Consider the following 116503-nt stretch of genomic DNA (forward strand, 5'->3'; position numbering starts at 1 on the left):
AATCATTATCCTCAAAACATTTTTGATCTCAAGGTAACGACATACTTAGCCCTCTGTGTAACGTCTAATGCCAAATGCTCAATTGTAGCTTCTAGTTAAAAGCGATGGACCTTCCACATGTTTGGAAGTGGACAGGAAGAAGGCGGCCACAAGGTGGTCTCAGAGGACACAACTGGCACCTTGCTGAGCCTGGTGTTAGAGAGAGAGGTATTAGAGCCCTCTGTGAGGTCACAAATGGCTGATTTCAAGTGTTGTTGTTTGCCTACATTTCTGAAGGGGGAACCAGAAAAAAAAAGAGAGCAGAAGTTGACTCTCCTCATTTCTGGGGAGTTCACTGAAAGGCTAGAGACAGTAATTGTCAGCAGATATCGGTAAAGTGAGTCCAATAATGGCATGGTTCCTTTAAAGATTTGACTATTTCAAAAGAAACAAACAAAAAAAATCAATAAACTCATCCACTGCCTCCATTAAGTGCAAGCAGTGCCTTCATAAAAAAAAAAAAAAAAACATCCTGAATTCATCATTTTTTCAGACACTGGTTTTCTGTGAACTATTTCATTAAAAATAGTTCATATATGGTGCAGCCCACACTCATGCTACCACGTTAAGTTGCACTTTCAGTCTCTTCAACTTACAGCTTATGTCACAGTGCGTGACAAAGCACTGAGTCCGCCTGGTCCTGCCCATGAATGGTGGAGGGGTCTTGCATGACTGACTATGCTGTGTGGACACTACACTGAAGCTTTTCATCCTGAAAATAGCTCATGACCGTGGGTTTTATTACAGGCCTTTGGCAGACACTGACTGCATCAATGATTCAGCCACTCACTTTGTGTGAACATGCAACAGTTTCCTTGCATTTGCGAGTGCAGGTGAACCTCTGAACTCATGAGCTGCCTGGTATGGGAAGGGGGGCGGGGGGGGTGCAAACTCGCAGCGACAGACTACTGCTGTTACGCTGAGTGTTTCCCGTGCAGCGCATATGGCTGTGTGTCTTGTACAAGGTCACTGAAAGTAGCTGCAGATATTCTGTGAGCCCGGAACCAGACAAGGGAAAAGCCATTTCAACTGACAAGAAAATGTCCCAGGATGAGGCTTCCCGGTGTTCCTTTTAAATTATGAACTCATAAAAGTCTGTGTTTTACATGAGGGCATCTAGACAGTCGCAGGCGATGGACTGTAGCGCTACGGCCTCATTATGACCCAAATCAATTCCAAAACAATGCATGTTATATTACAGTAATGACTCTGGACTGTGTAATAATCCCCTGTAGGTACGTGAAGGCTGCAGAGATCTACAGGATTCATAAAAGTGTATCCAGCGGAAAATGACTTTTCTTTATCATTTCTGGCACAGATCTGTGGACTCGGGTGTAACTCCACACTCTGAGCGGGGCCGTCGTGAATAAGGCTGGCAGGTGCAGTGATGTGTGTTTGTCACAGCCTGGTCCAGATGCCCCCGTCTTCAAGCTGCGGTGGATTCAGAGGAACACTGGCCACCTGCCACTAAAAACATCCAATATATCACCTGAAGGCACTCATCTGCCTCCGAGCAGCAGCAATTTGAGGCAATAAGCAAACCTTTTTACCTGGCGGTATATTTTCTCGGAGCACATTTAACACCCTAAATAATTCCAACGCACAGCTTCAACCTCTCACACGCTCGGAGAGCTGCCTCTAAAAGCAAAATAATGACTCCACATTATCATCCATTACAGCACAAATGGCTTCACAGTCTCGGCAAGTTGCGCGGTCCGGCCGTCGTGCGAAGCTCTGGGAAAGAAAAGAGCACATCGCAAAATGCTGACACTATGCCAATTAGACCACATCCTAGACCAGGCTCAAGTGCCAGCATGTCCCAGGACGCCTCCGTAGTAGGGCGGCACCAGCAGGGGTGCAGCGGGCTGGCACACTTAGTGCATGTACACACCTAACAAGCTTTAATGGGCGGCATGAGCAGCACTTAAGCATCAATGGTTTCATCCACTAGAATAACACCAGGAGAGACGGGGAGGGAAAAAAAGACGATTTAATCCTGGCCCTAAGCCCTGGTAAAAATAGGACTGGGAGTAGAACGTGGGAGATTAGGCCGAGGGATTACCTCTCCATTTGTTTTCTGAGAGCATCCAACTGCTGGAGGTGGGGGAGATGAGGGAAGGTAAAGAAGGAAGCGGGAGAGGAGAGGAAGCAGGAAGGGCTCAGAGTAGTTAGGAACAGAAGCAATGGAACTGGACGGTAGAATCAATGAGGGATGAAAAGGAGGGCAAAGTGTGTAACAGTGTGTAAACTCTTGCTTCACTAATGGTGCCATAGTGCGCAAAATACACTTTACAAATGTTTTCAAGCAATGACATGAGCCCCCAGCCTGCTGGCACACTGACACTTGTCTGTTCTTCTTCTCAGAGTGTGTGCTAAAATGAAAGAGAAGAAGAAATGGCACTGGTACCACACTGGTACCTCTCCCAGATTAGTGACAGCGCAACCAGGTGTTTGTCGCGCCCACTGAGCATCAGGGGTTTTGGTTGGAGGATACAAACAGAGGGCTAAAAATGCTGTTTTCTGCAGATCTGTAGACAGTTTTTGGACAGTCAGCCATGCTAGGTCGCTCCAATGGACGTCATCATGATAAATAAAGATGTGGAAATTGGAATGGCACCCATTATTATTTTCACACAATAAGACCAAATCCAAATCTAACCGTTGGGCAAACAGTTGTTGCCCAAGTGTTCAACATGCCAGCCAATAAAGATATTTCACTGAAAACGTTAGGACTCAAAGTAGACTCAATGTCAGAGGGATGTTCCATTTATGAGACAGAATAAATATTTTCATACAACAAAAGTGACTCGGGAGGCTCATGAGAACTACATTCATAGGCACTTCGGGAAGTAAAAGGCCCAGACCAGCCCTTCTGTAAAAAGACACAGTTCTTTATTTCTTCAATATCCCAGACCACATAAAGGTTATTTCATTTATGTCAAGCAATGCCAAGAGCTTTTATGATGAGCACATAACCCATACCCTCAATCCATGAGCTTCTGCTGTGGCTTTTAACCTTTAACTCCTCTTGACGGCTGCCTTTTAAAAGCCTGCAGATACAGAAGTGCATACATGCTTTTCAGAGCGTGCAAACAAGCAAGGAATTATCTCCTTGTGACAGTGAGGGTGGGAGCTTTTTATGCAACGGCAGCCCACGAGCTAAGTATGGTGGTCAGCTTAGATGAAAAGGAAGTGCTAAGTTTAGTTTTGTTTATTCCATGGAACGATCTGCTTTGAATGAGCGAGAACATTTTGCTTTCAAGGAAGCATTGTTCTGTGTAAATTGCAAGAAATGTTGCAACTTTCCATTGACATGTTAAAACACTGCTTGTTCTCATGCTGAATAAGTTCACACATTTTAAAAACATTTTAAATACATATTTTATTACATTTATTACAAGTGTTAAGTGCACGATATGAGTCACTGTTCAAGGTGCAGCCTGTGTATATTTACATTCCTCTGCCACGTCAGTCTTTTCACATGTCACAGCAGCAGCCAGAGTCCCCTGGGACTACTGCTCTGTGCACCTGGTATGAATAACAACACAGGGAGACTATCCCACAGGACTGGAGACCTGAAAGCTGTGATTCCGAGGCCTTGGATGACCCAGCAATTTGTCCAGGGTGTACGTCACCCCTTGCCCAGTGTCTGCAGTGATTGGCAAGGCTCCAGTCTCCTGCAATCCTGCCAAAGTGGTGAATGACAGGTGGTTTACTGGCTGACTGTCGTCCTCCTCTGTGTTAATCATCTGATGAGTAAGGTATTCTCAAATGTTTCATTTGATTGTGATATGTAATTCTTCAAATAGTAAATGACAATAAGTTATGAATGTGTGTGTGTGTGTGTGTGTGTGTGTGTGTGTGTGTGTGTGTGTGTGTGTGTGTGTGTGTGTGTGTGTGTGAACTCTCCAAATACACGCAAATCATGCCGGCCAAATCAATATTAAGAGACCAAGGCCTACCAGTTGCCTAGTTTTGGCCCTGTGGACTCGCCGTCAGGCTATGCTCCGCCCTCCTGTATAAATTGCGGCTGCGCACGCTCAGACGGTCTTCTCCCACGTCTACCAGAGCGACTGCCGCGCCAAGAGCTGTCAGAGGTTCATTGTGAAGGTAATTTGATTGTTTGGGGGTTTTTTTTGCATTTATAGTTTATCTTCGGGTTTCTGCGCTACAACAGCAGATGTGTATCACGCAGCTAGCCCATTTATGACAAGCATTTCCTGGATGCTAGGGTGGTGTCGGTACATTTTGGGGATATGTAATGTATTTAACTTATCGTCGTTGTGGCTCCTACAATGTAGCTATCTTATTGTGGAAGGGGCGGCTTTCTGTTGCTCGATGTGGCTGCGGAAGAACATGTGCCGCGCCGTCGCTGGAAGCGAATCCTTCCGCCTCGGTTACCGCCGCATGAACAAAAGACCATGTGGCGGCAACCGGAGGGCCGCGGCCCGACAGCTAGCTCGAGAAATGCGCGTGCGTCAGCGCTGCCGACTGCGCAAATGTCTCTTGTGTTTGGCGCGGTCGTGTGGACTCGCGAATGAAACACCAGCGATGTGCCGGGCAGTGTGTGCGGAGACTTAAGGCCGCCTGTCGGCCGCAGACGGCGGACGAAACGTCACCGGGACTTTGAGTCGTCTGTTCCGCTGTGTCTGCATAATCGGATGCGTGCGTGCGTGCGTGCTTGCGTGGCAGAGGAGGGGCACGCACGCACGCGTTGTTAGTAGAACTTTTTTTCTTTTTTTTTTTTTCCTTTTTGTCTTTTTTGCCGCATCGCCCTGTGTGCTTGCAGGACTCGACCACGTAGTTCAGTGAGCCTTGAATTGCGTCATGTGTCTGCATTTGTACTAATAAGCGCTCACTAGCTACGCCATTGTTGAATGCAGTCATTCGTTTGGAGTCTTGAGTTTCACGCCTTGCGCCTTGGGAGTGTTCGCCTTAAAACGAGAAAGCTCCTTAAAGTGCACAACTGCATCATTGGCTCGAGCACCTGCAGCCTGCAGCTGACACAAGTCTAAGTTATTTAAGATCCTGCCCTGTTTGCACTTGCAGTGGAGGGTGGATGCGAAGTAGCGTCGCTGTTTAATTTAAGAGTTGTGCAGCGCCCGCCCAGCCCTCATTAACCCTGGGCTTCTGCAGCGGGGGGGTGTCAGTCTCACTGCAGGTTCGAAACCAGTTCAGCACCGTGTTTTGAATGTTGGCCTTTTGTCAGCACTTTATGCTATGTTGATGTGGCTGAGGAAAGCAAATCCAGTCATGTTTGAAGATGGTACAGATCTGGCACTTTATATTTCTATATTCAAGTTTAGCAGTTCAGTTTATTTATTTTAGCAAAAAAAATACCAGTTTTTGAACTTGGTCCCATTGTGAGTCATACTGGGGAGATGGCCTCAAGTCTGCCCCCTTAACACACATGGCCTTGGACTTTGGCAATGTGTTGTAGTCCATTGTGGTTGTGCGGATGCAGGACTCGTAAACACCAGCACAGGGTTTTCATATTAGAATTCCAAACAAAGCCTCAGCTTGTACAAATGACTAAAATGCCAACTTTCTTCCTTAACTGTGTTTTTGCCTCAAGAGACTTGTATTGATGAAGGCCATTACATCAACCAGTGGTGTACTGTGTCTTGTTCTGCAGCAGAGGATTGCTGTGTTCAGATCTTAGTTTTGCTTTGTTTTCACTACATGATTTTACCAGTTGGATGATTTTGCTGGGGGCAAAGAAAGAAAGTAGAAGAAGGGGGAGAAGAAAAAAAAGTAGCACAGTCCTTGCTTATGGGAAGGGTAGTGGACCCTGAGGGTAGGGCTGGGCGATTTGGACAAAAGTAAAATCTTGATTATTTTTCTCTGAAAACTCGATTTATTTGTTGGTAAAACTCCAAAAGGCAATGGAATAAATGAATTTTAAATATTTTGTCTTTATTTTCAAAGAAAAATGCCAAACAAATTTCCGTATTGGGAATGAAGTGCAACTGAAAGATACTGCGAATCCTCCTTGGGTTTGACAAAGTGACATTTAGTTCAGTCTTCTTGACCAAACAAAGATGACTGAGAACCTCACTTTCACCAAACTGAGTGAGCAGGTTCTTCATAAACAAAGATGAAGTTCACAATTTAGGAACAAAGTGGAAACTTAAGACACAAATGAATCCCCCTGTGGCTAAAGTGACAACCTTAATGGTCTTTCGCCAAACATCGCTTTCAAAATAAAAGATTTTTCCATCATCTTAAAAAAACAGTGAATGAATAAAGTGCAGTTTTTCGAGGCACACAGCCCAGAAGCATGCGAGAGGAAAGTCGACTTCAAGGTTTTCCTTTTTTAACGTTGTCTTTACGAATAGAGCCGATTTTGATTTGGAATCAATTAATGGCACGGCCCCACCTGAGCGGTGTGGGGTGGGGGTGTGGCTTGAGTTTCTCATCGGCGACGCTCAGCCAATGGTCTCTGTGGCACCAGTCACTCACCAGAGCGCGAGTCTTCCCTGTGGGCGGGGCTCTGTGAGCGCCACAGTGATCAGTGATCGCGCTGATCCCGTCAGTGTGACACTCACCTGGTTTGTGTGCGATGGGGTCGGCGCCCTCGCTGGCCGGCCCCACAGCCGACTGTGCCAAATGCCACCGTCCAGCGTGAGTGGCGGTCGTCCTTTTTGACACATGCTGCTGGATTATGGCCATTATTATTATTATTATTAGGACCTAAACTATTTCCTTGTTTCCTCAGAGCTATGGATGCCAAGGTAGAGCGCACTTTCATCGCCATCAAGCCCGATGGCGTGCAGAGGGGCATCGTCGGAGACATCATCAAGAGGTTCGAGGCGAAGGGCTTCAAGCTCGTCGGCATGAAGATGATGTCGGTGAGTCGGGGCCGACTCGCCGCGAGTCACTTTCGTAACGGCGGTGGTCAGTTCACGGTCGACCACTAAGAGCCACCGGTGAGCCGATAAGCTTCGGCCGTCTATTCCTGACTGCGGCACGGTGGATTAGTGCCGAGCTTCTCCCCTGAGCCGGACACATCCACGGACAAACTGTTGCTGCTTAACTTTTACCTCCGTCTCATTTTCACAATTGTTGCACAAGAATGGATGCGCAAAAAAAAAGTATTGTTTTTAGGGATTGGCGATATGGACTGAAAATTTTAATCACAGTTTCTGGCATTTATTGCGATAACGATAAAAGTGCCGGGGGAAAAAATTTAAAACAATTCAACTCCTCCTCTGATTTTTTTTTTTTTTTTTTTTTGAAAAAGACACAAAGTCGGATTTTTTTTTTTTTTTAAATACTGGTTACACGGATACGCTGAAAACGATGTAATACCTATGCCAGGCCTGGTGGTGCCACAGGTTTACTCCCTAAAGGCGGATGAAGGACACCTGAAGCACGCCGTGTTTAAAGAAGCAGTAGCTTGCTAACATTAGCGCCACTGAAAATGGAAAGAGATTGCTGGTGAAAAGACGGTCTGGATAAATGACGGAGATAAACTTGTGCTTCGAGTTGCTTTAGCAACGAGCTCTGCGCTATCAGCCTCGCCCTCCGCCATGCTCGTTGTTGTGCTACGCGTGTGAGCTACCAGCAACAAGTGCATTGTGCACATGAATGCATCGTCAACAGGAGTTTATCATTATTATTGTGAGATGGTATATTCTTACCGTGGGGAATTTTTTGCCGATGTATCGCAAATGATAACCTATCGTCCATCCCCAATTGTCTTATCGTAAGACATGTGGCCCGGGAAGGCGTAGCGATTCCCATATTGTGCAAAGTAGAAAAGTCAATACTCCAGCCCACCTCGAATCCTCGCCTTCACTTCAGCCAGGTGAAGGACAGTAAGTGGCTGCTCACCTCCAGCTGTGTGTCCCAGTGGTTGAAGACGAGGATGTTGGCATGATTGTCTATTTTTTTTAACTATTGTTTTTTTTTCCCTCCAGGCTTCAGAAGAGCACCTGACAAAGCACTACATTGACCTGAAGGAAAAACCATTCTTCAAAGACCTCATCAAGTACATGAGCTCTGGGCCAGTGGTTGCTATGGTGAGTCTTCACCAGGCTGTTTCAAAGGAGGCTCTTAAGATCTTGATTGTTTAGTAAAGTACGGATAAAGATCCATAGAATTAGAATCCTCATCGCAGTAAAACACGTGGCATCATCACGCGTATTTCAGCGAGCAGTGTGATTATTGGGTTATGATTCTACAATATATTTTTTCTCATCAAGCAGCAGCAGCAGTTGTTGTTGGGAGACATTAAAGTGTTTTTGCCACCGCAACAAACCCAGTCATGGGCCTGAAGTTTCCAAGATGAGAAACTGGTACAAAAGGCCACTTGATGAAAGAGTTTTGAACAAAGTTCATTTAAAGAGTTGTGTTGCTGTTTGTCATGGTTGTTAATTTGACACCTTATGATTTTTAATTGCCGATGTGATAATCGTCTAATAGATTGTGCACATGTACATCATCACATCTGCGCAAATGCTTCTCGCGATGTAATGTGTGTGTGTGTGTGTGTGTGGTCATTTGGCTGGAGAACCATTACACACGGTTGTTTTTTACTAAACGTTGGCGGGTGGTTTACACTGATGCAGTCTGGCCATTTGTGGCCCTCAGTGAGAAGGACTTGGAGTTCCTCAGGGCAGCGTGTCTCACCCCTCCTCCCTCTGTCGTCCAGGTGTGGGAAGGCAAGGGCGCGGTGAAGACGGGCCGAGTGATGCTGGGCGAGACCAACCCCGCCAACTCCCTGCCCGGAACCATCAGGGGAGATTTCTGCATCGACGTGGGCAAGTGAGTGTCGGCCCAGTGTCGATGAGAGACGACCCACTCGGGCTCACCCTCCTCACCCTCTTCCTCCTCTTCCTCGGCAGGAACATCATCCACGGCAGCGACTCTGTGGAGAGTGCCACGAAGGAGATCTCCCTGTGGTTCAAGGACGACGAGCTGGTCACCTACACCAGCTGTGCCTTCAGCTGGCTCTACTGAGTGGCTCCGGCTCCCGCAGCAGTCGACTCTTGCCTCGCACTTCCCCTCTCTTGCCCGTAGCCTAGAGGGTTCGACTGGACTGGTGCTGTCATCCCACAGTCCCCCCCCCAACCCCACCCCAACATACTGTACTTGAACTCGATTCATTCCTCAGTTCCATTCCTTTAGAAACATTCCTCTCTGCCCCGAGTGTACAGTTAGGAGCTGAAACATTCTGGTTTGTTGAACTGTGATCTGCTTTCCAATAAAAGTTGACAAGATACCAACTGGTTTGACTCTCTGGTTTTGTGAGTGGCACTAATGTACGCATGATCCTGGATTAATGCAATGTGTTTAATGGCTCCATCCAGGGAGGATGTAATCGGAGGTCAGTTTGCAGTCACATGTGTTGCTGTCTTTAACATGCTGATGTTTCACCATCAGCCAGTGTAGATTAGAGTGGCATCAGCTGCCACTGCACCATGCAGACGCTATCGGGTCTGAATTCATAAAAAGGTAACAAGCATTTTATTTTGTAGATTTTCACCCAATGTTGCATCACTTTCACATAAAAGCCAATTGTGTAAGATTTGTTAGTATTCAGACTTCTGAAAGCAAACGCAGACCTGAGCTTGACAGGTATTTTACTTTGCACCTTAACTAGCTACTAAATGATTGAGTTGCATTGAATGAATCAGCACATGGCATCATTTCAGTGGTAATTTATCATGCAACATTTGGGGACGGTCAGCCATTTCTCACTGCACCTCACTTTGTTTTGGTGTCCTTGTGACACACAATGTGAAAGTACCGTTTTGAAAGTTATTTGTGTGTGAGAGCAAATGAATGAAATAACTTGATAAAAACCGTGTAAACCCTGACCTTGTCAAATAAGTGTTTCAAGCAGCAAAGAAACTTTGACTGAGGAAACCGTCCTCACATGTCGAATTGTCTGGTTTAGATTGTTGTCAAGTCTGTCACATCTCAAGGTTCATAAAGTTCCCAGGAGACAATGACGGTTTAAGACAAAGGCCACATACAGGGATCTGAAGTCGTAAGCCTTTTTTTTTTTATTATTCAGTGTAAAAGTCAGATCTTACAAAAATCACCAGATAAACTTTCACAGCCATGCGGAAAACAGTTTGCAATGCTTGTAAACAAAGAAGCCGTTCATTACAACCAATATTATGATCCAAATATTTTGGCTTTATTTACAAAGTCTATCAAAGCTTGATCACAGCACAAATTTACCATATGAAAGGAAAAACTGGTATACACTATCAAAAAGATATACAAATTTTTAAACTGCAATCTAATAATGTACCTCAAGGGGTCAGTGTTAATATCAACAGAGTTAGAACTATTAACATAGATTCTTTTTTTGTTTTTCATTTGTATCCAAAATAAACTTTTTGCACCATAATCCTCTCAACACATTTTTTTTCAGACAATAGCAATCCCAATACATTTAGTAGTTGTGTTTTTTGTTTTTTTTTTTATCAAATATATATATATATGTATATATATATATATTTATGTATATGTATATATATAGCACCACAATATAATTGTTTAATATAATCGGGGGTGGGAAAGGGCGCTATTACATACAAAAGACCCGTGTTAGTGTCCAAGGGGAAGAGGAGAAAAGGAAACAAATAGCCAACAAGGCCTTTCTCTTCATCATCAGCGGGGCTGCAGGGAGAACCCTGCAGCTGCAAGCCAGCCACCCCCACAGAAGCCCATCAGCACCAAGAAGAATAAAAATAATACCAAGTCAAATGAAAGTCGAAAACTTTAGTTAGCAAAGTCAGGAGTTACTGCATCACACTGGATTTAAAGAGCCACACAACGTGGTGTGTTAAAAAAAAAAAAAAAAAACAGGAACTTTTCAGTCACAAATGTAATTCAAAGACAAATAAATCATAAACAGGATTTTAACATTTGAAATTGACATTTACTTGTCAAAATTAGTCAAATTTGATTAGTCTGACTGAAAAAAATTACGATGAGAAAAGGTCCCATATAAACAATTAACGGCCAAAAAAACACTATATCTCCAATTAGACAGCCTATTTAGCCCTTTGTTGACTGCCTCCTAAGAAAAAAACAAAACAAAAAACAATACCATGCCGGGAGTGTTGATTAACCATGGAGGGGCATGAGTGTCTTTCGTGACATCACAAAGGGCAGACACTCTTCGAACAAATACTTTCTGAAGAGTGAAGCGCACAAAAGTGAAAAGGTACAATTTTCTCATTTCAACGACCTTCGTAACATGGGACCTTTTAACATTCACTGTATTGACTTTTCTTAACTCGGCACAAAACGAGCTTCCGTCCGTACGTCTTCCCACGCCAAGCAGAGGAACAAACACACACTGACCGAAGAGCAAAAGGACCGTTACAACAGAAGAAGACAAACTCAGCACGACACCGGCACAACGTGTTCATTTCTACATGCATTCCGCGGGATCGCTTCACCCGAACTGCCGAGCGCCCCCGTCTCAACTGCCCCACCTCGGCGGCCCCTCGCCCGGCAGGCGGTGCTTCGACTCACTCCGGTACTAAAAATTCTTGGGGGTTCGAGGTGAAACGAGAGAACATTTTAATATCTACAAGGGAGTGTGGACAAACCGAAGAGAAAAAATGAAATTAAAATTGTTGATTGTGCATTTGATTAATTTTTTTTTTTTTTTCAAGGTTTTAAATCTCGAGGAGGGTAGCAGCAGTTTAGCCATAGAACAGTCTTCATTTTGTCTTTTGTACTAAGATATTAATGCAGTTTGGTCGTGAAGAATCACGTTCTTCATGAAAGATCAACTCGGTGATCTGAGCGAGTGGTTCGGATGATTGTGAGACACCATCGGTTATTGCTCAATGTAGGTGTCCTCTGTCCGAAAGAGAGAGAGAGGGAGAGGGAGAGACAGAGACAGACACAGACGCCCAAGCCTTTCGGCCGAGCGTCGTATCCAACCAAATCACAACCACGTGAAATTAAACGGGAACTAGCGCGCCACCAAAATCTCGCGCCCCTCCCGGAACTGAAAGCGTTAGCGGAAGCGGGAAAAAAAAAAACCGAGTCGGTCCCAAAACAGCGTCGCTCTGATGATGTAGAAGTGAACGTGAGAAACAGGCGAAGAACTCTCGACACATGAGAGATAAAAACCTCTGTTTGTTTAAAGAAAAAGAAAAAAAGGTACAGAACGCAAATTACCCTCAGCTCAAAGTGAAAACCTACGTGTGGAATTCACCACAGTTCCATGAATAACTGTGTGTTGCTGTAGTTATGCTCATATTCACTCTAAAACCAAGGACTTGACATGAAATAGCATTTCCGGCCACAACAACTGGAACAAGTTAGAATATTAGAAAATAATTTCATCTGTCTTTTTTTTTGTGTGTAAAGTAACATTTAAATCTCCAACCCATTGTTTACATTGTCAAATTCTTTGTGCATTGGATTTAAATGAGCCATCAGAGAGAGAAACAAAAACACTTGTGTGTGTGCGCAAGTTCTGGTCCATTCAAAACACCTTTCTGAGACAGAAACAAGGTTGATTGCACACACAGATACACGTTTAGACCAACTTGTCCATAGGTTGAGCAAAATAAGAAACAACAGACTTGTGATTTCTGCTTGTACAAAAGTGAAACAGGTTGTTTTTTTTTTTGCATATTTGAAGAGTTTCTTAAAATGTCTTAAAATTCATATCAGTATTTTGTTAATCATAGACTCTCGCTCTCCAGAAAAAGAGCCCTGTGTTTACAGCCTACCTAAGGAAAAAAAAGGCTTGATTTTTAGCTTCCTGCTGAAAGTGATGCTGGCTGGGGCTGGTAGAGGTATCAGAGCTCTTTGCGACATCACAAAGAGCTGATTTCTGGGGAGGAAATGAAGGATAGACGGTTCTGATTAAACCAAGCCAGGGGCAGATTCTTGTTACTTAGCACGCACAAGACGGGACCTTCCGCGCTACAAATTCAGAGCCACCTTGATATTAAGGCTCCGCGTCTGCCCTCCAATCGTCCTTCCAACCATGATCACAGCCGCTTCTTATTACAACAGCATTTATTTGCTTCCAGAGAGAGAGAGAGAGATGCACAGAATGAAGAGATCCTTAAGCTTTTCAAATGCCAGCTGATTCTGAAGAAGAAGACAAAAAAAGAAGAATGAAAAGAAACACAAACTTCCTGAGAATTGAATCAAGAACCTTACTGGTAGAGAGAGAAGTCATGGATTCTTAACTGTCACTGAGAGGTTGAAATCTGCTCTGCATTTCATATTTTTTTCTGGAGTATTCTGTAATATGAAGCCCCCCCCCCCTTTCCCATTCACATAAAATCACAGTTATACAAGTTTGTTAAAAATCATCTCAATAAGCTAATTTGTTGCTTTGTGTAGTGATCACCAGGGTGCCATAAGTTTTCTCACTTATTATAGCAAAATAATACGGAATCTACTGTTATTGCATCGTTCAAATTCTGAGACTACCTCATGTGCTGCGATATATAGATTCTTCCATGTTTGGTATTTGTCTTCAAGTGGATCATTTTAGGTCATTGTGTGTTTGTTTGTATTTTTTCTTTTGTATTTTTTTTTTTTTTTGCTAAATTCTCTTTGCATAATGCTAAACACACTGCTGTAAGTCTAGTTTTGCGACATGGTATTAGCTAAACTTGGCTAGCATCAGGAGGTAGTAGATAAAACAGCTGCAAAAACATCTAGCTCTACTGAGGTGGTGGAGGACGAGGAGGAGGAGGAGGAGGAGGAGGCGTTGTGCTCCGAGACCACGCACGGGTTTCTGACGGGTCAGAATTTGTGGCTCCATCCCATAATAGTCACAAAGAATATGTATATATCTATTTCATATATTTATGTATATGTATATAATCGTAGAATCTATGTATTTTCCGCCAGCTTTAGATTCTGTTGTCTTGTGTGGATGCTGCTCTCGGAGACTATTGGGAAAGCAGTGCATTGTTCGTTTTCCATCATTCTTTTTTTTTTTTTTTTTACAACAGACCTGTTATTCTGTGGCTCAGGTGAATCATAAACTAGCTTGCATAAATATGGCTCTGACATGAGAACAACCTAAGCAAATAGAATCACACAGATTTTTTTTGTTGTTGTTTTTTTTTTTTTTTTGCATATTAACCTAATAAAATATCACACAATCTTCTTTCTTTTTGCTTTTGGCCGACAAAATAGTTCCTGAAACCAGTTTAATGCTCTTGAAAAAAAAAAAAAAAAAGTGAGAGTATGGTTTGTCAATTGTTCTCAGTTTGCCACGTTTTCAGTGTTTCGATCATACTCAAATGCTTTCACATTTTGTGAAAAAAAAACTATTGTATATCAATTTTCTCGCGTTAAATAGAAGGAAAAAAAAAGATTTAAGCTGGAATTTAAAGGCTCAGTGCGTGACAACCAAAGGGAGCTACTGGCATGAAGCACAACATCCGTCTGTCTGTATTTAGTTTTGAAAGTCGCTCAGAATAAATAAACGCTGTGATCTGGTTCACCAATAATTATTAGAATTTATATTTACATAAAAAGCAGGTCCACTTGTGAGGTGGCTTCCATATTGGGCCACCTCGTACTGTTTCTGTCGCGCTCCAGAACGTTGATCTGCTCAGGGCTTCATGACTCGATGCCTGAAATCACAGCTGGTCAGATGGGACAAGAGAGGACAGTGACTTTACGTCGGCAGTGTTTGCAGTCTATTTTCTCACCATAGGGTGGTGCTAAATCTCCCACGCTGGGCCTTAAAAAAAAAAAAAAAAAAAAAACGCAAAATTAAACTTAAGAGTTGGGCCTGAGCTCCTGATAGGTGGAATTCTATTTTTTAAATAGAAGTCCTTTTCAAACCAGAAATAGGAATGCACGTTTTTGTCAGGAGACAATTTATGATTTTGCGAGAGAAAAAAAAATGCATTGAGTATGACAGAACACTGGGGTGAGCTAAGACTTGAGGGCTCTGCACCCCCGACTTCCTGATGGAGGGCAGGCAGAAAACAAAGGGGACCCTGAAGCGAGGCCGACGTCGACGCGTTGCTCTCCCGCAGCGCAGGGCCGCTGACGGAGAGAGACGAGCCGGCCAGCACCCTGTCATACCAGTAAGGTTTCTCTCCAGCACCGCATACCCTGCCGAGCGCCTCCAGTCCATTTCCTGTCACTCATTGAGTAGTTGGGACTTCTAAAACGTTGGTTTTGAATGAAAAAAAGAAAAAAGAAAAAATGGGGCCCCTTTTTCTCGTCTCCACGGCTTCATTGTTTCAGTTCGACGGAACGGAACAAAGTCCCCGCCTCACCCCGACAGGATGATTCTCGGAGCCGTGATCTTCCCCGGCTCGTCCGAGCTGCCAAGCCCGCCTTCCGGCAGTTACTAATCCGGTTAGCGGCATCCTGGGAGTTCCCATTAGTGGGGAAACCCTCCCGGAGCTGGACCGTCTCCTCATTAGACGTGCGCTCCCTTGATTCGGGCTCATCCTGGCTTATGCCGTTTACAAGCACAATTTAACTGCGGGCACTTCGCAGTGTTAGGGAAAGGTGCAGAGAGGTGTCGGCGAGGTGCTTCCACCAGAGGTGTGTCTGGTTGAAACTGCACTTCTTGACTAAAGTTGTCTCGTGACACTTACTGACCCCACCTAGTGGCCATTTACAGGGAGTTTGTGAACAGCAAACTGCAGGGGAGCAACCTCCAACGATGAAGCATCCAAACCCTATAGATCAGTTAGAAAACAACAGTAGGAATGCACCGATATCAGTATCGAGTGTCTGTACCCATACTGGGGTTGAGCACACACACCGCTACCTTGACACCTATACCATTTTGTTGAATTTGTGTTTGTAAGACAGTGAAACTTGTGTTCTAGGAAAACAGGCTGAGGAATGTTGCCCAAATAACTGAGGAAAAATAAGTACTTAGTATCTGTGAGTACTAAGGGACGCGCCCTAACATGGTAAAAAAAAAAGTGATATCGGTGCATCTAAAAAAAAAAAAAAAAAAAAAAAAAAAAAAAAAAAAACCTTACTTAGCCCTCTGTTTGGAGGCATCAGCCAAAAAAACAACAAAAAAACCACGCTCAGTTCTACATTCCTGCTTTTTGGGAATTTCCATGTTTGGATAAGGCAGTTTCAGCTTTGGCTGATTTCCAGAGCCTGTTGTCTGAGCGCACACGTTGTAAAAAGCAAGAGAGTTCACTGGGGAGCTCACTTCATGCTGCATCACACGAGGCCTTCCAAGCTCAGAGTGTTTCTGCACCAACGTGCAGCGATCTTCTGTGGGCCCTGACACTCGGAGACTTTGCCGCCGTGTCTTCTGAATCAACGCAGCCGTGGAGACTCGACGAGCCGACCGACCACTGACCGACCACTGACCGACCGACCGGCCGCAGCAAAGAGACGAGGAGAAAACGAGATGGTCGTCGGTGACGCCTGTGCGGCACCGCGGTAGAAACTTCTCAACGTTCTATTTCAATAGGTCTCCACAGAATAACGACTATAGCCATTTTTATGAAAAGGGGGAGAGGAAAAAAATATGCACAATGACGCCGTCTTCACAGCCACCAAAATGTAAAAGCCAAATAGATAATACGAAGACGAAAAGAACAAACAAAACACCAAATTATTAGAAAATCAAAGCAAAAAAAATTTAAACTTCAAGTACTATTAACAACAACAAAAAAGTCCACCTGGCAATATCATTTAGAAAAAAAAATGATATATATATTTATATATATATGTATAAACGACTGTGTCTCTCTGGCTGCCAGCGTCTCTACTCTTCTCAGGCCCTTCAGTGGACGACGCTCTGACCTGAAAAACTAAAATAAACAACAAACAAACAAAAAAGAAAACCTAACAAACAAAACTTAAGACCCGGCTCAATGGATGATGTTCACAGTTTCCGCAGGTCTCTGTGCGTGGTCCAGAGTTGTGGCAGGGGCGGGCGAGGGTGGGGTTGACGTCCCGCCTCCAGGACCCTCGTTAATGTAGAGAGAGAAGAGAAGAGAAGAGAAGAGAAGAGAAGAGAAGAGAAGAGAAAAGGAGAGAGAGAACAGGTTTGTTTGTGTCGGACTCTCCAGGTCAGTCTGGGGGTTCAGACAGGAGGAGAGAGGGGACGGGCGCCGGCGGGAAGGAATGCCCAAAAAACGTGTGCGTGTGTGTGTGTGTGTGTGTGTGTGTGTGAGACCCTGGCTAGACCCAGGGCGCTCGCCAGCCCCGTCCGTCCGTCGTTAGAAAGGTTCCTGTGAGTGATTGTGTGCACACACGGCTACAAGGATACTTGTTCCCTTCAGGGGTTTCCCAGAAGAACCCAAGTGAACCTTCCTCCTCCTCCTCCTCCTCCTCTTCCTCCCCCTCCTCCTCAGCGGTATCTCCACGCGAAGGCCCCAACGTTGGTCAAATGTCTTCCAAGCCAGCGAGTTCCAACTCTCACATCCTGATCCTTGCCGCAAACTCCCCTCCACACTCCAATGAGGGTCCGCCGCTCGCCCCACACCTCAGGGCTCCTGTTTGATGTAGTAGCTGCCTGAGCCGTTGCTCTCCTGGTCGGAGGTGCCCTGCGAGAAGGTGAACTCGTCCACCTCGGCCGTCTCCTCTTTCATCCGCATGAGAGACTCTGGACATTGGAGATGGGAGGGGGGGGACAGAGACACGCCAGACATGAGCCACTTGGTTTTGAGGATGCTGCAATCTTCACAAAAAAAAAAAACAACTAAATAGCGGATCTGGAACATCAATGTGTAAGCAGTTTAGAGCATAAGAAACCAGGTTTAAGATTGTCAGGGCCAGATGAAAGACGGAAACGTTGAAAAACACATTGCTGAAAATCCAATTCTGGGTGAAATATCCTTTGAAATGTGACCAGTGTCACTCTTGTCTATTCTTCTCAAGGCCTTTTCAGCATCTCATGAGGATCACAGCGATGCCGTGTCAGTGTCACATGACCTGGCTTCATTTTAACTTCTCACCAGTCGGCTCCATATGAACCACACTTGATTTGGTCGGTCCATCAGTCCACTCAACTCTCAACCTAAACTGGAGTAAACTGGAGAAATGCCACAATATTCTCTCACCCATTTTCCCCTCATAGCTTTGATTGTCATTTTGGCTGCGTTCAGACTGCAGGCGAATCTGATTCCAATCAGATTCCTTCTGAAATCCGATTTTTAGGGCCGACTGTCCACACTGCTTTCAGCAAGTGTCCAAATGGGATCTGGCTCTGTTCAGACTGGGCCACATTATTGACCCATCCGACGGGTCGCTGCAGCAACGACGTCGGAGCGGACGTCATATCACTGCGACAGAAACACTTTGCGATGCATGGCCCTGGAGCTTGGCTTGAGTGGAGCTACAGTATCTCCACACAGAACTGATGAGCCAATGAGTTTCCTCCTCTTGTCCAGGCACTGCCGTTTTCTACTTCTTCTGTCTGCTCCATTACGTTACAACTCCCGCACCTGGAATGGCGCCCTCTGGTGGTGCATTGGCTCTTAGCGACGGTCAGAACCCATCGGTGTGTTTGGAGCTGTTCACACTGAGACGCATCTGACCAAATGAGACTTTTCAATACGTTTAGCATAAATCAGATTTCATGTGATTTGTGACTGTTCAGACTACATAAGAGCCATCTGGTTTCAATCTGGATGGGATCAAATTTGGATTTTGGCCGGCAGTCTAAACGTGGCCTTGGTTCTCTACTCGATGTTCATATTTCCTTTTCCGATTCAGACGCGCAGGTTTTTTTTGCAGTTGCTATGAATGCAGATGGAAAACATGGGCGTAAGCAAGCAGTCCAAAAACAACCGCTATATTTGGCAGCATACCGGAATCACACATGGAGCACTGCAGTGTAAAAATGCAGCCGTCGACGTTCACACCTACTTTGAAACAAACATGCATATATGTGCGTCTTTAATTGGGCGAAACTCATCCTCTCCAGCTGCATGGGGTTGAGGAAACGACCACAATGAACACACGCAGACGTCAGGGTTGATTTGCAGTGGGACATGCAGCGTCAGCCCCTCCCCCGAGCACCAGCTCCTGCTCAAACAGCCTCACACGGCTCGCTGCCATGCTGGATTTTTTTTTTTTTTTTTTTTCTTTTGCTCGTTTTTTCTGTCATTAGTGTGACGTTACCTGATTGGTGCGATTGGTGGAGGTGGGTTCGAGGTCGGGGCCGATTGGGCCCCTGGGGAGGGTAGGGGGGCGGGCTCTGCTCGTGGTACCCCGAGAAGCCGCTCCTCTTCCTGCCTGCCTGACTGAAGGGCCGTCGACCAACCGGAATCTTCCTCTCTAAACACCAAGCCAGACTCGGGTGAGCGACCAGGGGCTCGTTGCACACGGGCACTTCAGCTGACGGGAATTTGCTTTGCGGACGCTTACGATTAGACATCAGGGAGGAAAATTTTAAGGGAAAATATATATATATATATATATATATATATATATATATATATATATATTTTTTTTTTTTCAAAAAAGGTGAGAGATTCAGGTGAATTTCTTCTATGTGATTTGCCCATTTGAATAAGCCCCTGGTAAGCTGCAATCAGACTGCCAGCCCATAGAGAGCAGATGGACTATTAGAGACAGAAATCAAGGCTGCAGGGATCTCGTGTGGAAGTCTGTGGGCGTCAGCGTGCACACACCGACCACATTGACACTCAATATTTCAAATCATTACTGTGAGATGTGGCAAATTGTCGTGCTGAAGGCGAACAAAAAAAAAATATGTTGGCTTTTAATAAGTTGTATAAGTCGTGTCAACTACTGAAGACAAACGACCTGAACTTTTTCTGCATGCAAGATCAACAATTGTTTAGTCCTCCAGCTCCAATTAAGTGTTCAAAGAAGAAAACTAGTGAAAATTCTGCCCAAGTTGTGATTCAATGTTTGGATGAGTACTGACTCTACAGAGAGAGAGTCAGTGGATTACAGTAGTGGAAGAAGGTTTTTGGACACCTGATGATACATCTGTGCTTCATAAGTCCAGTCGCCCACAACCGCATCCTCCCTTCTGAGCCAAAACGTGATGTTTCACCAAGATAATAATGTTCCACATTTTTGCTGATTTTTGTCTTGTCAACAATAAACAATAAAAAAAAAAATTGTGTTTGTGTCCATCTGGCGCAAAAACACATTTTGAACCACAAGCATTTCATGATAAATTTTAAGGTGTCCAAAAACTCAACTTTCCTCAACTGTAAGTAGCCCGATTACAACTTTCAACAGCAGCTGTGCTCCGCTGGCAGTCACAGACGTCCACACAGAAAACATGTGTCAATGCAGTGTTTGGATCTGCTCGTTCTGAGCCTGTAGCCCCACGTTGGGACACGACACCAGGCTTCCCCCTCAAACACCTGCACTACTGTCCAAAGACCACCGCCAGATCTCAAACGTGCCACCGCGACCACCAGAGGGAGCCGACAGTGTTGATCAGAGGCTGTCTTACTCAAAGAAGGGCCGGGAATGACTTCCTGTGAGTGACGCCAGGGGGGGAAGGTGTCAAATATCCCGGACGCACCAGACAGGTGAGCAAGCGTTTCCACCGTGATTGATCCAGCGACAGTCAAGAGGAGGAAGGCAAGCGGGGGAGAGAGAAGCGAAGAAATGAAAAACGACAGACAGTCTGGTGAGACTGATCACTCACTTTTCTTCTGTCCTTTGTACTGCTGGGCTTTTTTCTTCTGCTTGGGTACAGACTGAGGCATTTCCCTGTTGCCTGAAAGAAGGCAAAGCGATGAGATGAGGTGAGCGCTAAGAAACAAAAAGCAAATGTTGGTTGAGTGTCTTACAGGTTGCGCAACATCGGTGATGTCAAAAACAAACTGTCAATTTAATTTGATGTAAGTAACATGTAATCTGCTGGTTCTGCTTGCTGGGGAAAAAAAACTGTCTTTAACTGGGCTAAATGTACTTGACCAATTCGATACGAGCATCACACCTGTTCCTGACCTACACAGAAGTGAGGCAGGAAAGTAAAGGCTTCTTTAGTTTTGCTCTGTCTTTTGAAGAAAGGCCTGCCCATACACTCCTTTCTGGAAAGTATCCCCTTTGTGATGTCACAAAGGGCAGTGATCCCTCTCCCGTGTTGCTGACAACAACTCCAACCAATTTTTCCTTTCATCCCCCTCCAAAAAAAAGGAGGCCTGTGCAACAAAGGCTGCGTTCAGACTGCAGGCAAATCTGATTCAAACCCGATTTCAATTTTTAGGGCTGACTGTCCACACTGTTTTAAGCTAGTGTCCAAAAGGGGATCTGGCTCTGTTCAGTCTGGGCCACATTATTGACCCCTCTGACAGGTTGCTGTGGCAACGACGTCGGAGCGGAGGCACCGTCTAGCGCGTGTAGCGTGTGACGTCATAATTGCGAGCGCCTCACTTGTAGCAGTACATGCGCTGGAGCTTGAGACTGAGACGCGTCTGTCCAAATGCGATTTTTACCAACTACCGCTTGAAGGTGGTTTCAAACCGTTCTGCAAAAATCAGACTTCATGTGGTTTGTGACTGTTCAGACTACAAAACAGCCATCCGGTTTCAATCTGGATGGGCAAAAATGTGGATTTTGCTTGGTGGCAGTCTGAACGTGGGTTAGCGTCAGCATCAGTTTGGACAGGAAGCTAGCGCTCATTTATTTATTACATTTTTTTTTTTGCAGCAGGCTGTATACAGAGGGCTAAATATTCCAGAATTTAAATTAGAATTAAATTAAAGACACCAACGCGGCGCCCTCTTACTCTGCGCGGCCGGCGGCTGCAGCTGGTAGCCCGTCAGCTGGCACCAGCCGACGGGGTAGAGGTCCGGCGACTCGCAGTCCACCCACTGGTCGTACTCGTCCTCCCAGCCGTCGAAGTGGATCCTCAGCAGCCGGTGCACGATCCTCGTCACCGTGGCAACGCACACCAGCCGCGGCTCCATCAGGTCCACCGCCTCCAGCTTCATGCCTTGCCGGAAACCGTGATTGGGAACCTCCTGCACCGTGGGGGGGGGGGGTGGAACAGATTCAAAACGGCGTCACTGAGGTGAGAACGCTTCGACGATGCGTTCAAGAGAGCTCTCCACGGGGGGGGGGGGACGACTGGAGGAAGCGAAGGAACAAAACGGTTCATCTCTGCCTCGGACAAAAATGAGACTACAGAGTCTTCCTCGGACGCCTATTTCCCCGCCGCATGATCGAACCTCGTCTGTGGTGGCGAGTCTAAAGAAACTCACACAATCACTCAACTTAACAGAGTTGTCTGTTTTCAAGCAGCAGAGCTGAGATGGAGGGTTTGACCTCCTACTGGCTGCTCTGACATCATAGAATGGTGGTTCATGTTATCTTTGGTCCAATGCTGTTTCTGATTTAACCCCTGGCCCTCCCTTAGAACTGTGAGTCATGTTAGGCTCATTGGGTATCATTCAAATTTTTTTTGACAGTGCAAATTTTGATACCTTCGTTTTGATGCCGGTTCCACAACCTTTTTTTTTTTTTATATCATATGTTTTAAAACCCAATTTAAACAACACTAAAACACATTACAAGCACAAAGGCTTCATTTTCCATTTGACTGCTGATTTCCTCCAGTTAGAGGTTGGAGGTTGGTTAGAGTCCTTGGCACAAATGTTTTTGCCTTTGTTTTGTTTTGATCCACCTCAATGAAGTGGAGCCACACACACCTCTTTGGCACGATGCTAAGATTTTTATCCATTTCTCCACATTCAATAGTATGGGAGCATTTTGGTCGGTGCTACAAATGCATTGGCTCGGTAGGCAGTGGTAGACATCCACTGCGACCAGTCAGTGACTTTCTGTCTCATCTCAGTCTGGGATGGTTTTATATGAGCAGTTTTCACCAGCGATCCAACATGCTGACTATGATGCAACTTGTGTGGAAAGGCAATAAACCGAGACAATGCAATGGATGTCAGATAAAAAAAAAAAAAAAGAAGTTACCCATTTACATCTGGGCAGCACAGTCATAAATTCTGAATGCATTGTGGGAAATCTCTATATTCTCTCAGCTCATGTTACTGTAACACGTCACTGTATCTTTGCACAAGAGTCAGAACGAAACAGAGAACGAGCGCCAAGTGGTTGGAGGCAGGGGGTAAATAAAAGCTGGACACAGACTGTCACACAGGCTAGAGACTCATTTACAATCAGCTTTTTCAGCAACTCATCTTGCGGTTTCACACGTTAGCGTCAACACTCACACCGCTGGTGTTACTTTTAGATGTGGCAAAGTTAAATTGGGTGTGCTACAGATCGTCCCTGCTGGTAAACACTGACATAACAGGGATTTAGAACTGAATAAACAGAAGACAGTATTGAGCAGAGTGACGGACACCAACCTTGTTGAAGAGCTTGACAGGAGCAGCTATTGAACCCGATTCTCTGAGGTAGTCGAACCATTTAAATGGCAGTTTAGTGTACCCTGGAAGCAGAGCCCGTGTTTAGTGAGGAGCAGAGCAAACACATTGTTCCTTCTGGCCAGAGTGTGACAAATGTATTGGCCAGAACAACTGGCTTTTGATAGAAGATTTTAAAATTGCACATTACTATTTTAAAAAACAAAAAACCCCACCAGGTTTACATTAAAAAGAAATCTTTTAATGAGTTGAGATTTTCACATTCCACTCAAATGTGAAATTGTATCAAAGACACTAGGGTGGGATGAGTAGTTTCTTCTAAGTGCAGCACAGTGCTTTTATCAAAAAGCAGGATAAAAAAGTTTTCCCAGCTTAGTCAAAGAGCTGCTTTGCAAATTCCCAAATCAGTAAATGACTGTTTACTGTCTCGGATACTGCAGGACAAAATCAGGTTTTAGACAACAACCGAGGGAAAACACGACGCGGGGGGGGGGCTGCATTCAAAACCCAAGAGAGTGCAGAGGCAGGCATGTTACCTCTAGGGGGCGTGAGTTCAATGTTGTTGATTTCACAGAAGCCAACAGGGAAGATGGAAGGGGAGGTGCTGTGGTAGCAGAACCAGTCTGAGCCGTCGACCGCCTCCGAGCCGTCGATCCCGATCATGAGGTACCCGTCTGCCAACACCTGCAGCCGAGGGGGGCGGGGCGGGGACGGCAGAGGGGGGCGGAGTTAGCCGGGAGAAGCTCGACGGGGGGGTCCGCTTAGTGACGGGAGTTGGTCGCCGCTCACCTTTCTTACAGTGGCTACACATATAGCTGAGAGGTTGAGTGGGTCGATGGCTTCTAACTTCATGCCGTCTTTAAACCAATCCCCATTCTGGTCCACGTCCCTCACCTGGTGGTTCACACACAGAGGAAGACAAAAGCATGAAGGGGAGAATTAGTTGCGGCAAAGTTGCTTTCTTTTTACAATAACAGCATAAAGAGCACGTTAACAGCAAGTCCAAGTCTTACACAGACAGAAATGACATGTGCACGAGCTCTGTGAGCTCCGTTCTGAGGGAAAGTTTCTCTTCTGATTTACCTTCTGGAATAATTGCGGAGGGGCATCGACCAGACCGTCCATCTTCTTTGAAACATCTGAAATGTGAACAGATTCAAAACGGCGTCACTGAGGTGAGAACGCTTCGACGATGTGTTCAAGAGAGCTCTCCACGGGGGGGGGACCGGAGGAAGCGAAGGAACAAAACGGTTCATCTCTGCCCTCTGGCTCTGCGGCAGACACGCACACCTGTGTCTGCCTGACAGCTGCTGCACGGTGGGAGGAAGTACCGACGCGCCGAGCTGCGTTTCCACGAAAACTGAGAAGACGGGTAAAATCCACAGACGTGGGTAAACTCTCGGGAACCTGAGAGTTCCCGAGAGTTGCTCAGCCTATGTTGATGAGCAGCTGCTGTAAAGGGCTGGTAGATCAATTTGAGAACAGCTCTGCTAAAATGCTTTATTTATATGTGTACATGAACAGAGGTTCCACAGGAGGCAAATCTGCAGAAGCCAATTTACCCCGTGACGTCACTGCCGGCGCGAGGAAGACGCGAGTCTTGGGAAAACAGGGATGGACATCGAGTCATTTGGTCTCCCAGTCAGATTGCAATTAACTGATTGGCAACTTGTTGCAGAGCCAAGAGAGACTAGAAGTGCTCATTTTCAATTTTATTTATTTATTTATTTATTTTTAAATGTTTGACTTTTAAAAACCAACGTTGACCTCAAAGCGCTTTCCTTGTAATGAAATCCAAGCAGTGCACACACAGGGGGAGAATGAGAAGCTTGTTACATGAATATGAAAAGAGGAGAAAACACAGCTGTGATCATTCGTCCTCACGCACAAGAGCGAAGGGTTCGCAATACTCAACTGAAAGCAGCCCTTGCCAGAGGAAAGACTCCCTTCCCCCACGTGTGTGTGTGTGTGTATGTGTGTGTGTTTGTGCGTGGCTGTTATCTCATACTGTTAACGGCGCTCACCAACAGTGTGATCCCGTGTGATTACAGCCCTGCATGCTGCTACTGCTGCTGCTACTGCTGCTGCTGCTGCTTGCGACAGACAAAACCGACACCAGCACGTCGTTGTGCAGCTTCCACACCCGCTCTCATTCTGAGGGATGCTTTTATTATTTACAGTGCAAGCTGAAACTGATGTTTGCGTGTGTGTAATTCAATAAAACTTTTACAACTCAAGATCATTGACCTTGCACCACTGGCTTTGCAGTACAGGAACCTAAGCATTGCTTCTTTTTTTTTTTGCTTACCAGTGCGCACTGTAACACAGTTCAAATTGTGCAAATCTCACTTTGCCGCCATGTGACCTGCTAGACGACAGACCGAACCAACGGCAAGCAAGTCAACAAGCTGCATCCTGCAGCATGAATAGCATTTCCTCTCTCGATGTCCCCTCCCTGGTCTGTTCTGAGAACAAGCCCGCATGTATTTCAAGCATCTGGAGCAAGTTACAAGCCCTCGCGTGGCCTGTGCATTAGTCCCGATTCCCACCGTGAAGTTAAGCTCAGTCACTCTTGCAGAGAGACAGCAACCCTTAAAGAAATTGTCATTTTCCACGGATTCCAAAAGCAAATCAGCTGCAATGAGGCGCGAGCAGACGATAAGACACGAGAGCGAGACGCGGCCGCCCCGAGCCGCTCACAGAAACCACAGAAGAAGACCGGCAGAGGCTGCCAGCGGCAAAACAATGGCCTTCTGCAAAGGAACTGAGCCTGGATGCTGCCGCCGCTGCTGCTACAGCGGACATTTCTTCAGAAGTGGAGCTGCTTCTATAGTTAGAGTGAACGTAAAATACTTCCCGCAGTGGGAGACGTGCTTTCGCTTTGATCCAACTGGCTTTGGCCAGAGTTCAGTGAAAACGCCACAGCGCTCGCCGCTTGCCGCCAACATGTGGCTGCCGTGCATTGTTGCGCTGCAATCTGATTGGTCCGTCTGAAATATGCGACCGAGGGTTCGCACAGTCGCCGACCAGATTCTTCCTCCCGTCTTTCAAACACTTCCTATCGGTTCTTTTACCAGATGTGATGAATGCAAAAATATGAGGAAGTCTTTTTTTTTCTATCTGATGTTCCAGGTTGTACTGAACCAATGAATAACGTTGTCTGTATTTGTCTTGTGTTTAATGTCTGCAAACCCACCTGGATGTTTTTGACGGAAGCTATAAGAGCAGCAATTAAAGGGGTCAAACACTGATTGAACGCAAATCATCCAACTGAATAAAATGCTTATCTTCTACAAAAAAAAACAACATTCGTTCTAAGATGCTGAAGACAAAAAACGTTCATGGATTATTATTATTATTTTTTTTTTTTTGTGGACTCACCCGATCGTTTGAAGCGGTGTCCGATGCTGCGCGACCAGCCTATGTTGTGGATGAGGGGGCTGAACATGTGGCACCAGAAGTCATCCGTCCTGTCCTCGCTCTCCTCATAGACCAGCCTGAGGCGACCGCCAATTACCTCCTCCACTAGCGCCACCCGTGTCCGGCACAGGTAGTTCTTATCCACCACCTCAACCCGCATCAGCTTCTTGAAGGGAAACTGCATGTTCTCGTGCACCTGCGGTTGAAAAATAAAAAAAAAAAAATGAAAAGAAGGCAAAGATTTAGGAGGATGGGTCAATCCAAGTGACACACGTTAACAGAGGAGTGCAAATGTTTGAACCATTTTCAAGCATAATATGGAGCCTTGAAGAATTCTTGTTAAAACTAAAGAGTTACACATGGCCTTCATTACACAAGCGCTTTGCACATCACTACATTATTGGAAAAAGTATTAACACCATTAAAATTTTACTCACTCACAATTAATGTCGTTAAGTGTTTGCTAGAGATTTTATGTGTGTGTTTCAGGGAGGTTGGCTGCATCGGAGGCACACAAACAAGTGGAAATGATGTTGTTTGTTGTTCATAACGAGATAATAAAACTAAATTCTCAAAGTTTTTGGACTCTGGGTGAGTTGCAAGTGACGTCATATTGCTGAAACAGCCAGTTCTGAGCAGGACGGACCAGTGCACGTGCAGAAGCATGTGGGTAAATGTTGGCGACTGCACCAAAATAAACTGCACTTGGAGACTAAAGACTGATTCTTGGCGCAGTGCAGTAAATCACAAATGCGTGAGGTGTCCAAAAACTTTGGTTATGATGTTGGCTACATACACACAGAGTTCACCAGACTTTGGCAGCATCTTCCATCGCTCTGCTGGGCAGATGATGGCTTTGCAAGAGTGCTCAGTGTGAGGTGATGCACAGGTGGTCCCGTCCCACCCAGGAATCTTATCCCCCCTTTCTCCCATTTAACAGGAATTTTAATCAATAACAGTCAGTGGCATGGCAAGCCAAAAGCCAAACTCTCTCATCTGGTGCAGAGTGCAAAGGTCATGGGAAGGACATGCGACCCATCCCTACAGGCCCTTTATGAGCAGGCTGTTCTTGGGCACATGTATTGGACTCCTGTGTTGGGCGACGGTGTGGCGCTGCTCTTCAGGGATGTGCAGTGTGACCTTTCATTGTGTTGCATGATAAGTTACATGTGTCCTAATGCTATGTAGATCTTTGTGAAAGACAGCAATTTGTGCAGCATTGAAGTCAAAAGACTAGACTACTTATCCTAGGCATTTCCTGTGTACTAATTCTGTTTCAGTTGATCAGTATTCTGCAAAATGTGTCGTTTACGTGAAAAACCACACGTAAACATCAGAGTTTCACCTTCTGCTTAAGTTTGCCAGTGTTTATTTTCCAGTCCTACCTTGGTACTAAAGTCAGGCGGCAGTGTTTTAGCTCCAGTGAGACGCTTGACAAGAAAAGCTTTCCAGTTAGAGTACTTATGCTGTATGCCTGCAAGGACAAAGCACGGAGACGGTCAGCATCACGGCCCGGGCACTCGGACACAACACTGCCATTCAGCCGCACTTACTTTTTGGAGGTACGAGGGGTTTGCCGCTTGAAGCACACCAGCCGACGGGGTGCACCTCTGGGATACATAGATTGCACCAGAAGTCTTTGCTGGTGTCATTGTCAAAGCCTTCATACCTCAGGAGAGCCTTGAACCCTGCCAGGCAGAAAGAAACAGATCAGTGTCCCCAAGGTCACAAACCAAATGACTTTGTTTTTCACTCCGTGTGGCTCAAGCAGGCCGTGTTCCTCAGGAGCTGAAGATAGAAGTAGCTCGAGATAAATCTAGAAGATGATTGACAACTAAGAATTCAAAATCAAGAATGTTCGATTAATCTTTTTGTTCACGGATAGATGAGTAATTTATTTTTTAGTCTTTAGTTTCCGCTCGATCCATCAGGAAGCGAGGCGTGTTCATCTGTCAAAGGTGTGTTTAGCTCATGGGCCTGCGATTATTATCATTATTATTACTATTATTTTTAAAGGGTTTGAAATCAAAGTAGAGAAGGATTTTTGCAGGAGAAAAAAATCTTCACAAATAAAAGTAAATAAAGAATTTACCAGAAAAAAATTCAGTAAAGTCCACTGTAAGCAGCAACTGAACTCTGACCATTAAAATGTGCGATGACACTTGAAAATAAAAATGATTCCCAACAGAATCAAAGCTTTTCTACATCGACATGAAATGACATTTCTTGCAGCCCCCTTACCTGCTAGCTTAATGATTTCTGCTATCCAGTACACTTTGGTGGAGAGGTTGGTGTCCGAGTTGACCACTTCCACCCTCACTCCCTCGTCGATGTCTCCCCAGCACTTCCCCATAGGGGCCTTAAAACGCGCAGAGGAGGCGGCAAAGTGACTTCGCTGAACAGTGACCAATCAGGCGCTGCAACAAGGTCAACAACACTTCCACTCACATGCTTGAAACAGCTCACTGGCGCTCCAGTTGTGTTATTGCTACAGATGTACCGACCCCAGTCAAAGCTCTCTGCAGGGACCACTGCAAGGCAAGCGTCACAGGTTTGAGCCAGTGTATTATAATGAACGCAGGTCAGCAACATTACTGCAGTGTGAACGCATACCAGCTTTTGATTTGGACTGGTTCTGTTGACTTGCTTGGTACTGGGCGTAAGCAGCCAGCTTTGCCATTAGAGGCTGTTTCTGCAGAACTTTTGCTTTTTTCGTTGGTGGTTTGCCCTGAAAACGCACCAGAAAATCTCGTCAATATTAACCAACTGGTCATAGTGAGCGAAATACATCACAGTGGCAGCAAAGGAAGCCCTCACCTGTAGTCTCGCCAGGATGCTGGCCTTTTTGGAATTGGAGGAATAGCTCCTCGAACACGACACGCTGCAGAAGCGCTTCGTTTTGGAGTAAAAAGCATCCCGCACGCCCACCATTCCACACATCTCGCACGTCGCTGTGGGGGAAAAGAGAGGCAACATCTTGACACGGTCAGGCGTACACTTGGCGAACTCCTTTCACCGACAGGATTGCAAAAAAAAAAAAGAGAAGGGCAACGAAAGAGGAAGTTGCAAGTTCCCATTCAGACGCTCACCCATTCCGGCCTTGCCGTCGGGGTAGGTGTAGACCTGGCCGTTGTTCTTGATGATGGGCAGGCTAGCGGGGATGGAGGGCACCACCTCATCATCGCTGTCCTCTGAGCTGGAGCTGCTGGTCGACTCCTCACTGCAGCTTTCATAGCCATCGTACATCCCGAACGAGTCTCTCCGCTTTCGCTCTGAACGTGGGGTGCGTTCAGCCTTTACGGTCAAGGGAGGGAAAGCGGTGGGGTGGGTAGATAAGAGTGAATGTGTGGAGCATCGCAATGCAGTGAAGGACAACTTTCTTGCAAAATGATGGCCGTGACAGCCTGCTCAAATGGAAGCAATCACCGCTTACTATGGTGCAGGCGTATACATTTCACTCCCAGGAGACAATAAACAATAATAAATATATTAACTTAGTTGACGGGTAAAAATAGCAAATGAGCATAAATTACTACGAAATATGAGTCAAAAATCTTTCTAAAGCGAATGGACGTTATTTAAAACATTAGCGAGGTGTGAAATATTATTTGTAATCAAAGGCGGTATTTTGAATTCACCAAGTACACCGCATTTAGGTTTTGTCAATGAAGCTGACTCGAAATACTTAATTGCAACAATTAATTACAACTACTACCGTAAATCCTCGCGACTTATCAATAAGCCATTTTCTAAGAGTAGTTTTCTGAGAGTTCACAAGAAGTCAAACGTAAGCGAAAATGTTTATTTTTATCCTAGCCTGCCTACTTCCTGCTCCGAGCATCACAGGTGGCATCCCTGCACGCAATGTAAATTGCATTCGTTTAGCAAACACAGAGATGAAAATCCATAAATCAGCCACTATTAATGCTCGGCCCAGTGCAATGTAAATAAAATTGAAAGGCAGAGCGATTTTGCACAACAGAAAAGGGGCGGCCTGACAGAAATAGCTACAGATGCTAACTAGCCATAGCAACCTCTAGCTAGCGGAAACCCGTTTTTCCAGTTTTTTTTTTATTCACCGAAACGTAACTTTTTGTTTTTCGTTGCAAATGTGTATGCGCGTACACACAATACGAGTAATATCGTGCTTGTTTTAATTCCAGCCCTGGGTTTGGAGTGTTTTCTATTAATAAACGCTGGGCTGAGCCACTGGCTAGCTACCATAAACAGATAACAACAAAGGAGGAGCGCTAGCCCGAGCAAATCCTGTGCAAACGGAGGCTCACGGCCCTAAAACCTTCCAACTTTACTCACCAAATCTCTTGCGTCTTCCATCAGCCCTTCATATAGGAAACGTTCGAGCGGACGGCGCTGACAAATGCAAAAGACAGCCCCAGCGCTAGGTTGGGGGGGAACAGTTTTGGCTTTGATATATCAAAGTCCAAATGAATACTACCAAGCAGGATATCAACAAATTACTCGGCCTCTTGTGCGCATATGCGAGCGTAACCTACTTTCGCGTGATTGGCCAGTGGCGAATGGAGGTCATCGACCCACTCAGAAACAAAACAGTGGACTGTAAGGAAATGAATGAATGGCCATTTGGATTACAGACCTTCCGTGACATTCCCGTGAAAACAGCAGCGGCAGCAGTAGTTGAGAAGAGCGCAACGGTGTGAGACCGTCTGACATCAGATCTGATTTCATTTGTGGCTCCGAGTATAAACGCGACGGGCATGAACCTTCCTTTAAACCTTTTGTATGCGGCAACATTAAAGTTAAAATTCTAGTCAAAAATAAAAAATTGTTGATCTCGATGTTCCAAAAATAAAATATATGCATGCTAACGCTGCAGTAAAAATAATAATAATGTCGGTGGTATTGTTTAAAAATAAACAAAGTAAACATTAAGATAAAAATGCTTGTACCATTTTCACATATAGGAATCTCTGCATGCTGACATTAAAGTAAAATTATCTACAATTTTTTTTTTTTTTTTTTTAAAGGGCATTTTTGGTATTTATTATATTGTTTCAAAATAGCTCTGTACATGCCGACATTAAAGGAAAAAAAACCTTAAATGATGATTAAAAAAAATGTGATTCTGTTCATTAAATAAAGAACAAAATAAAGGTGTAAAATAAATTCTTTATTGTATATAATGCACTCTGTTACACTTCTCTAGACAGTATTATGTCCTTCATTGACAAATATAATATCAGCCACATTTTTATATATATATATATATATATACTGAACGCACTCTTGAGGACCACATTCAATAATACAGCATGGTTTCAGTTCAAAAATAACTTGTGAGGCCCAGTAGATGGGCTAACTGACCTTAATATGCACAGCAACCAACCAAAAATTAATCATAATAACAATAACACTGGCCACTTCAATAATAGGTTTTATTTGTGATCCAGCTGCCTTCTGGGTCTCGTAACCTGTATCACAGTGCTCTTCCAAAATAACACTAGCATTCTACTTTTCTTCCTCTCTTCATTTTGTCATTAAAAAACAACTTAACAGTAGATTTAAGCATAGCAGCAACAGAACAGCAAAACGTCAGAACATAAATATATATATATATATTTTTCTTTTTTTTTTTAATTCAACAGTAACATGGCTGGAAGTACTGCTTGTTCAAGCAGGTAAGGCTTCGCCAAGAGGACTGCTCTGGGTGAACAGAGGGATTGGCTGGAGGGACTGTCCTCTCTGTCTCGTTTTAGCGATGCGGAGAAGGAGATGGTCAGTGCTAACGGGAGAACATGCATTGACGTTAAGACCAAATTAAGACGAGAGCAAAGACCTGGCCAGACTAGAGGAAATACCTTTGTGTCTTTGTACGTCTTTGGTCTCAGAGGGGCTCATCCTCGAGGACGTCGTCAACGCTTCCTGAGATCGAAGCAGCTTCTGAAGGACAAAGTAGGAGAAGAATCTCTTTAATGTTCTGCGACTGAACCAAAGAAAGTGAATAGGGCACTTTCATGATAGTAGCAGCCAAAATGACATATTGGCACCAAGCCCACAAAAATAAAGAATGGAATTGGATTCTTGTAACACTTCTTTGTCTTGATTTTCTTTTGTTCAATGAGATAAAGACGGACACAGAATAATGGAATGAGGTCAGCATTCTCAAATCCTGGGCTTATTTCATTGACCTTGCAACATAATACTCATGCAAGTCTTTTGACTCCTCCTGAAAGAATCTGAGAACAGCTGTAAAACATTGCTGGGATTCCTAGTGGTAACTGACGTTCTCCTCCAACACATCTAAAAAATGTTTTCCCCTCATACAGTCTCCACTAAAACCAACAGAACATAAAAACAAACCAGAAAAGAATATATTCGAAGATGATGATGGTGACGCCAGAGTACTCTGTGTTTACAGACACTTGCTGTCTATCACTTCTTGACCCAGTTCCTTCTATCTGGACCAAGTGGCCATATTTGGCTGGGATATCAAACCAAACCCCTGTTTTAGACGTTTGGAACTTGTCTTCAAGTTTGTTTGTTTTTTCATTGTTTCCTTTTGATCCCTCAGGTCAATGCTGGCCTCACCTATTGTAGCTAGCACATGCTATTCTCGTGCTCCACTTCTTGTTTCCAGCCGTCCCTGCTCTCAGCTGAGGCTCGGAGATGTTTTCCATTGCCTCAGCAAGTCCCATATAAACACCACCTCCTCTGCAGTCGCTATTGGCGGCTGGGAAGAGGCTCACACTGCAAACAACTATATTTTTCCTCTCCCTCTGTTGTCATCTCCTCGTAAATCCTACTCATCTTCATGCCAAATATTCTCCCACCTGACTGGAGGCTGCGCTGATGCAGGTCCCGGCTATCCTACCCTCACTGTTTTATTGTGGAAGGTGCAAAGGTGACGTGGTTTTCATTTCAACACGTCATCCCACTGGCCGGCGGGGGAACTTGCAGTATTTCCACCCTTATCTATTTTATCATCCGGTTAACCATGAAGAGCTCAACAGCGAGGATGCAGGAGGCGGCGAAACGGAGTTCAGTCGTGTCACGTCGATGGATGTGGGAAAGAACGTGATGTCTTGTGTGGGTTAAGACTGAGCAACGTGAGTAATTTGCTCCAGTGGGCAACTCTGCGAGTGATATTACCCAGATCTACCGATCCTGGGACGCGATGACGCTGGTCAATCTTCACTTTGTCCTCCTACACCCTCAATCCACCCTCTCGCATGGCAAAGAGGGAGAGTAAAGAATGAAGTGTGCGCTGATTCAGCCACTTCCCCTGACCAACGTCTCCTTGCTGTGCTCACCTGACAGACTGATACAGGACATGCTGAGCTCCGACGAGGCTCCAATGACATCATCCTACAGACGACATGAAACACCGTTAAATGAGGATAACTTAATGTCATAAAAACATTGCAAGGAGTGTTTTTTGATGCATTTTGATGGCTTTGCTTTGGTCTTTTAGCCGTATGGTTGCTTGCTTTACTGATAGTAACATCTCTTTGGACTTCATTTAGAGAGTTGAGCTGAAAAGAAAAGTCTAGATCTGCTCCTTGTAAATGAAGCAATGAGGAAATAACACATTCACAGCCGTGGAACTGCTGAGCGGCCAACTATCCAATCACTTTTACTGCCTTTAACAGATGGAGGTCACATGACAACGTTCACCTGATTTTTGATGTAAATATGCTCAGATTAAAGGTGAAAGTCTGCACATCTCGACTGTTGGTATCGTTTCAGATAATTGTCGCGGTGCAGGGTGCAGCTGGAATGCTGAGAATTTATTTGGACATTTTGCACAGTTAGGACACTGACTGCCCTGTTTTGGCCCCTTCCAAAGATGTGGAAGGTACAACTGAGAATTGGCAGAAAGGTGTTGGCACAGTGTGAGTGAGAGCATTTTTTGCAAGAGGCTCTAAACAGAAGGCAGGCAATATTGGGAGAGTGATGAGTGTACTGGGTCGTTAATATTGCACGGCAGCTAAACTGGAATCCAGGCTGAAAAATGAAAAATATGGAACTCTTGCGGTATGAAGTGTAAAATGTAAAAAGATTGAAATTTCTCTCTCTGTGCTATTAACAAGGATTCACTAATGAGCAACATTCACACGGCAGATGTGATCCGTGACTCACCAGCATCCTCTGCAGAGAGCCCAGATTGTCCCCGTCGGCCTTCCCGTTCACTGCTTCCTGGAAGCAAACTGCGTGTCCCAGCCGTATGAGCTCCTCACCGATGTCTAAACTCTGTGACAGACGCCCGCGATGAGAAACAAATCCATCGAAAGCAAAAGACAATCAGTTTTCACTCACCTTGCCCTGAGTGGTGTCATAGAGCTTGACACTGGGCCACGAGGAGGAGTCGGAGTGAGAGTAGCTGCAGAGTTTGGCCTGTAGGGGTCTCCAGCGGGCACAATGTGTCAGCCGATCAAAGTCATCCAAGGCCAACTCGCTCCACTCCTCGCCTGCAGAATCGACAGGACAGCACAGAATGCACTTGGAATGTTTGAGGGTTTACAAAAATTATATATATAAAAAAATATATATATTCATCCAGGATACAGTTGCTAAATTTGCAAATTTTCTCAAGTCGTTTGCCAGTTTTACCTTGTGGCCTCACGCCTGCTAAGTTGCACTCAATAGCTTGGAACGGCAAGCTGAGAAAGTCGCTCCTGAAATGTTAATGCAGCAAAAGCAAAGCTGTTAATATAAAGGAATTCCCCTGTCGCCAATGCCATATTCAGTAAAGCACTCATGAGCCCAGTTAAAGTGCAGAAGAATTCCCAACTCTTTGCCCTCAGGAGAAAACAAGCAGATTTTCAGCTCGGAGAGAACAAACAGCTACCAGTAAATGTTTATCATCACTTCAAGGACAGAGTTAACCCAATGGCAACAAAGTTTTTGACAGGACCTTTATGTAGTTTTATAACTGTCTCAACTGAGCTTCATGTTCACTGAAAACAAGATGAAAACTCTGTGGGGTGAAGGTGTGCAGCAAAAAGACACCACCAATATTGCAAGAGCCAAAGGGGAAAAGTACAGATTGAACTTGCAAATTCAAAAAATTAAAATTAAAAAATTAAAATAATGTCTTTTTCATCTGCTCTTGTAAAGCCATGCTCTCTCTTAATATGCTCTCCGTTTCCAGGCTCAAAATTGCAGCAAGCGCCGAGCATCAGACGACCTGACCGTGGAACCATCCTGAGTTTAGAAAACCGGATTGTTGGTTTTATGTGTTGCAGACCCAGCAGAGGCAAACGAGGCATAACGCTCATGAACAGGTCGTAACTTATTAGCAACTCTTCACAACAGTTGTTGTTCCTGCCGCTTTCAGCCATTTCACACAGCTGCCTGACCTGATCCTGCAGAGACTCTCTTTGGCCAGTCCCCCGTTGTCACCGAAGTCGACGTAGTACAGGTCCACCAGTCCGGAGGGGAGGACCCCCAGCACTCTGGCCCGGTTCCACTTGTCGTGGTCTCGGTAAGGAGCTGCAACAATGTCGCCCACCACCAGGGTCTCCACTCTCTGCTCCTGAGCACACACGGGGACGCACGCCACACAACTCTAAACTGAATGTAACATTCAAGTTTTTCTTACACTATAGGTGATAATATGGGATGGCAAATACTTTGAACCCTTGGCATTTCTCAAGCTCAAGATTTAGATCTCAACAAGCTCGCCAAGTACTTTTGTTTTCTGTTCTACTTAAAATGAACTTTCTTTTACTCCTTTTTTTGTTTTTTTATACGTGCCTGTTACTCAACATGTGTGAAGTGAAATTTTCAAAAACATGTATTTTCTTTTCTTTTTTCAAGATAACAGATTTCTGATGGCATCTACACTCAATAGCCCATCCTGGTGGATGCTTTGCAATGTTTTTGGTACAATTATGACGCTCATTTTCAATGTATCATCGTTGTTTTTGTATCGTGTGTGAGATCAGATAATAATAAGATTTGAAACAAAAACTAAATGCAACTTTTTTTGAGGATTAGCACTTTCAAGGGATTGTTGCATCTCCCACGCTCTCCAACACACACACACACACACACACACACACACACACATACACACACACACACACACACACACACACACACACGTACATGCAACAGTGCCATGACAGCGGTTGTCCTTACAAGGTTGCTGCTGCTGTAGAAGCGGGTCATCTCCTCGGTCAGTTTGTCCAGCTGCAGCGAGCGGACCCCCAGGATCTGGATCCAGAAGTGGTTGGGGTTCTCGTAGGCGGAAACATACACCTCCAGATGTTCATCAGGCTGGAAGCTCAAGTCTGGACTGGGAACTGAACACACAGTGACCATGGAAATACAGTCGGATGTGAGCATGATACGGTAAGGTGGGGGGTGGGGGTTAAGAGTCACAGACAGAAAGCAGGCTTACTTTCAAACTTGGAGATTTCAGACAGGGAGTCTGTGGTGATGCTCTCTTCCTCCTTCACGCTGCCGTTGCTGCTGCTCGTCACTTCTTCTAGCGCAATCTTTGCCTCTGCGGACGTGCCGTTGGAATGAACAATCCCATTCTTTTCAGTCTTGGTGTCGGCAACATTGTTGTTCAGGCCCGCAGGCGCTCCAGACTCTTTACGGTCCGGTCCCTCATTCGCAGCGGTGTGTCCGCGCTTCGGCCGCAGGGCTGACGACTGGGAGATCTTCACCCTCACCAGCTCGTCCTCTTTGACTTTACCAAGAATTAGTTCCTGTCAACAGATCACACATGTGGAGACACACACATTGACAGTCAGCGTTATGCTGATTTTCTGATCTGTACTTCATACGTTGCTTTCGTACTAGACTTACAAGCAAAAGTTGAGGAACGTCCCAGAATGAATTGATGAGAGCAGGGGAGTCAAACTCAAATACACAGTGGGGCAAAATTTAAAAATGGACAAAGTCGCGGTTCAACATTGACATTTATTGAAAAAAATCTTCCTGCAGATATGAGAGTGAACCTTTTTATATGGACCCAAACAAGTTTTGCTTCAATATTTAGTATGGAACAAGCAGAGCTCAATACTGTAAATGAAATAAGTTAATATTGCACACAGGCAAAATGGAATTTCAAATTAAAAAACTCAAAATGTAAATAAAAATCATATGGCTTTTATTTGCAGCCTTCTGATTTAAATTTCAATAGTAACCTTTTTCCATGGGATCATAATACATTAAAAAAAAAACATCAAACCAATTTAGTAAAAATAATAACATACTAAAATGCACGTCCTGTCCTGGTTGACGCGCCAAAATACCAGCAGAGCATTCTGGGATTTGTAGTTTTAAATCTACTTGTGCTCTAGCAGTGATTCTGTATTGCCTCACGGGCCAAATATAATTCCACTGTGGGCCAGAGTTTGACACCTATGCAATAGAGGTTATAAAAACCGGTAGTCATCCAAATGCATGAATCCTACACACCTTGGCCTGCTCCACCTCCTGCTTGGTCCCTGTGATTGTCACACTGCCCTTTGCGCCGGGCACTTGGCTCTTTTCTTTGGAATAAGACACTCTGGCCCCAGTGGTCCTGATGATGAATTTCAGGCTCTCTCCACCACGGCCTGCACACAGTTACACAAAACCTCAGGCCTTGACTCAACAAGATTCCATGTGCAGATCTGATCCAGCAGTCAACCTGAGTGGTAACGTCAAACCCACCGTCATACCACAGTTTTTCCACTAGAGGGCACTTTTGACCAAGCTGCGGCTCTTAAGAGACGCTCAACTGAGAGAATGTAGCAGAATCAACCAATCTGGACGTCAGGTTTATCGATCAAACAAAAAGTGAAGCACGTCGAATTACTTTCCAAGTTATAAAAAAAAAATCACAAAAGCCCAGTGGAGATTTGAATAAGCAGAGAAACATTTCAAAGAGCTCATTTGAACCATATTAATTAAATAGTATATTTATTGCTTTAAAAGAAGAAAGAAAATCCCAATTATAGTCCTTAAACATTAGGCATGTATATATATATATATATATATATATATATATATATACATATATACATATATATATATATATATATCTTCGGAGGGAGGCAGGGGGAGGGGAGTAGTTCTAAAATGTTGGCTGCATCAGAGGCACACAAACAAAAATGATTCTGTTGCGTACTGTTAATAAGACCAAACACCAAAATTAAATTCTTGTAGTTCTCGGACTCTTGTTCTCCACATGTGTTAAGAGGGACTTCGTCATCAGTTCTGAACTGGACGGCACAGTGAATGTACAGCGTGTCGGTAAATGTTGAGGGAAAATGGAAAATTGAGACTGATTATTTGATTATTAGCCCAATACAGTGAATCACAAACGCACAAGTATCCAAAAACTGAATTCCACCACTTTGCATGGAAATCACTGATACTATATCGTCAAACGTACCTATTATACGTCCAAATGCTGTTTGAGGAACCTCCAAAGTTTCCGTTACAGGCGAACATTCAATAACTAGGTTCTCCAGAACGCAATGGGCCAACAGCACCTCCTCCTTGGAGCCTTGCAGCAGCAGGCAGACGGACGTCCTGCACCCAGGCTCCCCCAACTCGGAAAAAACCCTCACCTGGGCGCCAGACTTCTGGGTGACCTAACGATGAGGACAGAGTGAGTCGCTGCCAGGCCATTCATTGAGAAAGCACAAGCAGCTTCTGTTTAAATGTCCCATGCTAAGATGCACACTAATGAAATCACCTGGTGCCACACTGAAAAATAGAAATTAGGTGAAACAAATGTAGCTGTTTTTGCAGAAGTTTGAAAAATAGGGGCAAACAGGCTGTTTTCTGGATGTTTAGAGATCTGAAAGTGGGAACAATATGGCAGATATGCAAGAAATTATCACTAAAAATAATTTTTGCATCTGTATGGGCAGAAAGAAAGAGGGGGGAAAAAACTTGCACAAAAACAAGTTGCATGTGAAAGTGTGATGGCTGGATGTTGATGAGGACGCTAACCACTGGGGGAACCTATCTATAATTACTCTGAGGCTTCCACCACATTACTGACTCAAGAAAAAGTCCAAGTTAAAGTCCCAGTGATTGTCACATCCCAGAGGATGTGAAATTTGTCCCCCGCATTTGACCCATCCATCCCCGGAGGGGTTATATTGACCAGTAACCGGTGGGAAGCGGCGCAGCCAGGGAACCAGGGAACCATTGGGTGATTCACTGGTTGTTCTGCAGTGAGAGCTGCTCACCATGCTCATAAAATTAGCTTGACATCTTGATATGTTCCTGTAGGCCTCGACTGGAAGCGTCATCTTGGACACCTCTGGGCCCTCAGATTCTTGACCTTGAGTGAAGCACAGACACACATAGTCAAAGATCACGGAACAATACAAGAGAAAGTGACTCAATTGGCTGTGTACAGCAGTGTCCTTCAACCACACTAGTGTACCATGAGATGAACAATTACCCAATGTCACTTCTTTGGTCTAAAAAAACAACAAAAAACATTCCATTGTGGAGTGACTGTGCTTTGTACTACGTACAATCGTTGCATTGCACTTTAAAACTGCATCTGCACTTTACTTCTATTTTTACACTCGCATGTATCCCGGTTCACAGGTCACCAGAATACGTATTAGTGTTTTTCTATTATTGATTATCAGTTCTGTCATTGTCTGTTTGTGCGGTCGCTGCATCGAAATCGATTTTAATGTGCACTGGAGAGTGAATGTTTTCAATGACAAAATAAAAGTCTGAAGTCTGTAAAAGCAATGTGAGCCTATTTTCCTCCCTCAGTCCCTCCCAGGAAAACAGCTGTGTGCATCTAAACAGGCCAAGGTTTCATACTGAGTATAAATAAAGAGACTACACTCTCATTATTAGGCTGAAAAGTAGATTTTTTTTTTAAAAAAGTAGAAAAAAGGTTGAAGAACACTTGTGTACAGTGTACGCAAACACTTCTTTGCAGAACTTGTGTAGCACCTCAACACTTACTGTTGTTGGGGCTGCTTATATGCCTGTAGACGATGTAGCCCACGGTGGCCCCGACAGACAGGCCGGCAGCCAGGGCCACCATCTTGCCAGAGCTCAGGGTGCTCTTGTGACCTTCCATCACTGCATCCATGACACGCCGCGCACCCAAAGGGATGCTCCACCTGAACACAAGCAGGAGAATTGTCTGTCGACTGGCCATTGCCCGAGATGGCTGCTGCTGCTGCTGCTGCTGCTGCTACACTGACACATTCTCAATGCCTTCGACACTGTCAACACGATCATACTGGAGTCAGTATGTTAGAAGCTCACGTCACGTGTGATCGCCGGCAGTTCTGGCGGACTGGACGGAGGGCCATGCAGCGCAAAAAACAAAAAAAAAGCCAAAAGCCAGCCCCAATTGAGAATACACACATTAGCTGTTCTCAAGACATTTTCTCTTTAGACATCAAGACACCAGCCGACTGGATCTCAGCCTGGTTAAGGCCAGGTGCACTGCAAACTGGGGGATTTTAACAGCCTGTAAAGTTTCCAGCGAGATGCACTGCTGGGAATGAGGCCAATTAACTGGAGGTGTGCTGTGTGCAGATTGCACAAGGAAAACAGCAACTGAATCAGAGCCTCTGTCCAGGATACATGGAACAGGTGCAAAGTAATTTATACTGGGTTAGTAGTTGATTTAAAATGAAGATTAAGCTAGCGGGAGGTTTTGAACAGGGTTTTGGGGACATTTGTCTGCGTCAGTAGAGTCTGGAGTGAACAAGAACAAACCTGAAAATAAGCATAACTTGGCTCCTCAAAGAAAAACTACTTTCTTTCTGATTTTATTTGCCGCTGCATACTCTTAATAGCGTCTGGAAAATTCCGAGTGCTCGTTTTTGGCCCCGACTCTAAGTTCTTCCCATTTTTCCTCTGCAAGGGGTGTTTAACAGCCTTTCTTGAGAATCAGTACTCCAATTGCTCAAAATAGCCTTTGCCCCCATCTCATTATTTGCCCGACGTCAATAGGCTGCAAATAATGTGCATAAGCAGTTTCATGCACACAGCAGCAGTTCCTAAATGATAAACATTTAGTATTGTAATGCAAACACACACACACACACACACACACGCACACAGCACTGCTCTATGAATGCACCAAGCCAGACCGCTGCGGTCCCAACCAGCAAATGTAAAGCACCAAAAATAATTTGCTGCGCACGCTGCTTCACACTCAGGATTGGGTGACCTCCAGCCACTCTATCAGCCACTGAACACTTGCAGCCAATGGTACACGACAACAAAGAATGAGCTGGAGGTGAGCCCACAGTTACCACTGTGCATGAGCGAGCAGCTGACGGCAGCGGCACCATGCAGATGCGTGTCTCACTGGGAGAAGAGCGCCCTGGGACTGCAGTTGAGAAACACATGGGACCTGGACACCCCAACGTCCATCTCAGAGAGACAGTACCGCAAATCTTCTTTGATCCCAGCGACTTTTTTTTTTTTTTTTGTGCGTTAAACTGCTTGTTTGTTTTCAATCCACGACGTTCAAGAATGCTGACAGACAAGCAGAAGGGGGAAGTCAAGTGTGAGCATTTCAAAATCACTGCACGACAGCAACAAGTCAGTCAGATTGGACAAAGTTGGTTTCGTCACAGATCATTCTGGGGGGCGGGGGGGACCACTCATCCTGCTGTTGTCAGTCCTGCACACGACAACACGATGACATATGACATGTGACACTGTAGGGGAAATTCTCATGGGATTCTTAGTTGCGCCAGCTTAACAAATGGAAATTCAATGCAGGGTCTCGCTGTCACATGCAAAAGTGCGTGCTAGAAACTTAATGAAGACATTGTCGATAATAAGGGTGTCTACTTCATTTCGGCCTCGTATTCATCCGCCAAAAAAAACGACTTAACAACACAGATTAAATCGTGACAATGTCGTGCAGACACGTCGATTCGGCACCCTCGGTGAATAGTCAGTATATGACATGGCAACCTTCACGGCACGCGACTGGCTATTAAAAGATTACGTCACGACCATTACACATCAAGAATTGGTATTTAAGCATACGCCCGACGTTGTTTGAAGATTCAACGTTTTTGAACGGAATACGACATTTAGCTGTCTCAAAACTATCACACCCCAAGACTACCTCGGATAACCTTGTCGGCGCAAACCACTCGCGCTGTCAAAATTAACGCTATCGAGTGCAACCTTTAAATGACCGAATATGATGCTTCACCTCCGGCGTGGCGTCAAACCGACAGGAAGCGCACTTTCTCCTCCGCCGCCGCCGCGCTAACCGAGCTAACGGTTTGCTAGCCGCTGGCATGCGGGTGCAAAAGACGTACAACACCGGCAAAAGGCGACAACGCGTATTAGGAAAGCGCGGAAACCTCAACACATACAAGGTTGTTTTTTTTTTTACTCCGACAGTCCGCCACCGTCTAGGAATTGCGGTAAATACATGTTAGGACGTGTTAACACTTACAGACCTTCAGCCTCTCTTATGAATCGACCCCGTTAGTAACAAATGTGAAGCTCACAGAGAGAAATGTCAGTCGTACCGGAAACTACATGTATTAATTTATGAGTTCAGCATAAGCGTCATAGAGCCATTATTATGGGAAGCAGATATGTTATTTTCTTTTTTCTTTTTCTTTTTTTTACGAAGGTACATTATTTCAACGAGTCGTGTTCATAAATGCTACTTACAAACGTGACCACAGCGGAAATTAACTTGAAGGTCAACCCGGAAATGCACTCTCCATCCTGGTTAAATTAGACGTGCTTTGAAAAACTTCAAAGTGAAATAAGAGTGACATCATCACGAATGAGGATTTCGGGCCACGATCTTAAATTGTTCATTAAATGGTGGATTTGGGTTTTGGTACAAGAAATGTGAAAATTTAACAAAATTCAGATCCGAAATTGGCGTTTTTCTGAGAATGATGGGAAGAGGGAAAAAAAAACATTAATACCAAACTTTGTAACCAGCCAATACATTTTCTCCCTCATTTTTGAACAATAAAATGCATCACAAATTATTTTCATAAATAAAAGAGCAGATTTATTACATGACATAATCAATACACAAACAAATCTGTCAAAAGTCTCCAACATAGACGCTTTAAAAAATACAAAATATACATTTATGCATCTTGTGAACAACTATACCACAGTCCATCACCCCCAACCCCCACCCTACAAATCCACAACCAGGGATTTGGCTCCTTGGTTTTCCATAGCAATGTTAGCAAAATGCTAAGCATCGACTCCGCAGGTAAATCCAGAGACCTGGCAACATACAGTATGCTCTGCAAGTCCATGCTTGAGTTTTGTATCGTGAACTAAGCAGCAGAACACTTATCACATGTACGTCGTTCAAGACGGGGCATTCATGGGATGTTCATGCAGCATAGCCCAGCACATGGGAAGGTAATATAAGTCCCAGAAGTTTTCCCACTAGCCTGGCTTACAATGCCTGGCTTACAATGATCATAACGTGATGACGACTCTTTTGAAGAGGACGGGGGGGTGAAACATTATCTGCGTTTTGGTGCTGTAAGATCAGAGGACAGTATTGTGCTTTAGTACCTCTTTGCTTTCACAGCTTAAAAATCTGACTATACATAAAACCTAAGAGTTTTGTTTGTTAAAAAAAAAAAAAATTGCTAATGGACCACAAACATATCATTAAAAGCAAACAAGCTTTCAGCAGGGTTTTGGCCTGCTTATGACTGGTGCTAAAAATGGATTTGAGTCTATCCAGGCTGGCCACTGTGTCCGCAAACTTCTCATCAAAGTCTGCTCTGGATGCGTTTTTATCAATTTAAATTGATAGAGTGGTTCCTGTATCATGACAATCTCTCATAAGAAGCTCTTGACAGTGTCACTGGTGCACACCGCCAGCTACTTTTGTGTTGATCAGTGTTGAACATCCATCAAAAGCCTGTTTTTCCATCCTGATATTGAGGGGCGGGGGGAAGAGCTGTGTCAAAAGGAACTGCTAATAGCTGCTGCTGCTGTGAGTGATGCTGCAGAGGACTTAAGTGACTTACAATCAAAACAGCCAGACATACAATTTACAACCACCGGCCTGGAAGCAGACAAATTAAAAAGATAATAATGATGCAACAATTAAACGCTGAAATAATCCCCACAGAGCCCAGAGTGAACCACCATTGACTGTTCATGAACTAACAATAGAAGAGGACAAACATTAAAGCTGTGTTCCCTCCAGATCCATGTGTTTGAAACAGGAAGGGTTGTGACATATTACACTTAAACGTAATGAGAATGTTTTTTCCCGAAAAATATTATGAGAAAAGGTAAAACCTGATTATCATATAATTTGTATCACCCAGCATAATAGCACACATTGATTCAAGCCTACCTGGGAAGTTGCATCCTGTTCCTTAACTGATTTCTAGACTGTCTCGGTTCCAGCAAAATGAAAATAAAAGCAATAGAAAATAAAGACTAAATGACATCGGGCATAAAGCTGTTCTGAATAAATAAGATTGTTTTTTTTGTTTCTCTAGGAACCATTGCTTAAAAGGCCGGGACCAAGATTGTTGGGTACACTTCAGATCGTGTTGCTGGAACGATTTGATGTGGAGCTGGATTCTTCTTGGCTTTTGTTTGTTTCTTTTTTTTTTCTTTTTTTTAATAAAAACTAAAGGGTATCCTGAGTTCCTGCCTACTGATGTGTTCTCAAACAGACAGACAGGCTGAGGTGGAAGGCAACTGAATGATATGAAGCACCTTTCTGAGGAAAAGAAATCAGTAGTTCAAGGGAGGGACAACGTGGGCTCGAAGTAGCATGCTGGCACATTCTTCACTTAGACGTGTGTACAGTATTTCTACAGAACGACGGTTGGTGTGTATCAAACAATCATCATTGAACGCTCTCCTCCATCCTGCCCCAAGAACTGAGGAGCGGTGAAGACTCGTTAGAAGTTGCACTAGAAGTGAACCTTTACTTGCAGATTCGTTGCCACGGTGAGTTTGTAAACTCAACAATAGAGGGGTTCAGATAAAAAGCTCCTTTTACACCCACAGTTATTGTTCTTGCTGATTATGTTCTGCCAATATCCTGTGGTGAAAACTTAGTTGAATATAAAGTCCAAAGTTTGATTATTAAAAGACAGAAAACTTGAAAAATTGTTATCAATACACTGTGTAAAATACATAAATGATTCAACAATTTGTGAAATGACTGACAATGAGAGGACGGGCAGACGACACTGGGTTAATATAAAATGTTTCACGTTTTTAAAGATTAGCACTCGTTCAATTTCAATTGATTAACTGTATTTTTCCAAATTGGTTTCATTTGTGTGAATGTTAATGGTGGTATTGTCTTAAAACACCAGGAATAATAACATCTATCACTTTGAGCATGTTGGCTCCTGTTACTAGAACATCTATGTCATTAAAATGAAGCTACAGTTAAAAATCAGATGACAACAAATCTATGAAGAGTTTAACCGTCACAAAGCTGTTAAATCTTCCCGCTAGGCTAGTCAACTATGTGAATTGTTGGGTCAAATAAAGATTGTGTAACCATTGCGTGCACATGGCAAGTCTCTGTGATAAACTGTCTTCTTCTGAGGAAAACATTTGGATCTAAAACTGAGCTGAAGAGAGGCTGACATAGTCAGCAAACACCAGCTGCAAGTTTTTACACATTGTCAATTGACTATGGTGCCAAGTTACCCAACCAAGCTAGTTGACTTTTAGCAGGGAAGTAGCTTCAGCGTTTGTGTCTGTTACTTACTGTAGCAACTAAAAACTTGGGTAAATCTTTTTTCTTTTTTTTTAGGGCGATTGCGGCAGCGAATAAAATTTGGCCCTTAGGGAAAGAAATATCTTATGAAAGATGACTGTACAATTCAGATTTCACAAATTCTTGTTCCATTTAAATATTTCTTGTGTTTGACTATTTTGTAACACAACCAGGCACTGATTTTCAGGCGTTTCTCGTGGATACAGACATACTGATTTCAGAAAATAAAGTTAAATTCATAAAGGCTGGAGCTATATGAGGGCGAAACACGATTCAGTGAGTCTCGTTAAAAAAATTAGACGCGGGGGGATGGGGGAGGGGGGATTGCTGGGACTGAGAGCAAGCATGCACAAGTCTCCCAGAGATTAAAACAGTGTTGATGGTGAGGAAGAAGAAAAAAAAAACTTCATTTAAAAAAAACATTCTCATGCCTTAAAAAATAAAACAATTTAAACTGGATAATAAATATCTGCCTATTTTTGGCTCTTCTCTATTATTTTTTTCTTATGAAATAATCACTTTGGAATTTTGTCTTTCATATACGGACAGAATACACCTTTGTTTAAGACAGCAACCCCGGAGTGTTGACCAGAGACACTGGCATCATAAAGTTCCATAAAATTCTGTTCCTGACTGCATTTCTTCTGAGTATTTCTTTTCTTTTCTTTTTTTCAAACAGGGCACTAGCTCAGCCCTTCCTTGGTTACCACATATGTCGACCAACTGGTTCCCTGAACAGACTCTTCACCGTCTTCAGGTGGAACCCATCAGAATGGAGAGTTCATCCCCAGCTTTGTTTCAAACTGCAGTTTCTGTCTCTTCTGGTAGCGAACTCGCACCCTGCAATGAACGAATAAGCAGAGATCAAACGTGAAGCCGAGACCAACACAAGGTTACAAACAACACGACTTCCCAGCTTGGAGACAAATCACAGATTGATCTGATTGCTAAATAATCCTGAATAAATCCTCACTAGTTCCAAATGCAAGATCAGTCTTTCAGTCCTGCTGAATTCATACGTTTGCATGCAAAATGTGCATTACCCGTTTTCAAACGTAAATTTGGTTCTTTATGGTTTCAGTGCCCCTTGAGTCTTGTTTTCATACCGTATCTCATGCAGCTTCACAATTTCGTTGACCACCATCACCACTAGCGGAGACAGAGACACCAGCAGCCAGGCAAGCAGCGGTATGTCACTGAGGTCAAAGAGCAGGGGGCTGTGCCGGTGATGCCATAACTGGTAATCCACCGTGGCCTGGACCACCTGGCTGAGCAATCTGCAAGAGAACAGGAAGGAGCAAACCTTAGGACTGGCTGCAGACTGTAAATTAGTTTTAATTTAATTTAATTTAATTTAATTTAATTTAATTTAATTTAATTTAATTTACATTGACATTTATATAATGTGTATATTATAGATTATTAATGTTAGAAAAAAATGTTCCAGCAAAAAGAGCCATTATTTCAAAATTGTCAGAGGTTGCTTCACTCAACAGTGTTGCAAGTTCAGCTGAGGTTCTGCACATTTTTAAAGGCCTTTGTTGGCAAGCATGATCTGGCCGTCACAAGTAAAAAGCTCCCATTGTTCATTTTGGAGTGTGCTGGCCCCAAAGCACCTTGGAATATCTGCACGAAATGCCAATCACATGGCAGCAACTTGCTGAAGTGCAAAATGAGCATCAAAGTTTGGGAGAATAAGTGACTATGAACGTGATGAACACGGTTGCTGGTGCCAGAGAGGCTGCAGGTCAGAAACTGGGAATGGACTGGGATTTTTTTCATCTCTTGGGTTTACATAGAACGATCTAAAAAAAAGACAATAACCACTGAGCAGCAGTTGTGGAGGAAAAAGCAGTATGCAGAACAGCAGCTCTAAACACTATCAGCTGGGCCTTCAGCTAAAATGTATTAAGCTTGAGCAAATAAAAGCAGTCATTGTCAGTCATTTGTGACTGAGTGGGCAAAGTTGTATCACTTACACCACGGGTACAGTGAGACACCACCAGGTGTTGCTGAAAGGACTCTTTCTCCACAGGGGCTGGGAGCGGTGCACGTAGCTGAGGGAGATCACCACTGACAAAATGACACCATCAAGGGTTTAATAATAATAAATACAAGACAAATACAATGAGAGCAGTGCGTTTTTGAGCCTCCTCCTACCTGTGTGTAAGGCGAGGAACCCTGCCATGACCTTCTGAGTCAGCAGAAGACCATTCGACAGCTCACCGAACCAGTGGGGAGCGTTCTCTGAAGAGCTGCACACGTCACACGTTCACACAGAAACATGAGCAATCACCTCCAACACGTCTTCTCTAGCAACACTAACTTTCACCGATACAAGCAGCACCAGCATATAGCAGGGCTGGGCTGCTGGATACTGGTGGCAGAAAAAAACAAAACACTGAAATGTATTGAATTCAACCATTAAAACACAACAATATCAATTTAATATAACAGAAGGGAAGAACTGTCTCAAAATAAAAGCCAAAATGAAAATTAATTGATTAAACATGTCCCAAAATTCGTCCAACAAACTGAATGTTGGGTGGTTGAAAAAAAAAATAATAAAAAATCAACTTGTTTTCTTTCGTCGTGGCTCTGCTCATTTCAATTATATCTCTGTATCCCACAAAATCATGCATTCATTCATCAACTGTTGCAGGACCACACTGGTGTCACACATCCACTCATATTAATCACAACTGTTCAAGGTCGCTTCCTGTCAAACACAAACAAGTGCAGCGCAGTCACTTCCGGTACCTGGCCGTGAGTATATGAAGGCAGGGGACGGTGGTGTTGTCAGCGAAGGTGACGTTGCTGCTTTTGAGGCACACCTCCTGGAGGGTGAAGCCAAAGGCCACCAGGTAGGCACACACAGTCAGGAAGAACTTCAGCAGGAAGCAGCCAAGGAAGTAGTTCTGAGTCTGCGCCAAGAGGACAAAGGAAGGGTGAAAGGCTGCTGCATCAATAATGGCCTCAATGCTCCATTAACAATGGCCTCCTTTGTCACAATCTTGTTTGTGCACTTGTAAGATTTGGCTATGGGCTGTGAAAAGGCAAAAGGAGCAGCAGCGTTTTTAGCCGCAGCACTGTCCAAACCTGTGTGTGAAAAGGCTGCACACAATAGTGGCAGTTACTTATTGAGCAGACAGAACACTGGTGGTCCCTCTGGAAATGGGTGAAAGTTATACTAGGTAACAGGGTGCTGCAGAAAGTAGTTAGCAGGAAGAAATAAATAAAATACCATTAAGATCTAGGAGCCGTGTCTTTTTCCTTCAATTAAAGCGGTTTCTTTCATATACATTGCTTGTCTTGTGACGCACCAAGTTTCCAGCCACAAAAAGTCTTCTCGGAATCCTGATTTACGTTATATATAAAATTGCAACAACATACACAGAGTGACCATTCTTTCATTTAATAAGGACTTATGAGAAAGACGTCATTTTTGAGGCCTCAAAGGAGTTTACAATATCACCACATGCCTGAGGGGCGGAACAATGTGTTTTTGAGCGGATCAGAATCTGAAGCTTGCAGATCAGCAGCAGACCCCAGAGATGAACGGGATGTGTGATCCTACCTTCCTCGGTATCGCATCAAAGTTTTTCCCTGTGGCAACACTCATGACTGAACTGTCTGCTGGCTTCCCCAGGAGAGAGACGCTGTTTAAACAAGGGGATTGTCAGGTTGACAGCCAGAGAGAGATTTTGTCTTGCACTGATTCATAGTAACGCTCTAGTTTGATGGTGACAGTGTGGCTGTACCTCAGGAGCGGGCAGCTGAAGCAGGACAGCCACAGGATGTCAGTGGTGTTCATGGGAGGAGGGAGCTGAGCGAGGCAGGCTAAGAACTGAAGGCCGAGAGCAGAGACATCTTGTTATTGCACTGGACACTGTTTATCTTCAGTTTTAATAGAGATTGTAGCTCACTGCTCTGCTGTGCAGCGGCAGGGCATCACCTCACCTGGATGATGACCAGGCTGAGCTGACACTGCAGCAAAAACAGGAAGCACTTGCGGATGCCATAGGTCGTGTGTCGAGCCTGCAGTTAAGCAAACAGAAATTAAACCTGAAACTTGGGACCATCTCCTCACTGACTAGTGTGTGTGTGTGTGTGTGTGTGTGTGTGTGTGTCCAACCTGCTCTATCAGCTTGACCATGCTGACGCTGTCTCCTTGGTGGAAGGTGACGGCGCAGCCCAGACTATTGAGCTGGCCGGAGAGCCTGAGGGGTGACAGACCCTCCGTGTCTCCATTGATGCCTCCTCCGGTGGCGTAGCCAAACGTCTCCCACGAGCACTGGGACGGGTACAGGGGGTCCAGGGCGATGCTGCGTGAAGGAAGGTCAAGCTTTTCACCTCACAGTTTATTACAACAAGAGAAAAAAAAAAGCTTCTTTCTAGCGCACAGCTCTTTAACAGCAGGTCACAAGAGGTCAACTGCTGCGGTTGTGGACCTGACCAACTTTTTGGTACAGAATGCATCTATGCTAAAGAGGAGTCCCAGTGGAGTGCAATACTGAGGAAGAACTCACAAACACTTTGGTGAAATCAACTAAAAGTTTGAGTAAATGAGCTGCACAGTGTTTGTATTGTGTCACATGCGATTAATCTGTGATAGCTGCCTGTATTTGGAAGTAATGCAACGAATATTGGACAGTCTAACTTAATGGTGAATCATAAAACAAGTAGCACTGTCATGAGCAATTACAGTGAATTATAGTGATATACTGACCCATCTTCTAATTGTTTCTGCAAATTAACAGACCGGACGTGCCAATAGTGGAGCGGTGTCCAGTGTCAGATTTCATCTTTATTTAGTGTAATATGGCAAATTGTAGATTAGTGAGGGCTGAAAAATCAATCCACTGAAGACCACCATTGAACTCTAAATTTAGGTGTATGTCCATTAACCTTCAAACAGTGCAATCTAAAACTGATTAGACAAATGAATTAGCGTCAGCATACCTAACATCACTCTGCAGGAAGAGGCGGCTGTTGCGGAAATTGGCAGAGCTTCCCAGACAGCACGTCACCTCTCTGTTCTCCTGCATGATCTTCATCATTTCACACATGGCTGAGGGGAAATAACAGCAGAGGGTCAAAATGATTTGAACGCATATTGAGGATTGAGGACTGTCAGGGCATCGATGACGAACACAGAATTGTATTATTATTGTATTTAATTGAATGATATTATGACCATCACAGTATCTACAGGTGAATTGCTCTTTCCTGCCAGTACACTGTTATAATGATATTAACTACCCATAAAAAATGTTCAATTAATTGCAACAAATTTAATTTAATCGATTAAATTCTTAATCGAAAATTAATCGAAAATCGATTAATTGTTAACATACCTAGTTAGAAGAATACAAAAATTAGCGTGAGACCATCTCCACAAGAGTCAAGGTGACATCACAAAGACCTACTTTCGGGGGTGCAGTCCGTGAAGAGTGGCACCAAAAGAGGCACATTATCGATGTTCTTCAAATGAGGCCGAACCTGGTGGATACCACGAGGTAGTTTGGCCTGGCGGGAGGAGGAGAAAATATTGTGGTGAGTGAAAGGCGCCTTGTAAAACCGCAGACAGGCATAATTGAAGAGATTAAATGAGAGGAGCTCTTTACTCTCTTGCTCTGCTGCTTTAAAGAAAAGAAAAGGTTTCGCTACCCTATTACAGTCCTCCAGGAAGCTGGGCAGATCGCTGTCTGGAGGCTGGAAACTGGCCATGTCAGAGGGGGCGTCTTCCTCTGGCAGCAGCGGACCTTCAGCTTCATCCCGGGAATCTGCAGCATTTATCATAGCTTTCACAGAAATGTCCCAAATAGCTTTGCAGGGTTTTTTTGTGCAAGCTTTGCCAAATTGTATTTTCCTTGTGACTCTGCACTACCACCTCCATCCACAACTCAATTCAGGTTAGTTTGCAGATCTAGAACTTACAGTCTACAGATACAGCATGAAATGGAGGAAGGTCGTTTAGAATGTTCATGAACAGATTTTTTTTAAAACCATTTTTTAAATAAATTTCACATCCAGTTCGACCCTGACGCATTATTTTTGTTCATCTAGAGGACAGTTGAGACTCTGCCCCCATTCAAAGACACTGAAGCAGCTACACAGAACACAATCCCAGACACTGGTTTCCTACCTTGGTTGAGGTCTTCATGCAGCGAAGCATGACTGGGGCTGGATGGAGCTCCATCGCAGGGACTGTCGCCATTCGGAGTCAAAGAGATGTGACAGTTCCAGCCTGTCTCCAAACCCATCTTCTCAGCAAACACCTGCAGCACACCAAACACCAAAGGTCTTAGTAAGAATAATGACTAAAAATGATGGTTTGACACTATTTTTATTTGTATTTATTTAGATATTTTTGCAGATTGATAACAAAAGAAAAAAAATGGCTTTTTCAGCGATGAAATGACAACATGCGTATCTCTAGGAGGCCAGGTCTTTTTTCCCTTTGCTGCACTGAAATGAGCCATTCGGATTTTGCTCGACTTTCTATGTTTCAAGTCGAGATGATTATCACAGTAACGCCTCTGCAGAATGTTTAAATTTTCAAATGTGGGCGAAGCGTCACAGCATTAGAGCTAGCAGCCATCTTCCCTGCTGCATCAGGTCGGGGAGGAGGAGAAAGAAAAGCTTGTTTTCTGAGTAAAAACGACCAGCAAAATCAATCTATTAGTGGAAATGGACATAACAGGGCCTGTTAATACCAGTGGTATTAGTGTTCACCTTGCTGCGAAGCTCGTCCTCCATGGAAAAGTAAACAAAGCGGATGCAAGCGGTGACCAGGGCGTCGATGAGCCGCACCGTGTCCAGCCTGGCCTGGAACTGGGACGACACCATGCCCATGAAGATCTGCCCGCTGAGCGCCTGGACACAGTCCTCACGCTCCACGCCCTCGCCAATGCCCTCTGCAGAGGCAACAAAGTGAAAAAGAAAGTCGGGATGATTCGTTTTATACGTTTAACGACAGAGCCGTCGGTGCCCAGCGAAGCTCCGAGCTCGTTACCGTCGGAGCTCCAGCTGTTCCTGCAGGTGCTGTGCTTGATGGGAGTGGTGGAGGGCAGCTCCACGCCGGAGAACAGGCAGGGGCTGGGAGCCAGCTCTACGCACTTCCCATCCAACTGGCTGGACATGGACACTTGCATGGGTTTGTAGGCGAACGCTGAGCAGTAGCCCGACAGACAGGCACGCTGATAGAAATCCAGAACCTTCTTCCTGGAAGAGGAGACGGGAGAGGGTGAGACAAAACCTTCTAGAAATGAAGCAGCCTACTGCGGTACAACTAAGTCTATTTAAATTTACAATAATTCCATGTATAACAACTAGTGTTGCCAAAAATATCAAAATATTGATATTGAAAACAAAAAACAGTTCAATATGACTTTTCCATAGTATCGATATATTGGTACTGGACGTGCGCTGCCGCCAACACACACACAAACACTCAGAGCGCTCCCTCTACTCCCAGGAGAGGAGGGACATTGCATCACGATGAGACTTCTGCGTGATCCCATACACCCGTCTCCCCGTCAACGAAACTTCTGAGGTTGCTAGTAGCGAAAATCGTAGCGAAAATGAATACTTGAAGTCTGAAATACAGTGTCATGACAACACTAATAAGACAATGACTTCTACCTATATACATGTGTATGTTTACATTTATATATGTGATACACTTGTGCATGTCCTTCTGTTTCTATATTTGAATTATTTATTTATTTATTTATTTATATCTACATCTATATTATCAGAGCTTTGCTGTGCACCCTGCAGCTCACTCTGGCTACTTCTATCTCCATCTCTATCTCTCACTCAATGTCTCTCACTCTACATTTTTTTGTATTTCCTTTTCAGCCCCACTGGTCAAAGCAGATGACCTCTGACCCTCTGGAGTCTGGACCTGCTCTAGGTTTTTTCCCTGGCCACTGTCTCACCTTGCTGCTCTGGGGGCCCAGTTGGTTTCCCTCTAAATGCACAAAGGGGCTTTGAGACGCCTTTGGATGTGATTTAGAGCTGTAGAGATAACAGCTCAGCGGTCTAGTGGTAGAGTGGCCACCTGTCTCACCTGTCTGAGCCTGAGAGCGGATAGATGTCCGTTCCATCCCAGAAGTCCGTGCAGGCCTCCAGGATGAGGTCGGCCGAGCCGTGCGACAGCATCTGGACATTATCTGTGGCAAAAACACCTCGAGTTGATGACAGGTTTGACAGTGAAACGAAACCGTAGCGCTCGTCTCGACTTTCGGCTTCACGCCGCGCCACTCACTGGACGAGGAGTCCCGTACGAAGAGGGAGATGAGGTGGGAGATGGGAGGCTGGCGCTTGGTGACGCAGTGGAGGCGGCGGGAGGTGAACTCCTTGGTCTTCTCTCCAGAGGGCAGCTGGTACAGAGCCAAGTGGTTCTCCTGCTTGAAGAGCTCCCTCGCGCCAGGGGTGAACCCTGACACACAATCACACACAAACAAACACACAGACGCAAAGTTAATGTCACAGCACATTTGGCCAGAAGAGATTGTATAAATCTGCAGTCTACTATACTGCATGTTTATGTGTTTACACTACGAGTCAAAAGTTTGGAAAAACCTTCTCATGCAATTTCTTTTAATCTTTACAACTTTCTAGACTGCAGATGGATACTGAAGAAATCAAATATAAGAGCAAGATATAAGACCTATGTAATAATGCAGCAAAGAAAAACGCATTTAAATAACTCCTTTTTATGAAAGGTGGCTATTTTTTAAGAATTTTAATATTCAAGGTGTTATTTTACACTTTTGTTGTTACCTACATAATTCCATGTGTTTTCAAACGTAGTTTTGATGCCTTCAGTGAGAAACTGCATTGTCAATAGTCATGAGAATGAAAGAAAAGACATTAAAATCATAGGGTGCGTCCAAACTTTTAAGTGGTAGTGTGTGTGTGTTTTTGTGTGTGTTGAGAGTGAGTGTCACAGGCAACCTGAATATCAAAACATGCAGGAGAAACAACTGAACCTACTAAAGCCCCATTGTAAAGTGCAATGTGCAAAAAGGACATCAATGGAGCAACACTAGCTCTGTAAATGTCAAGTCATTATCTCCTACAGTCATAGAATCTAGTGTCAGCCAGCTTTTTGTTCCAAAAATGAGCCATAATCTGCCTTCATTTTCACTCCAGCTCAGAGCAAACTGAACTGGAGGCCTGTCTGACTCATCTCTGCTCTGCTACACTGCCCAAAAACCCAGCAGCTTATCTTATGAAAGAATTCTGGCTCTCTACAAAAGAGGACAGAGTGATCGAACATCTGCCCGGCAGTCACAAACCGCCTCTGAGCAAGAGCTCACCAATCAGCCTGGAGAGCTCGCAGAGCCCCCAAGGGACGTAGACGGGCAGCACGGTGCCGTTGCTCTCCTGGAGGGCCAGATTGGACAGGTGGTCCGAGAAGCGGCACAGCTGCTGCGTGACACTGGCGTTGCAGAGGTTCAGCATGATGTTGAGGCCCAGCGGCTTGAGCGAGGGGAGGTGGCACTGCCAGGAGAGGTCGTCGAACTGGATGCTGGCTGGATTCTGCTGGTCCTGCGACAGGCTGAGCATCTCCAGGTGGTAGTCGCACACAAAGTCCTCGGCCTCGCCCTCCAGGCAGCCCAGGGCAAAGTCCTGGAGAGAAACAAGGCAGGGTTGGGAGAGGGATTGTTGGCGTGACGGCAGTTCTGCAGAGATCATCCACACCAGGGGTGGGCAAACTTTTAGATTTGTTGGCGGCAATGGGTTGTAAAATTTGACAGAGGGGCTGGAGCAGCAGCAGATGGATGTTTTGGTGACCCACCTCATAGGAGGAAAAATATACCATGGGATATATATGAAAACGTGCTAACTGGAAATGAACAAAAGCGTTACAACATAATAGTTGCCTTTCAAGGCCCATGGCATTTAGCTCTTTATTGAAATGACTTTTAAAACACTGAAAAATTGATCAAATACAGCTATTTTATGAATCATGCCGGCAAAATTTCGTTAGGGGCGTGGGGCGTGGGGGCTGCTGGTTGGAAATTGCGTTAACGTCCCGAAATGATTTTGTTGACCGGGGGAGCGTGGGGGGGCAGAGCAGGCTATCTGCAGGCAAAGTCACGTGCCGGCAAAGTTTCGTTTGGGGGGGGGGGGGGGATTTAGGCCTGGCTTCACGTGGGCCGGACAGGGACACGCAGCGGGCCGGATGTTGCCCGCGGGCCGTACTTTGCCCAGGTCTGATCTAGAATCTCCACCTGGTTCTGGTCGTCTTCGCCACCCTCGGTGTCGTGGCTGAAGCTCACGTTGGATCCAGAGTGGTGCTTGATGCGAGCGTGCGCGGGCTGAGAGGGACGCACAAGGCGAGGGTCGGACGAGCGAGCGTTGTCGCGCGCCGTCTCGCTGGGCTCCGGCTCCTCCACCAGGTGGGTGGAGGAGCCCAAGGTGAGGCGAAGCAGCGCCTCCCCTTCCTGGGCCTTCACAACAGAAAACAACCAGTTAAAGACACACACGACTATTAGGATGAAGTCCAAATGGCTCTGTTGAGGGTTTTTTTTCACTCCAAAAATCAACTGGCAATACTCATTGTGGCGCTCACCTCGTCCCTGTCGTCGTCCATCTCCATCCTGCAGTAGGAGTTCACCGACAGGTCGTCTCCCAGGTCCTCCTGGCTGTTGTGAGGAGGCTCCACTCGGCCGCTGAAGAAGAGGACCGTCTCTGGACTGGGGTTGGGCCACGACAGGATGCCCTGCTTGTCCACACAGCACAGCACCTACACACACAAAACGTGTAGAATTCCATTAATCACAACAGCACCTGAACAGTGAGCAGTGAGTTAAGTGGCAAACAAGCTTATATTTAAATAGGAAATGTTGTCTTTTTGCTCCATTAGTGGTTTAATGCAGCTTCCAAACACAGAGATGGTACCAAAATGATTTCTGCCTTCTTTTTTTTTTTTTTTTAGGTAATAGTTGTTTTGGAGTCCTCTCATAGAAAAAACAACAACTTTAAAAGAACTTTCTTGATAGATCATTGAAGAAAAAAACTTGAACAATGCATTTTTCAAATCAGTGTGCAATCACTGTCTCGTCTTTGGCCTTGTATGACGCTGGCAGAAATCTCTGAAATATTATAACTCAACAATCAAACACCGAAACACATAGGACAAAACAGAAGACATGTGGAAGGTAACACTCCATTGCTTATAACTCCAACAGGTGTTCATGAAGAGAACAAGGCTTCCAAGTGACCTTAAAGTTGGCTGAGATGATTTCTAGTCTTGGAGCTAACAAATATAAATCTCAAGGAAAGACCATGAATCAGTGTTTACATGAAATGTGTCTGGTTGTTATAGATGAATGGAAAACATAGCTACTTACCAAATTCTAAACATAGCTGGTGCACACTTACAAGGACCATCAGTGATGGCATGTTCAGTGTTACAATAAGGCAAAAAAAAAAAAACACACACCATCCTAAATATTATTCACCCTGCCATACTCACAGTGACTGATCCCAAGGTGTGCAAGAGGCTGGAGGTATAACAGAGAGTGGGAGACTCTCCCTTCAGGACGCCCACCAGGTGTCTCCACACACAACGCAGCAGCTCCTGCACATAAGACGCACAGCACACAGCATTTAGTCCACAGAAGTGTTTTATACCTCCGAGCAGAGAAGGTAAATTAGTGTTGATTTCACAGTTCACCTTCATCTCCACAATCAATGTGCGTCTTTCATTGGATGAATTCTGAAAGACTCAGGAAAAGCTTCTATTCTATGAAGCGAGCGACAAGGCGAGGAAGTGAAGCCGAGTGCAAGCTGCCAAGTGATTGGTATGGGGTTTTTCTTTCCTTCAGGGCTCCAGAGCCCATCCATGCAGAATATGATTCTCTCGCTGATTATCCTGTTTAATGGTGATTTACGTCTAAGTTGACAGATCAACCCTACTGCTATTTCTAAAGACATTCATCTACTATCGCATTGCATGTCTTTATTTCACACCTCTCTTGTCCTACAATGAGAACTGAACTGTGAAAACCATTACTGTCACTTCCAGTTCAACAGGACATCCATCAACAATTAAAGTGTTTATAGTCAAAGAGAAAGATATTGCACAGTGGGTTTCACCATAAGGGGAAAGGACGGATGCATTTTGCTCAGCGTTGACCCGATTCTTTGAAAGTCAACGCTGGTTCGGCTGTCATGCATAAAAAAAGACGAGGAAGGACGCGATGAAGGCGTCCCTTGGGAATTCACGGCAAACTGGGGGTGATTTCCAGTCACGCAGTTGCAGGCAGACAGGCAGAGATGGATGGTGAGTCGCTAAGTCAGATCTCAAATTTACCGGTGGCAAAGCCAGAGATAATGATGGTGTGAATGGTTTGGGGAAAACAGATTGCTGAAATTTACTGACTAATGGATCATTTATTTTTTCCTGACGACTACGGTCCAATTATGGAGAACAGTGATTGAGTTGAATCAGGGGTTGAATCACTGAGGAAATGATCCGGACAGAATGATCTTGGGAGACGTTTGGCTGAATTGACTGCATCAGAGTGCAAACTTACATCCTGAGGTGTTCGGTCAAGACGCGATGACTGAAAAAATCCCCAGATGGAACGTGACCAAAACCAAAAAGTCACAAAAGAAAAGTGAATTTGTCGTGCAAGAGGGATGACAAAAACAACAGACAAAATGCAAAGCGAAGGGCTCGGCTTCAAGCGTGAAACAATCAATCAAACAAAAAAAAAAAAAAGAGGAAGAATCAGAGACGATCTGAATCAAAGACGGCCGTGAGATTTCCATTGTGTGGATAAATGAACAAATATATCACAGATGTAGTGGCGATTGAGCCGCTTGGGGAAGTGGAAGGCTTGCAAAGGTTGTGCGTGGATCCAGAGAGGGCGGTGGCAGGAGGTTGAGGTGGAGGAGGGGGAAGGGGGGGGGGGTGCGGACAGTGAGCAGGTGGAGACAAGCGGGTTCTTTTCTTTGTGATGGGAAACAGGAAGAGGGGAAGAGAGCGAGACAGCGAGAGGTTATACCTGGGAGGAAACCACTTCGGTGTAGCTGCTTAGAGTGTCCTCAGAGAACTTAGCAAGCTGGGGCGAGAGAAGAGTCTCGTTAAACAGAGGGAGACCCATGGCGTTTTCTCCTCCCGCGTGGCTGCTGCACCGTTTGGACGGAACGGTCTGAAAGTTACCGCTGTGGGTTTTCTATTGGGAATCATCTAAAAACAAACGGACTCTTTTTCAACCAAGCGGCCAAATATTTCACGGGACGATGAGCAACGAGCAGCGCGATGAGGAACAAAGCTGAAACTGAGCACAATTCACAGCATCTGGCCGTCCTGGAGCTCCTTCCTTCTACCTGGTGAAGCTGAGAGGCAGAGCTACAAGAGCAGCGTCACAGGTTCACTGACAGCAAAGTGGACGAGTCTACTGCTGTCACTGACACTGTTAGCCAGGTAGTTGCATGTAGAAGTTAAAAAAAAAATTAAAAAAACATACATACATACAACTTTTAGTTACAGTTTGTAGGCAGGATGACAATAATACATTTCTGACTTCACATTTGCGCTTCTTTGATTTCACTGTTTTGTTTGGGATGGGTTTTTTTTAATGTCCAGTTTCAATTTTACTCGCAAATACACTCCTTTGTACGAGCCCCTCTTCCCTGTGCATCAAGACTAGAGACCGTAAAGTCAACCTGTTAATTAAACTTCCAAATTACAGTCTAATCACAATCACTGCGGCACAACAGCTCATTTTTGTGCCTGCCTCAACTTAAAAAAAGTAAATAATCTTGACAATTTGTACTTTCTGCAGCGAAACGAGCCCAACACTGCACACCTGTTGTCATTCTGGGAAATTTCTCATTCTAAACAATTTTTTTTTACAGCAATTTGTCAACCAATTATGTTCATAAAGAGGATCGGATATTTATTGTAGGCCAACAAATTGAGTTAGAATACAAGAATGCTTCAAATATGGATTCGCTTGTTACAAGTCACCAAGGCAACAGTCTGCACCTCCACTGTGCAGGCTGTTGCACCGTCCATATCCATGTTTTCAGCCAGTGTTATCAAACCACTGTTGAAGGACGCATGCATACATGTGTGTGGCCGTGCGCACGTGTGCATCTTACCAGACCAGCTGGCGATGCACGGCTGAACTCGGCAAGGACTCTGGCCTCTCCGAAGGCATTGAGCAGCACCCACAGGACAGGGAAGAGGAGGGGCAGGATGGGCAGGACACCCATCAGCTGCAAAAATTCGTTTGATATGTTGCATCACCAACAACACAGGAAATGTTTGGTCTGGCAAAGGAAAGGAAAAAAAAAAAAAAGACTGTTTTTACCTGAAGCTGGAAGAAATTGTAGCAGGGAGGAGTGAGGCTGGGTGCGTCACAGAAAAAGCGAATGGTGTTGACGAGGAGAAACGCAGCCTGCAAGAAAAGAGCAGAGAGGCAACAGAGGCTGATTTACCTTTACCTTTAGTTTTAGTGAGTGTTGAGCAAGTTCATATAATTTTGTGAATAACTTACCAATACTACAGGGCACACAAACTTGGTGATAACCGACTGCACCGTAAACCTCTCATTGTCGAGCACTGTGATTGGACGAGTCAGTGCCAACTCCAAACTGTTTCTGTTAAAGGGGGAAACAGAAGACATAGAATAAATAAATACCTTAACTGGCTGTAGCAGATTGGTCTAGATGTGCTCAACATGATTCATCACATGCTCTGGGATGAGATCACAAGTGATTTTATTTGAATAGGGCTGTTGGACGCATGAAATCTGAAACATCAGTAGACACAATCGTAAACACCAGAGGAGTGTTGTTACCTACATGCTCCACAAAAAGTTTTGAGATGTCTGAGATGCGAGAGATGAGTTGACTTTCAGGAGAAATTAATGGAAAATCTGTCAACCAACACTGAGCAGTTGATTTATGATTATTTGTGCTACTTGTGATTTTGTGGCATAGATACAAACACTGAACAGTTGGATAGTCCATTCAAAATGTTAGAAAAATACAAAATAAGCTCTTAAAAATCAAGGTTCTAGTGCATTTTAGTTGAATTCTGATATTTCAACCTGAAGCTGAACACTCATAACATTTTGGAAGTGTTTTGTAAGTGGCGTATGGTCCAGAAACTCTTATGAGATTCTTATGAAAATATTCCAATCCCAAGTCACTGGTTCAACACAGGGTCAGCACTTATATGATCCTGACCTGACTGCTTCCAGAACGGGGGTCCGGACCACCCTGAAAAGACGGTGCTGCTGAGGGCTCTGGGGTCCCCTTTTCTCATTGGCCCGTGGGGAAGGAGGAGGGGAAAATGGGGGAAATAAGTCCCCTGGCTCCAACACAATGTGCTCATCATCCTAAAGAAAAAAAAAAGAAGAAGAGAAAAGAAATCGAAATTCACTCAGCTGCATGATCTGGTTTATTATGGGGCATTTTTCAAGAAGAAAAACACCAGACACTGTTATTTATTTTTTGTTTTTTTTTACATGATTGTGAAAAAAACAGTGGTGAGACCTGTGGCGCTGCTTTGATCTAATCTAATTATATCAAGTGTAATTAGAGCAGCGTGCCGCTGTGGAACTTTAATGACGCGCCGTTGTTACCTCGTCGTTACTGAAACGTGGCAAAACCTGGAATTAGGACAACAGCCAACAACCAACACGAGTAGCAGAAAGACAACAACAGTTCCCCCACATTGACTCTGCCTCAGATCAACAGTAGAACAACATTTTGTGCAACTGTTGCACTGACATCCCTTCAAACTTAAAATGTCCTGGTGGTTCCAGTGTCATGTGACCCATGACAGACGAACCTTGATTCCCCTGAGGGGAGCGAACGCCTCTTGGCCAGGCCTCAGTGCGATGACGTCTCCTTCCACCAGCAGGCTGACCGGCAGGTTGACCAACTGGTAGTCTCGGTAGGTCCAGTGAAGGGACCATGACGGGGACGTGGGTGTGTACAGGTCAGGGTAGAGAGATGGAGACCAGCGGGCGTCACCCACACACCCCGACAGGTAGTCTGCAGCAGGAGGAGGAGGAGGAGGAGGAGGATGATGGTTAGACCATCATCGCCATCACATGACTGATGTACGAGTTTGAGTGTCATGAACAGTTTAATCTTTGTCTTCATCTCTTTCAAATACAACGAGTGATACTCAAGTGTTTGTTTCCTCTGTCCTGTATTTAACGCTGAGCATTTTCTACAGTTGAAACTAGGGCTGGGCGATTTTGGTCAAAAATGAAATCCCAATTTTTTTTTTCTCTCTCTGAAAACTCGATTTTCGATTTCGATTTTTTTTATTTTTTGGGGGGGCGGGGGGTCTCATAAAATATGCTACAAAGACGGGATAAGTGTGTGTTGCATGCGACTTCGGAAAAATAATTTACCAGGTAGTGGTGAGGGCAGCAAACAGAATCACTTCCTGGTTTTAACACCTACTGTGGCTAGTGCAGATGCGAGTAAACATAGGTAGCCAGTTAACAGCTTCTCGAGGCGGGAGGAGGATTACGGTACCCAAGAGGCGCCAACCCTGAAGCATGAAAGAGGAAAACCGATTTTCCGATTTTCCTCTATTTAACATCGTTACGACTAAAAAAAAAATCTGATTTCGATTTAAAAACGATTAATCGCACAGCCCTAGTTCAAACTTGTCTTATACCAGTTCCTGAGGGCTTGATCACTTCTGAGGTCACAGCAATAAAGTTGATGCAAGATCGTACTTAAGTTGCTGCATGAAACGACAAGCATGCTTTCTAAAGGACAAGCAAGGCCTCAGCCTGTCGCTCTGCTGCCTCGTAGTGTTTTCACTGCATTCCGCTGCTCAGCAAGGTCACACTGAGAAATGAGTTGTTTTGTGACATATTGACACTTGGCTTAGAGATCTTTTCAGCACACGGTGCGTTCAAAGTGCAAGGCTTTGCAGACACAAAACTTTAGACTCGGGTATTAGTGTCATTCATTTGTGGTGTCGCCCTCAGAAGGACAGCTTTTACTATCTGGCTGAGAATTGGCACCAGGTGGGTGTTGGTCTTTGCTGCTGAGACACAAAGGCAACAAGCTCTGGTAAGCGCCTGTCATACATGAGCAGCATCACTCTTTCCTTGTCATAGATGTTGTGTGAAACTTCATGATAATAAAAAGCACCTCATCCTCTAGGAATAAATTCAGCTTCTAGCTTTCTGTCTCCACAGCAGCAGCATTCAACTTCAGACCTGACTCTTATGTAATTTAATTACTGGACGGTTTAAATGCTCTGCAAAATGTTAGCATTAAGTACAGATGGTCTTCAAAGTGAACATACGCTACGGTGCAATGTGTCCGCGCAGGTGAGTCAACAAGGCCGACTTACCGTTGAGTTGGTTGATGATGCCTTTGAGGCGTCGCACCATCTCGCTCCTCTTCAGCCTCTCTTGACGTCCGACCAGCAGCAGATTCAGCAGCAGGAGGAGGAGCAGGGCGGCGGCGTTCATGAGCTCGATACCAGAACTGTGGGCAGAGAGATGTGTCAGGTGACTGCTATGATACATTGTATATAATGAAATGCTTTTTATTTTTATTCAAAGGTTAAGTGTGTAATATTTGGAGATTTTTCTTTCACTCTCTCTCCCCCTCTCGAGTTTGCCAGTGAACTACCTGGATACCTCGTCCACCTTCTTCTTCGTCGGTTTAATTTGAGGATGCAAGCGTTCACCCTAATTACGATACACGCGGTCAGGTGGGCTGGATTGTCCACACCAGGCTTCCTTAGAAATATGGCGGTGCAAGATGGCAGCTAACTGGGAACCAGACCCTTGATCTATGTATATTCTTACAACTGTGAGAATCGTTCTAAGGGTAGGAAAACCAAATTACTTTTGCTGTATTGTGATTATACACTTCATTAAAGTATTTATATGTATAATAAGCTTGAACCAATATGAAAATCATAAATCAAGCCAAATATAACGCACTGGACCTTTAACAGAACAGGTCCTGAAAGGATTTTTTTTTTTTTTCCCCCTCTTGTTGCCACATGACAATTATAAGACACAACACACCGATTGGACCCTCTGGAGCCATTTCTCCCGGTCTTCTTAAGTAAGAAATGCACTTATGATATCATCTCTTATTCAAACCCAGAAGCTTACAGTCAAGTGACAACCATATTTTCCTAAATATAACAATTCTAGCAATAAAGTCCCTTTTATTGCTAATCACAAAAAGCCATTCAGAACAGATGTAGGAAGAAGAGTGAGTGTTTTGGCTACGTTAATGCAGGTGTTGTTTTGTTAGAGTCACTAGCAGCTCCCACCTGCCCTGCGGCTGGCTGCCGAAGCAGCACAGGAGTCCCAGCACCACCAGGAGCGTGAGGGCAGCTCCGGGCCAATGGAGGCAGGACTGACGGTTGCCATGGTAAAGAAAGCTGCCCAGCCACTGCTCCTGCGAAAACATGACGAACGACATCGTCATAAGAAAAAAAAAAAAAAAAACAATATGCAGAGGGTTATGCAAGATGCTGAACATGTGGCAGATCTATTTAAAGAATCGTCAAGGAAGCACGTTGTGATTATCAACCGGGGTCGAGGCCACTGGGAGCGCGTCGCGTTCTGTTTGTCTTGTGTTTTCATGCTTATGAAGATCATAAGATTTGACTTCGTTCCAACAGCATGTGTGTGTTTGTGTGTGAGTGCCAATGTAACAGCTACAATTGCTAAAATGATTTTAGTTTATTCAGCACTAAAATCATTTTCATGTTTCTGTAATGGTTAATACAGCTGCATGTCGAAGCTATTTACCTTTGAAATGACATTTTAATGCTAAATTATAATTATTGTTACGTTACTGTTCTGCAAAAAAAAAAATGATGAAGTAAAGCAGATTTTTATTTCTTGACTGAGATGTAAAATTATATTTATTTGCCTGCATTCCCCAAAATATTACTTGTAGAAGTTGAAAGTTATGTTTTAATTTTCTGACTTCTCAGGCATTCACGCTGCCTCACATCTACAGTAGGTGTAAAGAGGTGAATTCAACGGACTGCTCATTTATTTAACGTTTGCCAAACAAATAAGAGGATTTTTATTTTTAAAGAAGTCAATCTAAGAATAATGCCTCCATAACTGAGTGCAAAAACGAATTTATTTATGCTGGTTGTTATCCCAAGTCTGGGTTTTGATGCTGATTTCTAGTGCGATACACCTGAGAGGCGGAGAGTCAGCGTACCTGTGCAGAGGCCCGTCTCCGTGCAGCCCTTTGGTGTTGCTCCAGCAGGCTGCTCAGCTGGTCCCTGAGCTTGACAAGAGCCTGGCCAGTGGAAAGGCCCAGAGTCACAGCGTCCACCTCCTGCATCAAACACAAACAGTCCACTCTTATACTCGGTGGCTGGCACTTGAAAATAAGAAAAGGCAAAAAAAAACGACAACAAAAAAACTGAACTAAATGTGACCGTCAAGCTCATTAATCAGAAGGAGCTGTTCAGCCTTGGACTCATTTAACAGCATTGTCACATCCGTCCCGATTTAGTGCGAACATCACCGTTTATCACCGGTGTAATTTACGTAATCGCCATTTCAGTGGTAATCTAACGCGATTGTTCTCGGCTCAGGGGCTTCCGGCACAGCGCCGTCATTGCATAACTGCTATGAGAGACATGTCTGTCTTTGGGGTTCCTCCAGGGTTAACAAGTTAATTTTAGGACTTGAGACAATTCCAATACCACAGTCGACACCTGCGGCGTCGCAGCGGAGTTCAGCATCGTGTGGAATTATGTAACGATCATTTCCAAGTTCTGTAAATACTGTAAACAAAGGGAGAAAAATGTAAGATATTGCATAAAATACACAGACTGTCCAATCCCTTCAAACTGTATTTATTCAGTTATGTTTTTGAAAAAGTTTGTCGTGCGTTTGCTGTTGGTCAGAGGCGACGGACACCAGCACAGATAATCCTTTTTTTTTTCTTCTTTTTTTTTTTCAAAAGGACAGTGCATATTAATGAACAGGTAAATGTAAATATGCCAGAATTGGGCAAACGCTGCTTTCCATCTGCAGTCACCTGCAGGTCCGAAAAAATAACACCACAATGACAAAAATACAAAAACAACTGGCACTAACAAAGAACACGAAGAGGATCCATAAAAACTTCTGCATGAAGCATGAAAACGGAAGACATTTGCAGTTGCCCACTCAAAACCAAACCACAGCAACTGTTGTAAAAGGAAAAGTAGCATTGAATTGTAATGGGAAAGCGACCTTTCCCACCACCCATGTCACACACAGGGGATGTTTGCGCACACACACACACACACACACACACACACACACACACACACACACACACACACACACACACACACACACACACACACACACACACACACACACACACACACACGGCTCAGCTTTCAGGCCGTGCGTCCCACACGGCCAGACTATAAATACCTCAGCGTCTCCCCAGAGGAACAAAGCCTCGGCCGGCCAAAAATCCCCCAGACAGACGTAAACACGCTGCTGCCACTCAGTCGGCAGCGCCGAGGCACGGCGCTGCTCGATTCTGGAGGGCGAGCGAGCCAATGAGGAGCGAGGTGGCGACGTGTAAACACAGCTACTTCCAGCCGGCAGAGTGGCCTTGGTGCCCCACCACCCCCCCGGTCTGATCGGCCTTCCACGGCGGCCGAGTTCACTGGCAGGTCGACTGACAGGGAGGGAAAAACTTACTCTGCTCTTCTTCGGCCTGAAGGGTCTGAAGAGTCCTCGCGCCATCTCACAACCTGTGACTGGCAGGTGCACGGCTGCGGGACGGCAGTCTTTACATTGGGGATGTGGATGGGGATGAAAAGAGAGAGAGACGGGGAGCAAAACAGGAAGGGAGGGAGGGAGCGAGCGAGCGAGAGAGAGAGAGAGAGAGAGACGGCCCACGCACACCCAGCCAGTCGGGTGAGAGACGGTGGATCCGATGCAGCAAAGACAAGGCTTAGAAAACCCCTTCATCCAAACTCCCTTGGTCACTGGGCTGCAGACGGCAGCAAAGACGGGCATCGATTCAGCGCCACTGGCCAAACTCCGCTTCTCGAGACGGCCGAGCCCAGTTCAGCTCGACTCGGCTCGGTCCAGCAGCTGGCCTGGCCGCACCGAGGAAAAAAAAAGACTGCGAGTGGACCGAGGCCAGACAGGGCGGGGGTGGGGGGGGCGGAGGGGAGGCGGAACAATGACAACCTGCTTAGGCAGCAGTGCAGAAAAACTCTGGCCAACTCCTGCGTGTTTTCTACTGGGGTGCACAGGGTTTCAGTGATCGGACCATCTGTGTATTTGATGCAATATTCTACATTTTTCTCCCTTTATTTATTTACACAACTCGGAAACGATTGTGACGTAATTCCACACGATACCGAATTCCGCTGCGACACTGAAGGATAAAAGGCAGCTATTACTGATGCTGTCATTGCAATTGCACAGTTTTACCAACGGGGCTCGGAGCGATAGGATGCTGATCTGCCGAAGACTAAAACTGCCGCCCGACTTAACAGCACAGCAGCGTGTCAGTCTCATCAAGACCTTCTCAGACTGTCCCGCTGAACACTGCCAAAATACCCAAACATTGTTTGACTTGGTGATTGATTGAACACACAGCCGTAAACCTGACATAAAGTATTCACTTCGTGCTGCTGTCGATCGCAGAGGAAATTAGGAGTGTTGACTTTCAGGTCAAGTCGAAAAGGTTTCAAGCCACCGACTCGTCTTCTTGTTGCTCACTGATGCATTTTCAGGCCAGTCGTCAATGAGTGCAGCGTCTGGAGTCGTGCGCCACCCTGCACTCATTGCTCTAATGACGGGTTTGAACTCCACAACAACGCTGCATTTCCCTGCAATTGTCACCCGGCTGGGTTTTTGCTGACACGGTGATCACGTTCAGCGGAACTTTCACACCCATTTCATTTCTTGGAAAGGAACTCTTGAACTACATGCAGATGCTGCAAAAAATATTGTTTTCAAAACTCTGCAAAATAACATAAAAAAAATCCCAATGTGACAAAAACTTAAGAAATGTTTTTCACTTTTAACGAGATGAAAGTGTTTTTAAAGTCCCTGTTGAGCAAAAATAATCAACCCTATAATTGAAGAATAGAAATGAGCAAATGTTTGATACAGCCCATGCATCTATTTCAGATTAAAAATAATTTCAGGTTGAATAATTTAAAAATATCAAACTGAACCAGTTCTAAGCTCACGCAGTCTTTCCTCCCTGAGGTTTAGAAGATCCACAACTCAGCTTTTATTTCGAGCTAAACTCTTCCTTGAAGTGGTGTAAACATTTCCCCAAAGAAAAATTAAATTAATGTCTAACTGAATCTATTTTATTTGATCTATTTAGCACTTTAAAAAAAGAAAACAAAGTCACGATAATAATGAGAAATACAGATTTTCTTTTAAATAAGTGGAGTATTTTCTTTTTTTTTTTTTTTTAAATATATGCAAAAGAACAGGTTAAGGTCCGTTATTAAATGTTGTTGGTATAAAAATAACCTATTCCACTCACACAAATGATACATCAGTAAATATTACCCTGAATCATTCAAGAGCAATATAACAACAGGCCACTACCGTATCTACAGCATCTATTATGTAACCATGTGATGTGTAAAGAGAGTTTTTTGGTAGGAAAGAAGCCAGAGGCCTCTGCCTGCACTGCGGTGAGCTGAGCTGTGCAGTGAGTTGATGATTACATAATAGTAGGCAGCACATAGGTGGGAACACTGAGATATCATAGAAGAGGTACAAAGCTCCTCCGAGGCCGTTGAGCAACATGTCCCCACCGACCTGCCTGATGTTGACCCAGCGATGGCCGCGCTTGTGAAATGTCTCTCTTCCACATCTATGTTTAACCGGGGGGGGGGGTCGGAGCTGTTGGACATTTAAACAGTCTCCACTCGAATAACCTCCAAATAATCACCGGCAAGTCAGACTTTGTTTGTAAACGATTTAAGCTCACTGCTCGATTTTTATAATGACGTTGTCAAATACATCAAATGAATTGTGAATAATTTGTGTCTAAGGGTCGAAATAAGAAGATAAGATAACAAAGTCAAGGTTTCTCCAACCTGCTGACGACGTCTTAACAGCACAGCAGCATGAGATATGAATGAAATTAATCATTTTTCATTTTCTTAATGAAATCTAGGTGCTATAAAGCCATTAGGAAGTGCGATAAACTGTTAGCTTGTCCGGTGCGAGCAGCAGCGGCTGCTATAGAAAATGAATGAATGAAGAGAAATCATGTGAGCAGTTTTCTGCAAGTGTTCTTTGTGCCACACGACCATCAATGTCCTCAATTCCAAACATCACACCGCCACACTTTAAGGCACTTGGAGCTGCCTGAGCATTCAGAGAAATAACTTCACTTTCCTTCTCACAGTTCCTGGTACAGTCAGTGAGTACAAGAACCCGCAAACAGCGGCGTACATCAGCACCAGCGCTGACACAGGCTCCTCAGGGCGCCACTAAATCACAAGGGCCCAATCTGTTCGGTAAACAGCGACTTATTTTTTTATTTTTTTATTTTTTTTCCCATTCGCCCGGCGGGCAGATACTCCATGCAGCAACTGGCAACCAAACTCACCTGCTTCTTATCCTGCTGCTCCATGGCAACCGCAGCCTCTCCACATGCTCTGCCCCTCAAGCAGCCACTGGCACCTGGCGGAGCCCCCCCGCCCCGCTACTCTGCTACGTCCCAACGTGCTGGCAGCCTCCGGCCCGGCGCTGCGGCGGGAGGCGACGAGGGTCCTCCCTGGACGGAGTGCGATGGAGAGGGCAGGCGGGTGCGGCAGCGTCCCCCCACCACCCCACCGGGCAACACCTCCTGGCCTGCCTCCTCTGCCAGTGTGACTGGGGGCACGCCCACACCCACCAGCGGGAAGCCAAGGGAAGCAGCGGGAAGCAGCAGGAAGCCGAGGGAGTCGGATGCGGAGGGTCGGCTGTTCCCCGAGAGACGCACGGACCTCTACATGAGATTCTAATCCAGTTCTGTAGAGAGAAGGAGAGAAGCATAAGTTTAAGCAAGACAGTGATTACTTTGTTAAGTGATTACTGTGGCATTATAGGTCGCATTTTGTATTGACATCTTTTCGTTTCCCTTGACCCTGAGTTCAGGAAGAAGCGGGAATTGAGAATGGATGGATGGATGGATGGATGGATGGATGGATGAATGGATGGATGTTTAAGTTTCCTTGTGGATTCCGTTGAGGTTGTCTGAATTTTCTCTGTTCACAGATTCCCAGCTGATGTTTCATTAACATGTGTTTGGAAATCCCATGGCACATAACCATGCAAAAACAAAAAAAGTGACACCTTTTAGCCTAATAATTAATAAAAAATTTTTAAAAAAAACAGAAGAAAATAGTCTCTTAATATAGTCCCATAATTTATTTATACTCCGTGTGAAACCTGGGCCGGTTTAGATGCAAGCTGCTATGCTGGGAGGAAAGCAGGCTTACATTCCTTAATTTAAAGCAGAGTCACTACACAATGGAATGATGTTATTATTTTTTAGACCAATTAGGTGAAATTGGGTCATTTTTCACGGCACACCTGACATTATCTCACGGTGCACTAGTGTGCCGCGGAACAGTGGTTTAAACAGTGGATTAGAGGGTGATTACTTCTTTCTTTGAAGGCTGCAACTAACACCTGCTAGTGGTAACAGTGACCTTTGTAATATCACAAAGGGTTGAATTCCAGGACGGCGTGCGTTATCGTGGAAAGTGGCGCAATCAAAAGAAATAGAAGATGGACTTGTCTCATTTCTGAGGAGATGACCGACCGACAGGCCAGAAACACAAGTTGTTCGATAACATGAGTAAAGTGACATTTGTAATAATAATAACAATAATAATAATAATAATAATAATAATAATAATAATAATATTTAAAAAGTATTTTATTATATTACTATTATTATCAATGATGATCGGGTGATGCTATTGTTCCATCAGTCACAGGTGACTGGATTGACTGCAGTAGCTTTGCATGGTGTCGGCGCCACGTCTGGGGGACCAGGACGCCAGCATAGAAGACAGACATATCGAAATACAGCATCGAACGGCCCCGGATCAACTGACACCGGGCGCGCTGCTCACCCTGGCCACATTTTTCAGCTTCCTCTTGCACAAAAGCCGAGCGAACTCCAGAGTCAGCAGTCCCATTGGCAACAAGTTGACAGCGCTCAGCCAAACACAAGAGAAAAGAGGCGAGCGGAGTGCAGAGAGGGAGAGGCTGCATGGAGAGCGATGAACCCTCGTGCTCAATGGAAGTTATTGAAGGGGCGTCTTTGACAGTTTTCATATTGTGCCTTTTGGCTCTACCAGTGCTTTAGTAGCCAAAATATGGGACTCTGGTCTAGCCATGGGCAAACTATGGCCTGGGGGCCACATGCGGCCCGTTAAAGCTTTTTAGTCCAGCTGGCCTAACTTAAAAAAAAATATATATATTGATCGTAAAAAAGGAATAAAATAGCTCCATTTCATTACTTTTCCAGTTTTTACGAGTCATTTCAATAAAAAGCTAAATACTGTCTGGCTTCAAATACCATCTTTTTTTGTTCATTTTCAAGAGACTTTAAGGCGCATGTTTTTTTTTTACATATCTATGAAATATTTTTCTCTCCTATTAGGTGGGTCACCAAAACACTCCAGCCACCTGCTCCTACTCCAGCCCCACTGCCAAATTTTAGAAGCCACTGTGGTCCTCAAGTCAAAGGGTTTGCCCATCCCTGGTCTAGTGTGGCAGTGAGCGCCCCAGAGATTTGGATTTTTACCTCCGTCTATTGCTAAACATAACGCGAGTATATGCTTTAGAAAAATCGATCTTTTGTGATGTCACAAAGGGCAACTCTCACAGGTTAGTGGGGGTTGCCAGTTTCTCGCTTTTTGTTAAAAAACACTTTGAGCAAGAAGCTAAGACCTGGCCCATAAATAAAGGGCTTTCTTCCCATCTTTACAATAAAGTGGATTTAAAAAAAACAACAACAACAACAACAACCGTGCAAAGCTGTTTCACTGGAATTCAGGATGAACACAGACGTGAAGATGAGTAGAATGTGGGACAGAAGACAAACACTCTTGATGGCGGTCTGCATGTTGTTGTTTTTTTTTGGGGGGGCTCCCTTTAACCACCATGGAAGAATCAGTTTGCGGTAAACAGGTGATAATCTACACGCTTCTGTAACCCGTTGACAAAAGCTGCTGCACAGCCGTCACCTGACTGTCTTCGAGTCACTCCTACTACGACTCGCAAACTAAATTTAGCCAGCTTACGCCTTACCGGAAGGCTGGAGCACTTTCACCTGAATTGTTGACACCCATACTGGCCACACTAGAGGCGGGAGTGCTGACAGTCAGTCGAGTCGACGTCAAACTGTTACTGCAACATGAAACATTGATTTCCAGTAACGTTCAGGTGCTGCACAGGACGATGAGAACGAGGCGTGGCTCTCGGTGTCGTCAACGTGCAGGAGCTCGGACCCCCCACCACCGCGAAACGGTGTAGAATATTTCAGTGAAAGGGAGGTTCGGTTAGCCGAACTGCTCCGAATAAATTAGGATCGTTTTTTATTTGCTGCACGGTGCCAATTGCAAGAGATATTCTGCGTTATGATTTCCCTCTTGCCTCAAAGGTCGGAAATGACAACTCGCCAAGCCTGGCGCAACAACTTCAAGAAAGAAGCGCAAAACGATCAACACCGTAAATCAACCTCCCTTAAAAATGAAGGCAACATTTCCTGACATTTATTTTTTTTATTTTTTCAATGAGCCTGCTACTGTAAATACTGCCCTCTTCTAGCCGAGACCGAATGACTCGTATCGCGTTGACATCCCCTTCTCCTTCCCTTGATGTCAGCGGCAGATGCTAACACACCGCTTCGCTAATTCCACGGTTGCACTATAGTACAAAAAAAATAATCTTTGAAGCTACGTGGCACGGAAATTCTAGAACGAGTCAACAGACCTACCTTTTCTTATCAGCAGGTCGTCGTTAAAAGTCCTGTAGAACTGTGTTTCTCTGCAAATGCAAACGTACTTCGGAGCATTTACGGTATCACCGCAGCCATGTTGGGACGCTCTCTCTTTGGCTGGCAGAGAGGATTGTGTATCGTCATTGGTCAGCGCGGGGGCAATCCCTCCTCCTGATTAGCTGAAGCGAGGAATGGGCGGGGACACGATTACCAGGATCGTTTACGGTTCTATTTTGAAATAGGAAACTTTAAATGTCGGATGAGAAGTAGAACGCATCTCGTAGATGATACTGATTTCTCGTCCGCATTTATTGATATAAAAATATAACCGCCATGGCTCGAATATCAATTACAAAAAAGAAACACGAAACACACCTAACAGAAACACCAAAAAAGCAGCATAAAATTGTTAAACAGCAAGTTACTAAACACACAGCAAAAGCGCAAGTTTCTACCGGAAAGGGTAAGTCCCAGTGGAAGACCCGACTCGCTGATTGGACCATTTGTGTGTTGTGCTGCGTTTTGGTTGCTTTTGGAAACGGTGGGCGACACACAAGTCCAGCTGCAGCGAATTATCCAAACACTCATGCCAAATATTTCCCGGACTAACATTAAGTCTACACACAAGCAAAACGATTCATTTTATTTACTGGTCTTTAAGTGGCTTGTGCTGAAGGGGGTCCCCCTTAAGCACATAATCAACCCTTGGGACATATTTTCGAATTACTTCAAATGAGAGCATCCATTCATTAGTTTTCCCATCACCTGCTACCTGCAATCTCCTGTTACCATGGTTGTGGGGGTGCTGGAATCACCCAGCTGTCACACTAGACAATCATCAGGTCACATAGAGACAAAGAACCATTGCCACTGCGTGGGTTATCTCCATATATCTTGAGAAATACCACCAAGACTCCATGTTTGAATTAAACCCACAATCTTCTTCTTGTTGGGCAGATAACCACTTCACTTCCCTGAGGAACACAGCTGTTCAAATAATCTCTTGCTTTTAGAATAAAGTAAAAGTATATAAATTACATTATTAAAGTATTTCAGGGATAATAGAGGATAAAGAGAATTCCAGAGTGTTGACGTTTTGTTCTTCTGTATTAATAAAATATAGGGAGTAAAAAGGGAGGTGGGGGAATGGCCACTCAGTATTTGAGTTAATGTGTCTGTATACCATTTGACAGCTTTCCGACCAGCCTCATTCCTCTGACAGCAAGTTAAAATGTATGTGACTGAAACTCTAAGTAAAACAAGAGGAGTGATCTTTACAAGGGTTGTTGACATACTTTGGTGGTGGTGTCTGTATGATCCCGAGAGGTCAGTGCAAAAACAAAATGTTAAACTCCTACAAATGGTAGTACATAACCCTGATGTCAGCGCCCAGTCAACACATCACAGTTGAATTCAAGTTCAAATAGCCATGCTTTTAAACCATTCATGATCTTCTATACCCGCTTATTCCTATTCAGGGTCACGGGGGTCTGCTGGAGCCTATCCCAGCTGTCTTAGGGCGAAGGCTTTTAAACCAAACTGCTAAACTTGCTTCTTATGAACACGTGTGTCACGTTTGTCTTGTGTTGACTCTTAATCTGCAGGGAGTTCATTTCTCTTTTTTTCCTCTCTTACAAAATCCCTGTGGACAAATGCTTGGCTCCCGCTGCCCATTTATGGATGAGGCTGTCCCCTCTGCAGGCATCAACTATAGAAGGTGCTGTTCTCCATCCATCCATCCATTTGCTCCCATCTGTCCTGCAGGGTCACAGGGGTGATGGAGCCTTTCCCAGGGGGGAAGGCTGAACGAGTCACCAGTTCACCAGGGGGCCACAGAGAGACAAACAACCTTCAACACTGATTTTTACACCAACTTACAATTTAGAGTTGTCCAGAGTTCGCCTGATGTTCATGTCTTTGGACTTTGGGGATGAAACTGGAACACCTCGCGAGAGCCCATGCTGATACTGAGAGAACATGCAGTTTCTTCACAAATAGACCCCAGGAATTGAGCCTACAACTTACTTGTCATGAGGCAACATTGCTTTGGTTCAGATCTGCTTTATTTAAAAAGTTATTGAAATGACAAAGTTAACTTAATTTCTCAAAAACGAGATCTAATTAGAAAAGCCAGGAGATAAAATCAATCAGCAGCTGTTGTTTTTTTGCCTGTTAATTATTCACATATAGTACATGAAGCAATACATTGTGAATTCAAAGCATTTTCTTTCAGTAATAATTGCCGCACTCTATCTACCGCCACTACATCTCAGTGGTATTGCAAAGGATCTTACAGGCATAAACCCAAAGTGATTTTCATTCATGCAATTTCAGGTTAATTTGTCTCCTCCTACTCTCATACGATCAATGCCGTCATTGCAACCTCTTGGCTTATTTCTGAAAGGGCATCAGTGCTTAAATGTTTTCAACAAAAAAATAGTAAGATCAAAGAACTGAAATAAATTAACATGACACAGTAGTACACAAATGTGAGCGTGTGTATATTTGTGTTTGTGCATGCGCAACTTGAAACATGGTTGATGACAGGTGGACGGATGAGCTCCTATATCATCAGAGACAGGATGTGGCATAGCTCGTTTGCCTAGATGAGACAAGAACAGGTTGAGTCAAAGGTAATTCTAAAATGAATTGTCTGTGTAGTCACAATATAGATGTGCTCATTTGAGTAATATGCCAGAACTCAATGAGGGAACATTCAAATTGCTCTACCTTGGTTTGTGTTCACTTATTACACCAGTGTTTTAAAAACAAAACGGTGACAAAAGTCTCTGGTAACCATTAATTTGTGTTCTTATAGAAATAGCAAACTTAACTTTAAACAGGTTTATTAGTCACTAAATCTTTACCTATTGCCCTTTCTAACACAAAAAGTCTCTCAGCATTTTTCCACATTATTATAACTACTGACTACACCTAAACGGAAATGACATATGGTCTACATTTTGCTTACTTGAGGAGATACAACAAGATGATCAAGACAAGAGGGTTAACATCTTCCAGTTTTAGAACAACTGTTCTCTTCTTCATGTATTGCAGCTTTGCTGGCTGAGGTTCCCAATTACACAGAGACTATATTGTTTTCACTTGCATCATTTCCACAAATTATGTAATGACAGAATGTATTGCTATTTTGGTCATGGTTTATAGAAGAGGTCTTATTAGATAGAATCAGATGGACTGGCATCCTGTGGACAGAAGCACCTTAGGAAAAGGGTCTTTCAGAAAAGGTAGTACAAAGGGGGATAAATGAAAGACTTTTGAAAATAAAATAAGAAAAAAAGACCTTTACCACTAGTACCACGCCGTACGGACATGCGGTGAAAGGTGCTGTTACCTGCTTGAGGGAGATGCTGATTAATTTGGTCCGATTTTGAATTCCATAGTAGATGTCCACAGATGGCAGTTTGCTCTGCTTTTTGGGTTTTATGGTACGCATAGACCGCACATCAGCCAGAGGAATCTTAAACACTTGCTCCTGCAGAAAATTATAAATGTGAAACTTTATTCAGAAGCAAATATTTGGTATCAGTGTAGACCTAAGATTGTTCCACACTAAGACTATTGGCCCAATGGTGATTTCTTTTTTTTTTTGTTTTGTTTTGTTTGATTATTTTTTTTTAACTCTGATTTGTAGAGACAGCTGGGTTCAAATGCACCCTGAGACTGAAACTTTGCCATGGAGACTCTGCACTATTTTTCTTGGGACCGTGTCTCACTTAAAAGAAGTCCAACTTTCCTAATAATCCTGATTAGTTGACACTGACAAATTTTGAAAGTGACATGCCTCTTAACCGTGGATATCCATGGGCATGTTGTAGGTCTGTGGAGCGACTTAATAATGTTTCAAGGTTGTTTGCTTCGCTCTCTGAACTGAGATCTTCTGTGGTGTTGAGCACACACATCACAAATCCAAGTCATCTGGATCATAAATCCAGAGCGTAATTTCAAAAGGAACAAGAAGTCTTTATTTCTCTGCTTTTGGTGTATTGCTGAGTGCTCAATAGTGGTTTCTGGTGTTGTAATTGATGGCAAAAAAATTGTTAAAATGTGCAGAAAATGCACTTGTATTTAGTTCAGTTGGGTTGTGGAAAATAACCATGACTGGAACATAACCACAGCAAATGAAAGAAAATAATAATTAATGGAGGACAAGCATACCTGACTTCTGGGGTTGATGAACAGCATCCCTGCTTGGCTGATGCTGATCATGCACGGAGAGGGGAAGCCTTTCTGGGTGACCTTCTGGGCCAAGAAATTGTTGGAACCAAACAGAGGCAAGGTGGTCATGATATCTGGAAAACAAAAACAAAGCACTCAGAACTCAGTTGCCGTCATCAGGAAGTAGAAGAGAGCAGAAGAGAGGGAATGAGAGGAGAGAGGAGGTTACCAATAAATCGTATCTTGGCCTCTTGCGGGCCGAGTGACTGCATTGCAGCTATTTGACCCTGGCAGAAGGCATTGATCTCGTCCATTTTAGTCATTAGCTCATCCAGGGGAGGTAGGTACTGTTTTAGCTCCAAACTGGAAAACATACAGACAGTATAAAGTGACAATAGAGCCAAAATGCGCAATCTTACAATTTACAAAATGTTCAAAAACACAAAAGACAACAGACTTAATTTTAGGTCTAGATAAAGCTGCCAGGGGTTTATGGGGTAAACCACATACGCAGTATTTATATGTGCCGGCCTGACGAGTGAGCAGGCAAGGCAAGGCACAAGGAACATTTCCCAACACCTTTGTTTTTTTTCTGATACAGCCATTCAGTAAATACTGAATGGCTGTATCAGAAAATAACATCTGGAAATTGGAGGCAAAACTCAAAATCTGTTTACAGCTAGAGGCCTTGACGACTGGTATTCTCCTGTGGTTTCAGAGCACCTTGGAACAATTGCTTTTTATACATCTTGTCTCTTTAACTGGGAAAGGAAGCTGATTGGTTTGGGAATCCACTGAAGTTTTGAGACTGCCTGTTAAAAGTTGGCAAGAGAGGCTGGATTTTTGAGTGATTTAGCTACTGTGCAAGGTTGTCGCTGGCTAACAGATATAATGGAACTTTTTAGCATAAAAAGATAATGGACATTTTCTTGAAACCTGCTGTCGACCGGTAGTGAATTTATCAATCATACAACACTTCAACAGTACTGTGACTCACAATGTGGGCGGCTCCCTTCGTGCCTGAGCGACATGCTGCAGAGCGGAGAGCTGCGCCACCTGCTGGACTGGCGAAGCGCCTATTGTTGCGCTTGGCTGCATCAGCTGACCGTTGAGGTAGCTAGCCTGGAGCTGAAAACACACAGAAAAACATTCAGGGGGAGGCCGAACCCGCCGGACTTGTTCCGCTGTGATATGCTGCTGCTGCTGCTGCTGCTGTCACCTGCAGGAAGTGGAAGTCCACATAGAGGTCGGTGTTGTAGGACAGAGTGGTCTTCCACGTCACCCTTCTCAGGGACAGGACGACGGAGCCATCGTTGGGAAAGAAGTCGAGCAGGTAATCCTCGTTGCGGAGGGGACGCACCCGGCCCTCTGACAGAGACGGGGCACAGGGGCCGTGAGTAGGAGGTGCATAAAACTCGGCTTTCTGCATTGATTACGAACAGCGTGAGTGCCGGTCACCTCGAGTTTTGGTGGCAAGGATGGAGAATTCTTTGAGCTCTTCAGGATTTGTGATGCCCATTTGCCTGCCAAAGTCCATGACAACATCTGCTGCAGACTACAGGGAAATGCAAACGCATGTATATTCATCAGATTCCGAAAGAAATATGTTTACAAGGTAAATGTGACAGGACGAGTCTTCTTTACACTGAAGGTGTCGATCGGGAAGGACAACACAGCTCCTCCTGGCAGCTCAACAGGAAGAGGCTGAGAGTTCTGGTTACTCTGCAGGAGGCGGGGTCAACAATTAGGCACAGAGGATTTCAGAGTTCACTTTGAGAGGTTTGAGCGAACGCGTCAACTTGCCAGGAGAAGTCCGACCTCTGGACGCGAGGGGATGTTGCGACGACCGCCGAAAGCAAGGGATCGCCGAAGGTTATCCAGACAAGCAGCAGCAAGCTCTGAGGACCACAACGCAGATATTACTGAAAGCTTCCCGGTGCTTAAATGTGTGAACACATACAGCTGGAAAATGTCTTGAGTTTTTTCACATGATGGCATTTAATGATGTTGGTGTAAGTGGAAGATCGGAGTGGAAGATTCACTTTCCAATAAGGTTCTATGAAGTTGTGATAGGACCAAGAAGCTGTATTTTAAAAGTCCCACATTGTAAAATATATATATATATATATCTTTGATCTTCTATGAGACTGTCTGAAAACAAAAAAACTCCATTCTTAATGTCTTTGCTCCACTTTAGAGAGAGCGTACGCTAATTCACACACTCTTTCCAGGACTCTTTCCAGTGAGACGGTTACACAAGATAAATCCAGAGGACTTGAGGGGGGTTTGATTCAGACTTTTGTTTATCTCAATTTCTCCTACCCTGGAACGGGTCTTGGTAGTCCTGAGAGATTTCCTCCAGGTAGTTGATCAAGTAGGGCTGCAGAGTCGCGGAGCAGGGGAGGAAGCCAGCCATCACACCGAGCATCTGCCAGCCGTAGGCACAGGAGTTTCTGTGGCGGCGAGGGTCATTTTTTTTAGACAAGAGTTCTTGTGAGACGAAGGTATCACTTTGTAAATCACCTTCTGTTGTGGATTGTCATAAAATGGCAGATTTAATACAGAATTTCTGACCTTGATGAATGAATAAATCTTATTTCATTTTTAATATCATAAATCAAATGATTTGTTACAGTATTGGAGGACAGTATTGAGTATTAGCTTAATCTGAACTTCTTTCCTGTGATTACTCATCCCAGGACCACACTCACTTGTCTGGGTTGTTTGTTGTTTGCTTGACGATGTGGCAGTAGATTTCATCTCTCAGCATCTCCTTCTCCTTCCCTAACTGAACACAACACAGAGAGCCAACCGATCTCAGAGGTGCAAAGGGGCAGGAGGCACTACAGTGCACGCAGAGGAGAAAGAGAAAGCACTGACCAGCAGAGTGCTGCTCAGGCAGTTTGACTGGGTAACCTTTTTCTTCATTGGCATGTCACCCATAAACTGCATGAGGTCTGTGGGTGGTAACAGAGAAATAGGGTCATGTTAGAAAGGCTGAGGGACAGTGTGAGGTTTTAAGTGTGGAGGAACTCACTCAAGAAGGACTGAACAGACAAATTATTCAGTTCAGAGTCGCTGTAGAGAATGAGGGACTCCTTAATGGGGATCTGGAAGGAAAAAAAAGGGGGTGGGGACATTTAATCAGTTTATCTTACAGATGAAAATCAAGTCTTAGTTGTATGCAAATAAACATTGGCAAGACAATTTGTTGTTGTAGTTTGAGAGTTTCTGAGGATTCTAAAGCCAAGTCTTAAGTCTCTTAGAAAGGTGAAAATATGCTCTAGTAAATATTAAGCAGCATGGGAGGTTGAAATGAAAGGACTTCAGCCAGCTGCCAACCCTGTGTTGTGTCTGTGATTTGTTTTTTCTGCAAACACAAAGTCCTTGGTCTCTTTTGAGAAATCCTGATTTCAAAATAATACAGCACTAAATTAAATGGTAATCTGCCCTGATCCCTGCTCTGTCACATTTTTGCAATCAATTCAGATTCAATAATCAGTTAGTTTTTGCCAGCCTGAGGCGATTGTGACATTGTTGGTGAATACAGCCGCTCTGTGACGTTAACATCCAGGGTGGCCAGGCTCCAGTAACTTGCTACAGGTAGTATGATCACTATTAAAAGCAAGGTGGCTTGTGCATTCTCACCTTTGTGTGCTGTAAACTGGTTTCACTCTCTGGCTGACCAGCATTTCTTTAAGGCAAAAAGGTACAAAATTAGTCATGACAAGTTCTGAAAAGTTCTGAGATCTGATTTTTTTTTTTCCACTCCTCTTTCATACCTAAAGAACTTCATGGCAAACTCAACCATGGAATGGTGGATCCTTCCCCCCCTCTCTGAGCTCCTCGGCCGTCCTGGGCTGTCTCCTCTGAGTTGCGTGACGCTGGGATCCGGAGACGCGTCTCTGGGTGCAGTGCCTCTCATGCTTCTCCTCCTCTCGTCCCTTCGAAGAAGGTGCATGCTGTGGTAGTCCGGGGTAGCAGACAGCTGGACGTGGTCCTCGGGAAAAAGACCAGAACGGCCCGCCAGGTTTCCAAACAGCCAACCTACAATGTTATAATTATATACATAATAATTAATAATATATTAATTATATATTAATTATAATTAATTATATAATTATATATTATAATACACAGTTTTTAATATCCAACCCTAACTCCTACTTTGTATTGATACAGTATCTAAACTCAGGAGGTTTGCTGAAGGAACTCACGATGATCCATTGATTGATTGTAATACTTGTTCAGTCAATGTTTATGGTCCTCACCTGCCTGGATACCTTCCATTGGCTGCAGTTTGATGACTTCACCCCTCATAAAACTGAGCAAACTTTTGTCATCTGTTGCAAAACTCTTGACTGCGACAACATGACCGGAATCCTGCACAGCAGAGATGGGCAGACATTGGGTTCATCGTTCCGAATAAGTTTTTACAATCTGGCGCTCATTTGTGACATTATTGTCAGAACTTGCCCCAGTTTGTACAAACCAATTGTTGAGCACAATACAAAGTCAAGGGTGAAATACCCGGATGAGCTCCTGGTGGAAGACTTCGATGATGGACGCAAGCTGGGGAGCCTTGGCCGTCTGCAGAACCAAGTCCTCGCCTTTCAGCTCCAGCTGCACTTGGTTCGCAGAAAGGACCTGGACTGACAGCATCTCTGCAAAACTGCACCCACACAGACCTCAGTCAACATTGTGGTTGTAGCCAGTGACTCCAGAGGAGACAAATTGGCTTTAGACAACTAAACACCACAAAGAAGACAGCTGTTAAACATCTGACCATCTATTTTCTAGCACCATTGATCCTCCACTGAGCATTCAGGGTTTAAGGGTGCACATTATTGGCTAATCAGCCTAACATATGTCAACAGTAAAATCCATATGCAAATAGAATCAATGGCAATGTGTCTTATTGATCCAAAGTCGTTTAAATATTTTCTTTGAGTTTCTAATTAATGGTAAATTTCTACAACATGGCGGTTATGAGGACACTGTGTCAGTGTATGCTTGCAATGCTAATGTTCTATTGATTCAATGCAACCTAAACCCTAATCCTAATCCTGCTGCTTCTGCAATATGAGAATATCTCAGCAGCAGCAGCAGCAGCTCGGCTCCCGGTTCCTCACACTAAATGTTCTTTTTTCTCGGGCTTTAAAGTTCTAGTCTAATTTTAAAACTAGTCCAGCAAAACAACGAAGAATGGCAGCTATTGGTGGCTGGCATGAAAGATGATTTATGCTTCAGAATTAAAGATGACCTTAAACCTGGGGAGCAATGTTTTCTAACTAAGTATTCTAAATCATATTCAACTGTAGGTCTGCCAGGTGCACACATTTGCAGTGTCACTCTCTTGCAGTATAACCAGTTCCTTCCTCTCCAACTTAAAACTGGGGATCAGCTTCGAACTAAGCTACTGGGGAAAGCAGTATGTGACTTATGTAATAAAGAAAAAACGCACAGGTAAACTAAATGAACCCTTTCTACAACAGTTATTCATGCTGCATATTTCACCTGAAGCTCCTGAGCGGATGCAGGTGTTTGGGGTTGATGCCAGATGCTGGGACCACCTTCAGGAGTCGAATCCCACGGTGAGACACGCCGACAAGCTGAGTGTCGCCACTGTCCGACTGTAACACACAACATTCATTCATAAGAGGCTGCACTCGTGCAACAAAATGGATGTTAAATATCTGGGTCTAGGTTTATTATAACATCCCTAAATTTGAGTCACCGTCTTGGGACAAAATTACAGGTCTGAAGATAGTGGCACAAGTTGGTGTTGTCAGACTAATCAGGGACGCCACCATGACTTTAGTCTTTCACTGAAACTCATCCCCGAGGTCACAAGACACGTTTTTTTTTTTTTTGCATAGTTGTCAAGGTTTGCAAGTGTTTCCTATCATTCTGATCCTCCTACTTGCAATAACATTGATAATAATAATAAAAACAAGATTGCTGAGGTCTAACCAGAGGCAAAAAGTATTTCCTCAGCCAGTACGACATGAAAGATTTAAACAACCTTCACAGGGAACAGGCGGCTGAAGTAGTTCTCCCAGTTGTCTCGAGCAGCGATGACAATCCTCTTCTTCATGCTGTCATTCTCGATGGTGCTGACGCTTGTCCCTATTTTAAAATTTGCTGTAGAAGACAAAAAGTTTAAATGGGTGGATGAAATGGACAGTAAACGCGGCACAAGTTGGAAATTACACAGCATCAAACTTGCATTTATTAAAAGCCCAGTGTTTCAGGGGATCTATTGGAGTTAAATCAATCACATAACAGATGTTTTTTTTGTTGTTGTTGTTGTAAAATGCAACTAGAAATTAAATGTCTGTTTTGTTTTAATTGACAAATGATAAGCGTTCATATCCATATAAAGGGCAGGATAAATAAAACAAACCATCAAGGGGGACATCAGGAAAACTCTTTAGCATTAACAGTGGTTGCAATGTGTTTTCTTGCCAGTAGATGGCATTAAATCTTACACAATGGGCCTTTAAGAATTTATTTTGCTCAAAGATGAATGAGTAGAACATGTGCATGCCCCACTGTCACTGTTACTCACTCAGCAGGTCCTTCATCTTCCTCCTCTCCTCTTTGTTGATCCTCACACAGCTGTCAGAGAAGGTGTCCCTCATGATCTAAAACAAATCACACCGCGACACAGTGACCACTGTTGCCCTTTAGGAGCTAAACACATTAAATGAAAGGTCCAAACGCGGAGTCGTGCAGTGATGCATGTGTATAAACTGACCTGCTCACATAACAGATTAAGTATGTAGGGCCGGTTGAACATCTCTCTTGGATAAAACACCTGTGGATAAAGATGTAGTGCATTAGTGATGTTTCATATCCGGGGGGGGGGGACCCTTGGCCAGATTTTGCTGCATCATGATGGGGGTGGATGAAAAAACAAACAAACAGCCAGTGCAGTTGAATTCATGAAGGTTTTGGATGGGAAGATGCTTCATTCCGTCTCTCACATGCTGAAAGCCAGTACAGTGTTGTCACTCCATTTGTGGCACAACCAACTATACAGCCGCCTAAAGCTGAAGAATTAGTCAAGGTCCTCAAACTGAAATGAGTTGTTTTGAGGCCCTTGAATTTGAACTTGATAAGAGCCATAAGGCTGAGATGGTGAATTGGAGCGGTGACGTCCTGGAGGTAGGACACTGAGCTGCAGACTATTATTTACTATATGTTAAATCTGTCAGTGGTACGCAACACTGCTTACTGCATATATAACATAACATCAGAGCACACATACAGTACGTACAAAGTCCTATATGTTGTTTTTTCATGTAACTGGTGACTACATAAGGGGTCTACAGATCTACGTGAAATATGTTAGCGGCCTTGAGGAGAAAGTAGAGCGGAAAGTTTGAGCCGAGAGCCTCTCCCAGGCCAGGTGCAAGATAACTTGGCTGGTATTGAGGGGAAATGACGTTCATTGGGAGGATCTGGCTAAGACATTGAGGGCTGCTCCCTCTCATAAATTTGTGTGGTGTGAGATTCTGTGAGACTCTTGGGGAAAAATGATGCTGATTTCAAAAAGCTCTTTGTTCACCATTGTCACAGTGATTTTATATGCACATGTGTAAACTGTAGGTGTTGACGTACTTCTTTTCGCAGGAACAATTTTCCCAGTGGCTTGGTGGAGGAGAAGTAAACACTTGCAGAGAAGTGTTGGTACCGAGAACGAGTCTCAGAGTCTGCCATTGAATCTAGAGTGCACAAACAGAAAGCATATTACAGGAACTGCCTGCATCAACCAGATTTGACTATGACGGCGTGTAGTGCGCGCGGATGCGATCAACACCCACTGAGGGACGGAGCAGGGACCAGCGGCGGGTTGGGAATGTCTTGGAAGACTGGCGCCTGGTGCAGAGGAGGAGGGGGTGGCGGGGAGTCGGGGGGAGTGGGCGGAAGTTCGTCCTCTGACAGGTTGTTGCTGGGGACGATTAGGCCAAGGGGCAGGGGAGGTGGAATACGAACCGCAGGCGGCGCAGGCGGCGGAGGGGCCGGAGGAGCTGGAGGAGGAAGACTAGACGGAGGCTCCCAAATTTTCTGCAGGGACGAGTGAAGAAGCGCACAGTGAAAACAGAGGCAGGCTCGGCCTTGGTTGCATGGTTTTGCCGCTGTCACACAGTCCTCACCATGGTGGGTGGCGGCTTATTCCTGAGTTTATCCAGAGCCTCCTTCTTATGGTCAGCATGGGGCATGTAGGGCCGGTGGGGACCTCTGCAGAACAAATGAAAGCAAGTCACAAAGAGTGCAGAGGTCACTGCCGTACACCCTGAGCAATGGCCACAAAACACGTTCAGCAATGAGTGCTATTACTTTCGTTTAGCAATCTGGTTGCCCCTATGCAAAAGGTTCATCGGCGATCTTAATAAGTGGCTCTTCAACATAGAGCCAGATTACTCAGAACAGACTAGCAGAGCTGCAGGATGCACAGTATGGGTTAAATCACTGGAAACAGACTGTATGCAAACATATCATAACCACGTATTTGTCATTTCGGTTTACTGGCGTCTCTCCAAAAAACGTATTAGGAACAGAATAGAGGACTTTGAAGCTCTAGCGCCCCCTAGAGCTCAATTGCCTGAACTGGCTGGAGTGAGGACAGAAGCACACCCACACACCCATTTGTGTTGTTCTTATTTTTTCCACACACATCTTTTTTTTTTAATGTTATTTTATTTTAATTTCAATAACAAGACTTATTTGTCTTGTATGGTTTTTGATACAAAGTAGTGCTGTGACTCTTTTCTTCTTTTTCCGATGTTGCTGTTTTTCACGTATTACTCCTGCTATTCTATACTATTCTATGCTGTTCTAGACATAAAAGGCTTTAAAATTGCTGCTTTTTTGCTCATTTATTGATTGATTGATTAACTGATTGACAGACCGTGTGTAAAGCTCCTACATACTGACCTGGAAGCCAAGAGTTGGGGTTCTGGTTCTGGACGGCTGTTAAACTTCCTGATGATGTCCCGTATGTTCGAGGTGGGCTCAGGAATGTCTTTATAAGGGGTGGGGATCGGCGGTCTCGGGACGTCTGCTTTTTTGGTTGGAGGAGTCTTGGAGTTTTTTACTGGTACAGACAGGAGACGCACAACATACAAATAAACATAATGGCTCCAAAAGACCTGTTCCAGACGTTTGCATTTTTTTTCTTCTTTACAACTCTTACCCTCAGGCTTCGGCGCTATACGTGATGCTGTACGCTGCGGTGGCGTACGCGGCGGTGTCCGTTGCGGCGACGGCGTGTGGCTTTTCCGCCACCGAGGGGGGCTTCGGGAGGTTCGAGTCGTGCGTCTGGTCACCCGTGGGCTGCCTGGAGGAAAAGGAGAGGAGAGATGTGAGGAATGACATGGCAAAAAGAAGAAGAAAAGAAAAATGCTTTTCAAATTGAAATGTGACGTAGAACATCTGAAAATGACTGAGAGATAAATATTTGTTATGGAAGTCAAGCAGATGTGACCAGATGCAATTTATCGACCTGTTTAATTTTTTTAATATATATGTATATATAATATATATATACATACATAGATGCCTTGGAGTTTTTGGAGATTCAATCAATCGGTCAACTTTCTTTACCAAATCACTTTTTTATTCATAAAGACTGTGATTCTCTCTCACCGATCTTCTGGAAGTAGTCCTTCTTCTCCTCAAAAGTGTGCCGCTCGTGTGGATCCAGTGGATCTATTTCTTCTTCTGGCTGAAGGACATGCATAAACACACACACACGGCTGTTTTAGACTTTTCCATGAGTCAGCACATCCAGAATCTAGAAACTATTGGTGAGAAACAGTGTGCGATGCCAGCTGGGGTGCAATACCTCGTATTGATGAAACCTGGTGGACCTTCGCGCTGAAGCGGATCTGGACTTGGAGCGCCGTGGCGATGGAGATCGAGGGGAAGGGGAGCGCGTGCGGCTCCTCGGCCGGCGTTTCCAGTTCCTCTCCTCCTCTCTGCCCCTTCGCTGCTCCTTTTTCTGCACCTCCTGCTTCTTCTGCTGCTCCTGCGTCTGCTGCTGGGCTAGGTTCATCGCCTGCATGTTGATCTGCTGGGCCTGCAAGGCGTCCAGAGGAGACAGCGGGTACATGTGAGAATCACCGCGAGCGGCTGTGGAAGCCCGCAGGTGCTGCCACGCGGAGCTGGTCCTCACCATGAGGAGGGCCTGCTGGTTCATCAGCGCCTGCTGTGACGCCGCTGCCATCTGCATGGGGTCGGGGACAGGAGCAGCCATGGGAATCTGGGGCATCATGACGGCTGCTCGGGGGGGGGGAAATGATTTGGGTTTAAAACGCAACAGTCAGTCCCGCTTTTCATAATCATAACGGGTGAGCAACTGAAAAAAAGTTAACAGCAAATTATCAATTTTGTTATCAAAAATCACACTTCAGGTCTAAATTTTAGATGTACTTTTTAGATGTATAATAATTCCGGAAGCGCATTGCTGTCACACTAATAACTCCACCTAATAACGTGATACTCAGCCCTGTTTGTTATTTTCTAGTGTGGCAGCAATGCACTCCCGTAAATACTGGTCTCATGAGGCAGAGTTAACATTAAATGCCTTTTATCGGATCGATCAGAAGAGTCTCTTTGCACACCAGCAAACTCAAGTGTGTCATCTGAGCCAATTTGTGACTCAATATAATAAATCTAAATGAATTTTTGTGCAACATTTTTATTCATTTTTGGTTTCTATGTATTAAATGAATCAATTGTACGAAGGAGCTCCTGTAGGTCGTTACCTTGCATCATGGGAGGGGCAGCAAAGTTGGCCATTGGTGTTGCTGAGCATGAAGGACAAAGAGAGAAGTCAACTACCGTCTCTTTATTGCTTCTTTATGAAGGAGGACGAAAATATTTGAGTGTTTGGGGCAGAGATCTTACTTACCCATGGGGTAGCTTGGCATTGCCATGGGCACGCCTGAACAACACAGAGATCAGAGAGTTTTCAGTTGTAAGTGACACTCTTCTGGGAAGTTGTGAGATGAAATACTCACTAAAATGACGGTTGTGAGGTTTGTAGGTTGTTGTTTTTGTACTGTTTTGTTGTGCTGCAACGACACAGAAATCACCATCTACACTGTCTGATGTTTCTTGTCAGTGAGCCCGCAAGTGAATATGTCTATTGCTGATGCAATAATCTCAAGGATATATCAAGGGTGTTAATAACGCGATGTTTAGTAATTCCCATAGGCCTATTATTAAAGACAATGACATAATACAACTGTCACAGGGGTTCCATGCAATGATTTGCTGAAGTCATTTTAAACTGTAACTGAACATGTAACTGTAACATGTAACTGAAATTTTTAAATAATAAAAGTTCCTTAGGACTGCTTTGAATAATCAAATGGAAATTGACATTCAAATCTTCTGACGACCATGGGGATTATTTGTCATTATTTTAACTAATGCTGGGCAGCGATTAATTTTTTTTAATTGCGATTAATCGCACTCCAATCCGGGAGTTAATCGCGATTAATCGCGATTAAAATGGCTCATTTGAAGTCTGCCGAAGGCATTCAAAATATGTATGTGCAACATAAATAATGACTGGAAGTAAGTCCTTGAGGACGGGTTTCTGTTAATTATTCAAAATAAACATGCATAGTAGGCAAGTTGGCTGGGGCGACATGTAACCATCAGGCAATTTGACACACAGGTGTCTGTCTTATGTGGACAAAGTTCTTTCATGAACTACCTGGAATGACCAACAGAGGGCGCAACAACACCATGCAACGGCATCCTTGTCAGCTGGCGTCTGATGTACACGTGCTCAGACCAGCGCATTGTTTATTATTGGAATCCTACCAGCATTTTCTGCCTCAGCGGTTAGTAAAGTTTAAGCAGTATGAACAGATTCAAGTGCTCTCACCAGCTCCGTACATCCCTCCTGCCCCTCTCATCCTGCGGTTTAGCAAGTCAACTCTGTCCATGTCCTACACACACACACACACACACACACACACACACACACACACACACACACACGGAATGACATATATATATCATTTTCACTCCAGAGTTCCTATTTCCAGCTGGTGGTGCTCAGCACACAGAAACACAGAAATATTCAGGAATTATAAAATAAAAAAATAAAAAAATAAACAAAGTTCAAGCATAACTCACCGGAGGTCCGTTGTCCCGCACTGGGCTATACAAGCCATCGACGTAGGCATCCACTTGTCGACCCCGGCCTGAAAACAGACATCAACGCCTCATTAGAGCAACATGCAAGTGGGACAAAGCAAACTTGGCAAAGCCGTGGATTAACAGTAAAATTGGAGGATATCATTGTTAGAATCAATTTGTTTTTGTTTTGTTTTTTTTTACTATTATTTCAAATGCACTTGCCTAATGTGTAGTTTTTTCTTTTTACATATCCTTGTCATAAAGACTTATTTAAGGGTGGGACATCCTGATTTCTCTCTAGTGGAAGAATGAATAAGGGTAATAAATTCCTCCCTTGTGGTGTTATCATATTGGACAAAGGATTGAGTAAAATCTTAAAGACCTCATCAAATCTTTGTCGGAACAAAAGGCCTCAGGTATTTTTCACAACCGTCTCGTGTTCAAATAATTGTGTCACCATTTCGACGCAACGGAGACCTGATTTTCAAACAGCTCGAAGTCACTTAGATTTGCAATTAGTTTGACTCATGTAGCGGTTGCTGTAAACACAATCCCAAACAAATGTTGTGGCTCTGGATTACGTAACAGTGCTGTGCTGCCATTCACTCTTTGACCTGAGAAATAAAACCTTATCTTCTTTCCAGCAGTGCTGCATGTCTTTCATTTAGCTTGCAGAGGCAGGATTTCGCACCTGGTGGCGAGCCATTGAACTATATATTTAATGCTTTTAAACGAGACATTGACATGTTAAATATTACAGAAAGCCGGTCGGTCTATGTCAAAGGGTTGTTGTGTTTGACTAATTTGACCTGGCTGGAACACAATTAGTGACGAGGAACGTGAAACCCAATCGACTTTTACAACGGAAATCTCTTGGAATCTTTACAATCAGCTGGATGCCTTAAAGATTAAATCATTCAACCATTGACGATGCAGCAGTGACTGTTATGAGTCAACTATGGGTGAATGGAAATTATGAATCCATTTTCATTTGAGGTCTGTAAGTGTTCCATTGAGACTGGAAAAACTGAGGGCTAAAGCTAAAGGGTAAAGCTCTGCTTCTCTGAAGGTCAAACGTCAAACTTTTTTTATTTTTATTTTGTGAGTAGCTTTATATTTCTTAAGTAACTTGGTAGGTACAGCACAATCTCCAACAAGTGCTATAAACTAATTTCTTGATGTGAGCAGACAAGGTCTGACCACGGAACGCCTGCAGTTTAATTCTTGTTTCCAGAAGTGAAGTATGTCACTATTCTCCCCTCCCTCTCAAGCCTTTGCAGAAAGCCCAAAGCAATGGACATGGTGACACGTCACACTGGAATAGCTACCTTCCTGTGTGTAATCTCCTCCCCAGTGCCGGCCCTCAAAGGTAGGTGGACCTGGAGCCTGCATGGAAGGTGCTGGTGGGATGAAATTATCCAGATCTGTGTTCTGCATCCTGAAATAAAAGAAAAATAGCAAAAGTGAATAATGATGATTCTCTGGACTGCAAAAACAAAGACAATCCTATTTTAACGTACCATCGCTTATTATTTTAGCTTATATTGCATATTATTTTAGCGACGCACCTGTCTCCATTGTTGCTGAAGAGGTAGTCAGGAGTCCCAGGCGGCGGCATCGACTCAGACGGAGCTTCAGCTCCAGCCAGCAGATCCATGACAAAGTCTGAGCCGGCCAGATCAGACCAGCCGCCATCAGTCAGCAGAGACACCGACCAGCCATTCACCGCCTCCAAAACCCCTCTGTCAGTGGGGATACGTTAGCAGGGGCACACAGCCATTGGACACAAAACTGCACCTGTCCAGGTGGAATCCTACCGGTAGTGCAGAAGCCACATGGCCAGCTGCTCCCCCGTCGTCCACGACTCCACTTCAGTCGTCAGCTTCTCGTCTGAGCGGAAACATGACGTTGAAACTCAACAACAACAAAGAAAAAAAAACTGGCTTTACAACTTGTGTCCTGTTCTTCCACTGCGCTGGGTCTCACCGTTGAACGTGACAACATCCAGCAGCATGGCGCCCTTCCTCCGGTTGGAGGTCCACTCCAGTTGGGTCGGGGGGAAGACCCGGACTGCCGGGGATGGGTGCTGCCGAGCGGTCAGCAGCTTGTGTTGGCACAGAGATCGGTACTCCCCTGGACCATTGTCAGACACGTACCTGCAGAGACGACACACATGCAACAAAGGCTTAGCTTCTCTTCTTGTCCACCAGTGTCCTGTGATGTCGAAATAAACTGGATCCTCCGTGAAAGGATAAAAAAAACAATATCTGAGAGCTGTTTGTTTTTTTTATAACTCTATCATGATATCGTGAAAACACTACTGTATTTACTGTAAGTGTAATTGTGTATATTTTACAGTCAACAAAGCACAAAAAAATCACTTTTTTTTCAGATTTTTTTCACTCAATTTGAAAACAATCTCAATGCATAAGTAGGGGAACACAACAGGGATTTTCTTCATTTAACATGAACCCAACAATCAGACAAAAAGAGCGCTAGAAAAGCAATATGAGAAGATCTGAAAATCTGAGGCAGTGCAAAAAAGACCTGGTAGGCTTTAAAATTCACCTAAATATGTCAAGCTGGCGCGCTGTCATAGTGGTACCAATTTTCAACACCATTTTAGATTTTTAGAGAAATAAAGAGGGTGTGGTATTAAGACTACAGTAGTGTGAGGTTTAAAGGCCCAGTGTGTGGGATTTAGCAGCATCGAATGGTGAGGAAGTGAACTGCAAACAATGATTCGGTTCAACCTTGTTTTCTGATCGCACATTTATCTTTTACCAGCTGTGGTAAAATCATGAGATCATAGATACTTGGTGGCGCAATATGCTCCTCCTTCCGAGGGTGGGGCAAAATATTTAGAGATCTTGAAGAAGTACCCGCAACATCAAGTGGTGACAATTTAGATTGCAGAGTCTTTCACTCTCTCTCCCTCTCCTGAGCCTGCCAGAGAGCTACAGTGGCCTGCGCACCCAAACCTGGACACCTTGTCCACCACCTTCTTTTTTGTTGGTCTATTTGAAGACGCGAGCAGTCACCCTAATCACAAAACACGATGTCAGGCGGGCTGGATTGTCCACACCGGGCAGTATATGAAGCTTTTATCAATAGAAAAATCATAATCAAACCAAATATTACACACTGGGCCTTTAAAGCCTTTAAAGCGATATCGCCTTCGACCGGGAGCACATACTTGAGCAGAGGTTTGTCCAGTGCTGGTGACGGTGTGAAGGCACTGAGGCAGCAGACCAGCAGCATCCAACCCCTCAGCATCTCCTCCTCGTGCTGCAGCTCCCACGTGTGGTAGACCAGCTGGGCCAGGATCTCGTCCCTCAGGTCCGGCCGGCCCAGGCCCTTCTCCGCTATGTAGTTACCCAGCATCCTCTCCTCCCAGTCGCCCATGTCAGGCTCTTGGGTGAAGCGCAAGATCTGAGAAGAGGGGAGGATCACGCCGTCAAAGTAAAAGTCTTTATTAAAGTGAGTTCACAGAAGGTCCCACGCCGCTCACTCACCAGCTTGTAAATCTCCAAGGCAGTTCTGGTATCCTCTGGATCCAGGAAGGTGAGGGGTCTCTGGAGGGGGTATCCACTGGGCTGGGTCCATGTGTCCTGAAGCAAATGTAATTCCTTTACACATCTTCTACATTTTATGTGTGAGAACAATTAAGAACACAACTAAGACAAAGACTTAACACTGACAGAAATGTTTCTTCTGAATGATCACAACACCAAACATTTCCAGATTTGGAGCAGATGCATCATTTGCTTCAGATGTTCTTGTTACATTGTTACATAAAATCTCATTCCAGCCAGGAGAATATAAAAAGGGTGCTTTATTTCCAGCTTCTCCTACATACTGCAGTCCACACCTGTTGTACACCTGGCTGTTGTAATATCTGGCGACTCAAAGAATAGTCACATAGAGAATTTCTGTTGGTTAGTGTGAACTAAAGATTGTTGACTGTTTGACAGGTCAACAATAGTTGATCTGTATATAAACTTATATTTAAGGGTTTTAACAGAATTACCATATCATATCATATTTTCCATAATGTTTTCCTTAGATGCGGCAGTCAGTTTCCTGAACGTCTTACTGAGTCATGTTTCTTTTGCAACATGACTCAGTGTCAGAGGCTTATAATAAAGTGAGACCTTGTTGTTGACATTGGCAGATCAAATACATATTTACAGTATCATTGAACATTTAATCTCATTGATCAAGGAATCAGTTGCTTCTCTTCCTGGAATCTGTGTGAGACAAGTGTGTGGACTGCTAATTACAACTCACAGAGGATTTTCGAGATCAGTCAATGTTGTTGACCAAATGTGTCCAAGGTTTGGAATTTATTCTCCCAAATTGAATTAAGATGTTTTCTGTGCCTTTTGTTATTTACACCACACTGTGATCACAGGGCCATGGACATGGTCACCACAAAACCAGCCTTGCAAATAAACGTGTCACTTGGCTCACCGTTAATACAGACTTGGCGTAGTGAGAGAAGGGATGTTTGTCTATATCATGCGGCAGCATGAGCCGGTGTTCTGCCTTCACCTGCGGAGGGGCCACCTCTGTGACCGATGACCCATACTGACGCCCTGGTGGTCAATAGGCAATACAGTCACACTCTGGAGCAAACACTTGCGTAGAGTTAATATAGGGCAATTGACAGATGTGTTTGGGAATGCCAGCCCACTAAATCACATCGTTGCTAGATGCTACGTGTTGCTACATGATGCTGACCTGCTGTGCTGCGGAGTCTGACTGACAGCTCAGCAGGGATCGCCAACATCCCCACATCCTGAAGGGAAAGCAGAAACATCCCGTCACAAGTTACAGCGACACACAGGGTAACATTCACTCATTAAAATATGAATTTAAATTGAAAGAATTTGAGATATTTTTATAGTGTATGGTCAAATTGTTTCTTTTATTTGCTCACCATTGCTGGAGAGGCCGACTTGATCTTCGCCTCTGCTTTCACTCTGTTCTTCTCGTGATATTCCTGAAAGCAGGCAAACGCATAACCCAGTTCTCAGCGGATCCGTGTGTACTTGTTTTAATCCCAACAACGAAACAGCAGTTTCTTATTCCCAAGGTCAGCACAGGCCAACTACCGCTGATCAACAGTCCACGCGGTCGAGATTTCAAATGTTTTCGATGCTCGGTAAAAGTGGGAAAGACATCCTTTAATTAACATCCACCTGAGCTTCACCGTCACGCTGCGTCGAGTGGACACCGCCTCATCTCTACCTGCGGTGTGTTGAGTCAGACCTATTCTTAGGTACACATCCTGTTTTATACTCTTGCAACGCCCACAGCCATGTTGCCCCTCCTCCGACAATAAAGCACACAGTTCCAAGGGTCCAAATGTTTGCTGGGTTTTGTTTTTTTTTTCTTTCCTCATGCAGACGTTTGTGTCGTGCACAAGTGAGCCTGGTGTGATTATGATTTTTATGGCTGCCAGAGTGAAGTGTTTACTCCGCTCATCTCAGATATCTAAATAATTCCTGAACTGGTAAAGAAGAAGGATACATGTGTGTTTCAGATTAAACATGGCCGTGGACGTATTCAGCATTCACGGTTATTTAATAACTTTAGGGACACACACACACACACACACACAGCCCTACCCTGTTGCACCTTCAAGTGTGCCCTTCCTATGACAAAGAGGTTTGCTGTGCAAACAAACTAAAGCCTGTCTTGCTTTGTTTATTCTTAAAAAATCTTTTCTTTTCTTTTAAATAAATCATTATTTAGCTGATGTGTAAGCCCTGTAATTCTTGACTCTTCTTTAAAGACTCAGCATTGAACAGTTTTTTGTTTTTTGTTTTTTTCCAGCAGTGTGTATCCTTATTTCCTCAGAACAGTGGGACAAAGTTATGCAAAGCAGAGCTTTAAACCATTACCGGCACCTCTCCTCCACAGCCGTCTGAGGTTTAACGTTCCATCAAGTCTGGCACGAGAGGGCGAACTTTCCCTTTTGATGATGTTTTGGAGGCTAAACTGTTTCCAGCTACAGAAGCTCTGAGGTTTGAGGAGTGGACCTGAGCCCTGGGATCTACCTAGATTCCAATAGTCCTGGAATATTCCATGCAGCGTGTACTCCACCTTTAATGAGTCAATAAATGACGCATGTGCACTGTACATATCGGAGTTGGGCAACACAACCGCAGTCGATCGGCGCTCGACAACCACGGCCACCATAGAAGATACCAAAGAAGAGAATAATATTGAGAATGCAATATTTATCAACATAACACTGATGCTCACTGACTGGTGGACTGGTTGGAAAGTCAATGTTGGCTAGGCTAGTGTTGTGTTTAAGTGCATTTTGGGATTTTTTTTTTTTTAAAGGTTCTTTTCCAGCTATAAGATACCTCACACTGGCACAACCACACCAGCACTAGGTTCAATATAATGTCTGATTAGATTTGTATTTTAATGTGTTAAAAATAACACCCATGTTCAATATAGGTCTCAATAAACCCGCAAATATGACAAAAACAACTTGCTGTGTCTTCAGCTGAAAACACTGCCTAGGAAATATGTTGTTTGCCTTGTCAGTTTTAAAGGGGCGGGATATATTACACAGAGCTTCTTCTTATTTATACCACCCGAACAGAGTTCAGACAAAGCAATAAAAGTGTCACTGAAACATGCTCGTTCAAACACAGACAACTCAAACTGTCAGGACTAATGTTTAAATGACTTGTTGATTTATTTGATTACCAACATGACCCTATTTGATTACAAGTAAGCACAAATTTTACATTACAAGTATCTAGAAAAGTTAACTGGCTATGCCCTGAGACAAAACAAACCAAGTGGATTTCACAGACTGCAGCCTGACTGGCCCTTTGTAGAAGAAATAGCTGGAAGTTCCCGAAATACAAACACCAAACTTCCCTTTTCTGGCAATTATAACACACATGACCCTGTCGCTAAGGAAGAGACACCACAGATGCCCTGCGAAGACTCAATGGTGTCAAATCCAGTGTCGTACAACATGTGCGAATTTGAATGGGAAGAGGAATCACAAAGTATGTACTGTATAATGTAGAAGGTCAAACATCATCAGTTACCTTGAGATCAGCCTTCAGATCGATCTATCAAGCTTTACACAACGCCGTGTTGTGCCCTCGCTATCCTGATTTGATGAGTCCTGTGTTTAACAGCTGACACATGCAGCCTCCTCTGTTCATAGTCCAAGCCTCATAAAATAATGACTGGCAGCGGTACAAGTGACAACCGAAGCGGCAGTTCAAAGAAAATCCTCCCGATTTACAGCAGAGTGGCGTAGGGGAATAAACTCAACAAACCACAGGGAGAGCCTGCTTAAAGGAGCATGATCTGAAACATGATGCCAACAGGGAATTAACCTATTTGTTATGTTGCACTCCAACTCAGATGTGAGGGTTGCGGTTGGTCACCTACTGTCGGTGTGACAGAGAGAGGGAAGAGGTTGAGAGGAGCAGCCTTACCCGTCAGAGCCGAGCAGCTGGAAGTCCGACTGCTTTCAGCAGAAAGGCGGAAGGAGAGACGCAGCGCCGCCTCAAGTTTCACACACAGGGGTTGAAGTCCAAGACTTCAGGGATAGGGTGTGTGTCTATGTGTGTGTGTGCGTGTGCGACACAGCTGACACGATGGCAGCAAGAGGTAAGATAAGGAGGATAAGGAGGAGGATTTCATGCAGTGAGCGTGGAAGCTGTGGAAAGGGAAACACACCAGAATCACACTTTCAGCTGGAGTTTCATTCTTCAGAGGTCTTGTGAGCCCTTTGGATTGTTCTAAAAGAGTCAAAATGTAAAGAATGACAGAATGGATCTGCTGATCCCAGAAGGCCTTGAGCACCTCACCATCCTAGCCACTGCGAGAATAAATATATGATCTCTCCGTTACTTCTCCATCATTTGATTAAAGTGATCAGGAGATAAAGAACATCTCCAAACTCAACTCGAACTATCCACATTCCTATCACCAGTATCCTGTTTTTGTATCATCGCTACCCCTTGAACTCCACTTCACTTCAGGGTTCATGAACCTGAAATTATTTTTGCTTTGCTGTGCTTGACTGCATTTAGCCTTTTCATGTTAGGTGAGGCGGTGATTAGTTATGTCATTTTCTAGTGACCGATTTTGTTCATTTTGTTACTTTATTCATTCACTTTATGATAGCAAATGTGCACCTAACAGCTGGGATTCACTAAGGATAAAATGTCATTTGTCATTAAACATTCAACTTCTCCCTTACTTCAAGCATCCAAATCTTTGTGTCTTCCGCCCCCCCATACGGACGTTTGTGTCATGCACAAGTGCACCTGGTGTGATGCTGATGATTCTCAAAACCATCTTGTGCACATCAATCACTACCAGAGTCAAGTGTTTACTCCTCAAATCTCAGATATCAAAATAATTCCTGAACTGATAAAGAAGAATGATAAATGTGTGTTTCAAATTACAAATGGGCGTGGACATATTCGGTAATCACAGTTATTTAATAACTTCAGGGACACACACACACAAACACACACACACGTGCGTGTATAAAGCCTAGAAGGCATGAAGGCAGGCCAGCACTGCTTTGGAGGAAAGGGAGGAGACTAATAAATAGATGACACTTTGCCCTCAAACACCAACGCTAGAGTGTTATCTCTAACTGGGCTGGGAGCAATATTTATGAACCAGAGCCAGGTTCTGGTGGGAAGCTGCCCGTGTTGTGCAAGATGGATTTACGGCACAATAAAGCAGCCAGAGTGGGCCGTCTCTCATCTACCTTCCTCCAATGACGTCTCTTGATGGTGTTCCTGGTGATCATCATCACCGCCCAGAACGTGGTCAGAGACTGCCTCAAGCGCTTGTAGTACTTCCTGTTGGAAGACAGAGGGCAGCAGTGGGGGCAGCATGCAGGTGAAACTGAACTCCACCCCAGTCTTCTGTCTAGGTTTTCCTCTGTTCTTCTCTAATTTATCCCTCCGTCCTTGCCATCGCTAGAATGCCTCTTCGTTCTTTGTTTAAATTATTTATGATGTGTGTGTCCTGACTGTTCCTCACTTGTTGCTTCCCACATTTCCTTTTTCATCTTTTCTCTTCACTTGAAATTGTACTAATCTGCTTTAGCCCTTGATATTCTTTACATTACATCACTCCTTCCCCACTCATATTCCCATATTTATACTTTCCAAAAACTCAATTTCAAATCCAAAAAAAACCCCCAATACATGATAAATACAAGATAACAAATATCTTATTCTTCTGCAGGCATATTCAGGAAATTTTGATATACCTTTCACAGTTTCTAACAGCTTAAAAAAAAACAAATGTAAGACAATAAGACATTTGCATTTGACAGTATTGGACATGCTACCACAGTGGAGAGATAATTCTGACTGAAAAACAAAAACAATGTGTAGGCTGGGTTCTTATATTTCATTCATTTTGAAAAGGTGAAGAAGATACGTCTGACCTTTAATCTGGTCAAATAAACTCTTCTTTCCATTCCTAAATGAGAGATGCCGCGTGTACGTCATAGCAAAACAAAACGACTCCCTGCAGTCATAGCGGCCTCTAACGTAAGTGCGGAATATTGCAGGTTGTCCCTCAGGTTGTCCCTCTCATCCTGCCTTGTTTTTTTGCCACTGCATTACTTTTGTTTCGCTATAGCTGCCATTTGAGCAGGTTGTGTTATCGTTAGCTTCAAATAGGTGTCTGTTCACCATGATGCTAGTTCTGCACATTGATTTTTCCCTCTTAATGCTAATAAGCTTAATTTAACACGTCTCCTTTTAGCATTTAGCACAGCCACTTGCTCCTTTCACCATACAATGAATGTAACACTGAGTTTAAAAAAATGAGGGACCCGATAAGAAACATTCTTTCCATTTTTTCAGTGTTAGCCACCCTTCTCCATGTACCTGGCCTGGTGCCCTCTGATGTGGCTCTGGATGACGATGGCCTTCTGTCTGAAGAACTTGAAGTTCCTCCTGCAGAGGAAGCCCCTGATGTTCCTCTGGATGGTGATGGCCGCCCAGGTCTGGGTGGTGGTCCACTTTTCCTCCAGCTGCTGGTACAGGAGCTCCTTGATGAACACCTTGCCAAAGACGCAGACGTAAACATCGAGTCCTGCAAAGAAACCCCACGTCCCGAAGGAGGAGCACCTTGGTGAGTCCCAGCTGGTAGTGTCCCTCCTCTGCTTCGACCGTGTCCAGCAGAGCCAGCGTCTGCTCTCTGTCTGAGTCCTCCACGCTGCGCACTGTCAGGAGCACGCCGTACCTATTGAACAGACATGAAGATTGTATTTTCCACTCTGTAACGTGAATAAAATGAACCTTGTGAGTGCGAAGACTGTGGATAAAGTCTCTGCGTGTTGATCATCCTGACCTCTCCATGAAGTAGGAGTACTGGATCCGTATGGGGAAACCCTCCTTCCTGATGTGGATGGTCTCCAGCAGGCCGGCGTGCCTCAGCTGGGCCGACATGTAGTCCACGTCGAAGATCCCAGGATGCTGTCGGGAGGACGGGAGAGAAGCAGGACAGAGTCAGAGATTTATGACATGTATCAGGCAGCGTTGGCTTGAAGTGTCTGGTGATACCTTGACGTAGTTTGGCCTCAGACAACGGATGAAGGTGGTTTTGCACCTGAGAGTTAGAGGACAAAAAAATTATATGATTTATTAACACGATTTTAAAGCAACAAGTTCATGATTTTTGAAGATGTAGACTTCTCCTTATAATAAATTGTAAATAAGTCACACTTTCTTCGTGATTTTCAACGAGTCAAAAATATTTTATGTCACGAGGGGGCGCCAGGTATGCATTTTTTGAATTGGATGAAATTTGAAAGATGGGGGGAAAAAAATGCCCTCTGTTTATAGTCTCATACAAAATTCTTGGACCATTTTGGACCTTCTGACATGTCCAGAAGGAGGCGCCATTGGATGGTCTCAGAGAGCAGATCACACATCCGTCTGTGGGTGTTGTCACTACCTTGGGAAAGGTGTCAGTGAAGAATGGGTGCAATTTGTGGCATCACAAGAGGTTGATTTCTATTATTTTGATCTTTGATTGGTGTTCAGTATTGGGTCCAGAAAGCTGAGTGTTTGCCTCAATATAGTGGATCTGGATGGAACCGAACGTCTGGAGACCAGAGTTCCTAATGTCTTGGTTACAACAGTTCCCAATCAGCATTTGTAAGTCACTGCCACATGGAAATTCTACATCTGGAAATTCTACATCTGATGTTTCATCTCATCAAAGCTCCCTGGATGAATCAGTAGAATTAAACATTTAAGAGTAAGAAGTTTAGTTTTTACATTTTGAGACTTTTAATGTGTTTTTAAACCAGTTTGTATGAGTCTGTTTCCAAGAATCACTCTTTCTGGTTTGACACTGGTTGATTTAATTCATACCGTCAATACCCTCATATTTCTTTCTGTCATGTCCAGAGAACCACAGTCTCCAACAAACCACATCTGTCCTCATGACTCAGATGCCGTGAAACGGTATCCCTCCAGAGTGACACAGAGGGCGTTCACTTAAACCCCCCCAAAAACTCCAACTCATCTGACTCGGTGCAGTGGCTGCTTCTTTTTTTTTTTTTGTGCCAAATTAGTACCTCTCCAAGCGGGTGGTGAGTTCACTCAAGGACTGCAGGAAATGTGAGGCAGCGGTGGATGGCTGCTGGCGGAGGCCCTTCCCTCTCCAGCCCAGCTCCCTCTGCTGGATGTAGCTGTCCTGAACCTTCCGGAAGAGCTCGGACACCATCTGTCACACGGAGACACACAGAGAATACAGTCAATTTAGAGAAGAGAGCAGGGAGGCTCCTAAAATCCCAGTTCCACTCTGAATTTAGTGGTGAAACTGCCATGTTTGAATCTGGGTGGAGTGTTTTAGAGCAACAGGAACATATTTACAATCTATATACAATAAAATCCATACGTATGCTCCCCTAAAAAAAAGATCAATGGTACTAACACCCCCATTATTATTCATTTATTCATTATATGTATGATACAGTAAATGTTACGTGGCAACATTATTTTCCAAGTGTAAAATGATTGTGCCAAAAGTTGCAAGTCCTTCAAATGGGAGTGAAAACCTTTGGGGAGCTCTCTGTTATTTTACTCCCAGATTGCTACCCTGGCATTCGCCTGGTTTTCCTACCCCGCTGCAACACATCAGACCACAAGTCAGATACAGATCTACAGAAGAGGCCTAACTGCCTGACACAAGCGATCAGTTTGATTTGAAGTCCTTGTTTTTTCAAACTCAATTTGCTTCATGCCAGAGTTTAGTTTTACAGACCACCACATATCTGTGGAGGCTCAAAATTCTCCTTAATGTTCCCTGTAAGTGTTGCTGTGTCATCTCAGACCCTTTCTCTGTTTGTGTTTTCTTTATTGCTATTTCCGATGACCACCAGTACAGCTCTTTATTGTGAGAAACTGCTGAGTCTCCATCTAGAAAAGACCTAATGGTCTTGTTTGTTTACCTTAAGACGGCTCCTGGAAAAAAGCTCCACTACTTCTGTTCGGAACTGTTCGTGGTTCTTGTTCAGAAAATTGTGAACCTGAAAAAGAGCTTTTAACGGTTAAATGAAGAACAAAACTCGATTGGATTAAAAGGCCGCACGGAGCGGACTGATAGCGAGACACCTGATAAGTGACAGCTCCAGCATAGTGATAGATAGTGAAGACTGGCATTGGGTTCTTGGGCTTGGCATAATAGGGGCTGTTCCCATGGTGATAGTGGCACTTCTGGAGGAAGGTGTGGTCAGTGGCCTGATGGAGGAATAAAGGAGAAGCTATTGTGAGTACTGTGCACACCCAACACACATTTTAGTGCGCACGCTTTTTTGAAAACTGAAAAGAAAAAAAGGTAAAGAATTGAATTTTCTTCTTTGACAATTTCCCGATTGATATTTTGATATTGATTGCTTGTGTAATGTGTTGGTGTGTGTTCACCTGGGGCAGGCAGGTCTGGTCATCCAGTATGCGGAGGATGCCATGAGGTCTGGAGGAAATGAGCTCCATGCAGGAGTGGGAATTTTTAATGGGCATTGGATACCACTGGATCTGCTCTGCACTGTACTCCTCCTGCAGTGCAGAAGGCAAACACACATGCCCGTGCGCGCACGCACGCACGCACGCACACACACACACACACACACACACACACACAAAAAATAAACGAGAGCCAAGAAAGCAGAATCAATGGCACAATCATACTATTAAAATTATTCAAAGTACAGTTTGAATTCAAGTATTATCCCCTGGGCTTTTCCAATTTCTGATTCGACAGACATCTTATTCTAGCGAGAGGCTTAGTTGCAGCCTCGGTCCACTTCAGGTTCAGGTGAAGAGGCCGCCACTGACCTGCTCCTGGGAGATCACCGCCTTGGTGACAAAGTGCTGCAGCTGCTCATTGGCGAAGTTGATGCACAGCTGCTCAAAGCTGTTCACTCCGAGATCCTGGGGATCCACACACAGGAGAGCTGTTGGATCACGCTCGGCACTTGGAGAAAACATATGAATGTCACTGTCAAAAGGCACCAGTACCAACCTCAAAGCCATAGATGTCCACGATACCCACAGTGCTGTCCATCTCTGTGGGACTCAGCCAGTCGTTGATTTGCTCCAGCAGCCAGTCAAACAGCACTGAATACAAGGCTTTGGCAATGGCATCTCTGCATGCAGGAAACAGCTTTTAAAAAACTAAGTGTTCATTTTATCATTCGAGCTTTGTTCTGGATTTTCTGTTAGGTTTTTTAATTTGGTGAAATTATTATTCCTATAAACACATTGAAGCAGTTACTACTTCTTAAATACATACATTTTACACTGGACCAGAGTTTTAATGTCTTTCCAGCCATCAGTAAAACAGCCTTCAAGACTAATAATGTGCAGTACAAATCTCCAGGAGGGGTGGGGGGGGGCACGTTTAGCCCTCTGTTTACAGCCAGTTTTTCACTTTCTGTTTTTAGTTGGGCCCTCATATGTGATGGTCTCAACATAGGAAGACACAATAGGAAGCACTTGACTGATGATGTGGTCACAAACCTCAGTGCCCTTTGTGACATCACAATGGAATTTTTTGTTTTAGCACATCTTCTAAAGAAAAGTGGAGAAGAGGAAGAAAACATTTTTCTTAACCTGGATTCAATGGCACTTTCAACAGACAGGGGGCAGTATATCCTGTCATAGATGGTCTCCTGTGAACAGAGGAGATCATCGGTGTTCCTGTCTGTGAGTACAAATGTGATGGGCAGCCAAACGTGCGCTGCTACTGACTGTGACTCTGTGGGTGATGACGGTCTGCAGTGCCTCAGAGGAGATCTGCAACAAGCATCCCACCCTGCGTGCCTCGGCCTCACTGAAGATGCGAGCCACCTCAAACGACTCGCTCTGAAAAAAAAACCCACCTACACCAGTTAATAACATTGGACCTGTCTGATTCTCAACCTCTGTTCCACAAACACAGACCTCATATGAGCTGAAACACATGTTGCCGAGCTGCAGGATGGAGGACAGGATGGCCCAGATGGTGGAGATCTGATCGGCGTGCAAACCAATCGTCTCGAAGCAGCGAATCAGAAGCTGGAAGTCCTGCTTGTCCTGCTTCCCCTTCAGCTCACAGGAACCACCCTAGAGGAAGACAGTGGAAAGTGCCATTACGGAGCGAAAGAAGTGAGGTGACTGTCTAGGATTTTTTAGGTTATTTTTTTGTTTCGTGCACTTGGTTTAGGTAGTAATAGGTCTCGGCTCCCTGCAGGTAGAGCTCCTGTTTGTCCCAGTCGTTCAAACCAGCTAGTAGCTCGTAGAACACATGGTAGTTCCTCTCCTCTCTGGCCTACAAGGGACAAGAGTGTGAAGAACAAGACAGTAACTTTGACTGGCTGATTTGGCTGACTCTTCTTCTTGAGGGAGAATAGCAACATTGTAAACAAGAGGATAGGAGAATAGAAATGAAGAGCACGTTTCAAATCAATTAAAATATACCAATGCCGAAAAAGTGACGGCTCAAAGTCTTTCGGCTGCTATGACTACTTGCATTGCTAGTCTACATCAAAATTATGTTTTGGTAAATCGAAGAGGGTGTTAATTAAAAAAAAAGAGAAATAAAATTAAAATGGCTAAAAATGATAGAGGAAATATATTTTATTTGTTTTTAGGTGAGTGTCCTCTATGAAGCTTTTACTGATGTTTCTGGAAAAAGTGGATTAAGTGTTTGTTCCTTTAAACTGTCTAGTGTCTATTTTATATGTTTTACAAGGACTGCAAAGAATAACAGCCAATTCAAGTGACGTCCATGCTCAGCACAACGCGTTCAATCTACTCACCTGAAAGACGACCCTGGACTTCTCCAGGAGGTATTTGGACAAAGAAGTCCCCACAACAACTCCGCTGTCCAACGCAACGACAGGCGAAATCATACACAACAGTCCGTCAAACCAGGGGCAACAGATCAAAACATGGATATCTCTCTAAGAGCGTAGCGTTGGGTTGACTCACTGGAGAATGTGGACGTGGAGGTACTTGCCAAAGCGGCTTGAGTTGTTGTTGAGGATGGTCTTGGCATTTCCAAAACTCTCCAAGATTGGAAAGACTTCCATTGGCTGCTCAACCGGGGAGGGAAGTTAATCAACAAAAAAAAAGACAAAAAAAGACAAAGGCAAAAAATAAGGGAGGACAAATAAAACAGCCGGGTCTGACAAAAACAACTTTGCCATCCCGACATAAAAAGCACATTGACAAGGTTGTCACAGCCAGAAAATTACCTGACGCAGGTTGTCATTTCTGCCCTGATACATGGAACTGAGGTAGTGGACTATCAGCTTGGTAGCTTCTGTTTTTCCTGAACCACTCTGCCCACTACATCAGAAATACAAATTCCTTCAGATATAAGAGGGCTTACCAGCCACGCCACCCTCAACCCCCCCCCCCCCCAGGTTATCAGGTTAAATGGCAGAGAGATGATATTCAACATCTGTCGGACAGATTCATCAAGGTTTGGGCCTTTCTACAACAGAGGCTTAAAGTTGAGTGAGTTGTTAGTATCTTTTACATCACTTCACTTTATTTTCAAAGCTATTATTTTGTTACAAAAACATTTAATGCCGAGCTACATTCCTGAAACAACTTCTGCGGATATCACAATACTTATAATATTCATGCCATTTTTTTAGGTAGCAAGCAACATGTTTATAGGTTGCACATTATGGGCCTTGATATCTAAAAAAAACCCAACCATATTTACCCCTCAAAAAAATACCTTTCACACATTTGGAAGAGGAATATAAAGAAAGAAGCCCTTTAGTAATGTTAGATGGTGGGACAAACCAGAATCGGGTATCGATGCCCTTTATAACATCACAAAGGGTCGATGTTGAGAATTGCATGCTTCAGCACACTCTCTCTTGAGTGAATGGAACCGAGCCAAAATACATTACAAACGTGCATCTCCATCTTCAACAACAGCACAACCTCACCGAGGATGTAGCCCTAATTAAGAGTTAAGTAGGAAAATCTGTTAACTAACATTTATTTAAAGGCATAGTTCCAAAAGTTGGCAAATTGGCCGAATACCACACTCCCTATGAGTAAGTGCATTCCCTTATTGTCAGCGCATGTCGGTATCCTGGGCTCAGAGACGCAAAATCCTGGCGCACTGTACAGGCCTCCCTTCTTTAGAAATCATCAAATACACAATTCAACAACTCCAAAACACAATCATTCACAAGTTATAACCTGCACATGGTGTAGCGGTTTATATTTCTAGTTATATTAAGTTTTAAAGATTTATCCAACACTTGTTAATTTAAAATCTGGGGTGCCAGTCAGGTTGTACCTGACAAATCAGTTTTTTATCAGTTCTGTTTGTGTAGTTTTCTTTTTGTTCTAGGGTTTAAATAAAAAAAATAATATATAACTTAATATATAATTCAAACCCCCACAAAGGATGATAAGTATAAAGCTTAACAACCAAAAAAAAAAAAAAACATTAATGAATCCCAACACATTTGGCTCTTTTAAATGCAAGTATATTGAAACAACAGGTAACCAAGGGAGGACTGCAGTCTCACACTGGAAGTACGGTGGGGTCTGAGGGGATCGTTACAGTGGGTGCCGAGCCTACTCTAGGCAAACTGTCGAAATGTTGAACTATCACTTAAATGGATTGTTTTACTCCTACATTGCAACACGTCTGCAAACTGTTTTGTTTTTGTTTTTGTGCATGCACACTCATTGTTAGTTTAGGAAATACCATGACACTATCAGTCTAAATATAAGCTAGACTTTATATAAACAAACATCTTTATCAGTTACATATGCTGGGAAAGAACACTCGTTTTTAATTCCTTCCTTGTTGACGTTTTTATGTCATATTATTGTTGGCCACGTCAAGCTGCCAAATTCATTTAACCAAAATTCAAACTCCATTTTGGCAGACAGGCCTGCATACTGAGCGTAATGACTGTTGGGAACCAGTCTGATAACACTGATAACGTCATCATTCTGGAGTCATTACATTCACTCTTCAGTCTGCAGCTCATAATTATTTGTGAAGCACAAAAGGGTCTCATTTCACTGCCAGTTAAAACTGAGATAGGAATTAAACGACAAACAACTAAGAAGGGATCTTAAACTTTCCAGCGTTTGGCTCTTCTCAGACTATTGGAAGAGCAATAATGAAAAGCTCATCATGACCTATTAATCTTTCAAAGTCAAGGTAAATTAGAAACACTTAGGCCCATAATGTTTACTTAATGAAGTAAAAGTAAAGAACAGTGTTGCTCCTGTTCACTGAATCCCATTTCTAATTGTCTCTGCCGTTTAGCCCCTCCCTCTTGAGAGAAAAAGGAGAAAAACCTGTTAAACAGAGGGCTAGGAGACATTTTTTATTATGTTTTTCAAGAGTATGGTTAACACAGTCTAGGCTAGCCATGCTGATGTCACGATCGCGAGTTAATAGTAGCCAGTCAGCTAATTGCAACATCACCAGGTGTGAATGATCGCTGACATTACATTTAAATTATCTTTTTTTTTTTTTTTTTTTTTTTTTTAGCATATTTTAGATTTGTCTTAAACCACATAATAGTTTATTACAAGGGAATGCCTATACTAGAGTATGTGAGAAGAGCTGACGACTGCATGTTGGCAAGGTCCTCTTATAATGCAGCTAGTAAAAGGTTGTCCCATTTTGTAAACACTCCCCTTGACTTTCAAGAAGCGTTGGAAATGGTAGGAGGAAAAAATGAGAAATGTGACAGGGCCTTAGTGTCCTGTGAATTGAAACTAAGTGTTCTTCATCTCACCTTATGATGATGCACTGCTCCTGGGCCGAGGCCTGAGATTGGCTAAAAGCGGCATCAGCTATGGCATAGACATGGCTGAGAAGAAGAAGAAGAAGAGAAAATACCCAGAGGGAGACAAGTGCTCCACATTCAAAAAATTCATTGGTACGACATATTCAACTGAATGGAACCCAACCCAAATATTGGAGGGCTGTGTGAACCAATGGCTTACGGTGGGTTTCTCTGCTTCTCCTTGCCCTGGTACCGCTGCCTCAGCTCCTCTGTGTAGACATTCAGAGGCTTGAAGGGATTAATGGACAGCAACATGTTGCCAATGTACGTCTGTGGAGAAGAAAGAAAAGGCATTGCCAAAACCAAAACCATCGCTCCTGATCCTTGGAACCAAATATGACGTGTTTGCTTGGCAGCTGGAAGATTATTTCTATCCTGAAATCTTGCCATCTTCCAAAAGAATGTTGTCAGTTGGTCTTGGAAGTCTGAAACCAATCAGCTTCATATCAGATGTGATGAAACCAAGCAGCAGCTGCTGCAAAACGGCAGATTGCCACAGAGAATGGCCATGTTGACTGACGGCAGGAAGCCGGTAACTATGACCGTGCTGAGGAGATTAGTGCTGTAGGTGTTTATTGGTTTGTTTTCCTTGAGGAAACAAACATGTTACCAATGGTTTGCCCTGTTGACACATGCTGTCAATGGAATGCAAGTCTGATTCAGAACACTATTCTCTGCATCAGTTTAGAAGCAAAAATGTTGTGTATTCTCATGCACAGTTGTCCAAACTTACATAAATACAGTCTCGATGGAATCTTTTCTTCAGATTCAGAAGCACTGAGCTTTCACACACCTCTCTGAAAACAACAGACAGACAGGTAAAAAGTTAGTGCAAAAACACTATCTTGTGCGTTTGTGCATGTGTAGACTTACTCCAGCTGCGACAGATCTTCAACTTCATCGACCTCCACAGATCTTTTGCTGCCAGGCATGGCCACCTGAAGAGAAAGAAACATGAGCAGAGATGAGAACATTTGGAACATCTCTGTCCCTTCATCGAGTGCAGGCAGATTCTAAGCTCTTACCGCCTTTGAGCAATCACCTGTCCACATAGCTAACATGTTTTACTTATTATCTTAAAAAAAAACCAAAAAAAACAAGTTAATGAGCCTTTGGCGACAGCCCCGTTTGTTGAGGATGTGTTTTGCGTCTGCTCTTTCCCAACGCCAACATCCAGCTCCACTAATTTTCCACAGTGGGTAACCAATCTGCGTCCATGATGGAGCAGCGTGTTAGCTGATATTCTGCAATCTCATAGCGGCGTGCACCGCTGCGCTGTAAACCCTATTGTGTTTGGATTCGGGAAATAAATAAACCATCAGCGAGTCTTTTATGTCCTTTTGTTCTGCATTCCTTTAGGCTATAAGTGATGAAGTAGAAGTGATATGCTGACACCTCAACCCTTGGATATTTGAAAGCCTTGCATTACGCCATTTTCAAGTTGAGTGTTCAAATTTGGTTGGAAACCACTTTGTCTCTGTAAGTTGGTCATGACAATATGATTTTTGCCACATGGCAAGAGACAGGAAACATCAAGTATGTGTGCTAGATAAAGCCAATCAATTAGTCATTTATTGCCATTCCACTCCGGGCAGACCAAATGGAACTTGTCTCTATGATTTGACTCATGTATTTATCTTTGTAAGAGTCATACAGTGTGTGTAAATGATGGATATGACTTTGAATAAAAAATTGGTGGGTGGGTGGATGGAATAAAAACGTTATCAATCACGTTCAAGAAGATCAACCGATTTGTGGCTGCTTGATTTCAGCCATCTTCTGCTGTGAGAGTAAAATTAGCCGCAGGCCACCTTGAGGCAAACCTTTATGCACCATGAGTCCGTGTTGAATGTAAATTTCCAGTTGAGGGTACAGTAGAAACACTGTTTGTTGTCCACTGAGAAAAGCCTTCAGTAACATTTCTGGGTTATTATTGTCCTGCGGAAAAAACTCAAGTTCAGATCAAACTTATGGCAAAGAATATGATATGTCCCAATTGAGATATTTGAAAGTAGGACTTTACGGGCATCAAGTGAAACACATTGGTGTAATTGCTGTATAAAGGGGTCAAAAGTCAAATAAATACACCTTGTGATAATTGTCTAAACAATACCTGCGTGCTGACTAGTCGACTCTCCAACATCTCTTGGGTAGGATCCTCAGATTCCCAGGGTCCCCTGCCATTGTGAGCAGGAATCATCAGACCTTGGCCTCCATCATCGTAGACGGTCCATTTGGTGAGCTTCTCCACTGTTTGGTGGGGCAACAGGTTCTCTGCACGCAACCAATCCTGGACCAAGTTTAGCAACAGTCAGACAATAAAAGAATGACCATAATCACTGAACAACAAGGATTAAAATTTAGCTGAACCTTCTCATCATTATTTACTACATTAGTTACATTCAATGAAATAAGATCACCAAAAACAAGTTTTGAAATTAGTGGTCCATCATATCTCTATTGTTACCTTTTTATCAGGACTAAATGTGGTATCTTTGGATATAATTTTCAATTTTTTTCCTCTCGATTTACAAGGCTCATGTATTTTTGATGAACTTTCTTGCTTGTGTTACTTTGGAATTGGAATATCCATCAGAAAAAAATGAACAAACAAGACAAATTGATGATGTTGTGTTATACTACATAACTACAGCCAACAACCACATGGATAATAATTGGGCAAGGTATGACATCCCATCCCTCAACCAGGATTTGGCACAGGGCAGCCAACGTGAATGTTGAGGTTACTCTCGCACACAGCACCAAGCTACTTCATTTTCTCTATTTCCCTATTCTGGAGGTCACCTGTGATAACAGTGGCTCTGTGGGGCCATTTGGGGAGTGGGATTAGGTCCCAGATTGTGGATATAAAAGATTTGCCTCACTCTGCATTATACTGCCCACACCAAAAGCTCTTCCTCCATGAATGTAACAGTGAGCAGTGTTCTTCAAGCTAAATTTTAAACTTTTTAAACTTTGTTCAATGTACAATTAACAGGTCTTATCAAATTAATAAATGCACAGATTATGAGCTCACCAACCGGTTTGTGCTGTTTATTCCATAAATGTACAGCCATGGTGAGAAAATTGAACAAGCTTTTAAATGACCACCACCTTAAATTCTAATAAAACAAATAAATGATAATATAAAAATGATAAATATGATACCATCTTATAGCATAGTAAAAATGCTAGTCGTAATAGTTCAACATCAAAAAGATAACACATACTTGAGGGTCTCCACTCATCCGAGGGTTCCCAGTCCAGTGTATCTCTGGTTGGCCTATACCATAGATGTCCTCTTCGCCCATCAGTTGGGCTACTTCCCTGTCAGCCTCCTCTTCATACAAGGACCGGACACCTGTGATCCCCGTAACTGGCTTTGCGTCTGAGAAGGGCTGAGCGGAAGACCTAGGAATCCCAACTGCTGGCTCCCTTTCTGGGTCTTGTCTCTTGGCCCGGTTGGGCCCTACTGCTCCCCCAGAAAAGGAGATGTTGTTCAGGTTGATGTGGGAAGGGTCCAGTTTAGCTCTTGCAGCCAGTAAAACACTGACTCCACCTTGATTTTCACATTCAGGCCTCCTGTTTCTATCCTCAATGTTGGATGAAGCCTCCATTGTCCCAATGGAATGAGGGCTCCCGTCTGTAACATCTCTGCCTGTTGTCAACCCTCCCGACAAGGGATTCTTGATGGACTTTAGGAGGCTGAGGTCGGGTTTGACAGGGAGCACTAGCCTCGCACCTGGTTTTGGAGGCTTTGGCCCAGATGTGGTGGGTTCCCCGGGTGATCCAGTAGTACTAGATGAAGTTGAAGATCCATGGGCTGCCTGGGGAACCTCAGCTGTCTTTGGCTTGCCCAGTTTGTTCATCCTGGGTAACACCACAGCGTATTTGGCCTCTCCATCCTTCTCGTCTGTTGGCACACCTTCCACTCTGTCCCCTGCCTTGCCCACATTCCAGGTTTTCTCTTTAGACATTTTATTGTCATTGCTTGTACTCAATATACTGCTTTTACTGGCAACTCTCATGGCCATTTTGCTTTTCAGGATATTACCCTTGGATTTTTTGGGACCTTGTTTCTGTTTTATTGTCCTAGTAGAAAGCCAGCGCGAGATTCCAATCGCTTTGGTCCAAGCAGAAAGTGTCTTCTTGAAGTTAAATCCCCGTGGTACTTTCTTGTGAATCCAACCAGAAACTCTACGCAGAGTGGTGATGCTTTTCCTCCGCCCAATTAAATGTTCCCTACCTTTGCTTGATTCTTCATCAAGGGTCCCACCCTCTGAAGTTTCTTCATCAGGCTTTGCCAGGATTTTATTTGCTTTGTTCCTGAGTGATGCCATCTTGACTTTCCCCAAGAGTGAATTCTGTTGGCGTCCTTTGATGGCACCTCCGGTTTCTTGTTGCTTCTCACTCTCCAGAAGCGGTTTCAAGTCTTTACCTTTGTTTTTCAGAAGCATAATGCGGTTTTGGCCGTTGATGGCTTTGGTCAGCGTTGGTCTGTCCTTTACTGCTTCTTCATCATCTGGATCAGTTGTTTCAGCTTCTATGGGATCATCACTCTCCTTAAAATTCTTGGTTTTGTTGGATTGTTTTACCTTGCCTTTTGATGTCTCAGCCTTGCTCATGGATGTACCTTTTTGTTGTTGCGTCTCCTCTGTAGAGGAAACAGGTTTTTGTGGTTTCTTTTTGTTCTTTTTCTCTTCCTTGGCTCTCTGCTTTGCTTCCTTTCCTAACCTCTGCTTCTCAGCTTTGGCCTTTTGCTTCTCAGCCTTCTCCGCCTGCTTATCTGCCTTTGTTTTTCTGAACATCTTGAATGTTGACTTCTGCGCAGGCTTAGGAGGACGTGAAGCCTGCCTTTGTCGTCTGCCGTTTTTATCTGCAGCAGGCCTTACACGTAGGTCTTCCTGGCTTATCTCCTGGTCTTCACCCCCATCACTGATTACTGCCTCAGATATTTCAGCTTCCCTACCGTTGTCTTCCTCCTCTTCTTTACTGGATGAAACTGATTTGACCTCGGAGTCACTGTGAGATGTCTCAGAAAGCTCCTTGTCGGTACTCTCGTTCCTTGTATGTTCCGTATCTCCTTGAGTACCTGAAGCCTCAGTGCTTTCCTCGCCGCTCTGTTCACTCCTCTGCGTCTCAGCTGCCTCTTCACTGCTACGCTGCTCCTCCTCCTTCTCATCACCACTTAGTTCCTCGTCTGTCACCTCCGCTGAGCTTCCTGCACTGCTCTCAGATTCCTCCTCACTCTCTGTCACGTTGCTGTCCCTCTTCTTTTTCGGCCGAGTTGAAACGTTTGAAGGTGAATCTTTGGAGGCACTGGGTCGTGCGGTCTTCTTGGTGCCGTTTGTGACCTCAACATCAGTCTTGTGTTTTAAATCTGCAGATCTCTCTTTGCCTAATTTGTTGTCATCCTGTTTGTGTTGCTCCTTTGGGCCTATGTTTCTTTGTATGTTTTTATTTCGATCAGCTTTTACTCTTCCTTCCCTCTTCACTGTACTTGACGTAATATCCAAAAGTGGTGAGGTGCCTTTATGTTTTTGTTTTCCATTTGGCGCTTTACTTGGGGACTGTATTTTGGAACCGTTCTGTCTGCTAATTTTCAGTTGATGTTCATTCTTTGGTTGCTCAGACTTCTGCATTTTCCCATTTACTTTACCTTTTGACTTGACTGGAGACATGTTTGCAATAGGTAGGAAATTGCCTAAAGAGTGACAATGCAATAAAAGTGAGAAAATGTAACGTTTAGACAGAAACATTTCATACAGAAACGAAACATGTTCCAAGACAAAGTGTATAAACATTTTTCCTAAAATTAATTTTAAAAAAGAAAGAAAAAGAAAGAAAGACCGGTGCCCCCAACAGCTTTTGCCGATAAACCGAGACTGACGTGACCAGCTACCGTTACATTCCATGACATGTTGCTGTACAGCCTATACACCGCGGGGGTAGACCAGTCAGAGCGCCCTCGACGTGTAATATAGCTTACCAGGCTACTCAGGTGAAACCCAGGCGTGGCGGGGGGGTTGTAAAGGGCTCCGGCTTGTCCTCAGGAGCTGGTGTCACTGATGCAAACTCGTAGCAGTGACGATGAGAGGAACTTAAGGGACGTTGCACACAAGTATCCCACCCACTCACATTGTTGATAAGGGCTCATGGCTACATGTGCAACACAAACCCAGCAAAAGTTTGCATGCGGTTTTATGGGGCCATACAATGCCCACGTTGAACAAAGGGGGAGTTAGCATGCACGGGCGCGTGCCCGCACGCAAACACTGAGTGCCCTCTGAATAATACAGCTCTGATGCTGTTCAAGGGGCCAGCTGGTGAATGTGTGAGAGGAAAGGTGAGAGGTGCAGCGTGAAGTGATCAACAATAGGCGATGATGCAGGAGAGAACGAAGGAGAGATATTCGAAAATGGGAGCAACAAGGGCTTGATTACCTGGCTGTTGTGTGACGTTGTGCACTGGAATGCAGGTCCTATCTCATCTCTCTCTCTTCTTTAAACATCTCATTGCAGCCCAAGCTTATGTAGTTAGACGCTTTTGACTTTATTTTTATTTGACTTTTATTCACCATTTGCTTTTCAGACTGAGCATTGTTTTTTTAAAGGCGTTAAGTTTGTTTATGTCACTTTCTTTTTCATGCTTTCGTTGATCAATTAAATGCAGATTTAAATGTGTTAAACAATTCTGATTTAAAAAAAGAATCACAAAAAATATGTTTGAGGATCCCATAACAAACCAGTTTTAAATATTTGATTTCCAACTTGGATTCCAGTGGAGCATACAGCATATTTAGCCCTGTGTTTGCAGCCTCCAGAAAAAAGGCTTCGAGCTAAAACTGATGTTTTGGACGAGGTGGACTGAGAGTAGAAAAGTTATGGCTGGAGGAGTTGTCAAACACATACGAACATTAGATAGATTTTTTTCCAAGAGTTTTTCCAGAAGTGATTTTCTGAAAATAGGAGCAAACAAACCTTTTTGTGATCAGAAAGAAAATCATATCAGCAGCAAGTGGTTAAACATAAACTCTAACAAATAATCTCTCCAGTCGTCATCCTGGGTTCATTTATAACCCGTTTCATACTTACTACATACTACAAAAAAAACCTGTTGTTGCCACGGTTGTAATTCTTGTAATCTTTGTTCCCTTAACATTGGGCAACATTAAAAATTAACCCTACTCATGTACAGAATAGGGGCAGCAGTACAAAATCCACCTTTCAGCAAAACATTTCAAATCATTGAGCATCAAATTGACCAAAACAAGGTGCATCAGTCTATAACAACACGACTAGAATCCTGAAAGGCCCAAGTACCGAAATGGCCATTTTCTAGCTCAGTAAACATCACACAATGCACACAATGATTGACTTGTATTACAACATCATCCTCCAACAGAACTGCCAGTGTGAGCAGGCGGTCCATCAGTCAGGTGTGCACATGGCTTCAGGTTGCACCCAAGCCACCACGGCTTGAGGCAATTAGTGGACAAAGCGCCTCATTCTATAATGGATGACCAAAACTCTTGGCTCTGCTTGTATGACAACCGATCCCCTCTCCTTATCCACTTGGCCACAGATGGCCCGGCCACTGCGGCACAGTCACAACTAGAAGTTGTTTGAATTACAGTCGATGCAGGATGTGGAGGATGTAAATCCTCATTCTTTTTAACTGTGGAAGGCACTACATCTGTAACCCAAATAAGTACATTCACTTAATGCAAGTAAGCTCAAAACTTGAGAAATGTCTCGTAATTTCTTTGTTGCATGGCCACAATGAATCATTCTGAAAGATTGAAATGTCAGTTGAGTGAGGGGAGAAAAAAAACCCACACAAGACCTTTTTTTTTTTTTTTGGTAAAAACACATTTATCAACAAAAGAACTGTAGTGTGAAGTTACAAATTGGGGGAAAGGAGAAAAAAAAAATTAGTGTTTTTAAATCAGTTCACTACAAAAATATATTCTAGGCCGACACTAAATTACCCAGCATTCTGAGAAACGGTACCAAAATATTTCCTTAGTACGATCTAAATAGCAGCCAACCCCTTTACAAACAGACCCAAGGGTATGGACTGAGTTGCATACATACAGTATATATTAAAAAACATTTCACTACAATAGCTTACAATTACATTCCTAAATTACATTATTCATTTCTGGCATAAAAAAAATGGTTTACATAAAAATAATTAAAACCAAACCCCATTTAAAAGCTGTCAACCCCCTCCCCCCCCCCTCCCTCAAAAAAAGAAAAAGAAAAAAAAAGTGGAGCCTCGTGAGCTCTGCAGTAGTGGACAGGTACCTGTGGCTGATACAGAGTG

General features: G+C 44.0%; 5 protein-coding genes across 16 annotated transcripts; 1 reads left to right on the plus strand and 4 right to left on the minus strand.

Annotated features, from left to right (window-relative positions):
* The first annotated feature begins 4012 nt into the window (after positions 1–4012).
* Positions 4013–9269, plus strand: nme2a (NME/NM23 nucleoside diphosphate kinase 2a). Its single transcript, XM_076033663.1, has 5 exons — positions 4013–4149; positions 6758–6890; positions 7962–8063; positions 8696–8808; positions 8889–9269. The coding sequence occupies exons 2-5, from the start codon at positions 6762–6764 to the stop codon at positions 9001–9003; spliced, it is 459 nt and encodes a 152-aa protein (XP_075889778.1). The 5' UTR covers positions 4013–4149; positions 6758–6761; the 3' UTR covers positions 9004–9269.
* A 2387-nt stretch (positions 9270–11656) lies between these two features.
* mbtd1 (mbt domain containing 1) lies at positions 11657–31486 on the minus strand. 5 transcript variants are annotated; one of them, XM_076033668.1, is made up of 18 exons: positions 31271–31320; positions 31071–31155; positions 29846–30050; positions 29574–29707; positions 29370–29484; positions 29205–29287; positions 28998–29115; positions 28310–28444; positions 28142–28230; positions 26718–26952; positions 24420–24475; positions 24126–24230; positions 23873–24020; positions 23319–23401; positions 21722–21956; positions 20636–20707; positions 19123–19278; positions 11657–17602 (listed from the first exon to the last, which is right to left on the minus strand). In XM_076033668.1, the coding sequence occupies exons 1-18, from the start codon at positions 31303–31305 to the stop codon at positions 17484–17486; spliced, it is 2208 nt and encodes a 735-aa protein (XP_075889783.1). In that variant the 5' UTR covers positions 31306–31320; the 3' UTR covers positions 11657–17483. The 5 variants fall into 5 exon arrangements, with proteins under 5 accessions (XP_075889783.1, XP_075889782.1, XP_075889779.1 ...); XM_076033667.1 differs by lacking the exons at positions 31071–31155; positions 31271–31320 and adding an exon at positions 31372–31486; XM_076033664.1 differs by lacking the exon at positions 31271–31320 and having other exon boundaries at positions 20636–20742.
* A 398-nt stretch (positions 31487–31884) lies between these two features.
* Positions 31885–43476, minus strand: tdrkh (tudor and KH domain containing). Of its 4 annotated transcripts, none has more exons than XM_076033673.1 (14): positions 43386–43476; positions 40683–40843; positions 39938–40032; positions 39130–39331; positions 38169–38308; positions 37141–37453; positions 36879–37042; positions 36095–36270; positions 35346–35410; positions 35052–35203; positions 34875–34985; positions 34046–34100; positions 32594–32675; positions 31885–32517 (listed from the first exon to the last, which is right to left on the minus strand). In XM_076033673.1, the coding sequence occupies exons 2-13, from the start codon at positions 40810–40812 to the stop codon at positions 32620–32622; spliced, it is 1659 nt and encodes a 552-aa protein (XP_075889788.1). In that variant the 5' UTR covers positions 40813–40843; positions 43386–43476; the 3' UTR covers positions 31885–32517; positions 32594–32619. The 4 variants fall into 4 exon arrangements, with proteins under 4 accessions (XP_075889788.1, XP_075889786.1, XP_075889787.1 ...); XM_076033671.1 differs by lacking the exon at positions 43386–43476 and adding an exon at positions 43162–43301; XM_076033672.1 differs by lacking the exon at positions 43386–43476 and adding an exon at positions 43166–43294.
* Positions 43477–44332: 856 nt separating this feature from the next.
* On the minus strand, positions 44333–73618 carry tmem94 (transmembrane protein 94). Of its 5 annotated transcripts, XM_076033677.1 has the most exons (33): positions 73465–73618; positions 70078–70481; positions 65686–65805; positions 64775–64902; positions 63833–63969; positions 62297–62502; positions 61690–61841; positions 60996–61098; positions 60810–60896; positions 60598–60714; positions 59496–59552; positions 59022–59051; positions 57959–58063; positions 57053–57226; positions 56712–56930; positions 55794–56106; positions 54737–54910; positions 54539–54641; positions 53480–53688; positions 53200–53381; positions 52610–52742; positions 52132–52247; positions 51891–51990; positions 51424–51532; positions 50597–50786; positions 50422–50499; positions 50223–50308; positions 50039–50120; positions 49222–49385; positions 48622–48716; positions 48441–48534; positions 47568–47738; positions 44333–47301 (listed from the first exon to the last, which is right to left on the minus strand). In XM_076033677.1, exons 2-33 carry the CDS (start codon positions 70099–70101, stop codon positions 47229–47231), a joined length of 4131 nt encoding a protein of 1376 aa, XP_075889792.1. In that variant the 5' UTR covers positions 70102–70481; positions 73465–73618; the 3' UTR covers positions 44333–47228. The 5 variants fall into 5 exon arrangements, with proteins under 5 accessions (XP_075889792.1, XP_075889793.1, XP_075889789.1 ...); XM_076033678.1 differs by lacking the exon at positions 59022–59051; XM_076033674.1 differs by lacking the exons at positions 70078–70481; positions 73465–73618 and adding an exon at positions 67179–67316.
* Positions 73619–75512: 1894 nt separating this feature from the next.
* myo15b (myosin XVB) lies at positions 75513–113856 on the minus strand. The gene is given in 67 exon segments (XM_076035552.1): positions 75513–76069; positions 76823–76963; positions 77647–77780; positions 77876–78009; positions 78644–78774; positions 78866–79014; positions 79105–79201; positions 79291–79368; positions 79450–79544; positions 79969–80099; positions 80358–80434; positions 80527–80603; positions 80684–80756; positions 81295–81340; positions 81429–81693; positions 81918–82029; positions 82177–82318; positions 83164–83279; positions 83672–83790; positions 84218–84293; positions 84407–84466; positions 85273–85376; positions 85476–85719; positions 85809–85893; positions 86590–86749; positions 86849–86992; positions 87301–87379; positions 87500–87733; positions 87830–87936; positions 88422–88463; positions 88568–88600; positions 89555–89618; positions 89809–89876; positions 91140–91249; positions 91380–91553; positions 91629–91701; positions 91798–91967; positions 93008–93243; positions 93327–93422; positions 94285–94409; positions 94555–94612; positions 94754–94816; positions 98588–98681; positions 99726–99901; positions 99969–100083; positions 100192–100316; positions 100404–100449; positions 101426–101574; positions 102302–102379; positions 102465–102590; positions 102774–102905; positions 103185–103280; positions 103372–103495; positions 103962–104020; positions 104100–104213; positions 104292–104453; positions 104545–104658; positions 105149–105212; positions 105321–105424; positions 105587–105680; positions 108125–108199; positions 108336–108445; positions 108909–108972; positions 109049–109113; positions 110289–110465; positions 111406–113483; positions 113835–113856. Coding segments are annotated over 67 exon segments (9462 nt in total). The 3' UTR covers positions 75513–75892.
* Positions 113857–116503: the final 2647 nt, after the last annotated feature.

This window comes from Nelusetta ayraudi, unplaced genomic scaffold (assembly GCF_046127955.1).
Source record: "Nelusetta ayraudi isolate G7.1 ecotype Tasmania unplaced genomic scaffold, CSIRO-AGI_Nayr_v1 ptg000042l, whole genome shotgun sequence".
Classification (NCBI taxonomy): domain Eukaryota; kingdom Metazoa; phylum Chordata; class Actinopteri; order Tetraodontiformes; family Monacanthidae; genus Nelusetta; species Nelusetta ayraudi.

What these genes read in the sequence shown, in the direction of transcription:
- tdrkh (XM_076033670.1), bottom strand. Translation starts at nt 42,113, where the DNA reads ATGGACGTTGGGGTGTCCAGGTCCCATGTGTTTCTCAACTGCAGTCCC. An exon ending in AGCAGGCGTGAGGCCACAAG is followed by an intron (nt 35,204 to 35,345) that starts GTAAAACTGGCA and finishes TCGATTCTGCAG; the next exon opens with GCGAGGAGTGGAGCGAGTTG. An exon ending in GCTCTCTGCAGAGGATGCTG is followed by an intron (nt 34,101 to 34,874) that starts GTGAGTCACGGA and finishes TGTCGTCTGTAG; the next exon opens with GATGATGTCATTGGAGCCTC.
- mbtd1 (XM_076033668.1), bottom strand. Translation starts at nt 31,305, where the DNA reads ATGACCTCCATTCGCCACTGGCCAATCACGCGAAA. An exon ending in CGACGGCAAGGCCGGAATGG is followed by an intron (nt 29,708 to 29,845) that starts GTGAGCGTCTGA and finishes TTTCCCCCACAG; the next exon opens with CGACGTGCGAGATGTGTGGA. An exon ending in AGAAATCATTAAGCTAGCAG is followed by an intron (nt 28,445 to 28,997) that starts GTAAGGGGGCTG and finishes TCTGCCTGGCAG; the next exon opens with GGTTCAAGGCTCTCCTGAGG.
- tmem94 (XM_076033674.1), bottom strand. Translation starts at nt 67,223, where the DNA reads ATGGCGCGAGGACTCTTCAGACCCTTCAGGCCGAAGAAGAGCAGA. An exon ending in ACACCTTGGGATCAGTCACT is followed by an intron (nt 57,227 to 57,958) that starts GTGAGTATGGCA and finishes TTGTGTGTGTAG; the next exon opens with GTGCTGTGCTGTGTGGACAA. An exon ending in TTCAGCTGCCCGCTCCTGAG is followed by an intron (nt 50,121 to 50,222) that starts GTACAGCCACAC and finishes TTGTTTAAACAG; the next exon opens with CGTCTCTCTCCTGGGGAAGC.
- nme2a (XM_076033663.1), top strand. Translation starts at nt 6,762, where the DNA reads ATGGATGCCAAGGTAGAGCGCACTTTCATCGCCATCAAGCCCGATGGC. An exon ending in TCGGCATGAAGATGATGTCG is followed by an intron (nt 6,891 to 7,961) that starts GTGAGTCGGGGC and finishes TTTTCCCTCCAG; the next exon opens with GCTTCAGAAGAGCACCTGAC. An exon ending in CTGGGCCAGTGGTTGCTATG is followed by an intron (nt 8,064 to 8,695) that starts GTGAGTCTTCAC and finishes TCTGTCGTCCAG; the next exon opens with GTGTGGGAAGGCAAGGGCGC.